Source organism: Dendropsophus ebraccatus, chromosome 4, assembly GCF_027789765.1.
Source record: "Dendropsophus ebraccatus isolate aDenEbr1 chromosome 4, aDenEbr1.pat, whole genome shotgun sequence".
NCBI lineage: Eukaryota > Metazoa > Chordata > Amphibia > Anura > Hylidae > Dendropsophus > Dendropsophus ebraccatus.
The window spans coordinates 50,189,625-50,333,803 of NC_091457.1; positions in this window are offsets into that span (position 1 = coordinate 50,189,625).

Below are 144,179 nucleotides of genomic sequence, written 5' to 3' on the forward strand. Positions count from 1 at the left end.
AGTGTGTGTTTTATTTTTTTGTATGTTTGTCACTTTTTGTACTTTATACATTCATGTTCACTGTATTACTATGATTACTGTGATATTTTCTATCACAATAATCATAGTTCAGTGACAGAGACCAAATTGGTCTCTGTCACTTTAAATTTTCAGAGTTGGCTGGTTATGGAGCGCATGCGCACTTCATAACCAGCCTGGACGTCGAGGAGGAAGGAGCTCCAGGAGCAGGTAATGTATAAGGGGCAGGGGGGTGACTTGGTGGGGGGGGGCACGGTGACACTTTTTATCCCCTGTCACCAATCATTTATGGTGACAGGGGATAAAAAGTGCTGATCAGCTGGGAACAGGCGAACAGGCGGTATATAGTATATACCGCTGATCGCCTGTTCCGGGACCACACGGGGGGGTCCCCGATCACTGCCCCATGCTCTCCGCTACCTCCGGTGGCGGAGAGCATGGGTGTTTCATTCATTTTTATTTTCTGATCACTGTGAACAGACATTAGTCTGTTCACAGTGATTGCGGTGGCCATCTTGGATCTGATGGCCGCCGCGGGGAGGGAGAGGGTTAGTGACCAGCCCACTAGGGGGGCTGATCTGGGGTCTGATTGACTTATTTCATCTCCCCCCGCCGTGGATTCACGGTGGGGGGAGATGAAATGCAGTACAGCGCCGGCCCATTAGTGACCGCCGTATCGGCGGTCACTAAGGGGTTAACTGCCGGGATCCGGGCACGGCACGGCCCGGATCTCGGCAGTTGCGGCGGGTGCCCGGCTGTCACCGACAGCCGGGCACCGCCGGGGATGACAGGAGTGCAGCTCCTGCGCCCCTGTCATCCCGTGGACGTACCGGCACGTCCATCTGCAGGAACTGTATGCAGATTTGGACGTGCTGGTACGTCCATATACTTCAAAAATGTATCTCAACTCAAATACAGTATTTTGACAAGTATATCTCAAGCAGCTATTATTAGTGATGAGTGAGCATGCTCGCCCGAGCTTGGTACTCGATCGAGTATTAGGGTACTCGATGGTACACGTGACTCGGACAAGCATCTCGCGATACTCGAGAAAATCTCATAATCTGTTTCCTGTAAGTTTGGCTGCTATTTCTCAGCCAATAAACATGCAGGAGACTCTTTGGTACATCCTGCGATCACGTGGGACCCATACATGTCGATAGCAGCGATTGGTTGGCCAGATCAGATGACCCTGATATATGAAACGCACAGCCGGCAGTACTCACTTCAGACGCATGCTGTGAGAGATTAGGGACAGAGCTGCTGCTTCTCAGGGAGAGTGTCAGTGTAGGATTTAGCGTTCCAGGGCTTCAAATCGTTTTTTAATAGTATTACTACAGACTGCTGACAGGGACTTGCAGTGCTGCTACCTCGATTTACCAGCACACTGTGGTGATCGGCTGCTGGCAGAAAGGGGACATTAGGTGTTGCATACAGACCCCTAAGAAATGCTCAGTGTACTCTTTTTTGATTTGGGGGCTGGTGGTCCTGCTGTACTACATTGGATTGCTGGGATTTGTAGTACACCTGCATAGAACTTCACTGCTCATTGGACAGGGGTGTCAGAGAGTGTGTCTAGGTCCAGCCACTACCAGATTGTACCGTAAAGCCCCCCCTAAACTAGTGGGTACTACACTGTATTGCTGGGATTTGTAGTACACCTGCATAAAGATTCACTGCTCATTGTAAGGGGGTATCCCAGCGTGTGTCTAGGTCCAGCCACTACCAGATTGTACCGTACAGCCCCCCCAAAACTTAGTATTTTTCCTGATTTCTGTTTTTCATATGCAATGCCTATCTAATTTCAATCACATCAAAACTGCTTTCACAGAGTAAAGGGTGTGTCAGAGAGTGTGTCTAGGTCCAGCCACTACCAGATTGTACCGTACAGCCCCCCAAAACTTGTGGGACACAAGTATTTTTCCTGATTTCTGTATTTCATACGCAAGGCCTATCTAATTTCAATCACATCACTGCTTTCACAGAGTAAATGTTGGCTACTGCTGGGCCTTAACTGGCATCAATGTTGACTACTGCTGTGTCTGCCCTTACCTTCCTTGTCTTGTCCATTTCAAACCATATTATCTGTGGATGTCATCTTATCTTATGGGTGTCCTATGCCATTCTTTCCCCAGTACCTTCTACCTTTTTTCAATGTTGTAGCCTTTTTTAAGGCAGGATTGACCAGAGCAGTAATGGACATCCATGTTGACTACTGTTGTGCCTGCCCCTGCCTCCATGTTGGCTACTGCTGGGCCTTAACTGGCATCCATGTTGGCTACTGCTGGGCCTTTACTGGCATCCATGTTGACTACTGCTGGGCCTTTACTGGCATCCATGTTGACTACTGGTGTGCCTGCCCTTGCCTCCATGTTGGCTACTGCTGGGCCTTCACTGGCATCCATGTTGACTACTGCTGGGCCTTTACTGGCATCCATGTTGACTACTGGTGTGCCTGCCCTTACCGTCCTTGTCTTGTTCATTTCAAACCATATTATCTGTGGATGTCATCTTATCTTAGGGGTGTCCTCTGCCATCGTTTCACCAGTACCTTCTTCCTTTTTTCGATGTTGTAGCCGTTTTGAAGGCAGGATTAACCAGGCATTTCACCAGTACCGTCTACCTTCCTTTGATGTTGTAGCCTTTTCGAAGGCAGGATTGACCAGGTCTTTTTAATAGACACTTGCCCTCCCTTAGAGACTCTTTAAAGGAATGAAAGTGTATTCATTAGTTAAAATCAAATTCCGGGGCCTCTTAAGAAAACTGTATTGTTATTCTTTGTCCCTGCCTCCAAAAATATGCCTTTCACGCACAACTGCATGTGGGTGTGAGGCTAAATCTAGCCATAATTGTATTGTCCATCTTGGTCTGGGTCTGTGGTGTCTGGCTAAGTTTTTGGGTGGTCCATATGCTATCGGTGTTAGAATGGTTCCATGTGTCCTCACCGCCATGCTGTATCAGGTCTAATTTTGGGGAGGTTTACTTGCTACCTCACTTTTAATGGTTCTCTGTGTCCTCACTGCCATGCTCTGACGTCACACTACGTCTGCGGAGGAGCGGGGCTGGTTGCCGTGTCCCGCCGATCGCACCCCCGCCAACCAGCCAGCTGTTTTATTTTTATTTTTTGTACTCTTACTCTACTGTGTCAGGCCTAATTTTTGTAAGGGTTCCACGCCTGCCTCATCTAAAGGCCGGTAATGGCATCTTTATGGGGTTTTTTTTCTAACCTTCAATTTAAATTTTAAAATCAAATCGACTTCAATTCAAGTGCTATTTTGCAGGGCTGTCTGGTCATCTATTGTATCTCCAAGATACACGCCACTGCTCAAAGGAACAGACAGTGATAATGGTGGATCCTAATTTAGCATCCTTGTGTTGTCCATTTCGTACCAGACAATCTGTGGATGTCAACTTGCGGGTGTTCTCTGCCGTCCTTTCATTTTTTAGATCGGGGCCTCTTAAGAAGACTGTATTGTTATTCTTCGTCCCTACCTCCAAAGAGATGCCTATCACGCAAAACTGCATGAGGGTGTGAGGCAAAATCTAGCCATCATCCGGCTATTTTAGTTTTAGGCGCAGCAGCACTGCCATGGGTAAGCGCCAACAGGCGGTGCTCAAACTGCTGAACAGCACCTTCTATCCTTCCTTGGATGTTGTCGTAGCCTTTTCGAAGGCAGGATTGACCATGTCTTTCTAATACACAGGCTACCGCACAGGTGTACCCTTGATGGTGACTGACAGCTGGCCTATCCAGTTAACTGTCAGCACCTAGGTTTGTGTCCATTAAAAATCCCAGCCCCTGGACTCATTCCAATTTTTGGGTGGGCTCACTTGCTTCCTCACTCACTTTTATTGGTTCTCTGTGTGCTCAATGCCATGCTGTGTCTGGCCTAATTTTTGGGAGGCTCACTTGCTTCCTCACTCACTTTTAATGGTTCTCTGTGTGCTCAATGCCATGCTGTGTCTGGCCTAATTTTTGGGAGGCTCACTTGCTTCCTCACTCACTTTTAATGGTTTTCTTTGTGCTCAATGCCATGCTGTGTCTGCCCTAATTTTTGGGAGGCTCACTTTCTTCCTCATTTACTTTTAATGGTTCTCTGTGTGCACAATGCCATGCTGTGTCTGGCCTAATTTTTGGGAGTCTCACTGGCTACCGCTTTTACCTTGTTCACTCTGTCCTTACCGCCATGCTGTGTCAGGCTATATTTCGGGGTGTTTCTTGATATGCTACCCCTGTTTTAATGGTTCCCTGTGTTCTCACTGCCATGCTGTGTCAGGATAAGTTTTTGGGTGGTCCATATGCCTACCTCTGTTTTAACCAGACTGTTGCACAGAATTAGGCATAATGGTGCCATTAGGCAGCCTCAGAGGCATGCATACATGCTGCCCCTGCTGTTCCCTGTCCATTTCCGTAGTGTTTCCATCAATTTCTGAGGTTGACAGGTTTTCGCACGACCTTCCCTCTACCGAACTTGAGTCTCCTGCAAAAATGCTCGAGTCTCACATTGACTTCAATGGGGTTCGTTACTCGAAACGAGCACTCGAGTATCGGGAAATACTCGTCACGAGTAACGAGCACCCGAGAATTTTAGTACTCGCTCATCACTAGCTATTATACTACAATTGTATTCCAGTATTACAAACAGCTATTGTCTTCTAAAGATTGTCAGGTCTTATCGGTATTCTGTGGACTCTATATTTGTCTAAACATGTGAGAACACTATCAGTACTACCTCATATGAGAGTGGCTGCTGTTTCTGAACCAGAGTCTGTAGTATTCTAGAGATTGTGAAATTCTGTTCTGTACTGTCCTTCAAAGTGATGTCTCTGTCATCTCTACCTGCATCAATACCTGCAGCTATGCAACACTCCCTACTCGACATTACTGCAACAACTATAACTCCTAGTAACCCTGCCAGTGTATTCAGGGGTGGCCACTAGAGATGAGCGAACCGGCCGAGTTTCGGGTTCGGATGAACCTAAACTCTCGGCTTCTGATTCCCGCTGTCTGCCCGCTCCGCGGAGAGGGTGGATACAGCCTGAGAACCGCCTAAAAAACTGGGATACAGCCTATGGCTATGAAGCGGGCAGACAGCGGCAATCAGAAGCCGAGAGTTCAGGTTCCCACTGCTGGCTATCATGACAAGTGCTCTACCGTGCTCCACCCTCCTAACATCTGCCCCACTGGGTCGCTGTTCCCCTTGGCCAGTTGCAAGCTTGTTGCATTATGACCACTGAAATTGCAATGCTGCGTGTAATTACTGTATTACATTTAGCTATAAAAGTTATCCTGACTGAGTCTAATGACCCAAACTGACAGCATCATAGATCCCTAATAGAGATGAGCAAATTTATAGTAATAATGAAGGGAAGCACTTTGTTACCTCTGCAGTCGTTCTATCAACCTTCTGCCTTTTAAATCTCTGCCACTCTGTGCCGCTCCTCCCTGGGTTCGGAGAAAGACCGAATCCAGAGAAGTTTCCCAGGACTGGATTCAGCTTTTTCTAGCACCCGGAGAGGAGCGGCATGGCACTGAAGTGAGTTAAAAGAGACAAGATGATAAGCAGATTTTGAAGATAACGAAGCGCTTTGCTTCATTATTCCTGTAAATTTGCCCATCTTTAATCCCTATAATATATACTTTTAGTTTGGGTCATTAGAACTGCAGACAGGCCACAAGATGGAGCCCTAATTCAGACATAAGAGTGTTGACCCCCCACTGATCACTAGAATAAAGAGTGGGAAATGTTCATCCAAGCGCTTCTATCTCTATTCCCTTTCTTGCTGCACGAGATCAGCTCCACAAACTTTCTATGAAATCCGTATCCTACAGAAGAGAGATCAGAAGAGAAATGCTTGGTCGAGCACTCCTCCTCATTCATTCTTGTGATTGGTGATGGCCCTATTACCCAGACCCCATCTCATGACGTGTCAAGTTTTATTAACCCCTTTATGTCAGCAATACATAGATATATGTTCCTGCTGCACACACCCCGTGCAGCAGGAACATATATGTACATTCCTGACTGTGAAAGGGATTTGATGTGTGCAGGACCGCTGCAATGAGGGCAGCCCCTTACACATCACCGAATAGAGACGAACAGGGTTCCGTCTTCTTGGATCTTCAATTTGTGCATATAGTCTGCTCTCGGGCTGGCTCTATGCACAGATTGCCGACAACACATAGCATTCATGGCATAGCATTGATCAGTATATGCAATCTATTGATTGCATGTTTTAAAGTAGATAAAAAAAGTTAAAAGAGGTGTAATATAAAACGTTTTTAAAATTATTTTAAAAAACACTTAGAACCCCCCCAAATAAAAGTTTAAAGGGGGTTGTTCAGCGAAAATCTTTTTCTTTTAAATCAACTGGTGTCAGAAAGTTATATAGATTTGTGTTTTTTTGTTTTTTTTTTATCAATTCTTTATTTTTCTTGGTAGAGGTTATACAGAAATTGAAAAGTTTTCTTACAAGGTAAAAAATACAATTGGATATATTCTTCTAACACTTTGCTTTAGTTATAGAATATAAGGAGGGAATGCCAAAAAAGACATAATAGTTGTGGTTCTTAGAAACTTTGTGAGCTGCATGCTCATAACATAGGTCTAATGTGGAACAACAAATATGAGATAAGAACTTACTTTACATGCAGTGTGCATGTAAGTTAACCATCAATTTTAAAGTGAGGTTGTATTGATCACTTCGGGGGGGAGGGGGGGGAGACAGACTCAACTCACAAGACAGACTGGGTATGAGGGTAGGTGTGAGGGGTGGAGAGGTGGGGGTGGGTCAGGGAAAGAGGTTGTGGGGGGGAGGGGGGGATGGAGGGGGGGGGGGTTCACTTAGTGTTTTTTGCCGAGGCATTTACGGACTTCTATTGTTTCTATATGTCAGCCATAGGTTCCACGTTTTAGTGAATTGCTCATGAGAATGATTGACCATGCTTGTTAGCTCTTCTAGTCTGCAGATCTGCTGTACTTTTTCTTCCCATTGTTTTATTGTTGGGGTTGACTGGCTCAGCCAATATAGTGGTATAAGGAGTTTCGCTGCTGCAAAGAGGTGAGGCCACAGTGTGTGTTTGTTCAGTGGTATGTCTTTAGTCGGTAGACCTAAGAGGATTACTTCTGGTTCAGGGCTAAGTTTTGATTTACATACTCTGTTTATGGTCTGTATCACCTCTCGCCAGAATGGGGCTATGGCAGGGCACGTCCACCATATGTGGTAGAGTGTCCCTGGGGCAGAATTGCATCTCCAGCATTTGTCCGAGTCAGTCAGGCCCATTCTATATAAAAGGTCTGGAGTTTTGTACCATCGGGATAATACTTTATAATGATTTTCACTTGTTTTTACACATCTTGAGAAACCCCTAGCATTCTTCAGGATCTTAGTACGTTCTTGGTCAGTTACATAGTTCAGTTACATAGTTCTTTTTCCCAGGACAAGAGAAAACCAGGCGGCCCTTGTGATTGGTCATCAAGCAGGTGATCCACGTACCTTTTCAGTTTGTGTTTGTGAGTCCCTCTGGAGACAAGAAGTTTTTCGAGCCATGTCAGTTCGCGCCAGGCGCGGTGTGTGTTTAGAAATTTTTCACATGTGTGTTTAATTGAAAGTAGATGGAGAAAGTTAAGGTGATGCGGTGGTAGGATGTCCTTAAGCGTTTGTGCGTCGAGTGGTTTTTGGTTGGTTAGTAAGGTAGAGATTGGGATATGAGCTAGTTTGTCCCATGTTGGGTCATGTTCTGTTAGTTGTGGGTTTACTGTGTAAGGGAGAACTACGCTAGGTGCAATTGGTGGGATCGTTTGCGGGTGGTTCTGGGTGTTCGTGTAAGTGTGTCTTATAAGCAATGTACCTCTTAATAAAGGATTTGTGAGCCGTGTTATGTCCTTTTTAGAGGGGTACCATAGGGTTTGTAGTCCTTTTGGGCCTAGTTGGGACATTTCTAGTTCGTGTCCTATAAGTAGGCTTTTTGTGGATACCACGTCCACCCAGCGCTGGAGGTGAATGGCTGTATGTAGCAATTCTATGTCAGGCAGGCCTAGGCCTCCCTTGTGGTTTTTCTGAATTAGCATTTTGTGGGATATTCGTGGTTTTCTGTGGGCCCAGAGGAAACCAGTGATTAATTTCCTCCAGTTTGTGAGGTAAGAACGTGGTAGTTCCACAGGTAGCATTTGGTGAACATATATGAGGGATGGTATCACATATGTCTGTAGGAGGTTTCGTCTACCAATCCAGGATAGGTATGGGATTTTATAGGATTGTAATTGTTTCTTTAATTTTTCATATAATGGGGGGTAGTTTACTGCGAATAGTTGCGTTAGATCTTTAGGTAGATTAATGCCTAGGTATTTTATGGAAGTATTGGGCCAATGGAAGGGTGACGTGCTTTTTAGTTTGTTGGCTTGTGTGTTGCTAAGGGTTATGTTTAGGATTTCTGATTTAGTGTAATTAACTTTGAAATTTTATAGTTTTCCAAATGTGTCTGATATCATTTGAACTTTTGGGAGGGCCGTTTGTGGGTTGGTGAGTAGTAATAGCAGATCGTCCGCAAATGCTGCTGTCAAGTGGGTATGGGAGCCTACTTTAAGGCCTTTTAGGTCTTTGTCTAATCTCAGGGCTTGGAGAAGGGTTTCCATCACTATGATATATAGTGTGGGGGAGAGAGGGCAACCTTGGCGCGTCCCGTTGGATATTTTGAATGTAGGGGATAGAGTGCCATTAACTCTTATCCTTGCACTTGGGCCTTGATATAACGACAGGATGGCGGAGACGAAGGCTGGGGGAAATCCCATATTTTCCAGTGTGAGGGCCATGTAGTCCCACGCCACCCTGTCGAATGCTTTTTCGGCATCGGTTCCTAGGAGCACTAGGGGTATGCGATGTTGGTGGGCATAATGCATTGCATGTACCACCCTTATGGCGTTGTGTTTGCCCTCTCTCCCCTTGATGAAACCTGTCTGATCAGGATGTATGATTTTTGGGAGTAGGTCGCTAATTCTTGTGGAGAGCAATTTAGCCCAAACTTTAATGTCCAAGTTAAGGAGCGATATCGGTCTATAACTTGGGCAAAGCCCTGGGTCTTTGCCCTCTTTTGGCAATATGGTGATGTATGCCTCCAATGATTGTGTAGGTAGGCTAGCGCCTGTCATCAGGGCATTACATACAGAGGTCAGATGAGGTATCAGGATATCACTGAACTTTTTGTAATATGATAGTGGGAGGCCATCTGGCCCTGGGCTTTTTCCTGGGGGGAAAGAGAATAGGACATCCCTAACTTCTTGTGCCGTTATTTGTGCTGTCAGTTTACTTTTGTCAGCTTCTGATAGAGTGGGTAGTGAGAGTTTGTTTAAGAAATTTGTTATTTCTTTTTCCCTATCCATTTTGTGTGTGTCGTCTGTGTTGTTTAGATTGTATAGTGCTGAATAGTAGTTACAAAATTCTTTCGCAATGTCAGGTGTGCTTATGAGTTTGAGTCCATTGGAGGTTGTGATAGTGTGTATGAATGATTTCTCTTTCTTCTTCTTTATCATTGAAGACATCAATCTGCCCCCTTTGTCACCATGAGCGTAGATTCTTTGTTTAAAGTATATTGCCTTTGCTGCTGCTTGTCTATTGAGGATGTCTTTTAGTTTTTCTCTTGCTAGTCCTAAGGCATCTAAAGTGGTTTGTGAGCCGTTTCTTTTATGAGCTGTTTCCAGCTGTGTTATGTGTGCGAGCAAGTCTGAGATTTCTTTCCGTTGGTCACGTTTAATCTTTGTGCCAAGGGAGATTAGTAAACCTCTCAGGTATGCTTTATGGGCCTCCCAAACTGTTGTTACTGGTACATCGGGGGTCAGATTGATTTAGAAGAAAGAGCGGAGTTGATTGGACAGTTTGTCTACATGATCCTTATTGTATAGTAATGAGTCGTTTAGACGCCAAGTCCATTCTCTTGTCGGCAGACTGGTCAATGTCAGGTTTATTGTCATAGGTGAGTGATCTGAGCATGTGGTGGGTGCTATGTTTGCAGTGGTCAGGGACGGGAGAAGACTGTCGTGTATTAGTAGGTAGTCTAGTCTTTGGTAAGATTTGTGTGGTTTAGAGAAGAAGGTGTAGTCGGCTCCTGATGGGTGTAATATCCTCCAGGTGTCTACTAGGCCCATAATTTTCATTTGTCCTGTTAGTCTTTTTAATGCAGACGAGGTGATAGCTGATTTCTTGGTAGAGGAATCCTTCTGGGGATCTAGTACTAAGTTAAGATCTGTGCCCAGAATGATGTGTCCTTCTGCAAACACTCTCAGCTCGTCTAGCATTTTAAGCAACCAGGGCACTTGGCATTTGTTAGGTGTATACAAGTTAGCAAGTGTGATCGGTGTGTTACCTATTTTGCCTCTTAGGAAAAGGGCTCTCCCATCTCCAGAAGAGAACTGTGACTCACAAACGAAAGGTAGGTCTTTATGGATACCAACGGATACTCCGCTTGATGAGGAATTCGGGCTGCCACTGTGAAACCAAGAGGAGAAAAAGTTAGTGGGTAGTTTCGGGATTCTACCCTCTTTGAAATGCGTCTCTTGTAGGAATACTATAGAGACGTTATCCCTTTTGAGGAGGGAGAAGACCTGATTTCTCTTGTTCGGGGAACCTAATCCCTTTACATTGTATGTTGTGATGACAATATTAGCCATGACGTGATGGTAGTAGATTAGGGTGCATGTAATTCAGAATGTGGATTTTGTGTCCTATATCTGGTAAGGTTTTGGAGTGTGATAGGTAGAGTCCTATGCTTGGCGGTGGAACTAGTGGATTTGTAGGGGAGGGAGGGGGGAGGGAGGAAGGAGTACACACAAGGAGGACACAATGGGGTAACATATAGAGTGTATTGACTATGGTACCATGGGTTTTCGTGAAGGGGGGCGCTGCTGAAATTGCAGTGCGGTCCCTAGTGTTGTTTATCTTGGGGTGGTATATGGTACCTTGTCTAGGTGCATAGTGAGGGTCGGGTTTCATCCTGAGCCGGCGTAGCGGCCTAAATCCATTAAACTACAGTAACTGGTAAACTGGTGTAAACTGGTACTCTTGTTTACATCCTAACTATACAGAAATTGCAAAGGCAAGAACAGAACAGAAAACTGATAATTCAGTTTCTTAACTAATTCAGGAGGTTATATAGCTACAGCATGGGGGGGGAGGTGGAAGGGGGGGGAGGGGGTAGGGGGGGGAAGGGGTAGGTAGGGGGGGGGTAGGGGGGGAAGGAGGGGGGGGGAAAGGGGGGTGGGTATGGAGGGGGTAGGGGGGGGAGAGGAAGGCTGTAACTTGTAGGTAGGTTTTAACCTTATTCTAGGGTAGGGTGGTAGAAAGTGTAACTGGGGAACCCTGTTAGGTTGACATTAGTTTAGATTTAACATTTAAACTATGATAACTTCTCTGCAATATGGCGCGGTCCGAGTGGGCACATTGGAGGAGAGTTCATCATCTTCAGATGAAGGTATGGAACAGCTACAGTCCATTTTCAGTCAGGCAGGGTCTTCTTCAATCTCGGGTCTTTGTAGGCGCTTCTTAGCTCGGGGGGACTTGTGTTTGTCCATTTTCTTCCAGGGCACCATCTTTGGAAGTGTCGGTAGATTCTGACATGCTTGCACCGGTAACCATGAAGGTATATCCATCGGTTCTATGTCAAGGGTAGACCAGGCCTCGTTGAGATCTGTCGGTGTGCGAATAGTGATTCGTTTGCCATCTTTGTTGATGATCAGCCCGAATGGGTATGCCCATGCGTATAAGATTTTCTTTTCCCTTAGTTTTTGCAGTAAGGGAGCCATAGTACGCCTTTTTGCCAAGGTGGAGGCTGCAATGTCTTGAAATAGTCGGATCGGATTCGACTCAAAATGGAGGTCGCCATTTTCTCTGTGTGCTTTCAGTATTGCAGCAGTATCTACGAACCTCAGTAAGCCACAGATGATGTCTCTCGGCGGTTCGTGCGGTTTGGGTGGTGGTCTCAGAGCTCGGTGTACTCTTTCTATGGTGATCTCTGCGGCTCTGTCTTCCCCCAAAAGTTGTTTAAACAGCTGCGTCATGACCGATGGCAAGGCTTCTGCTGCATATGACTCTGGTAAGCCTTTCAGTCTTAGATTTTTCCTTCTGCTTCTGTTCTCTTGATCTTCTATTTGTAGGAAAGATCGGTTTAGCTGGTTCTCGTGGTGTTGCACGGCGTGTGCCATCGAGTCACAGAAGGAGACTGTTTCTGAGGCTAGTTCTTCTAGCTGCTCCGTTCTGTTTCCAATATGGCGGATGTCGCCCCTGAGTTCCGTTAGGCTTTGTAGTACCGGGTCTAACGCTGCCTGAAGCGATTTTTGCATAGCTTTTTGGACTGTCTTTGTCAGGAAAGCTTTGGTGATCGTGGCAGGCTCACCTTCGCATGAATTGGGTGCTCCTTCACATGAATTGGGTGCATCCGAATCGCTGTCTGCCTCTGTATCATGTTCGCGCTCTCTGGAGTAGTCCGGCGCCATATTGTGCGCGCTGCACGGAGACTTCCCACTTGCTTTTCTGAGGAATTTCTCCATTTCAGTTCGTCCACGCAGCGTTCTTGGGGTGGCTGGGGGTTCTCTGTTCTTATCCTTGCCTCCTCCTCGCATTTTGGTGTTTGTTAGGTGTCTTAGTAAGAGGATCTAGGCCGCTACTGAGGAGAGCTGATCTCTCAGGCTGCCATCCTGCTCAGCGGTCAGGCTCCGCCCCTATAGATTTGTAATTTACTTCTATTCAAAAATCTCAAGTCTTACCATACTGATTAGCTGCTGTATGTCATACAGGAAATGTTTTATTTTCAGTCTGACGCAGTGCTCTCTGCTGACATCTATGGCCCAGACAGGAACTGTCCAGAGCAGGGGAGGTTTTCTATGGGGATTCATAGAAAACCAACAGAGTTCCTGTCTTGGCCAGAGATGTCAAGAGAGAGCACTGTGTCAGACTGAAAATAAAACATTTCCTGCAGCAGCTAATAAGTATGGGAAGACTTGATATTTTTTCATAGAAGTAAATTACAAATCTATATAACTTTCTGATATCAGTTGATTTGAGAGAAAAAGTTTTTCGCTGGATAACCCTATTAATATACCTCCTTGCCCATTATAAAAAATAAAAATATATTTAAAAAATAAATAAACATATTATATATTGTTGTGTGCGGAATTGTCAGACCTATTAAAATATAACATTATTGTTCCCGCACAGTGAACGGCGTAAACAGGAGAAAAAAAAACGGTGTCTGCTAAACACATACACACCCAGCACAGCTAGACCAACACATACTCAGCTATACACCTCTTCTACACATACACACATAGATCTACTAAACAAATAAGCATGCATGCATAGCTCTGCTATACACAGATACCTCTTCTGCAAATACTTATCTGTCAGGCCTGGACTGTAAATCTGGCAAACCGGGCAAATGCCCGGTGGGCTGCCGAGACTGCCAGCCCAGGTGGTGTCATCTGCCCGCTGCCACGCAGTTTATTCAGCTGCTGGCATCTGGCAACCACCCGCCATATACTTAAGGGCCGCTCCTGTGGCCTCTGTATGGCCGATCTGCACCTTTCATTGTTGAGCTTCATATCCAAGTACAGAAAGCAGCTCACTGCTTCAGTCCAGCGGCACCTGCACTCCACTTCTGCCCGTCTGCTACAGCATGTCTGGATCCTAAGGGCAGAAGAGAAGATTGGTGATGATGTGGGACTGAAGCAGTGAACTGCAATGGGCCAGTTTGTAAGCTCCTATAGGGGCTGATCTCCTCGGATTCCCGTGCCCAGGCACATGCAGAAGTCAAATTTACACAAAGTCCTGAGCTGGGATGCATTCTATGTGCCCCAGAGCCCCCACACAGCACGCCAATGCAGCTTGTGATAATGTTGGATTAACCATCTTCTTCTAGTAGACAGTATACTAGTAGACTACTTTTTTTACATGAACACTATTGATAAAAAGGCCAGGTGACAGAAATAGGGACTGAAATTCTGATCAACACATCCACACAGAGCCAACCTGGAATTCTCTGATCTGGTCAGGCATAAGGCGGTCTTCTATATTGCTACTAACTGTGAGTACGGGTATTCTCTCCTGCACATTAAGTACTACTGTCAACACTAATCCTGGCAGAGTACATTGCTACATTACACAAGGCCCCCCAAGACGGTCCCTATTCCTTCTTCTAAGTCAAGCTACACCTTTCCTAAACTCAATTATATCTTACTCAAGTCAAGTTGCACTTCTTCTGCTTACTACTTCTCAAAGTCACTACCTGAAGCACTACTGTCACCTGTAAATGCACCTGTTAAGTTGTGTATTATCATTAACCTGCATTGCACTGAAGGTCTTAACAGGGCCATATTAACATCTGCTGTTGCCCTAGGCACTAAACCTGAAGACCCCCTCCCCATCTTTACTCACCAATTAGCATCATGATTTTCTAGTTTCTGAACATCGTATTGATATCAGTCTTAGGCTAGGTTCAGACTATGTAACTGTGCGGCTGTATTTGCGGCTGTAATTGTGCGGCGGTATTTTTGGTGGTTCATGCGTACGCTGGAAAGTATACGATATACGGCTGCACAGTGCACACTATGTATGAATCTACGGCCCTATCGTAAACGGACCCGTAAAAAATGAACAAGACCATTGTTTGCGGCTGGAAATACGGAGTACTTCAAAAATAGCCGGCAATGATGCCGAATGACGATGCCTCTAATAGTTAATATATTAAATTAATAAAACACATTTTCTTTGTAATAAAGTCCCTTTCGTTGTTCAATAATTTAATTCTAACGAATCCATCATTTTGCAATTAAATATACTGTTAAAATAAATATATATATATAAATAAATGTATATTTATATATATATTTATTTTTTGACAGTATATTTAATTGCACAATGATGGATTCGTTAGAATTAAATTATTGAATAACGAAACTGATTTTATTTCAACAAAAAGGTGTTTTATTAATTAAATATTAATTAGTACAGGAAGCTCCAGTAAGCCGTTAATTCATATTGCCGGCAAAAGAGCTTTCTGCACAAAGGCTAGGTTCACACTGCGTTTTTAGCATCCGTTTAACGCATCCGTTTTTTGCAAAAAACGCATGAAAAACGGATTGCAAAAAAAGGATTCATTTGTGTGCATCCGTTTTTCCATTGACTTCCATTATAAAAAAAAAACGGATCCGTTTTTTTTGACGGACAAAAACGGACAAAAAACGTTGCTGACCCTATTTTTCTGGACATTAAAAAAAAACGGATCCGTTAAACGGATGCTGAAAACGCAGTGTAAACCTAGCCTAATCATCACTTTACTTTAATTAAAACATCAAATGTTTCTTCTAATTATGTTATCACAATAGCATTATTAGAAGAAACATTTAGAATTATATGTGCGCTCAGCTGATTGGCTGATCGGCTGAGCGCACATATAATTAGCGAGTCCGCAGCACAGTGACTTCATTGTGCTGCGGACCAGCGAAGAGGACACATCGGGGTGAGTATAGAGCTCTCCCCACCCCCTCCCCAGTACTGCACCCCTCCCAGCAAGGAAGGGGGGTCACTTAACCCCTTCCTTGCTGGGATGGATGCAGTCTGACATCAGTCTGGCCCCCAAGGGGTTAAGGGGGATGCAATACATCCTCCCTTAACCCCTTGGGGGCCAGACTGTAAGCAGCGATCTGTAAAGATGCTGCATACTGTAAGGAGCACAACACCACTCACAATGATGGGTGTTGTGCTCCTGTTTGTATGTTTTTTGTGTGTTTCTCCCTTTTTGTTTTTCAGATATCGGTATCCTGTGGATTACATCGGATTCCGTGGACTACGTTGATGACCAGCGGTTGTTTGTTGTTGTTTTTTTATAAAATGGTCAATGAGGGGTGTGGGAGTGTTTTTATTTGAATAAAAAATTTTTTTAACTTGTGTCTTGTCTTTATTTCCTTACTTTATAGACTTAGTAGTGGAAGCCGTCTAATAGACGGAATCCATTACTAAGTTGGGGCCTAGTGTTAGCCGGTATAAAATGGCTAACACTAACCCCCTATTATTACCCCAGTACCCAATGCCACCAGGGGTACTGGGAAGAGCCGGGTGCCAGTGGTCCCGGAGCGTCAAAATTGGCGCTCCTGGACCGGGCGGCAGCAGGCTGGTAAGATTTAGGCTGGGGAGGGCCTAAACCAATGGCTCTTTCCACCCTGGTGTTACCAGGCTGCTGTAGTTTGGTTTTTAACCCGGCTGGTTATAAAAATAGGGGGGACCCTATGCGTTTTTTTTTTAAATAAATAAATAATTTAAAAAAAACGCATAGGGTCCCCCCTATTTTTATAACCAGCCGGGTTAAAAACCAAACAGTGTTGTGCACCTTACAGTATGCAGCATCTTTACAGATCGCTGCTTACAGTCTGGCCCCCAAGGGGTTAAGGGAGGATGTATTGCATCCCCCTTAACCCCTTGGGGGCCAGACTGATGTCAGACTGCACCCATCCCAGCAAGATAGGGGTTAAGTGACCCCCTTCCTTGCTGGGAGGGGTGCAGTGCTGGGGAGGGGGTGGGGAGAGCTCTATACTCACCCTGATGTGTCCTCTTTGCTGGTCCGCAGCACAATGAAGTCACTGTGCTGCGGACCGGCTCATTATATGTGCGCTCAGCCGGTCAGCCAATCAGCTGAGCGCACATATAAATCTAAATGTTTCTTCTAATAATGCTATTGTGATAACATAATTAGAAGAAACATTTGATGTTTTAATTAAAGTAAAGTGATGATTAGTACAGAAAGCTCTTTTGCCGGCAATATGAATTAACGGCTTACTGGAGCCTCCTGTACTAATTAATATTTAATTAATAAAACACATTTTCGTTGAAATAAAATCAGTTTCGTTGTTCAATAATTTAATTTTAACGAATCCATCATTGTGCAATTAAATATACTGTCAAAAAATAAATATATAAATATACATTTATTTATATATATATTTATTTTAACAGTATATTTAATTGCAAAATGATGGATTCGTTAGAATTAAATTATTGAACAACGAAAGGGACTTTATTACAAAGAAAATGTGTTTTATTATTTTAATATATTAACCATGAGAGACATCGGCATTAGTGCAGAGGATCGCAAACCCCGGTAATAGCAATTCATGTAAACTGTTTCCCTGCTTTCCCAGATGCATCCAGAGGTGTTTGCATCACTTTCTTAAGATTTTATTTGTTATTTTTAGTTGAACCAGATTTCCAAGTAAATGACCGTATGTTTTCAGCCGCATGTCTATTTTTTCCCACGGCCGTAGTTTCATCCGAACATTTACAGCCGCATAAAAAATACAGCCGCACACATACATAGTGTGAACATAGCCTTAGGCCGCGTTTCCACATTTACTTTATGACCCTCATGCAGTAACCAATAGGTGTATGGCCACTAACCCTGGTAACAGCACATGACTACTGGAGAAGAAATGGGACCAACATGTATTTCTCTACATGTAGAAACATTGTCTAAATCTCGTTTTTCATGGTTTTTAACTGCTTAAACCATAAACAAATTTCCACATTGAATCAGTGATTAGAGCCATCTGCATATTGTCTGAAGTGATTCTCACCACAGGATTGGAAGATTGGTAGGTAATAGCTCCAGGCGTCACATTTAACACCGCCACACCAGACCTGAACAATACCGCTATACTGTGACTGGATAACACTGCCACACCAGACCTGATACCACTATACTGTGACTGGATAACACAGCCATATCAGACCTGACCAATACTACCATACCCCCCCTCGAAGAGACACCAGATTTACTGGCAAGTTTGAACAGGAGGTGGGAGACTTAAAAAAAAAAGTTGTTTCCTTTCCCCTGCTCTGTGGTGTTGCCCCTTTGCAAGGTGCTGCCCTAGTCACTGGACCGGGTTCCTAGTGGTAAATATGGCCCTGGGTCTTAAGTAAAGCTGTTCCTTGTTTTAGTGCTGGAATCTGTGCTGTTGTTTACACCGCACCTGCACCCTCACCTTGTGCTAACCCTTACAAGTGCCAGTGCCTGTGTGCCCCGGGTTGGGTAACACACGGCCTGATATTCTGCAGAAGTGAGCGCCAATCTGGTAGAATGGAGCTTGCTTAGAGAGCCTACTACATGGCTCATTTATGATGCAGCAAAAGCTATGGAGGAGATTTATCAAACTGGTGTAAAGAAGAATTGGCTCAGTTGCCCCTAGCAACCAATCAGATTCCACCATCTTAGAATGTGAGTAATGAATGGTGGAATCTGATTGGTTGCTAGGGGCAACGGAGCCAGTTTCACTTTACACCATGTTTGATAAATCTCCCCCTATGTGTATATATACAGTATATCATTAGTGATGTGTGTGCAATCCTTGCTGTATAAAGTAAACAATAAAGATATATACTACCTGATCACATTCCCCAGTGCCCTCAGGCCTTGTCTGTGATATATACTACCTGATCATGTTCTCCAGTGTCCTCACAGAGCGATAGCGTCCTGATTCGGACTATTTTCGCTCCATGTATTAGGCCCCTTACTCAGTTCAGAAGGTTACATGCCGGGACTGCCGCTATATGCCAGGACTGCCCCTACATGTCAGGACTGCCACTATATGCCAGGACTGCCCCTACATGTCAGGACTGCCCCTACATGTCAGGACTGCCCATACATTCTGGGACTGCCGCTACATGCCGGGACTGCCCCTACATGTCAGGACTGCCGCTACATTCTGGGACTGCCGCTACATGCCGGGACTGCCGCTACATGTCCGGACTGCCCCTACATTCTGGGACTGCCGCTACATGTCAGGACTGCCCCTAAATGCCAGGACTGCTACTACATTCTGGGACTGCCGCTACATTCTGGGACTGCCGCTACATGCCAGGACTGCCGCTAGTGGTGTAAACACAAGAACTATTTATATGAATTGCTTTAAAAAATAAAATAAAAAAATCACTATAATCAGGACCAAATATTACCTCCATACCGTTATTGAAGAAAACTTTACTATATATAGGCCAATATTACCACCATAAAGTGACCGCCTCATAATGACTCTATATATACACTATATACAGACCAATATTACCACCATAAAGTGACCGCCCCATAATGACTCTATATACACTATATACAGACCAATATTACTGCCATAGAGTGACCACCGCATGACTCTATATACACTATATACAGACCAATATTACCGCTATAGACTTTCCACTGTATAATGAATAACTCTTTATACACTGTATACAGACCAATATTATGTGGCTGTCACTCTATGGCTGTACTTTTGGTCTGTATATAGTGTATATATAGAGTCATTATGTGGTGGTCACTGTATGGTGGTAATATTGGTCTGTATATAGTGTCATTATGTGGTAGTCAATCTATGGCAGTAATGACTATATATACACTATATACAGAACAATATTAATGCCAAAGAGTGACCACTGCATAATGACACTTTATACTGACCAATATTACCGCCATAGAGTGACCGCCACATAACTCTATATACACACTATATACAGACCAATATTACCGCCATAGATTGACCACTGCCTAATGACTCTGTATCCAGACCAATATTATGTGGTGATCACTCTATGGCTGTACTATTGGTCTGTATATAGTGTATATAGTCATTATGTGGTGGTCACTGTATGGCGGTAATATTGGTCTGTATATAGTGTCATTATGTGGCAGTCAATCTATGGCAGTAATGACTATATATACACTATATACAGACCAATATTACCAGCATACAGTGACCACCACCTAAGGACTGAATACCACCTTATTATTTTTCTCAATAAAATACACCGTATTGCCTTATATACATAGGAGCTGCAGCCAATCAGCGGCCTCAGTGGTCATCGGCAGCAATTACATAGGACTGATGAGGCCAGAGAATGGCTGCAGCTCCTATACACAGTCTATTCACCTCAACACTTGGGAGTCAGCAGTGCTAACTCACACACTAATATATATATATATACACTCACACATCCATGAAAACACATTATACAGATACAAACCATCCAGTCCATACACTATACACAGGACATGTAACACACACTACATTCATCAATTATACACTTACATTCATACACATTACACACTACATATACAGTATACTTACTCTGTCTAGCATGTTGGGTGTAGTGGTGAATCCCCCTCATGTACCATGCAGCAGGCTGTCATCCTCTCCTCCATCGTCCCGACAGCTCCACACCAGAGGAGGAAGTCACGTGCAGTAAGAGGAGCTGGAGGGAGGGGGAGCTACACACACACGGAGCAGACACCAAGCAGCGTCCTGCAGCCTCTGCGTGACCCCTGATAGCAGCAGCCAGGGATCACTGCCAGACGCTGCAGGACGCTCTCCTACTGGAACTGCGGGAGGGGGCCCCTGGGGGATGGGGGCCCTGGGCATTTGCCCTGCTTGCCCCCCCCTAACGCCGGCCCTGCAGCCCTGGCAATACCTCAATCCTTTCATTATTGTAGGAAGCTTGATATCATGTGCACATCGCATCTTGCTTCCTTTCTTTCTCAGGACTGATCTAAAAAATTGGTCAGCTACAAAGTGACGCAGAACACACCAAGGCAAAAACATAGTGCCTGGAGAAAACCAAGATAAATGGTGTTATACAGTACCCTGACAATGAGAACATATGCCTAGATATTAACACACAAAATCGTGTAATTAGTGTCTAGATAAGTACTGTAGCGGAACACCGCATTCACATATGTAAGGTAAATAACATTCTGGTAAATGGAAGGACTTTAAAAATACTTCTAGTGAAATGCACATTAAATCGTCCACTTTGCAGCAACAATTCTGATTATATTGTTCTAATTGTTCATCAGTGTCACACAGTAATCTCAGAACACCCATATTATTTTATAGGCAATGTTGTTTTGTTATAAAGACTTGTTACTAGGAAGACAAACCTTAAAGGATCCAAGTAACAAGCTTCTTCATCTGTGTGATCACTTCCCTGATCCTACAGAATTTCATTTTTTATCAATAACCTGAGGAGGGAGGTCATAGCAGGGTGATTGTTAATATGAAGTATAAAATGAGATTAATCTTCTATCGCTGTACGTGTCTGTGAACATATTACTGAAAAAAAGGGAAATTTTGGCAGCACATCTATAACTCTGTTCACACTGCAGGTTGTACAGACAGAAAACAAAAGGTGCAACAAGCAACCGACAGGTGCAAGGGCTTACCGTATATACTCCTCCCAGCGTACAGACGGTAAACACCTGCTCTGTAGATATTAAAAATTAAAATATATATATATATATATATTTTTTTTAGAAAAGTGTGGATCTTAGCAAACTATTTGATCAAACAGAGTGTACCATGTCGCCACGTTAAGGCGTCCTCAGAGACACTGTCCCTAATCTAGTATTTTCACACTAGCAATGGCCTCTCCTGGGCTGAATAAGCCTACAACTGGGCAGATAGGAGCCAAATTATCTCTTTTATAGCAGCCTTGGGACATGGGTGGAGTGCAAGCCAACAGGAGTTAGCCACACCCCCCACATTCAACAGAAAAAAAGGGAAATTTTGGCAGCACATCCATGACTCTGTTCACACTGCAAGTTGCACGCTAAAAAAGCCCTTGCACTTGTGGGTTGCTGTTGCACCTTTTGTTTTTTGTCTGTACTTAAGCCACAAGCAGCGTGCAACCTGCAGTGTGAACAGAGTCATGGATGTGCTGCCAAAATTTCCCTTTTTTTCTGTTGAATGTGTGTGTGGGGGGTGGCTACCCCCTGTTGGCTTGCACTCCACCCATGTCCCAAGGCTGCTATAAAAGAGATCATTTGGCTCCTTTCTGTAGTAGGGACCGTGTCTCTGAGGACGCCTTAACGTGGCAACATGGTACACTCTGTTTGATCAAATAGTTTGCTAAGATCCTCACTTTTCTAAAAAAAAAAAAATATATATATATATATATATATATTTTAATTTTTAATATCTACAGAGCAGGTGTTTACCGTGTGTACGCTGTTAGGAATATATACGGTAAGCCCTTGCACCTGTGGGTTGCTGTTGCACCTTTTGTTTTTTGTGTGAACATTTTACTGTCACATATGTCTTATGATCACTCCACATTAAATAAGATGAATTTTCCATAAGTGGGTTGTCCAGTGATTTTTTTTAAATGCACTCAGACAGTGACACATACCTTTCTTGCTTCCCTACTGCCATCATTGTGGGCCCTCATCCTGATGTACAGCACTTCCAGGATCTGGGTCAGCATGAGAAATCGTCCTCTCAGCCAATCAGTAGCCTGAATGCCACTGAGGGGGAGCAAAGAAAATAAGTATCGCTTTTCTATGCTGACCATCTGCCGGAGCACATTTAGAAAACCCCATTACATTATTTTATTTTTATATAGTTGTGGTTCAAGCTATACTGTGTGAATAGTCTGACTGTATAGTCTATGACCTCTCAATTAAAAAGGGAACCTTCATCTATGCCACCTGAGTAAGAAAGGGCTGTATCTGTTGACTGTAAAACTACAGTACACATTAGTGATGAGCGAACATGACGCTAATTGTTTGTGTTCGCCGATCATGAACAATTAGTTTGTTCGGAATGGCGTAAACAATCATTTTCGAGCATATTTGAACTTGTGAACGTACGCAACTGCGTAATTTGCGATTTGCACCTGCTAATCTGTACGCATATGCATAGACCGAAACATGCGCTTCTACTGTACGTTCTGTGAACAGGTGACTGGTAAGGTGTACATCTCACCCAGGCTGCTTGCTGAAATTAGATGGTAAACTTCAGGAAAGCTGTGTAGTTCAGCAAAGCTAGGCTGCTGATCTGCTCTTTAGTGTTATCGGGCCTGGATTTTACTGTAATGGCAGGTAGATTTGGTAGTGGGACCTGCCATTCCCTCCCCACAGGTGTAAGTGGGAGTAATTGCTTCAGCACAGAAGAGGGGGCTCAGAAGGCCAGCCTTCTGAGGTTGCTAAGAGCCTGGAAGCCTGTGTTTTGTTCACACACTGCTTGGTAAAGCTGTTATTTGATTGAGGTGAGAACTCTGCTTAGTTAGAGCTCAGCTAGGTAGGTGATTATTTTGTATCCTGCACAGGATTTTGTATCCTGTCTTGCCATCTTTTGTTTTTGCCTAAATTTTTATATGCCACAATAATGCCAAGTTAGAATTTTTTCATTAAACTGCCATAAGGACTGCCTCATTTCACGATACCCACTACTAAAAATCCCTACAGTAATTTGTTTGTGAATGTTTGGCGAACACAAACCGATCACTATCTTTTTTTTTTTTTTTTTGTGTTCGGGATCACTGGTGATGACAATATGCATGTGTGGATAGCTCTCCTTTATCTGACTGCTATAGAAGGTCAAATGGGGTAAGATGGGGGCCTCCACTATGTTAAATTCAATACTGCTCAGATGGGTGCATACAATTTATGTAACTTACTTTGACTGTAGCTAACAAAAAAATTAAGTCACACTTGAATCCTTGTGGCCCTAGGTATGTATGAGCCATTGGCACTCTGGCCCAGATTTATCATTGTTGCACCTGACGAATACTTGAAAATAATAGATTTTGCACCGCGCACCCAATTTGCATAAAAATCTGTGATTATTGTTAGACATAGGCCCTGTTTTCCTAATGGGGGTCTGACAAGATCCATCATGATTTACACCCAGGGGTGGATTAACTTTACCATAGGCCATGGACTGTTAACCAACCTACCCCCACCCCACTGTAACTATGGCAGCACTACCGTGATACTCATAGTACGGGTCAGATAATGTCATATTTACCATGTACCTGTAAAGTTTTATGAAAAATTATTATTAGACAGCACTGTGCTCACTTTTCATTTTCTAAATTACTTCTATTTTGAATTTGATGGTTAAACAGAAAACTCACTGTCTCCGCTCCCTGCTCTGTGTACCTGTGAGTTAGGAGGCAGAGCTTCTTGATCCACCTCCATCTTAAGCCTCAGTGTAATGTTATTCTATAGCGCAAGGCTGGAGACAGGTGTCAACAAGGGGTTAATGTATAAAATAATGTACTACCCCCATCCCAATTTAATTAACAAACTAATGCATACCTCAACTAGACCCCTAAATACAGACATTGGACCCTAAAATTAATTGTATCCCAAATTACACCAAAATACCCCCTTTACACACACACACACACACACACACACACACACACACACACACACACACACACACACACACACTACTCCCATGACCCTGCTCTCTTGTATCCTTACCCTCACCCCAGACTAGTCACCCTGTATCCCCCTGACCCTCCCCTGACTCGTCACCCTGTATGCTCCTGCCCCTGATTGGTGGGCCAGCGGGGCAGATTCGTGCACTGAGGGCATAATACATAATTTTCATATTAAATAAAGTGAAGATTTGCGGAAAATGATGCTGAGGATGAAGGTAAGAAAACTTCCTCCATCCTCAGCTTCCTATGCCTGCCTTCTCACCCAATGTTACTTTTCTTTTAAGATGTTCCTTTGACAAATACAATACGCCCACTCCCTCTAGTGCTCTTTAGTCATGCATATCCAGTGCCAGAGACCTCTAGACATTTTCTAACAAATAAACTTGCAATTATTCTGTCGACTCGAGAATGGGTGACTGAAATGGATTATGTGATGTCCATGGGAACACTTATGGTTGAGACTACAGAGAGGTCATGCTAATGTTGTCCCCCTAGACTTCATTTAACATTGACCTACAGCTTCTCTTCTTGGTTAGAGGGACAATTTTAGCTGCAGACTTAAAGGTCAGAAACATGGCAGTTGCATTCCCTACATCTGTAATGTAATATCCCCTCCCCCCCCCCCCCCCATCATATGCCCCACGCCTTGTACTTTCTTCTGTCTCCTCTTCTTTTTGCTGTGGTCTCTTTAAATTATCATTTGGGGAGTTGCAGCCATATTGTTTTGGTTTGAATGCAATGGCCCAGATTTATCAGACAAATAACTAACAATCACAGTTTGGCTTTCGATTTTCAGAGTGGGTTGCGACTGGCTGCTATCTGTCAAAAAATGTGTCCAAATTTTGTTTCACGTAGAGCACCATTCTTGTCCTCAGTTTGTGTGTAATATTGCAGCTAAGTGCCTTTAAAGTGAATGGAACATAATTGTAATATCACAAGCAGGACAGGCATGGCGTTGTTTTTGGGAGAGAGCTACTATTTTTTTTTAATAACCCCTTGAAGATGTGGTGTATAGAGATGAGCGAACCTGGAGCATGCTCGAGTCCATCCAAACCCGAACTTTCGGCATTTGATTAGCGGTGGCTGCTGAAGTTAGATAAAGCCCTAAGGCTAAGTGGAAAATATGGATATAGTCATTGGCTGTATCCATGTTTTCCAGACAACCTTAGAGCTTTATCCAAGTTCAGCAGCCACCGCTAATCAAATGCTGAACGATTGGGTTCGGATGGAGTCGAACCTGAACCCGGTTCGCTCATCTCTAGTGGTGTATACTTGCCCAAGGTTCCTCATGTCCATTATATGAAAAGCAACCAGGAAATAGATTGGGCAGAGAGCTATGGTCTCTGCATTTAGGGTTTGGGTGATATGAAGAACGTAGTGTCAGCTCATCAATCTGCAATCCTCTGGTACCCGGATTCACATCTGGCCAATGCGTGAGTGTAGTCCATGAAAAAGAAACTGGTAATCCAGCACTTTTGCTGAGAAGTTTGCTTTATTTTTCAATATGCAGCATATACGAAAGAACACCTGAGTGCAGTGACCCTACAAAAATCAGACGCGTTTCAAGCACATGCGCATTCTTGCTCACCTAAACCTCCACCACCTTCCTTACGTAGTCACCTTCACAGGTGTATATTACAGGTGTGTGAATAGCCATTTAAAAGAACTATAACATTAAACAAAAAAAAGGGCATTAATTTGCCTCCTGGGGGACCTTGGAACAAATCTAATTAACACACCGACACTTTATACCCGGGCAGCGCCGGGTACATTTTCTAATATTTATTATTGCATGGTGAGCACTCATTGACATAGACAACATTAGTAGAATTACAATCTATTCTTTGTTTAATAGGAAATTGTTTGATATTAGAACTGTAATACCTGTTATCAGGGCCTGTGTTGCTGGGGTGGGGAGTGATATAACAGGCGAGGTGTGCAGACACACCTTTGAGCTCAGCCTGGAAACAGCTAGGCGGCTGTAAGAGAATGACAATACTATGGACTTTACTGTTATGTTTGGTGCACCGTATGAGGCTGACACTGGGTCATTAAGGGTAGCCTGCTGTATAGTTAGAGCCGAGCATAGGATTTTTGTTTGATTTAAATTATTTCTTTATACCACAAACTGGCAATAAAAGAAATTCTTGTTTGAATTTTGTGCCTGCTAAAGTGTGCCTGTCTACCCAGGAGATAGATGACCACCAGCCCACTTACCAACACCATACAAAATAAATAAATCATGTTATTATTATTATTATTATTATTATTATTATTATTATTATTATTTTATTTATTTTCCCCCCAAGTAAAGCTTTCATTGTAATTTTACTATTTGCCACAAGGTGGAGCAAGGATCAGCTCTTTAATGATCACTGTGTTTGAGTAAATAGGGATAGAAAATAATTCTAACAGTGTATGAGCACCCAAATATCACACACATAGATGCTTGTGGGACTCTTATGGACATTTATTTGGATTAGTCTCCCCCTGAATGTTTCGGTTGCCTACAGTATTTTTATCTGTTTTATCTAGAGCAGCATTCCTTGGCCCTCCAGCTGTTGCAAAACTACAATTCCCATTATAACATGAGGGCATGCTGCTTTTGGGGCACGATGGGGCTTGTAGAGTTGGAAAGCCAGGGGTTGAGGAACACTATTATAGAGAGTGATATGCTATCACAATGCCCCTGAGCACAAAGCAATATCTGTAAAAAACAAACAAACCTGCAACAGATCACATATCTATAGTATAAATTGGAATGCTTTCTAGGAGCCAATCCCACTATTGATTGGTAACATCTGCAAAGAGGTTATTCTTTCACATTTAAAAAAGTGCCATGTTCCATGGGAATAATGGCCAATTATTGGGGTATTTTTCCCTAGAAACATTGATGAATTTATACACCATTGACTTAATGTTTGATAAAATGATCTAAAAGAGTTAAACCTGGACAATCACTTTAAATTTGGAAAAATAATAGAACCCATTCCTCAATTGCGGAATGGGCTCAATTTATTAAATCTAGACTGAGATGAATTGATGTGTGATAACCAAGGTCACCTAGGCCCAATGTGAAAGCTAATGAGAACATGGCAATTGCAAAGTGGATTTAATGATGAAAACATAAGCTCCATCCAATTGGACTTCATTGCCATTACCTTTTGTCTCGGTAACATAACCTTTCTACAAAACAATCAATTATTAACCATTCTCCCATAGCACGCCGTTTATTCTGAACGCATCTTCAATTACTCAGCATCCCCTTTGTCATTCAGCGGAATATAATAACCAATGAATCTTAACCACATATCCTCAATTCCATTGTGCGTTTTCTGTTTATTTACATTATGTGTTTTAGAATATTAATTGCGCAAACAAACTGTTCCATCCGATGCACCTGCTGCAGGAAACATGATGGATGCATTTATGAAAGCCATATGGAAAGAGGTTGCTGTAATACAGAAAGGGTGTATCTCTCAAAGAGTCTGTACATATGGGTATATCTCAATGTACAAAAATAACCCCAATTTACAGCACGGGAGATAACTAGCAGATTGGTAGGAGCATTGCTGATCCCAAAATGCCGAAAAATATATTCTCTATGGGATTTCCAAACACTGTGCAATGTTAAGGTTGTGGTAATAAAGATACAATGACTGTCTGATCTATGGCTATATCCATTGTTTAGATAACAAAAAAAAGTTTTGCCTGCCATCAATGTAACCTGGACTGGAATGCGCATGTGTGAACAATGACTACTTCACTGTACCAGTCAGTGGGGGTGATAGATGCCATTGAATGTGTACTGTGTCACATTGAAAAGTACAGCATTAGATCTGTATCCCATTTTGCATTCAGCTTGAACGTTCCTCCACAGAAACAATATGGTTGATTCCGAAGGGTTTGGGGGGCAATGCCATGTAACAGCTGTTGGATATGTATGGGCTACAATTGGTCGGTGTCTGACAGAAAAGCAAGAATTAGAAACTGATCTGAGGATTTAAACAACAACTGTCTCTGAAAAAGAAGAGGTACTGGGGAAACTGTGTTAGGTCTCAAGGTGCCTACTTTGATGCTATGATGAGCTGATCATATGGTTATCTTGTGCTGGCTGTGGCTGCTGGAGAGGATGATGGCAGGGGGACACTGAGGGACACAGGGCACTGCAGGGACACTGAGCATCCCTCTGCCATCATCCTCTCCAGCAGCCACAGCCCGCACAGCTCTGGGAGTCGGGTCGTGACATCACCATTTTATCCAGGAAGTGAATCCTTGATGCAGTAGTAAGTTCAGGGAAAAAAGCACTTTATGTGCATTCCCCATAATAAGTGTATATTGGTAATTTGTATAACTTTTGGGGGGAGACAATACAATACTTTAATAAACATTTTCGCCAGACTTCTCCTTTAAAGTGACACTGTCACCTCCTTTTGTGCATTCTGACATCTCTACACAGGTGTAAAGGGTAAATTTAGCGTTTTTCATACCTTATTTTATATCATACGTCATGGTGCTTGTTGAAGTAAAAAGTCATCTTTTATCAACTGCAGATTGTGTTAAGTGGGCAGGGCCTTGTGGCATTAGCGCCACTTAGCCCCGCCCAAAACACCACCATTGGCCCCACCCCCTAGCCGGCCATTGGAACAGGCTGGCCGAAAGGTCTAGACCCCACCCCCTTTACGTTGGCCAACCAATGTGCGTCAAGGGGGTGGGGCCGATGTTGCCGTTGTGGGCGGGGTTAAGTGGTGCTAATACTGTGAGGCCACGCCCATTTAATACAATCCTTAATACAATCAGCAGTTGATAAAAGATCACTTTTTACTTGAACAAACACCATGACGTATGATATGAAATAAGGTATGAAAAACACAAAATTTGCCCTTTACACCTGTGTAGAGATGTCAGAATGCACAAAGGGGGTGACAGTGTCACTTTAAGCATCTGCCTTGATTCTATGCTCAAAAGGCAAATGGTCAATTAGAGGAAACGTACTTGGCTCAGGTAAAACAGCTGGCTATGCTGACTCTTGTGTCTAATTCCAAGATAAGAAAAAATTATTATTCTGAAAGAGTAGTAGCTTGGAGAAAAAAAAAAAAAAATCCAGCAGGTGTGGATGGCAAATCCACATTAACTGAATGTAAACATGCCTGGGATAAAGCTACAGTATAGCTATCCTAAGATAATAATAAGGGAAATACTAAACTGGGAGACTAGATGGGTAAGGTGGTCTTTTCCTGCCGACAATCTTCTATGTTTCTATGTTAAAGTGAAATTTATGCATTAGTTCACAGTAGAATAATATTTCTTATGTTGTAAAGGTGTTACAATTACAATGACCTGTTTACTTTTGTGATCCATAGATTATTTTATAATTTTATATAAATGTTTGCTTCCATTGAGCGTACCTTGCCATTAGGAAAAACTGGGTTCGAAAAGTAGAGCTGGGAAAACTGGGTCGAAAAGAAATGCTGATCTAGACCACCCCATTAACACCCATCACACTGATTTATGAGAAAAGATCAGCTCCTCTACATACCTATATGTTCATGTTGAACGTTCAGTCTGAATATTCTCAGTAAGCCTATCATGTAACTGATCTTCCATTTTCCCTCTAAACAGACAAAGTGATGAAACTGAACTTTTGTTCTGTGAAATTTGACTCTTCGTGAACAACAGAAAGTCACTTTCTGCCTGCAAGATACACTGTGTAAAAAGACCTAACACCATTTAACATGGGTCGATCGCTATCAGCTATGTATAGTATTGATCCTGTAATTATCGCTAAATGTTTACATTGTATACAAGTCTTGTGATCCCACAGGACATATCAGGTGGTGTGGGGGCAATGTGCCAAGAAAGGTTGAAGCTGTATCTGCAGAGAATGTGATGGCTGTTAGGAATAATTGGCCATGTTCATATAATGAATCTTCTTTATTTATTGTCTATTTCCTCTATATTGACTATTGAATATTAAAGGATTTGCTCGAGAAAATAACTTTCATCCATGTTCCCATTGGAAAATCATGAAGGCGAGCCCTTGAGCAAGACAACTACTAGATATAGCACTATATTTTCCCTCCAGCGAGTATCTGACAGCTAGTAGGTTTCCCTAGAAAAGTTGGCCTTTTTTTGAAGTTGCCAGATATCGAATCTACAGAAATCAGGTGATCACTGATCCGAATCCGTAAGCAGTTTTTTCTAATGAGTAAACCCCTTGTCATAACCCCCTCACACACACACACACACACACACACATCTCAACAGCTGCCAACTCATTTGGCACCATTTAGTATGGTGATTGCTGCTCCCCTCAGGGTCCACTCGCGATAAAAGTCCAGATCACGATAGCGATGGTCTGCAGCACATCACTCTGTGTAATAGGAACAGTGGCAGCAGATTGTCACTCTCTTTAATGAGCCACTCGGACACTCTAAGGATCCCTCCTTATGTGAAAAGTCTCATAATCCATTGGACTCTAAAAGAGAATAAATGGATTTACTAATATTGCCAAAATCAGGCTTTTTATTGTTTTTGTTAGAAATGGTAGACACCGCTTTTCTTCTATGTCAGGACCTTGACCGAAAAAACTTTTGACAAGTCCCTGTTGACATGTACTATTAATAATACTAGTAGATTCCTAGAAGCAAGAGTAGACTTTGGGCCCCTGAGGCACCAGTGCCTGGGCGTGTTTGCTACCAACATGCACTGCATCCAACTGTACCCACAATGTTGCTGATGCCTCATTTAAAATACTTTCTTTTTCAGTATTCTAGCTAGCCGGTGCTGGAAATTACGCACAGGAATGTTTACACAGTAGAAAGGTGGGAATCTGCTTAAATCAACCAAAACTCCACAATATTAAAATGTGCCCCAATTGTTTGTTGTAACTAGAGATGAGCGAATAGTGAAATATTTGATAATTCGAAATTCGATTCAAATAGCTCCCGATATTTGTATATTCGAACGAATATCAAATCCCTTTAGTCTATGGGAGAAAAATACTTGGAACCTGGAAATCAATATTTGACCACTAGGAGGTCACCAAGTGCCCAATGAAAGTTCAAGAAATGATTCCAAAACCTCTGTAATGCATGTGGGACAGCAGGGAATGTATGCCTGGGTGCATCTAACACTAGTGATTAACGTAAAGTAGAAGCGTAGGTTTCGGTCTAGCTGTGCGCACTTGCGTAATATTAGCGTATATATTATATTAAAATGAAAGAGCTGTTCAACTTCTTTACAGGATGCAGACTGCACAAATCAGTAGTAGCAAGATAACAGGTATTATTCCGCAATCACAGTATTCAGCCATATACACTATCAGTAATAATTGGAAGTCAGAGATCTGTACTTGCTCCTAGGGCCTGTTACATGGTATATTTTAATGAGTGCTTCCTCTTTGTTACCCCTTTTACTTAGAAGTCCAAAACTGCCCTACAAACATTTCCAGATGCACTACTCCATCTTTTATGAGAAAGCCATCTGTATGGACAGTTAAAATAAGGGGAGGACTGGCTGAACTGAATATATCAAATTTTTTTAATAATCAGAATAAAAATCACAGCAATACATAAAAAACCCCAGAAAGGACAGTAACACTGACAGTAACATCATAGCAGCATACTGAATACGAGGGAACCATCCAGGGAACATGATTGTATTGCTATAAAGGCTATAAGTACACAATTAACAAACCATAGTGGTGATCACAGACCTATTGCACTACTGCTTAAGAATGGGCATATCTCCAGTGAATTTGTATTGCACAAACCTTAATCTGATATCCTATTACAAAGTGCACTAAATGTTGTAAACCACATTAAACAATCCCAGCATATTTCAGGAAGTAAATGACCATGATGTTCCTTTGTACCCATTCACGTGCAGATGCCCCCTATGGTGTAATTGTTCTGTCTGTATGAATAACGTTAAATAATTTTTGCAGTATTTTATTTATTGCTGTCATTTGTATTAAGATTAATAAAGGATTGAACATATTTTTGTGTATTATGTTGCCTGTGTATATCAATAACATCAATGTCTTCCTGCAGGAACCACAAGTTGTCCTGTTTCAGAAGATTTTTTTTTTAACTGGAGCAACTAGAATAAACCTTAGCTTTACTATTTTAATTTTGTATTTTTCAACCCTCATGCCATAAATAAGTTATGAACTATGGAAGAGACTTATCAACAATGCCCCCACGGCGTATGCCGTGGGATAGGCCCAGATTGAGGCCTTCTCCCTGACATATGCCTGCGCAGGGCCGGATTAGGGTTGGTGGTGGCCCTGGGCGACAATTTTGTTGGGGGTCCTCCATTTTTTCCCTCCACCAACCTGTTGAGCACATACCCCTCCTCGTTCCTGGCTGTAAGGCTCAGGTGCAGGTCTTCTCCTTCAGGTCTAAGGAGTGTGCAGGTCTTGTGTGCTCCTTCAGGCGGGGTGCGATGAAATGATGTCACTGCGCAGCCTGCAGGAGATAATGTGCACCGCTCTGCCACACAGGAGAGCCCCAGAGATCAGAGCTCCTGCATGTGCTTCACCTGGATGTGGCTGAACTCATCCCTCTAAAAGCATTAGAGCAAGTTTCTTTTGGAGGGACAAGTTCAGCAATATCCTGGAGAAGCAGGTGAGGGAGCTATAATCTCTGGGGCTTTCCTGTGTGGCACAGCATGGATGCGGGGCGCCGCGATCATTAATTCCCTCACGGCCCCTACCTGACCACCAGTCCCATGGCCCTCACCATTTGGGTTCTCCTGGGGGTTGTTATAGATCCACCAGCCTGAACCCAGAACCCTGCTTCCGGGTTCAGGCTGGTGGGGGCCCCCAAGTGGTGGAGGCCACGAAGGCATGTACCCCAGGTGCCCTTCCTTTAATCCATCCCTGTGCCTGCGGTAACCATGCCTGCCTGAAGGGCTTAAAGCTCTTAGTAAATCCGTCCAGGGAATAGGAGGCGGAGTTTTGTATAAGTTTTTATAAATGTCCCCCTTTCAGTTTCCCTTGCCAAAGACAGTAGTTTATTAGCTATCATGTACTTGCTATCAAGTACAAGAATCCTGAAATGGCACTCTCTAGAGGTAGAGCATAGTATAAAAGAGATCAAAGTATATACATACTTAGAATTCATTATTGTCCTTGCTTAAAGGGTTTTTTTCCTGGCAAAACACACTGAGGAGCTATCATCAGGATAGTACCGTGACCTGGTCTGAGTGAGGACCTGGTTCGTAACATGTCAAATCCAATCAGCAAGTCAGCAGCCGAGGCGGGACTGGCTGAGCGGCCATGGCACGTCACAAGGACAGGATCCGGAACAAGATCGGAGCGGGGAGGTGAGAGCATGTTATTTCTTTTATCCTCCCTCTCTCCGACACTTGTGGAAAAAAGGGGTCTATCCAGACTTCTCCTTTAAAGCTGGACTGTTATTGGTTGCTATAGGCAACAAAGAAATTCTTACTATAAGACTATAAGCTTGATAATAAAGTGATGTAGAGACAGCATCCAAAAATGGTGTCAAAACGTGGTTACTTTATTCACCAAGCCATGCTATGCTATGTTCACCAAGCCATGTTATGTTATGTTGTGGGATTTGTTTTTTATCGAGTGCTGTCGGAACATTACTTTTTTTTGTATAAGCTTGATAAATCTTTCCCTCAGAGTATATAGTAGAAAAAAAAAATTCCAGGAAGTAGTGAAAGAAAAGTAATGGTTTGTGTGTTATAATCTTCACTGTAAAATTAGGCTCATTAATTTTAAGCATAACTCCAGACAATTTCCACAATAACTTTATATACACTGAAAATTTATAGCTACTCACCCAGAAGGAGACATTTCTTTTGTATATTTGCATAGATTGGAGGGAAAATAACTTCATAAATTTTTGTGAGCGCTCTGTCACTGTACAGGTTCTTAACTATATTATTGCTGTTCCTGCAATGTAGTAGTAAAATGAGTTAGCCTGGCTTTCAGAAAGACTAAACAGGGAGCTCATTAAATATGCCTGAAGTCCCCAGCTGCTTCCCCCTTGACAAGTATTAAAAACGTAGAGGGGGCTGACCTGTGCTTTTTGTTATATGCATAAGAGAGTGTTCACCTAGAATTACACAAACACAACCTTGCTAACAATAGGGCCCACAGACTTTTTCACTGCACTAATGCTAAATCTCCTTTTTAGAGATCAGGCAGAGCAATCCTAAATTGCTCTGCCTGATCACAGAGATAACAATGTGGCTGAACACTTATAGCTATACATCTCTATCTCCAATCAGCAGTAATCTATATGATCAGTGCGGGGGGATATGAAATTTATTATTAGAGAGCAACACTTAAAGGGAACCTATCAGCAGGTTAGACAAGTCTAACCTGCTCATACTTTTCTCCTCAGCATCACAGCTATAGGGAACTATGTGTTTCACCTTCCTCCTCAGCACCAGTCCTGCGCTGTTAGACAGCGCTGTTAGCCCCGCTCCCACAGCGTCATCATCAATGGAGCAGGTGGTGCTGAGCAGTGTTCTTAACAGTGCTCCTGGCCGAAGATTATGCCCACTAGCAGCATGGGACCAGTGCTTAGGAGGAAGGTAAGAGACATAACTCCTCTTCAGCGTCCCGAGCGCTATAGGGGCTATCCATTCACTTAGGTAGGCCAACACTAAACCTGTACTGCCATAGACCGCCAGACAAACAAATATTAACCCCTTCACTATCTTAGACCACCAGACATACAAACATTAACCCCTTCTTTGCCCTAAACCACCAAGTATTTAGACAATAAGCTATACTGCAATAAACCTGTATACTGTTTAAGGCTATGTTCACACGTCATATCAGACCGGCTGTTCCGGTCTGTGCCCGGATCATCCCGGCCGGTACTTAAGTCCCGGTTGGGTGATCTTTCTGGCCGCGGAGCTCTGATGCGGGCGCATCAGCGCGTGCCCGCATCAGAGCTTCCCATAACGCAGCTCGCTTCACTGTGTGAACTGACAGGTCTTTCTGCGGCCGGAATTCACTGAATTCCGGCCGCAGAAAACTGACATGTCAGTTTTTCCCGGCGCCGCATGGGCTCCCAGCCAGAGCGCATACGATGTGTGTACGCTCCGGCCGGGATCCCATTGAAAATAAGGCTATGTTCCACCCCTCAAAACTACGGCCGTAGTTCTGCAGCGAGAACTACGGCCGTAGTTTTACATAGTGTGAACATAGCCTAATAGTGTTTGCCAGGATATTACGTAGCTCTGCATATCTGGCTGCATTATAGCCAATTGTTAGAGCGCTGAATGTTATTTTTTTTTTATTCCATGCTGTTCTGTATTACCCAGCAATAACAGTACCCAGATGCCCCATCTACCCCACTCATACGCTGTTAAGTTCAACAATGCAGCTAAAAGTGTCACAACTGGAGTCCTGAATCCACTACACCACCGCTAGCAATGGTTCAAGCTACATCAGGGAACAGAGTCTAAGGGGCCGCTGTTCTTCACCAGTGGCCACTGCAAGGCGGGATGGACTTGTTGCGACAGGTGGCCCACAGGTCGCTATTCCTGGCTTTGCTTGCTAGCGCTGGCAGGCGAGGTGGAGCTGGAGACAAGTATGCAGGCAGCCTGGAACACAGCAGGACTCACAGCTTGAACAACAGGCATCAGGAATCACGGGCTGAAACCACAAGCGGTAGAAGCCACAGGGCAGCAGAAATCATGGGCTGGAACCACAGGCGGTAGGAGCCACAGGCAGCAGGAATAATGGGCAGCTGGGACCACTTGCTACAGGAAGCATGGAGAGGCTCCAACACTAGGGTCAGCGCAGGGATTTATAGGAAGGTGTTTTGTGCACTAGAACAATCCCTTTAAGTCTGTGACAGCTGGCGTGCTCCTAGAGGCAGGGACGCGTGCGCTGGGTGGAGGAGATCAAGCTTGATCATGGAGCGGTGAGGCAGCGCCCAGCCCAGGCACATAGGCTCCGGCATCTGGCGGCCAAGGGACAAAGAGAAAGGAGGCGGCCGTGGCGAGGAGAATGGGATGCCGCGGCAGTCCTAACTGAAAGCATTGTAGGTTGTGGCAAACTGAGCTTTTGCACTAGACTACTGAGGCTATAGATATACCCCTTACCATACAGTAATGTGTCACACACAACCATGATTATTTCACCATTCTACTCACGGGAAAAAAATTTACAATAGAGTTCCCTATTAATTTCTATTCCCTTTTTATTATTATTATTATTATTATTATTATTATTATTATTATTATTACAAAGAATAACATATTGTATAGTTGCTAAAAATAAATTTTATTAACATAAAACTAGTAATTGTATTAAATACTATTTTTTTTTAATATGTTAAAATTTTTCCAGATGTCGTTGTGTAGATCTTACCAGCTGTCTTGTAAGTGTGACCTACTGTATATTGTTTGAGTTGCTCTTTCCTTCCAATTTTTCCCTTCTCACATTAAATCTTGCTGCGCTCCTCCAAAATGTGATATGATTGCTTATAACATTGAACTGACCAATAGTTACAGTTACAATTCTATTGCAGTAGAAAGGTCTAATGATCTGAAATTAATAATTCACGCTTGGAAAAAAAATAACGTGTGTTGATATTGATAAAAGAGGTTACAGATGACAGTATCCAGCCAACTGCATATAATGAACCCTTAGGGGAGTCTGGGTCTAAGTATGGAGCAAAATAGCAGTGCCATAATGTATGAAATATGAGGCAAATTAAATTGTGTTTGCTCTACGAATGCAGCATTGAGATGTTTGGCGTGTGCGCACTAGGTGGCATAATAAATTGCCTTTCCATTTCTAATTTGAGATATGTTTAATGGCTTTTCACTTTTTGAAAAGCAAAACACTGTGCTCCAATGCTGGCGAGCATGAAAACATTGGAGAAGGAATTGTAAATGAAGAAATGCAAAGCTACACAATACACATGCAGCAGAGCTGAATATCTCATTTAGCTGATTAGGACGACGTATTCTGTGCACTGTGATAACTCTCTGTCAATAGTAAAGAGTAATTCCCATAAAAAATAAAACAATGGCATATCATATGAGTATGTCATTATTTTCTAATCAGTGGGGGTCTGACTGCTAGAACCCCCAAGGATATAAGAAATGAAAGAACCATAGCGCTTATTTAGCACTATTGTATCTTCAAACTTTTCCCCAGCTCAGTGGCCACCCTGGTTAATGGTGTGTATTCCCAGCTGAGACTGGTTACAAGGGGTGTGCTACAAGAGTTCTGAGTTCTATGCTTTCAATATGTTTCTAAGTGACATAGGAGAAGGTTTTGTTGGCCTGCTTGCTGGTAACACCAAGGTGTGCAATAAGGTTGATGTTCTGGTGTCTGTAACTTGGAAAATAATTTAGCTTTACTAGATCAGTGATAAAAAAAAAACAGTGTAAACTGCAGCTCATTGTTTTTAAATATAAAATAATGCACTTGTGGAGAGGGAATCCTCTATCTGAGCATCATATCAGCAGTTCTGTGTTAATGAAGACTTCAGAAGAGAAGTATTTATGGGTAATGTTTTAAGACAGCCTTAGGGCCCTATTCCACGGGCCGATTATCTCAAACAAACGCTATTGCGAATGACCTGAAATCGTTCACCCAATTACACAGAACGATGATTGTTACTTATGATCGTTCTTGCGGTCGTCTTGTCTTCGCTATTGCATTCGTCGCTACTGCGAACGTTCGGACGACATCTTATTCCATGCGAACGATTTGCGAATGAGCAACGATACAAATAGGTCCAGGTCTCAGGATCAGCGATTTCTCATTCGTTGTTTAATCGTTAACTGCTATTTAACCGAATGATTATTAGTTCTGAATGCTTTAACGATTATCTGAACGAAAATTGTCCTGTGGAATAGGGCTCTTAAAATGACAGAGATTAGGATTCCACTGTACAGAGCCACATAGAGCCACATGTGAAATGTGGGGAAAAAAAGATATTGGTACAACAGAAAAGGCTAAATATGAGCTGTAGAAATGGTGGAGGCTCTTAAAAGAGAATTCCAGTAAAAAAATTGTATTTAACTATTGAATTTCCCCCCAAAAGTTATACAAATCAATTTCCTGGATAAAATTCACTTCCTGGATAAAATGGTGGTCGCTACCCGACTCCCAGAGCTGTGCGGGCTGTGGCTGCTGGAGAGGATGATGGCAGGGGGACACTGAGGGACACAGGGCACTGGAGGGACACTGAGCATCCCCCTGCCATCATCCTCTCCAGCAGCCACAGCCCGCACAGCTCTGGTAGTCGGGTCGTGACATCCCCATTTTATTCAGGAAGTGATGCCATCATGAAGTAGTAAGTGCGGGGAAAAAAGCATTTTATATGCATTCCGCATAATAAGTGTATATTGGGGATTTGTGTAACTTTTGGGTGCAATACAATACTTTAATAAAAATTTTCACCAGACTTCTCCTTTAAAGCGACTCTGTGCCCACAATCTGACAACAAACAACCGCCGTCCCCCCCAAACCACTTGTATCTTCGGATAGCAGTTTTTAATCAAAGATCTGTCCTGGGGTCCGTTCGGCAGGTGATGCAGTTATTTTCCTAAAAAAAATACTTTTAAACTTGCAGCCCTGTGCCCAATGACTGTGGCCTAGATTGTGTATGCATTAGGCTGGCACAACCTCTCTGTCCCTCCTCCCTGCCTTCTTCATCATAAGAAATGCTCCAGGCAGATTTTCTACTATTCACCACCTGTGTCAGCATGGCACATGGGCTGGATAGTTAAGGCATTTGTGCAGTTTTCACTGCAGATAAATAGGAAAAATGGTGAAGAGGGCGGGGAGGAGGGGAGGTGCAAAGTTAGGGCACAGATACTCCAAGCCACAGCCGTTTGGCACAGGGCTGCAAGTTTGAAAGTTAATTTTTTTAGGACAATAACTGCATCACCTGCCGAACGGACCCCAGGAAAGATCTTGGATTAAAAGCAGCTATCCAAAGGTACAAGCGGTTTGGGGGGGAAGGGGGACAGATTGTGGGTATAGAGTATAGGGTATGGGGGGGGGCATGATCAAAATATATGTTAAAGGCCTAAATAAGGTTTAAGAGGGAAGTGTTTTTTAATAAGAAACGGAACACAAGAACATAGGGACACAATCCGAGGTTAGTTTGGGGAAAATCAGAAACAACATAAGAAAATATAACTCCACTGAAAGAGTAGTAGATGCTTGGAACAAACTTCCAGCAGGGGTGGTTGGTAGAATTTAAACCTGCCTGGGAGATATCTTAAGATGGTGGTGCTTTTGCTTTTTGCTGACAACAATTGGTTGGTAGAATTTAAACCTGCCTGGGAGATATCTTAAGATGGTGGTGCTTTTGCTTTTACTGACAACAATTTTCCATGTTCCCAAGGTAATGTAGCAAGTTTGCTGCAATCCTGTGTAGGAGTGTAATAAAATATTGTAAAAGCTCAATGTCATGTATCAACTTACAAACACAGCTCTACGGATTCTGGTACTTTGATGCTGTTCACTATTTTTTTTCACTCAAAATTGTAAGGGAGAGGAACTATTGGGCCAGTGCAGACTACCCCTGAGCTATACCTGGCTGAGGAAAAAGAGGTCCGCTCACCTCCCCGATCCCGCATCACGGCGCTCCTGTCCCCGGTTCCCGGCCGCTTCCTGGTGTCTGACGACGCCCGAGACGCTATGTCTCAGGTCCGCTCCGCCACTCAGTGAAGGAGGCGGGATCTGTGTCAAGTCCGCTCAGATCCCGCCTCCTTCACTGAATGGCTGAGTGGACCTGAGACGTAGCGTCTTGGGTGGCGTCAGACGCCAGGAAGCGGCCGGGAACCGGGGACCCGCCGCTGGAACCGGGGAGGTAAGTGGACGTCCTTTAACATATCTGCGTGGATATTGGTGTATGCAGTTAACTTATCCATAGTACTTCGTTTAAAGTATTGTATTGCCCCCCAAAAGTTATACAGATTACTAATATACACTTATTACGGGAAATGCTTATAAAGTGCTTTTTTCCCTGCACTGACTACTCCATCAAGGCTTCACTTCCTGGATTAAATGGTGATGTCACAACCTGACTCCCAGAGCTGTGCGGGCTGTGGCTGCTGGAGAGGATGATGGAAGAGGGATGCTCAGTGTCCCTCCAGTGCCCCGTGTCCCTCAGTGTCCCCTTGCCATCATCCTCTCTAGCAGCCACAGCCCGCACAGCTCTGGGAGTCGAGTCATGACATCACTATTTTATCCAGGAGGTGAAGCCTTGATGCAGTAGTAAATGCACGGAAAAAGCTCTTTATAAGTATTTCCCGTAATAAGTGTATATTGGTGATTTGTATATGTTTTAGGGGGGGGATATAACACTTTAATAAACATTTTCACAGGGCTTCTCTTTTAAAGAGCATGTACCACCAGGTACATCCTCTTTAATCTGAACTGACGGATTGAACGGCGCCGTCACGGGGAACCCGGCTCCATTAAAATGAATGGAGCCGCATCATAGAGGGGAGGGAATTCCCTCCCACTGGGGGTAGCTCGGCCGGCCTCCAGTGCTTGAGCACCGGCCGATTCCGATGCATAGAACGGCGCCGTGCACGGGTACCGGGCCGCGATCCAAAAAATGGACCACGGCACCGGCTTTCCCGTGATGGCGCCGTTCAATCTGTCGGTTCAGATTAAAGAGGATCTACCTGGTGGTACATCTTCTTTAACCAAAGTGTTAGAAAGAGGCATGCACGCCTGGCCCGTACTGCTGCCAGAGTGTGCGAACTGGCCTGGCCAGGTGCAGGGATTGCGCCGACAGCATCCCTGTCGACCAGCCTAGCCGGTTGCTAGGGCATCCTGCTGATGTAGTCGTGGCTGGCGCCTCACCTACCCTGGCCAAGCCGCTTTAGATGCAAGTGGTTACTAATCAGGCTGACTGATGGTTCGTACCACCATTTAGCTGCTGGTATTGGTCTAGGCTGGAACTTTTGGTCCCACAAGTATCCTGCACTTGTGTTTGTGCCTTACCTGCAATAGAGCTCCAGACCCTGAAATTTCCTCTTGACATAGCATTGCTCCTGCATTTACTCCTTGGCATTTTGCCTTTTGGCTTTGACTTCTGACCTTGATTTTGAAAACAATTTTGTACTGCCTTGCTAGTGTTTGTTTTGGCCTGGACTTTCTGACCCTGTTCTATTGCGTTATATCAGCCATGGGTAAAGAAATTCTGAGTGCACTCCCCCCTTATGCAGGTAAAAAATTTCTTTTATTCGTGTATCAGACATGCAGTATGTAGCAAGCGAGTGAAGGACGCCAAACACCCCCCACTGATGATGACAGCTGTTTCACGCCCAATTTACGGCGCTTCCTATTGCATTATATGTCTGTTTGTCTTGTTCCGTGTTCCGTGTTCCGTGTAAGGGACTGTCACCCAGTTGTCCACTGCTGCCTAAAGCAGTTGAGGCATTTAGTCAGGGGCAGCAGGATGGGTGCCAGCATAAGGGGCTGCACCAGTCTTGCGTTGTTCAGTCCCTGACTCTAACACAAAGGGGGAGATTTATCAAAGGGTGTAAAATTTAGACTGGTGCAAACTGGCCACATCAACCAATCACAGCTCAGCTTACAGCTCTGGTGAAAGAAAAGAGGAGCTGTGATTGGTTGATGTGGCCAGTTTGCACCAGTCTAAATTTTACACCCTTTGATAAATCTCCCCCCAATTTTTTTTGGCCTAGTTCAGTCCAATATTAGTTCAGACAGTTCTTGAAGTTCTTGTTTGGAAAATGGGAAAGTATGAAGACCTGAGCAACTATGACATAGGCCAAACCAAGATGGGTAAACCAAAGCCCTTCCAGAACATAAGGTCGTATGGTGTGTTCCTAGTGTCCAGTGGATACTATAGACTAAAAGTGGTCAAAAGGAGGATAACAGGTAATCCAGCATAGGTTTAGTGGTACCCAATGAACATTAATGCACATGTGAAGCAAAGGACAACACATTTAGTCAAATCCCACAAAACTGCTACTATAGCACACATTACTGAAAAAAGTTCTGCTAGAACACACAGGATATAACAGTTTGCTGTGTATGGGGCAGTCAGTATCCTCATGTAGCTTTTCAACTAAAAAAGTCTACAATGGACCTGTAAGTGTTAGAACTAGACCATGAGTTCAAGGAAGAAAGTAGCATCATATGATGAATGATTTTTCTTTTGCATGATGTGGACAGTCAGGTGTATGTGTGTGACTTTACCTGGGGAAGAGATGGCACCAGGATGGAAATAAGGAAAGCAGGCATAAGCTGTGAGATGCTCTGGGCAATGTTCTGCTGGGGAACCTTGAACACTATCATGTACAGAGATGTTATTGTGACATGTACCACCTAGCTAAAAATTTGTACAGACAAGGTCCTACCCTTCATGGCAGATATATTTACAAATGGGAGTGGCCTCTTTTAACAGGTAAGGGCAGACCTCACATCCCAAAAGAATAAAGGGTCTCATCTAAAATCTTTTTACCAGACACCATGGACCAAACCATCAGATGTCTTGTGAAGTCCATGCGTTGATAGGTCAGCATTGTTTTAATGGCATAAGGCAAACCTACACAATATACACCTGCCTTTAATATTATGGTTCTAACTTTCTACCATATACAATGTGAACCAATCCAGGTAATAGATCTTGTCAGCTAGAGTGAACAAAGGGAATTACAATTTTCTACTGCTACATACAGAATATAGGTTTGGGCTCTGGGCAAACATAATTGGAATGCCTTGTGGCTTCCCTTTGTAAAGTATATAGAGTGTATGATCATACTGGGGCTGTGTGATATACAGATCCATACAATGGCACCTATATTTATATATGGGCCCATTCTATACCTCTGCATACCTCTGATATAACTGTTTGGATGGTATTCAGTATAGCACTGCCAGCAGAACAATGGCTCAAGTAAAATGGGCTAAACTGAAATAATGGGCACAGCCTGTATGCAAAAGTGGCGCTGTTTTTGGATAACAACTCTATTTATAGGCTTAGATTACTCCTTTCAATGTTAACTTAAAATTGATAACTCCTTTAATATGAACAGCAGAAAATGATCTTTTTGCCAAGTTTTCTATATATTTTAATCTAATTAAAAGAAAGCCAGTGTAAAGTCTAAGTGCCACAGCAGATGGCTATAATTGTTGTAATTTACATCATAACAGTTGTGACAGATGCTAATCGCTAATTAATACATTTAGCTTATAGTCTAGTAATGGCCAATAAAAATTAGCATGTAAACTAAGAAAAATAGTAACACAGCGATCTACTTGATGTATGGGTGGAATTGCTTGCAGAGGTTATTTCAGGTGGCCACTAATTTCACAGGCTGAAGAAAATGAAGAAATCGATAAAGGCGTTCTATAGATAATTGTCTGGTTTAGTGGAGGAATCTGAAAACGTATAATAAAACTATCACAAACTTGTCTCGAATCTAGGCTAGCACGATTATTAAAATGTAACTGCGATTTATGATGTGAGAGACGGCCCAGAAAAAAAAGAAGAAAAAAGAACATTTATACTTTGGATTCTTTCACAGGGAAATTAGGTGAAAAGTACAAAGTTTACATCAAGGATAATGTACTGTGAAAAAATATTTGCCTCCTTTTGAAAATGTGCCCTTTTGTTATGCACTTGTTACAGGAAGTATAAGGTATCTGATTGCTTAATAAAATGTTGAATTAAATTGACACTGACATTAAAAAATGTGTCCCTCTATTAAATAGCCACTGTGATTCCTAACATATTCGTAAATCATTTCATTTACCAAAAGTAACTCCTGATCCCAGAAAAACAGTTTGGCCCACAAAGTCTATCACTTCTCTGCAATCTGTTGTTCATTATCTGTTGTCAGGGGAAATCTGTCTCTAGATCTGTCTCCAGCTAGATCAGGAGATGGGAACGGGGCTTATCTGCTGCTTTGTGCAAGAGAGAGATCCTGGGCTATGTACTTGCAAATTAAGCCAGTCTGCTTGCTAAAGATGATCTACAATGTTCCTGAAATGTAAATCAATGCTTCCTTCTTGTCTCTGACCACCAATAAAGCTTAGGAGAGCTGTCAATTGTGTAAATAGCAGTGTATTTGTTGCTGCATGTCCACAATGCAGCAGTGAAATCTCCCTTTCCCACTCCTTTTAGCTTTCCTACAGCAACAATAGTAGCTCAGAACTTAGTGTAACCTTTCCTTGTTGCAATCTTGCTGCAGATTTTTTCCTCTCTGCTCACATAGTGACTTGCAAACCCAATATATCAGTACCCCCTTCTCCCTCCACATGCCATCTAGTACTGCACTAAGTAAATCATCAGTCCAGCTTAGTACCAGCCTGTTCTGTCTAGTGAACATTCTCTGGCACAATATTATAACAGAAAGGAGTGTGTGTTTAGAGTGGCTGGAAAAGTATGGGAAAGGAAGTCCATTTATGTCCATCTAAATAAATACCTGGAACAATGATCCTTCTCAATACTCTAGGACTTATAACTGATTGAATGGAGCCATCATACTCTATGAGCGTCGGACTCATCTCTGATGCACATACGCTGGGCTTCCAACGGCGATATCTCAGTGGCGGGAGAGGCTCCAGGAGCGGGACTTCGTGCACGGGGAAAGTATAAGGGTCTCTAGCGGGGAGTCGGCTGGGCTCTGCCCCGGCACGGGGAGGTGACAGGTTCCTTTTAATACATAAATTCACAGTGTTCACAATACCTAAATAAAGAGAAACATGGATAACAATAATGGACAATTCACGTATAATCATAGGATCCTGTAAGCTACACCAGACCAGACCCTACGCGTATCGTCACTTCCAAATGGTGAGTTCGTCAGGAGAATCGTGTGACTTTACATAAGGAATATATTTAATATTATTGTGGACCCTAATAAACTATATTAGAGCTACATGGTTTGAAACATAGCGAATCATGTTTTGCTTCTATGGTTGATTCACTCTCTTTTGGGTATTTTTAAGTGTTTTTATTTTGTCTAGTTTTTGTCTTGTATTTTGTGGATTTTTGTGAAATAAAATTCGCATATTTTTTGAATATATGCGGGTGCACCTACAGTATATGTGTTTTTGCCTTTTTTCTAAAGTGCATTTTTATAAATCCTGGCTTTAAATAGGTAATGGGGGAGATCTCTGTATTGACCATTTATATATTTAGAAATACTTAGTATATCACCCCTCAGATGCCTTTTTTTATAATCTATCTGGGTGCTGTCATCTTCCCACTCTATTACTTGCCCTCCTTGAGCGCGATCAATCTCTTTTGCATTGGTGCCCAAAACCTTACACAATATTCTGTGCATGGTTTAACTAATGATGCAGTACGGTGGAACAACTTTGTTTTTCTCATGTGTAGCTATGCCCCTTTTTTGAATGCACCCCATGTTTTTTTTTAGTGTCAGCTGTTGCCAGTGTTTTCCTATTTTGTAAGATACCTTGACATGTAAAGAATACCCTAATGCTGCGTTTACACGGAACGATTATCGTGCGAATTTGCACGATAGCGGTCAAATTCGAAGGATAATCGTACCTGTAAATGCAGCAAATGATCAAACGACGAGCGAGAAATCATTCATTTTGATCTTTCAACAACTTCTCAAATCGTCGTTGATCACTCGGAAAAAATTTGCAGATCGTTCCGTGTGAACAGTCGTGTGAGATAGGCTTAAGCGATCGCAAAACTATCGCAAAATGAATTTTCTGTACGTTATAGTGTACCGTCTAAACGCTGATCGTTATGAAAAAAAAATCATTACTCCGACATCGTTAATCGTACAATCGGGCGAATTATCGTTTCGTGTAAACGTAGCATAAGGCTGTTTTATGTATTATATTGGAAAAGCCTTTAAAGTTCAGGCCAGTTGGAACATTTGAAGGCTGCATTAGTTGGGCCCAAATCTCAATATTAAGTGAACCTTTTAAAGACTTTTCTAAGGTACAGGTTTCACTGAGCCTGACTGAAAGCCATTTTCTATGAAAGAGAAGATTTGTAACAGTAGTGTATGATCAGTGCATGTGCCACTCTTTCTAAGAATAACATCTGGCTTTAGGTTGCATGCCGCCTTGAGTGGGACTCTCTGCTGTTGACTTTTCTACAGTACATTTCATCCAGATGGCTATTGGAAGGTGCTTGCCCACTCATCCAGATAGACAGAGTTTGCTGTGCACTCACTCGTTCAGACAGCGAAATCAAGTTGTACAGTATGATCACTCACTCATCCAGGCATTCATACTTTATGTACACTTGTTCAGACAGGCATGGCCAGGCATACACTCATTTGTTCAAATAGCCAGGATCAAACGCACAGTATGTGCCCTTACTCATCCAGACATAAGGATCAAGTGTATGTTAGGTATACAGACACCCAGGACATAGCAAATTATTGTTAAATTGTCCATACAGCCAGTGCCTTTCTTGTGCTTGCTCAGTCACCCAGGTACCAAGGGGCAGATGTGCTCTTTTTAATTGATACAGTCAGGGTTAACACATGCGTTCATCTTAATCAGGGTATGTGCACACTGAGTAATTTTGACGGAAACTCCATTGCAGAATTCTCAGCTCACGGGCTGCAGCAGGCGCACACGTCTCTGCCCGTGTCATAGACTCCATTCTATGCACAGGCGGATTGTTTCATCCATCCAAAGAATGATCAAGTTCATTCTTTGGACGGTGGGCAAAACCCGCCCGTGCATAGAATGGAGTCTATGACACGGGCAGAGACGCGCACGTCCGCCGCAGTCCGCGAGCGTGCGAGAGTTGAGAATTCCGCGACGAAGTTTCCGTCAAAATTACTCAGTGTGCACATACCCTCAGGAAGAAAAAAGGTTCTTACCTAGCCAAAAAAAGAGCGTTACCTACCTAAAAGTTGCCCTTTATGACCCTACTACCTAGAGTAGTATATTTATGTTCTATAGAAAGTCAGAAAAAGGTGAAAAAATTGTATTTTTATTGCTTGTACAGCAGAGCGGAGGTTGTTTTTGTAGCAAATGTATAAACAACTTTCTGTGACATCACAATGTTTCAACTGTGTTTTTTTGGGACTGCATGTAAATCAAGTACATTATCTTAACTCAGTGAGTTATCGCTGGGATCAGTGCAGATAGGCTAACCACAAGTTCAGCTCTGCTTCTTTTTCCGAATGTCACAATTAATTAATGTGAACACGATAAAATGGTAGAAGATAAGTGACTTTACCTGTTATGCACAGAGAAGCCAGAAGAAGGCAGAGCATACACACTTTTATTTAACATGCTAATAAAATTACATTCTCGATAGTTAAAGGTTCTATCAAGAAATGTGAATTTTTAGCCAGTAGGTAAGCCAACATTTTCCTTTAAAAATGAATGTAGATTTCAATTTGTTAGTTATAAGTACACAAAAGCTAAAGACTTACACAGGAGCCTCTATCTTCTCCAGCATATGGTAACAACAATTCATTCAGCTTTAGAGCAACTTAAAAACTGTAAGTACATTTTTAACAGACTGCAATAAACAACTAGTACAATTTGTCATCTTAAAAACACAGAACAAAAGAGATGATGATTTCATATATTTTCTGTTTTGCTACCGGTATCCTGGCTACAGAGGCCTAAAATTGTTGTGTGGCTGAGGAATTTTAAATTCTGTCTGGATATTGTAAGGTTACTTATATACACAGATATTTTGCTGGTCATTCTGCCCGGGGCTCTTAGTATAGCATACACTGAAGTATCAAAGTATCAAAATGCTTTAGATTTGCCACACCTAGGGTTCACGGATGTCACGGATGTAAGGAGTTTGGTCGCTTGGCATTTCCACAGAAAGCTTCCACATACATAGATTATGGTCTGAGGGAGGAGTCCCCCAAATTCCACCTCTTTTGAACTAGAACCAATCCCTGCAAACCTATGTCCAACCCTTTTACCTCATAGAGCTGGAACTTTCTAGTTAGTCCAAGCTTGACCCGGTGAGTGAGAACATGTACACCTGTCTCCTCCTGTTTTCTAGGCCCTTTACAAAGCTTTAGGCCTAGTTGGTTTCAAGTTCCCAGATAAAACCTGCTACACGCAAGTTACCAAAGATTTGTATGCTACAAAAACACCAAAGATGCTGTTTAGGTTGCTACCTTCACCCAAGACAGAGCTGGGTCATGTACACTGTGATGACTATGTCTGAAGTCTAGGAGGGTTTACCCAAAATTGCTATCAGTCCATGATGAAATGAAAATTCTTTTTTTTTTAACCTCTTAAGGACGGAGCCAATTTTCGTTTTTGCGTATTCGGTTTCTCCTCCTTGTGTTTAAAAAGCCATAGCAGTTGCATTTTTTCACCTAGAAACCCACATGAGCCCTTATTTATTGCGCCACTAATTGTACTTTGCAATTATAAACCTAATTTTTGCATAAAATATGCTGCAAAACCAGAAAAAAATTATGTGCGCGGTGAAATTGAAAAATATACGCAAGTCATAAAGGCACTAACCATGAAGTCTTCTTTGGTAAACTACTGAAGAACTACTACACTGCAGTTAGTCAAATCCGTGGGGGTAACAGGTTGTAGTTTCATAAGCCTGTGCTGTATGATAAGTCATTGCTCCTGTATAGAGACTTTGTATGTTGTTTTGTGGAATTCTAAAGTGCAGAAGTCTCCTTTCTTTACTTTGCATCACTGAAGCAGCTACATGGACAAAACCTTGTTGAGCTTACTGAGGACTATCAGGTTAGCTAAACCACCCTGCCACCTGAGCAGTAGCGGTCTTGGGCACCAAGCATCCCACGCAATTGCGTTGGGCCCCCGACATCCAGGGGGGCCCCGCTCTGGTGCCCAAGACCGCTGCGGCTGACTATTTGCACTCGTAACGAGCGCTCATAGTTACAGGCAGCAGCGGCCCTGACAGGGCAGGAGCCATTGGCTCCTTTCCTGTCAGTCACTCTTGTGGCCGCAGAAAGTGTTTTCCCTGTGGTCACAAGAGGCAGCTCTGTGTCCCTGGTGCTGACGCTCTAGAGGAGTCACTGGAGTGCCGGTGCCATGACAACGGAAGAGCGGCCTCTTGTGACCGCAGGGAAAACACTTCCAGCAGCCACAAGAGGGAAGAGAAGAGACCAGAAGAGGAGACGCCAGGACCCAGGTGAGTAAAATAGTTTTTTTTTTGTAGTTGTTGTATACTATATGGGAGGAAGAGCACATAGTGGGGGTCTATATAAACGGGGGGAGCACACAGTGGGGGTCTATATAAACGGGGCGAGCGCACAGGGGGGGCTATATAAATGGGAGGAGCGCACAGGGGGCTATATAAATGGCGGGAGCGCACAGGGGGGGCTATATAAATGGGGGAGAACACAGGGGGGTTATATACAAGTGAGAGAGCTCACAGGGCGGCTATATACAAATGGGGAAGCTCATGGGGGGCTATATAAGGGGGAGCACACAGGGGGGCTAAATACAAGTGGGGGAGAACACAGGGGGGCTAAATACAAGTGGGGAGAACACAGGGGGGCTAAATACAAGTGGGGGATCTCACAGGGAGGCTATATACAAGTGGGGGAGCACACAGGGGTTATATAAAACTGGGGAAGCACACGGGGGCTATATACTAGTGGGGGAGCACACAGTGGGTATATACAACTGGGGGGAGCACACAGGGGGTATATACAATTGGGGGCAGCGCACAGGCGGTATATACGACTGGGGGCAGCACACAAGGGGTCTATATAGTATACTGGGGGAGCACACAGGGGTCTATATATAACTGGGGGAGCACATGAGTCTATATATAACTGGGGGAGCACACAGGGGGGTCTATATAATACTGGGGACAGCACACAAGGGGTATATACTACTGGAGGCAGCACACAAGCGGTATTTACTACTGGCAGCAGCGCACAAGGGGTCTATATAACTGGGAGACCCGGAAGTGTAGTGCATTATACATACCTGATTCGTGTCGACCCCTGTCCGCCGTGTTCTGACAGTGATGTAATCTTCGGGAGGCCGGCTGACCGGCTCCTGCCGTCCCTCATGCCGGCCCCCCTCTGCCGCGTCATAACTATGCTCAGCGTGGCACACGTCATCAGCTTCTCAGCTGCGATTGGCTGAGCATAGTTATGACGCGGGCGGAGTCGGGGAACACGGGAAAGAAGGGGCCATTCACATACATAACATACATTACAAAGTTGTATAACTTTGTAATGTGTGTTATTTTGTGAATAATTTCTTTACGCCGCACTACCCCTTTAAGAACTGCAGAGCTGCCCAAGCCTTGTTCCCCCACCCTGATCAAGAACGCTATACACCATTCTTGATAGAATATACAGTACTAGCTAGCTGTCGGTAGTGCTGTCCGTGCGGCAGCCTCTGCAGAACGAGCGGTGCGTACTGTGTACTTTTGCACATTAAAGTAAAGAAGTACCCCTTTATTGTATTTAATGAATTTAATGTATTTAATTTCAACCCATTTTAGTGCCACTGGTTTGTTCAAGATAGATAAAAGAAAGATATTGTAAAAAGAGTTGATATTATTATCCTGCAATGTTTCAATGAATGACAGCTATATAACATTACTCCCCTCTGAGTTATGATATAAATGTATCTTTCTGTACAGTATATTATTATTACAACTTCATGTTTCACTAAGTGGCAGCCAAGCTTTTCCTTCAATAATATGAAATGGTTCTTTTTTTCAAGGGGATTTTCACCATCCAAGCAGATAAAGTGCTGTTTGTGGCATTCAGGTCTGTAAATAATAAGAGGGTGATTTGTGTCAAAATGGATTGATTTTATTGATGAATGTCACCCAGCGCACCAAAGTGACACATCTGATCTATCACTCACAATCCCACTGGCCTATTTAAGCGCTGTAGATAAATGCAGAAAATTCAAATGTGTTCATGGTGCTGTCAGCAGATAGACCGCTTCTGTGCCCTTTAAATAGTCTTTTAAGAGCAGAAAGGGATGCATTGGATTCTAAAGAGATCCTTGCAAGTTTTTATTTGTAAAGGTTTGTCTGCAGATTGAAGGGTAAATTACTGCACAATGGGGGGGGATTTACTAAGCAAAGCGCACCAGATTGCATTTACAAATTGCACTATATAATGATATGCGCCGCTTTTTATTAGGTACTTCAGGAGAATTTTCATGTAGCATTTTCTGTTGTTTTTTTTTTTTTTTGGACAATTTTTAGCAAATGCTTTACAACCTAGATGTTTTTTGTACGTCAATAGAAAGGGATTTACCGCACTACAAACAGTATGAATAAAAATGGCATTTAATAAAATTTTAATAAAATGATTAAAATGTATGGTCGTTTTTTACAAGGCCAAAGAAATTATGACAAAAATATGGGGACGGGTTATCTTTCTGCCTTACCAATTGAAATTTTTTTTACTCAATCCTCATTTTCACAAAATATACAACTTTTTGTGTTCCTACCCTTGTCTACAGGCTGTCTTTGGGGTTGCAACTCAGCCCCATATCTTTAAAGGAAAAGTCTGACATTTGCTATAACCTGGTATCTTACGGGGAAGAGGGGGAATTATTCACAAGTACTAACTTGTCTCTTCTCATGCTCGTGGTGAGCGGCGGCAGCATCCGCAAGACCTCCACCCGAACTAATTCCCCCCCCGGGTTGGGGTGACTTAACGACCCGGGGGAAAAGGCCTGTCCCGGCTGATGGCCTGGCTGCAAAGCCAATCGGTGACTGAAGCAGCGTCCTGCCCCAGTCACTGACTGGCTGAGCGGCCAGTCCATCAGGCAAGTCATGACATGGACACCCTGGAGATCCCAGAGCCCTGGCAGGGGTCGCATGGCTGGTCCTGCTGTTCACCGAGGGCACGAGAGGAAAGGTAATTTAGTAATTGTGATTAGGGATGGTACAAACCTGCCGAGGTTCGGCAGCAGATTCCCGCTGTCTGCCCGCTCCGTGGAGCGGGCGGATCAAGCGGGAGGACCGCCTGGAAAACTGGGATACAGCCTATGGCTATGGCTGTATCCCAGTTTTCCAGGCGGTCCTCCCGCTTGATCCGCCCGCTCCACGGAGCGGGCAGACAGCGGGAATCATTACCGACCTCGGTTCGGACCATCCCTAATTGTGATCAATATCCCCCATACCGTTGCAGGCTACTGGGTTGTAACAAACATGAGACTTCTCCTTTAAAGGGACTCTGTCACCTCGAGCTCACCCTCCTCAAAAAATTAACTAAAGTCATCTGTAAGTGAGATAAAGGATAATGATTCCAAATCTGTAATTTGTAGCTTTCTACTCCTATCATATTTAATTTCTGTAAGCCTACAAACTGGGCATGCTGATGCATAGAAAGAACTACTTACCTCAAGAATATAATGGACAGGACTACTGAGACTCCTTCATGTGTGGGCTTATAGAAAAGGAATGCAAGAACATAGAGAGATAAAAATTACAGATATAGAATCAACGTTGTATACTCTACTGATGTATAATCTCCTGATAACTAAAGTTTTGGAAGTGTTTTCTTGAGGTGTCAGAGTGCCTTTAAAATTAATCTGTCTCCTGCAATTCACAATCCAAATACTGACATTGATAGCTGTGAGATTAATGAGACACATGGTACCTTTTAAATAACCGTCTGTGCACCCATAAAATAGAAAAATGTATGACAATGGCCATTCTGTCACACGGCCGTGTCACAGAACGGCTGCTGTCTGTGAAATTCATCCTGGCCAGTACTGCAGTACCGGCTAGATGAACATGACTTTATCTTAATTGGAATCTGGGCGCTATCGGGTGTGCCCGTGCTCCAATTGAACATAACAGACAATGGAAAGTGCGGCCGGGAGGCACACTTCACATTGTGTGCACAGTTTATTTTGTGCAACAACTATTCATGGAATAGCGGCTGCACAAAAAAAAGACATGTCAGTTTTCTGTGCGGCCGCACAGAACCACGGCCACACTGTATACAGAGTGTATACACTGAAGCCATGGTTCAATAGAAAAAAATGCAAATGGCCGTGGTCAATTAACAACGGTTGTTACTGCAATCCGCAACAACGGATGTTGTTTTATGTTGTGTAAATAGTGCCTCAAAGTGTCAAAGATGCATTTCACAAGCCGCTAAAGTGCTAAGAATTTGATTGACAGTAAGTTTCTGTTGCCAACCCCTGCTTCAAAATTTTGTTCCTAGCCTGAGCATATAAAGTGTGTGCAGGTAGGAGATTTGCAGGCAGGGATTGGCCTTCAGATGACTTTCAATCAAGCAGAGGAGGGAATGGGAGGTGTTACATTTTTCTTTCTATTTTTCTATGTTAAGGAAGTTCAGATGGATATATAAAAGGTACCATGTGCCTGATGACCTTATCAGCCATCTAACAGTGTCTGAAGTGTAGAACCTGAATTGAATCCCTTTATTGTTAACAGGAAGTACACATTAAAAGAGGTTTTCTATGGATTTCAACTAATATCCCCCCTTCCGTGACCTCCCAAAATCAGCTTTATTTTTAGGTATGAGCTCTGGAATGTGTCTTTACATTTAAAGTTACAAATCATCCAATAGGGTTCAGCCTTTAGGATATTGCTTCCAATGAGAACTGCCCATGATATATGACGTATGTATACATTAACATAGGTAATATGAGAACACAAAGAAAGTACAAGTAATATGGAAACAAAGAAGCTTCAAAATTCGAGGGAAAATACAGATAGGATCATGTGCAAAAGTATGCATCCCCCCATATAGGATGAGACCATCTGGTACCCATTAGCTGCTGGACAAAGGAAGATAAATTATGCTTAACCACATGTGTATGTGTGTGTATATATACAGTGGTACCTTGGTTAACAAGTAACTTGGTTTAAGAGCGTTTTGGTTTAAGAGCTCAAGGTACTGGGTGGGAGCGCAAGTGGGGGAGGGGCATGGTCTGCATAGCGAGGTCTTCAGCCCTGTACTCTGACCCAGGAAGTCTCCCCCACCTTCCAAATCATAGCAGATCCACTTCAGGCTGGGGCTTGCATCAGGGGACAGGACTGTGGAGGTAATCTCTTCATAGTTGTAACCCCTCTCTCCCCGGTCAGAGAGTGCTGCATGTATGTGCCCACATCTGTACTGCTCATTACTTCATACTCCCTGCAGTCTCTATCAGTCCTTAATGGTCCATGCTGAACCTCTGACAGCAGCCCTGCTTCTCTATTCTAGCCTGTTGTACTATGCTACTGCATTATGGGGATCTGCAGTTCCATCCTATATCTACAAACTGCTGCGGTGTTTCAGGTTTATGCCCTTACTATACATTATACTCCACATGCTGATTGAAATACTCTACAGTAACTTATAATATCACATATTCAGCTCTTTCTTAATGTTTGTTTCATTAGTTTTACATGTTATTCAGAATAATAAATCATTATTTATTGGGTGTGAAACCAATTGCCTGCATTTCAAGTATTTTTTATGGGATATTTTGCTTTGGTTTAAGAGCGAATTTGGATTACAAGCACAGTCCCAGGACGAATTATGCTTGTAATCCAAGGCACCACTATATATATATATATATATATATATATATATACTTTCAAATTACCACAACACAGTTGTTTTGTACCCCTAACCACCAGGCATTAAAGGCCTATATGAAAAATAGGATATCTTAAAAAGTCCTAGAATCCCCCTTTAAGCAATGGTGTTCTTTTTATCCACAGATAACAAATTCATATATTTTTTTTAAACTGAAAGACATACTATGACTGTAAGATGCCTGAAATGAAGATGTGTCAAGTCGTACATTTCTGTTGAAGACTGGGGGTGGCAGGCTTAGAGCTCTGCACGTACATCTATCATCCTTATCTTTCGCTGTGACTAGCTGGAAGTTACACTTCAGGAAACATGCCTTTCGGGGCACCTTGTTGTGATACGCTGTATTCCATCACATTTTCAGAACCAAGTGCAAGCTACAATGCATTATTTATTCTCACTCTTAGTCTTACAGGGATTGTGGTATGAAAAAATCATTATTTTTTATGAGTCCAATGCTGCGGCAAGACGCACAGTAACAATATCTCTGTTCATTGAAGCAAAACCTTGCCCAGGACCAGAAATGTACTGTTAGATGTCCAGAGGGCAGTTAAATTACTCACCTTTAGCTTTTAGATGGACTTTTCTGAGAAGTTCCCCACCGTGTGCAGCTTCTTGAAAAGAAGATCCTATCTGAAGCTTAGGTGTAGTTTGCTGAGCTGTAATTCTTGACAATGTTTACCATGCAATACAGGTGACATGTAAAATTACTCTGGATGGTTCTGGATTTTGTTTACCTGGTGCCAAACCTGTGACTTACCAGCTGCTGCAAAACTACAGTTCCCAGCATGTTGTGGCATAACAATGATGGGCATAATCGTTTGACCATAGCGGTGACATCCCTAGCTCCATTTCTAGTTGTATTTGCATCCTAATTGCTGTTGGGATACAAAAGAGGATCTAGCTACTGTGTGATGATATAAAGAGGGGAACTAACTGCTGTGTGTGAAAACAAAGAGGGATCTAACTGCTGTATAGAGGTACAAGGGAGAACTTACTATTGCTGTCTGGAGGCACAAAGAGAAACCTAACTGCAGTGTGGGGCATAAATGAAGGTCTAATTGCTGTGTGGAGGCATAATGGGTGACATAACTCCTGTGTATGGACACACAAGGAGACTTTGCTTCTTTTTGGGAGCACAAAATAGGACTGGACAGCTCTATGAAAACACAAAGGGGGTTTAACTACCATGGGGGCACAAAGGGGACCTTACTGCTGTGTTTGATGGGAGTTATAGTTTTGCAACAGCTGGAGGGCCACGAGCTTGCCACCTCTGCGGTAGACCATGAAAGTAAGTATAGTCTTGCTACATCCAGTGACTCACAGGTGATGTATTTTTTCTTTAGAGGAGCTGTTCCTTTTCCCTTTTCTCCCCCAACCAACCCAGACCACCATGTAAACTTCTTTTAACCATGATATGTCTCTGCAGAGCTTTTTTGACTATATGTCTTTGGCTCCTTGCTTGTGCAGCACTGTCCCTATCTTTTCTCAACCCTCCAGACCAGTCATGTCAAACTCTGGCGCCATTATTTTTGGCCCGCCTAGGAAATCAATTGATTTCCTATAGCTGGCCCGCCGATAGGACACTTCAACAGATTATAATATGGGCGGTCTTCTGGACCGCCCATGCTATAATCTGTTGTGATGTGCTAAAGGGAACCTGTCACCCCTGGACAGCTCCCAAACCCACTCTACCCCTTGATACGGCCCCTATACATATGCCATTCTGCCAGTCCCGCTCCTGATGCCAATCATGCTCAGAAGATACAGGCCCCACACGTTTTTCCGTGGCAGGACAGACATCAGGAGGGAGGCCGGCAGGATGGCATAAGTATAGGGGCCGTATCCAGGGGTTCAAGAGCCATTCAGGAGTGACAGGTTCAGGCTGCAGGCAGATCCGGCTCCTCCTCTCCTTCTGGCATGCAAGCCAATGCTCCATGCAGGAGATAAGGTGTGAGCAGCAGCGCGTGAGGGCCCTTACAGGCTCTGGCTATTGTACACGCCGGGCACCAGAGACATGGTCATTCTCCACAAGCAGCAAGAAGACCAACTGTGCCCCTGTCCCTAGTAGGGGTAACAGCGGCGTTCAGGGCATAGACTAACTACTGCATGGGGATTATTGTGGGAGGGCTGGCTACTGCATGGGGAACTATTGTGGGAGACAGGCTACTACATGGGGCACTATTGTGGGAGGCTGGCTACTGCATGGGGACTATTGTGGGAGGACTGGTTACTGCATGGGGACTGTTGTGAGAGGGCTGGCTACTACATGGAGCACTATTGTGGGAGGGCTGGCTACTACATGGGGCACTACTGTGGGAGGGCTGGCTACTACATGGGGCACTACTGTGGGAGGGCTGGCTACTACATGGGGCACTACTGTGGGAGGGCTGGCTACTACATGGGGCACTACTATAGGAGGCTGGCTATTTCATGGGGCACTATTGTGGGAGGCTGATTACTACATGGAGCAGTATTGTGGGAGGCTGGCTACTACATGGGGCACTATTATAGGAGGCTGGATACTTCATGGGGCACTATTGTGGGAGGCTGACTACTATATGGGGCACTATTGTGCGGTCTGGCTTACTATATGGGACACTTGTGGGAAGTTAAATACTATATGAGGCACTATTGTGGGGGGCTGTCTACTATATTTAGCACTATTGCGGGGGGCTAGCTACTATGTGGGACTAGTGATGAGCGAATAGTGAAATATTTGAATATTCGATATTCGTGCGAATATCTCCCGAATATTCGAATATTCGATCGAATATTTGATCCCATTAAAGTCTATAAACAAGTATTTGATTATTGAAAAACATCTATTCGACCACTTGGAGGTAAAAAACGGAAGCTGGGGGATTTGAATGCTTATCGAATATTTATCAAAAATTCGTCGAACTGTTCGATAATATTCGATAGATCGAATACCTTACTATTCGATCGAATATTTATTCGATCGAACAGTATTCGCTCATCACTATGTGGGACACTATTACTATGTCAAGCACTATATAGGGGGGGCTGAGTTCTATGTGGGGCACCATTGTGGAGATTTATCATATTATTTATCATAGTGCAAAGTGCTTGATGACGCACACCACTCTGACAGTGCCAAGAACACTGCACGCCACTCTGAAAGTTCCAGATATGCTGCTCGTGCGCTTCAATGAATATCAAGGTTGGCCCGCGAGTTTGTCCAAGTTTTTAATTTTGGCCCACTGTCTATTTGAGTTTGACACCCCTGCTCTAGACAAATTTTCTAAGCTGCTGTACCTGTAACAGCCTGCTGCTAACTTTAACCCCTTCCCGCATAAGTACATGCCGGCAAATCATGCAGCAGGTGGAGAAGTTCGGCAGCATACAGCTGCATTTAAATAGCTGTAAGAAGCCATCCCTGGTGTCTAGTTGGGAGATAGCCCCCCAAAATGTGATCGTGAAGGGGACCTCAGTGTCGCAATACCACAAGTATACATTACTGGTGTCTATAAAAGATCAGTGCAATAATAATAAAAGCTCCCCTATAGGACTAAAAGTTTAAGTGTAGTAAAAAATAAATACATATATATATATATATATATTTTTTTTTTTTTATTTTTTTTTTCATTAATGTAAAATTCTATCCTCTAATAAAAGTTAAAATCATCCCCTTTTTCCCATTTTATAAATAGAAATACCGATAGAAAGCACAGGTCATGGCTCAAAAAAATTACACCTCACACAGCCCCATAAAGTGAAAGTTATATGTTGCCTACCATTGTAATCATACTGACTTGAGGAACATAGATAACATGTCAGTTTTACCATAGAGCGAACAACATAAACACGAAACACCCCTCCACCCCCACCCCAATGGAAAACAATGTTGTTTTGTTTTTCCCTGCTCAAATATGCCAAACAGATACTGACCCAACATTAAAGGAGAGGTCCGACAGAGGGAAAAAATAATTTCGGGCAGTGGATGGGGGGAACATAACAAAGAATGTATATTTACATGTCCCGATTCCCGCACAGCACCTGGACCTCTACCGACAGTCTTTATATCTCTCGTTCGGCCTGGCTGACATATGCCTCACTCAGCAGGCGAATGGGGCGGGACACACATTGCTGAAGTCACTGATTGGCTGAGCGGGCTAAATCTGACCTTTTTTATAATGTTTCAGCCAAGTTGTTACATACCCCGAAGACGGGAGAAAGTGACATCCGGCGGAGCATAGGAGCATGGTGATTAGAGATGAGCAAACCGGTTCGGCTGGTATGGGATCCGGTTTGGATTTTTCCAAAAATCCGAGTCCTGTCGGATTCGGATTTTTGGAAATCCACTCCGATTTTTTTTTCTTGCTTACGCCATTCTAGAAAGTAGGAAGTGTTTCGGCAGGAAAAGCGCTTTCCCATGATGCCCGGCACACATCCAATCAGCAGGGATCTTGCACTAGCCCACCCCCTGTGTGATGTCGGTTTTGCTTTAAAAGGAGCGGTCACATGGCCACACCACACAGTCTGCACAGAGAGATGAAGAAGGTTGTTACTGGCTGCAGTGCACACAGCTCGTGATTATCAAAATGCTGCTGCTGCTGTTATGTACTACAGACTAATGAGAAGATATTGCAGAAAAGGAAAGGAAAGATTAGGAAAGCGCAGAGGAGAAACATCTAGTGATTGAGAGAGAAATATAGAGAGGGCGAAAGATAGATAGATTAGGCATAGGACAGCAAAGGGTGCACAGAACAAAAACGTGCTGTACAGATATACAAGTCCTATACTTCTAATAGTGTGTATATCACATCCGTCTCATCCTGAGAGACAAAAATACCTGTGCAGGTGTATAGCATAAAAGTCTTTAAAAAAGGATTCTGTACATATAGACAATTTCTATACTTGGACTACTGTTGCTCCTGCCCTTGGCTCCATGTTGGCTACTTCTGGGCCTTCACTGGCCTCCACATTGGCTACTGCTGGGCCTTCACTGGCCTCCATGTTGACTACTACCGCTCCTGCCCTGGCCTCCATGTTGGCTACTGCCACTCCTGCCCTTGCCTCCATGTTAGCTACTGCCGCTTCTGCCCTGGCCTCCATCTTGGCTACTGCTGGGCTTTCACTGGCCTCCATATTGGCTACTGCTGGGCATTCACTCGCCTCCATCTTGACTACTGCTGTGCCTGCCCTTTTCTCCATGTTGGCTACTGCTGTGCCTTAACTGGCATCCATGTTGACTACTGCTGTGCCTTCACTGGCCTCCGTATTGGCTACTGCTGGGCCTTAACTGGCATCCATGTTGACTACTGCTGTGCCTGCCCTTGCATCCATGTTGACTACTGCTGCTCTTGTACTGGCCTCCATGTTGGCTAATGCTGCTCCTGCCTGGCCTCCATGTTGGCTACTGTTGCTCCTGCCTGGCCTCCATGTTGACTACTGTTGCTTCTGCCCTTGGCTCCATGTTGGCTACTGCTGGGCCTTTACTTGCATTCAGGTTGACTACTGGTGTGCCTGCCCTTGCCTCCTTGTTGGCTACTGCTGGGCCTTCACTGGCATTCATGTTGACTTCTGCTGTGCCTGCCCTTGCCTCTTTGTTGGCTACTGCTGGGCCTTAACTGGCATCCAGGTTGACTACTGGTGTGCCTGCCCTTGCCTCCATGTTGGCTACTGCTGCTCCTATACTGGCCTCCTTGTTGGCTACTGCTAATCCTGCCTGGCCTTCATGTTGACTATTGCTGCTCCTGCCTGGCCTCCATGTTGGCTACTGCTTCTCCTGCCTGACCTCCATGTTGACTACTGTTGCTCCTGCTTGGCCTCCATGTTGGCTACTGCTGCTCCTTCCTGGCCTTCATGTTGGCTACTGCTGCTCCTGCCTGGCCTCCATGTTGGCTACTGCTGCTCCTGCCTGACCTCAATGTTGACTACTGTTGCTCCTGCCTGGCCTCCATGTTGGCTACTGCTGATCCTGCCTGACCTCAATGTTGACTACTGTTGCTCCTGCCTGGCCTCCATGTTGGCTACTGCTGATCCTGCCTGACCTCCATGTTGACTACTGTTGCTCCTTCCTGGCCTCCATGTTGGCTACTGCTGCTCCTGCCTGGCCTACATGTTGACTACTGTTGGTGATGCCTGTCCTCCATGTTGGCTACTGCTGCTCCTGCCTGGCCTCCATGTTGACTACTATTGCTGATGCCTGTCCTCCATGTTGGCTACTGCTGCTCCTGCCCGGCCTCCATGTTGACTACTGTTGCTGATGCCTGTCCTCCATGTTGGATACTGCTGCTGCTCCTGCCTGACCTCCATGTTGACTACTGCTCCTCCGGTATTGGCCTCAAATGACTATTGCTGGACCTCCACTGGCCTCCAATGACTACTGCTGCTCCTTCACTGCATTTGTGACCTTTTTCCTGCATAGACCCTGTAATGGTAAATTTCCTGCATAGACCCTGTAATGGTGAATATTGAAGTCTAAAAAAAAAAAATACTTTGAGATATCAAAAAGATAATGATGTTACTGACATGTAGAGCCCTAAATTCAACCAAATACACTACCCCCGTATCATATAGATGCTTTAAACTATGAAATCCGGAGACATTCTAAATTTGGTTGGACCGAACCTTCCGAAAAAATCCTGAAGTCCAGTCGGAACGAACTTTTGAAAAAAGTTTGCTCATCTCTAATAGTGATGCGGCCCAGTAAGCATACTTTCTATAATATGTTCCCCCACCCAATGCCTGAGATGATTGTTGTCCCCTCCACACACACACCGGACTTCTCCTTTAAAGGGGTTGTCCGGCGATAAAAAATTATTCACAGAATAACACACATTACAAAGTTATACAACTTTGTAATGTATGTTATGTCTGTGAATGGCCCCCTTCCCCGTGTTTCCCCCCACCCACGCTAGACCCGGAAGTGTGGTGCATTATACTCACCGCATGTCGTGTCGTCCACGGTCTCCGATCGTCAGCAGTGACGTCTTCTTCGGGAGGCCAGCGGATCTTCCCGAGTGCTGGCCGCCCTCTGCAGCGTCATCCGAAGCTCAGCCGCGATTGGCTGAGCATAACTGTGCTCAGCCAATCGCGGCTGAGCGGCTGATGACGCGGCCACGTCATCAGCTGCTCAGCCGCGATTGGCTGAGCACAGTTATGCTCAGCCAATCGCGGCTGAGCTTCGGATGACGCTGCAGAGGGAGGCCAGCACTCGGGAAGATCCGCTGGCCTCCCGAAGAAGACGTCACTGCTGACGATCGGAGACCGTGGTCGGCACGTGACAGGTAATGTATAGCGCACTACACTTCCGGGTACACGGGTGGGGGTGGTGGGACACGGGGAAGGGGGCCATTCACAGACATAACATACATTACAAAGTTGTATAACTTTGTAATGTGTGTTATTCTGTGAATAATTTTTTTCGCCGGACAACCCCTTTAAGTTCGACAAACTACCCCACTGATCACCTGCTTAATGCTATATAATGGTTTAAATATTGGAAAATTCGATTTACTCCAATAACAATCTGTTAGGTTCAGAAGTTTATGAGGTCTGTAATGTAAAATACATGGATTTCATTGATTATATTGGATGTTTCATTTCAAATAAGTCATAATACAAGAAGTATAATCCTACATATTGAAAGATAGAATACTATCCGTGATTTTTTATTAGCAAAAGAACTAATATGATTGAATTATTCATGATTACTGTAGCTTTTAACAGACTTTCCTCTTCACGTGTCAAGTTTTAATGATCTGCGGTTATTACTTTACTCTGCAGTATTAACCCCTTGGCACTGACAGTCTATAACTCTCGCTATTTGTCATTAATGTGGTTTAAATTACTCCTCAGCATGCTTGGCATCACTGAGCTCTTTGCCATTACCAAATTAAGCCTAGATACAAAACTCCAAGGGGTGCAGTGCTGAGAGAATTTAAAATCTTGAGTTCATAAAGGAATCTAAAATATTTTAGAATGAACACTGAAGATTGTTGAGCATTAAACAAGCTTGGAAATGGTATGGCTAAAAAAATAGAAACAAGGTCTTTGCACAGGTTTATACATACTGGTAAATTTTCAGTACAGCTACTGAAAAGTATCTGAGTATGCTACTAACAAGTCAGCAGCAGTACCCAGTGTCAATCAGTTGCTGCAAAAGCAAACCAGAGTTTTTGGCATTTAAAGTGTCACTGTCGTTATAATTTTCAAAGTCTAAATCAAAAGTAGATGTGAAATAAAGCAAGTTTGCAATATACATTCATAAATTTTTTTGTTGTTATTATGCTGTAAAACAAAGCTGAACTTACAAGAAATCCAGGTCCAGTCTCCTTAACCCCTTAACGACACAGGGCGTATATTTACGCCCTGCGGTCGCCTCAGGGACTTCAGAGGGGGGCCGCGCGGCAACCCCGCTCAGAACCGCCGCGACCCGGGTGCCGCATATAGCCCGGGATCGCGGCTATTAGCAGGCACGGTCCGATCGCCCTGCCCGCTGATCAAGTAATCAGATGCAGCTGTCCACACATCCTTTACCAGCCGGGGTCAGCGCCGTAATGATGCTGATCCCGGCTCGGCACTCGGATGCTTTTGGCTCAACTATACAGCATAGATCTCAATGAGAGATCAGTGTGCATACACTAGAAGTCCCCCAGGGGGGCTTCTAGTATAAGTGTAAAAATAAAAAATAAAGTGTTATTATTATAAAAAAAAAGCCCCCTCCCCTAATAAAAGTTTGAATCACCCCCTTTCCCCATGTTATAAATTAAAATAAATAAATAAATAAACATGTTTTGTATCACCGCGTGCATAATCGCCCGAATTATTAATTTATCACATTCCTGATCTCGCATGGTAAACGGCGTAAGCGTAAAAAAATCCCAAAGTGGAAAATTTCGCATTTTTGGTCGCATCAAATCCAGAAAAAATTTAATTAAAAGCGATCAAAAAGTCGGATATGCGCAATCAAGGTACCGATAGAAAGTAAACATCATGGTGCAAAAAATGACACCTGACACAGCCCCATAGACCAAAGGATAAAAGCGCTATAAGCCTGGGAAAAGATTTTAAGGAACATATTTATGTTAACAATAGTTTGAATTTTTTACAAGACATCAGATAAAAGAAGAGTTATACATGTTATATATCGTTGTAATCATAATAACTTGAGGAACATATACAACAAGTCAGTCTTACCCCAGGGCAAACGGCGTAAAAACAAATACCCCCCAAATAAACAAAATTAGTTGTTTATTTTATTTCACTACACATTTTTTTTTCTGGTTTTGCTGTGTTTTTTATGAAAAAATTCAGCCTGTCATTGCAAAGTACAATAAGTGGAGCAAAAAATAAGGGCTCATGTAGGGTTCTAGGTGATAAAATGCAACTGCTATGGCCTTTTAAGCACAAGGAGGAAAAAAACGGAAGTGCAAAAATCGAAATTGGCTTTAAGGGGTTAAGGTTAGCTTCACAGGTACCGCATCACAGATGCAGATTTGACTAAATGAATGAACACAGCATTAAATCCGCACTGTAAAATCTGCTGCGGATCTGCAGCAGATTTGATGGTGCAGATTTGATGCTGTGTTCATTCATTCATTTAGTCAAATCTGCTGCGGATTCGAAGCAGAAAATCAGCTGCGATACGGTACGTGTGAAGCTGCCCTAAGGTAGATTTTCTTTAAAAAAAAAAAGAATTCCTGGTTGAAAGAAAAAGACTAAACACAGGAATTCTGGCCAGTATAAAGAGTCATTGCTCAATATGTCTGTTAATCACATAAATGCCTTCTCCCTGTTATAATGACAGTGACACTTTAAAAATATTGGTAAAATTTGTGATCCAAATGTCCCCTTCAATAAACACATAGAAGATTGCCAGAAAAAGACCACTTGGGTTATCTGGTCTTACCTTTTATTTTTTCCTCTTATTATTTTAGGACAGATACAGCACATGTTTATGCCAGACATGTTCATATTTAGTTATTGATGATTTACCAACCACACCAAGTTTTTCCAAAGCATCTACTACTCTTTCAGTACAGTAATATGTTTTCATGTTTCTTCTGATTTCCCCTAACTAATCTCTCACTGTGTCCTCTTGTTCTTGAGTTCAGTTTTTTTAGAAGAAACACTTGACTCCTCAACCTTATTTTATCCTTTAACCCCTTTAGGACAGAGCCTAAAATGGCCTTAATGACCATTTCAATTTTCAATTTTGCGTTTTTTCCTCCTCGCCTTCTAAAAGCTATACCTCTTTTATTTATCCATCTACCGGGCCATGTGAGGGCTTGTTTTTTTTCAGGAGCAGGTGTACTTTGTAATGATGCCTTTCAATCTACCATAAAATTAATGACAAAACCCCTCAAATATGATTTATGGAGTGAAATTAGGGTGAAAAAATACAATTTGGCAACTTTTAGGGAGGTTCCATGTTTACATTATGCACTTTGCGGTAAAACCGACATTATAAAGTTATTCTATAGGTCAGTTTGAATACAGCGATATACATGTTTATATAGCTTTTCTGTTTTACTGGGGGGTTTTTAACAATAAAACTTTTTTTTTTGCAAATGGGTATTATTGAAATGGACCTATTGTGACGCCAATAAGGATTTTATTTTTCACCCATGGGCTATATGGGGTGTCATTTTTTGCGCAATGATCTCTAGTTTTTATTAGTACCATATTTTTGTAGATCAGACGTATTAATCACTTTTTATTATTATTTATTTATTTGTATAAATTGTAGTAAAAAATCATCAATCCTGACTTTTTACTACTTTTTATTAACATCGTTTACTGTGTGTGAATAATTTTGTTTTATTTCAGTAGATTGGACAATTATGCACGCTACACTATACAAAAGGGTTATTTATTTTAATATATTTTATTTATAAAATGGAAAAAGGGCATGGTTTAAACTTTAATTGGGTGTGGAGCTATACCATGTTTTTTAAAACTTAAAAAAAAATTATTTTACACTTTTTAACTTCCTATGGCAGACTCTATGCACTGATAGCCCATCTATTTGCCAGGAGAAAGGTAAGAGAACTCTGGGAGTCACTTAGAATTATCAGAACCCACACATTGCACTACAGGGGTCCCGATCAGACAGTGACAGGAGTGCAGATCCTGTCACTGACCTTTAAAAGGCGTGATCGCGGCACTGAAGGGGTTAATGGTGGTCCAATGTGATCCCATTAACAGTGAGGACCTGGCTGCTGATAGCCTGGTTGCCCCACATGCTATAAAGTGAGCTCATGGTTAATAATGGGGTATCAAAAAGTGGACTAAGATGAGACCCAGAAGAGGAAGGAGCTGGGATGTAACACTAGTTTACTCTTTTTAAATAACACCCCTACCCCCACCCCACACACACACATGCCAACAACTCGTTTTGGTTAATTTGCTACATATACACTTACATTAAATGTAATATATAATGCAAAATAATAATTATCCTCTCGCAAAATCAATAGCACTTCTATTCAATTTCACCTATTTTTAAGAATTATGTCATAGCATCAACACATTCATTCTCCCTGCATACATAGGAGTGAGCTGAAGACAGTCAGTGATTGATCTGTTCTAAATCACTGTCATTGATCACTGTCTTTACTTTGAAGGAATTATGCTCTGGCCTAACTTCTTTTTTGTTTGGCTGTTATGTTTTATGCAGTTGGACTTCTGATGAAAAATGACAAGAAACAAGGCAATGATCTTGCATGATCAGCATTGTTCAAAATAGAGTCAGATGGGAAGTAAAACTGAATGTACAGTATACAATGCGTTTTATTTTTGTTTTTTGTTTTTTTAAAGCAATGCATATCTTTACAGTTTCCATAATATGTTTTCTTTTTTTTTCTGTTTATCATTTAAAGGGGATGCCCAACTTTTTAGGGGCCCTTTTTGCGCAGAGCAAGAGACACTTAAAGGGGTTATCCAGTGGTACAAAAACATGGCCACTTTCTTTTAGAGACAAAACGACTCTTGTCTCCAGTTCAGGTGCGATTTGCAATTAAGCTGCATTCACTTCAATGGAACTGAGCAGCAAAACCTCGCCCAAGCTGGAGACAAGAGTGGGGCTGTCTCTGGAAGAAAGTGGCAATGTTTTTGTGGCGCTGGATAACCCCTTTAAAGTAGGCTGTCCGGGTGCTCCACGTGCAACATCAGCAACATTATGCTGGAATACAGTATGACATTGTGTGCGGATGTAGTTTTAAAAATCCTCATAGCACCATTTTCCGCATTCCACATTATTTTCACATTACAATCTGAGAAACAATTTTTCTTAATGAAGTTGCCTTATGATTACCATTCTGTTGGAACAACCGTGTAACAGCACTTGGTCGTATCCATTACTTCCCACCCGCTCTGGGTCACACTGCGCTGTGATTACTGCCTTTATCTAAGCCTTCTTGTCCAATGGCATTTTCTCTTGCTCTGAGCTGGCCTCCTGGAGGATTAGGCTCCCTCTAGTGGCAGACATGTGTCTGTCCACTTGTATTTAAAAGCTCACCACATAGGCTCTGGAATCTTCTGCCATGTTCTCCTGAGGGTATGTACAGTCTCAACCTCAGGTAGCTGCCTTGTATTTTTTCTCAGCAATGTCCAACTGGCCTTACAGATGGCAATGGTGAAAACCAGGAGCACTTTACACTCTGCTCCTCGGGAAAGGAATGCTAGATTTTTCTAACCTGCTGATAGTTTCCCTTTAAGGCTATGTTCACACAACGTGAGAGACTGGCAGTTCCGTCACCCCAGTACTGCAGTACCGGCCGGATGATCTTTTGGCTGCAGGGTTCTTATGCGGTGCGGGCGCATCAGCCGCTCGCTTCATTGTGTTAACTGACAGGTCTTTTATTTACGGCCCCGTACTTCCCACAGAAGATAAGCCTATGTCCACACCGCACAATGTACGGCTGTTGTTGCCGTTGTTGTACTTTTACATAGTGTGAACATAGCCTAAAGGACATTGTATATTTCATCTGTTACTTTCATTTAAAAAAATGAAACGTAAGCAGTGGCCAACAACTCAATCAGACATTATGTATACAATGCTATAAATAGACATGAAACACTAAACAAACTGAAAAATAACGCAGAAACATTCATTAGATTTCTAAATCTGCATCCTTTTCTTCCATCTTGTTTACTATCTCTGGGGAGGCTTATTAATATCTTTTTACTCTTTTAGCAGTTTGCACTCTTCTTTGATACTTCCATTTCTTCTTCTTTCTTTGATTTTCGAATGAGTCTAAAATACATCAAAAGTTTCTATGTATTTTTGTACTTTTGATGTTCTACGTCTTGTTATAACTTTAAAAGGCTACAGTTGTCCTGCAGATGCATCATACTGTAAGTGGGAGCACACAGAGTTTACCTGCATGGAAACAAGGACAAAAAACACTGCTTCTCAAGTGTATCAGATCCAGATCTAAAATAAAGATGATTGCAGAGCTGAGTTCATCTGTAAGTTGGTTGTCTTGAATAGATGCTAGAACTTTATCATTGTAAACCAACGCTAAATATTTTATTTGGTAAAGTGGTTAAATATTACAATATTTATTTATGTTGATTTTAATAAAAAAAAAAAATAGTGCAGCATGCAGCAAAACAACAGACCCAGGCAGAACTCACTTTAAGTCAATTGAGTTTTTTGGAAACTGTTTGGATTCAATCTATGGCTATGTTCACATGACATTTTTTTCTGTCTGCTCCCCCCCCCCCCCCCTCAAAGTTACGCCAGTAATTTTAAGTATCAAATGACGTCCTTCATTTCCATTTTGGGCGCCTATCATTCCAATGATGACTACATGATGATGATACATTTTTCTACTTCAGGCCCTTTTGAGTGTGGTTCTTTTTTGAAGGTCCATTGAATTTAGTAGTAAAAAGTAAAGAGAAAAAAATGTGTGTGGACAATTAATGTCTGTTATTTAAAACACTATGGGGGACATTTATCAATACTGGTGTACTCATACGCCATTCTTAAAGCCCCACCCCCTTTTCCTTGGCCAGATTTACTAAACGTGTGTTTACTAAGAGTGATTTATCTGACATACTTGTGAAGTCAAAGCCAGGAACAGACTATAATCAGAGAACAGGTCATAAACGAAAAACTGAGATTTCTTCTCTTTTCAAATTCATTCCTGGCTTTGGCTTCAAAAATCTGTCAGATTAATCTCTGGCTATGTTCACACATCATTTTTTTTTAGTAAAGAACAGACGCTCATTGCAATTGCAGTGTTCATACATTGTAATTCTAATGCCCGATCTTTAGAACGGACGTTAGAATAATGTGCCTGTCAATTATTTCTGGACACTGTTCACTGAACATCGTCCAGAAACATCAGCTGTTCACAAAACGCAATGTGCAGTGGCCGCACATTGCATTGAAGTGAATGGCTAATTGATTTGCAGGCACACCAACGGTGCCCGCAGATCAATTGTGAAAAAAGAATGTTCCTGCAGCCGATACTGAGGTATCGGCTACAGGAACGGGCTGAGTGCAGCCTGGCGGCCCTCTGTTTAACAGCGTCTGTTGCTATGCCACGGACGCTGTTAAACAATGTGTAAACATAGCCTCTATGTGTAAACACACCATAAGAGGCATATGCTACAATGCTTCTAAGTACAATTTATTTATTTATTTTAAATTAAAGCATTTGTGCATCATTTTACAATTCACATAATGGCTTTGTACAACATAATTTTTATTTTATATTTTTGGTTTTTTGTACTCATCCTAAAATACAGTCTGTTATAGTCCACAGCTACATACATACTTCTTGCTTAGGAGCTAGAATTTACATTCCTTCAGCCTTAAAGTCTACAAAAATTTTGTTTGTTTTTGTTGAACGGTAAACTCAGCTCTGGAGTATAATTCAGGCTTTATCTATCGATCAGTACAGGAAAAGTAATGCAATGTGTATGCAGTTACTCACCAAAAGTCTAAAAAGTTTTGTGTTGCTTCTGTTTTGGTGACTTTTTCCTATAGCTTAAATATCATTCAATTCAGCCAAAAAAAGAATTGATGTAAAATACAAAGTTGAAAGAATTTTAAATTATTCAATAATCTTAGAGAAGTAATGTTCGTGAAACTGTAACAATGATCAATACTGCGCCATGGGCCCTAAAAGAAATCATACACAAGTGTGCTCTGAATGTACAAAAATATCATTTCTGTAGTGTTCAGCTACCAGCTAACAGACACTTTTAGCTTCTATACATTAATATCCATCTAGCTATGGAGGTCCAGAAGCATAGCACAGTACAAGATACTGGTAGACCTCCAAAAGCTTTTGTATACAGAATTTTTATTGTATGGTTACCCAATGTAGGGGAATTCTAATTTAGCATATTTAATTGTATTCCTGCATTTCTCAATGCAAAAATGTAAAATAATTAAAAACAATGTGTAGCATGTGTAATAAACCCCACGGTGCCTACAATTCATGTGACTATTGCTATGATGAGTTGTACTTCACTAGTCCCTGGGGTCACTCATCAAGGATAAATCCATAGGCTGTAGCATTTGACAATGCAAGACAAGGGTCTACTATACTAAGAAGTATGGGGACCTAGCAGTGACCACACAACAGTAGGATAGTGTGTTGGGAAAAGAACAGTCCTAAGAAAGTGACAAGTGATGAGTGAACATGTTCGTAAATGTTTGTATGTTTGTACGAACATGACGCTAAAAAATTTGTTTGATGATCAGGATGGTTATAACAATCATTTTCTAACCTATTTGAACATGCAAACGTTTGTCTGGCGATGTATGCAACTGCGTAAGTTTCCTCCCACCAATTTGAAAGAGCCAATGAATGTGTGGGGAAGGAAGGGCACATCGGGTAATGTAGTAGCCCTGTTCACTACTGGCATTATTGTGATTGGCTGCACCACTAGTATCATTACGTACGTTATGTACATGCTATAAAAACACAACGCTGAGATAAATTTTCTCACAGTTTTTCCTGATTCTTGTGCCATTCAGTAGAGAGAGTGAAACAAGCAGGGACAGCATCTGACTTTAGTTAGGCAGCAATATTCACAGTGGTAGTTAGTCAGTGTAGGGAGGAAGAGCTGGCGTGAGGGGGGTCTGCCAGTAGTTTTTTTAGTTTATTATTATTATTATTATTATTATTATTACTGTTCAGTTTTTTTTCAATTTAGTTTATATTAGTGCAGGTGTTTTATTTTCTGGCATTGATAAATCTCCCCCTTAGTGCTCAGTGAATTGTAATCATGAGACCAAACTGTTGTAAAGTAGAATTGTCTTAGTTGTCCCTAGCAACCAATCAGATTCTACTTTTCGTTCCTCACAGATTCTTTGAAAAATGAAAGGTGGAAACTTATTGGTTACCGGGGGCAACTAAGACAGTTTTACTTTAGACTAGTTTGATAAATAAAATGAAATAAAAAACTACTTTTAATAAACACAGTGAACCACATCCAAGGAGATGATAAAAATATTTTATGAAAAAATCTGCTCAGTTCACTAATGAAATCAAATTTTTAGAACACAGTAGGAGTGGAGTGCAACCACTGATTATGTAAGCTGTAAGTTCAATTCAATGATCCCAGTAAATTGGTATATCTCAATAGGAGTTTACAGTGTCTAGTGCCCAGTGAGTGAATAATATGGACTGTGACTTCATTGGTCCCAAAGAATTCCTATAGGCACCCAGTTACTTTGTAAAGTGGACACTTGGTTGACAGCTACAGCAAAAAATCCCCCCACAATCTACCCACAATCAGCCTCCTATCCTCTCTCTGTCCCTATATCGCTCTGTTAGTGTCTCCCTGCTCTGCTCTAACTGCCTGCTGTTTTCTCCTCCACACACACAGCCAACTGGCTACCTCCGGAAACAAATTAGTTACCTTATATAGAGGGTGAGTGGGAGATGCTGATATTACAAAGGGGCCTTCAGATCATTGGATGAGCGCTAGGGATTATAGTTAATCCCTTTCTCCCTTCCTGTGACGCTCCAGACAGCTAACATGTGTGGCCCCCTTGGTTTTTGGTTAAATAGTCGGCACAGACCAACCAGTTGGCTATTAGCTGCAGTCCCTGGCTTCTAATAGCAGCTGGGAGTAATGCTGTACAGAAAGATTTCATATAGGAGGCAACAGGCAGGACAAACAGTGCTCTGGGGGGACGAGGAATGCCCCCAGTACTCCTAACATACTAACTTACATATGTCTTTAGGGTTAAAGTTCACAAAGATGGTAGGACTTACAATCATTGGAGGAGCTGCGTCAGGAAGAGAAGTTAAGGGGCTACCAGGAGCTATCAGCAACAAACCTGTTTTTTTTTGTTTTTTAATGGGGTTGTCCAGCATTAGAAAAACATGGCCACTTTCTTTTAAAGACAGCACCACTCTTGTCTCCAGTCTCTGTGGGGTTTGCAACTTAGTTCCATTGAAGTGAATGGAGTTTAATTACAAACCACACCTGAACTGGAGGCAAGAGTCGGGTTGCCTCTAGAAGAAAGTAGACATGTTTTTCTAGGGCTGGATAACACCTTAAGTAGGTTTTTATTACTCATGAGCTCCTATATCCTTAGCTCCCTTATATTTGTCTTTCCAAGGAAACTTAAAGGAGAAGTCCGGCCACATGACAAAAAAATAAATTTGCTTGTTCTTCAGGGACACCACTTATTACAGACCTGTGAAGCTATACAGCCCAAAATCGCCATTTATTTTCACCCTCAGACACGGTTTTTACAACCATGGTGCTCCTCTTTACTTCCTGTTTAGCTAGGCTTGCTCAGCTCTGCCCCTGGTAATGCCCCCTCTGTTTTCCCCTCCCCTCCAGCAAATAAGCCTGTAAGTTCCTTCCCTTCTCCTTCAACAACCTATGCATCCAGTCATGGGGACAGATCAACGTATGCATTAGGTACACACAGATAGGTACCTGGTATGAAATCACCAAGTTGTTAGGCTCCCAAACAACTTCCCCTCATCTTTACCTCTTCCTGCAGTTACTTTCATTTTCACTTATCTGTAACAGACTGCCTCAGGCCATTCTGACTTGTTTGTTTGTTCTCCCTCCCCCACACAGTGTCCACGGCAGGTCAGCTCCTACCATACTCCTCAGTGACACTCTTCTCTAGGCCGTGCTGACTTGTTTCTTCTCCCTTCCCCACACTGTCTCCACGGCAGGTCAGCTCTTTCCTCATCTACATACTCTGCACTTCTCCTTCGGTTCTGCTATCACCTTTACAGACATCCTCCCAACTTCCCCTCTCTCTCTCTCCTGTTCCTCAGAGCAGCTCTCTCCCTGCCTGTACCACCTGCAGCACCCACAGTCATTGTCCTTCTGCACCTCCTGAGCTCCACAACACCTTCTGACCTCTTCCCTGCAGCTTTTACCCGCTTCCCTGGTCAGCACAACACTATTCTAGCCCCATCCATAGCTCATCAAATATCTGGAGCAGCCCAGACTGCAGAGGAGTGACTGGCTGGAACTTGCAGTGCGGCACAAACTTCAGTAAAGTCACCTAAGGGGAGTGTGCAGAGAGAGCGAGGAGTAACAGGGAGGTGTTATGGGAAGAGGGAGGTGTGACATACAGGATGGCTACTCCCTCCCTGTAGCAGTAACGCCCTGAATTGTGACGTGGCAGCAAAAACGCCACGACCCAAGCTGGCTGACCTGCACTCATACAGAGTCGTGACATCAGCAGAGAATGAGAAAGTAGACTACTTCCTGCAGCCATACTGGACTAAAAACTGCAGAAAAGGCTTATCCTTCCTATTTACATCTAATATAACTTAAGGTTCCCTGAACTTAAAAAAATGTTTTTGCCGGACTTCTCTTTTAACCCCTAGACGACCCAGGACGTAGAGTTACGTCATGGAAGTCTGTCACCAGACGACCCTGGACGTAACTGTACGCCCTAGGTGGTTCTCCCGCTATGAAGCACGCTCCGGAGCGGAGCGCGCTTCATAGGAGGTGGGGGCCGGCTGCAGTGAGCAGCCGGGACCTCACCGGTAATGACACGCTGCAGCGATCGCGCTGCCGCGTGTCATTAACCCCTTAACTGACCGCAGCGTTTAAGTGTAAGTGACAGGGGGAGTCCCCTGTCACTTACCGATCGGGACCCCCGCAGTGTGACTGCGGGGGTCCCGATCGTTGAAACAGACCGCCGGAGGTCTCTCACCTTCCTCCGTGCGGTCCGATCGGCGATCTGCTACACTGAGCCTGCACAGGCCGATAACACTGATCATTGCTATGGCATAGCAATGATCAGTGTAAAAATCCAAGTACTGTATGTAAAAGTACCCCAAAGGGACTTCAAATGTGTAAAAAAAAAAGTTCAAAACACTATTACACTACCCCAAAACCCCTCCCCCAATAAAAGTTGAAAATAAAAATAAATAAATAGACAAACATATCATATACCGTAGCGTGCGTAATTGTCTGATCTATTAAAATATAACAAGCGTCATTGTGATCGGTGAACAGCGTAGACGAAAAGAGGGAAAAAGTGCGCGGATTACCAATTTTATGTTACATTATATATTTAAAAAAATCAATAAAAAGTGATCAAAACGTCCGATCTTCATAAATATGGTATTAATAAAAACTAGAGATCATGGCGGGAAAAAATGACACCCCATACAGCCCCGTAGGGGAAAAAATAAAACTGTTATAAACGTCACAATAGACCCATTTTATTAATATTTAATTGCCAAAAAAAAGGATTTCATAAAAAAAAAAAAAATATATAACATTAGAGAATCTGCGTAACCTGCATATGGTTGTGTTCGGGATGACCTATAGAGTAATGGTATCATGTCGCTGTTACCATATATTGTATTACGTAGACACAGGAACCCCTTAAACGTTACCATATTGCATTCTTTTTTACAATTTCACCTATTTATATCTTCATAAATAATATATTTGGAATTCCATCATACATGTTATGGTAAAATGAATGACGCCATTACAAAGTACAACTATTCCTGTAAAAACAAGCACTTACATGGCTTGTAGATAGAAAACTGAGAGTGCTAGAGCTCTTAGAAGGGGAGGAGGGAAAAACGAAAACACTAAGATCAAAATTTGCGCGGTCCACTGGGTCATTTTGGGCCTGGTCCTCAAAGGGTTAAGACCACCAAACCTTGTTTCTGGCCCAGATAAAAAAAATAGATTTACATTTAGATGTGTCCCCATCCCCATACCCTGTGAAAGTGCAAGTCACTGGTAAATGCTGTAATACCATTTAAACAGCTAGAGGCACATTTATCAAAGTCTGCGCCTAGCACAAACTTGAAAAAAGTGCAAATTTTTGCACAAGGACCCCTATGTGCAAAAACTGTGTGCTTTAATTTAAGTTTGCGGGTCATATGGGGGAAGGAGGAGTGGGAAGAGGGCATGGCAGGGTAAAAAAAAAAAAAAAGGCTAAAAATTGTCTGCTTTTTTGTTAGATTCCTCTACACTGAAAAAGACATGCCTCATCAAGCGGCGGTAAACTGGGAAAATTTTAAATTAGCAATGCTCAAAAAAAAAAAAATCACATATCGATAAATGTGCCTCATAGTGTTTAATAATAAAAGTCACCTTGGGAAGTTTGATAAGGTTTGGGGTGTCTGGTGCTCCTCCCCCATGACTATATATCCTATCTGTATCTATAAATTACTTTATAATTCTCTTATTAGCCCTATTCTTTTCAAAAATTTATAAGTGTATTGTATTTTTTTTTTTCATTAGGATTTTCATATTTCATGTATTGGAATTTATATATAATTTATATATAATGATTGCCTTTGCTGATCTATACAGTATCTATATTGGGTATTGATCCCTTGCGTGGGATGCAGATGTATAATGTTCTATAGTTATGTATGTTTTGATTGTTCCCTTTACAGAATATGTTCTCTTTTTAATAAACTAATATATATAAATCTATATATATATATATATATATATATATATATATATATATGTATTTATTTATTTATTTTTCATACATTTACCCCTTTCCTGTTTAAAAAGACGTCTGTTATTGCTGCAATGTAATTGACTTCAATGGTATGCAATGCATTGAAGTTAATGGAATGGCGGACATCCAATGCAAATGACGGACGTTGTCTGCACGGACATAAATAAAAAAAGATAACAGCAATTATTTTTGGACATATTTTGCAAACAGCAACATTATTTTTTAGTTGTTTACACACAGTTTTTCTTTTTTCACTGTGCTTTCACTGTTTTTACTGATAAGGCCAGAGGATGTGATCTTACCTGCTTGCAGCGTACCTGTATTACTACATATATATAGGCCTCTGAATTAGAAGCTCCAGCACATTAAAGTAGAGTCCCTGATAGGGTTAACGTATAGTTGGGACATTTCTTACCTTGGAAAACTTCTGATATGGACACTAAAAAGAATGTTTTGTTTCCAGAACTATTTCACTCAGAGACATCTTTATCAGCGTTCAAGGACATTCTCGGGGGGAAAGTTGACGATCTGTTACAGTGGGAATAATGTAAGAGTATCTTTGCAGAGAATATATTTTTCTAACCTTTTTGATTAATAATAATGAATAACTAAATCACTAGCACCGCCTCATCTATGCCTTATTACCATTTATTAACACCTTATATTTTATCTGACTATAAAATTACCATAATAAAGTTTGGCCATTTTACCCAGGCTTATAATCCTGATACATTGTCTTATCTGTGTCTGTGATTTATAAGTGATGAGTTGGTAATACTGCAGGTTGCTGGCTCTAGCCATCAATTGGGAGCCATCCATCCTGGGAGGATCTGGCTCCATAGAGTCAGATCAACATCAAAGTGTAACCTTATCATTACTATTAAATTCAATGGACTTTTCAATTAAAGACACACCCAAAGGGTAATTAGTCCACCCAAACTAGAATAATGTACCAATATTCGTCATTGCACTGGCCGGCGGCCAAACAGCAAAATGACAGACGTAATTTTAAACTTAAAATGACAGATGTAATTTTTTTCTTTTTTAAAAAACAGAGGAAAAAACGTGTGAACATGTGTGTTTTTTTACATGAACAGGCCGGTGCCAGCACAGGCCTTTTTTGGAACCACCGCCTGGTTTCCTTGCATGCCGCCAGTCTATTCCCATGCACCAGCTCGGCATAAGGCACTGAGGGTGGGCCTGCTTGCTTCCAGTGAGACTATCTCCCCTCCCCTCTGACTTGGCTCCATTGATTTTAATGGAGCTGTGTCACAGAGATGAGGGGATTTTGTCACACTGGGGGCCGGTGGGCTAGCCCCAAGTGCTTCATGTTGGGCTAGTGTTCTGGAATATACCGGCGCCGTGCGCTGGAACCAGGCGGCATTTCAAAAAAAAGGCCCAGCATCAGCATCATCGTGCTGACCCTGGTCTGTTCATGCTTTAAAGGGGTTATCCAGTGCTACAAAAACATGGCCACTTTCTTTCAAAGACAACATGACTCTTGTCTCCAGGTCAGGTGTGGTTTGCAATTAAGCTCTATTCACTTCAATAGAACTGAGCAGCTAAACCCTGCCCAAGCTGGAGACAAGAGTGGGGCTGTCTCTGGAAGAAAGTGGCCATGGTTTTGTAGCGCTGGATAACAACTTTAAGCATAATGATCGACTATTAGAATGTTCCTATCACCACTTCTTGTTTTCTTTACACTGACGTTTTCATATTTCTGTCTATGCAACTTCTATGCACACAAGCTGTTCAACTATGATAAATTTAATACGCTGAGAATAATTCTATATGCCTTTCAGAGACATTTATATTCCAAATTATATATTTTGTTTTTGGATAGCAAGTGAAACCACAAAGAATTGTTTGCCATCTGTTCCTCATTGAACTTATGATTAAAATTTAAACCAATTCCATAGATTTTCATTTCAATTCAAGTGTTTCTCTCTTCCTTATTAAATTATTATTATAAATGCTAAATATTTTATGCTCCATAACATGATCAGATGTTCATAATATCCAGCATCCAGTGAAACAAAGTTATGTTATTCAAGGGAATGAAAATCATTGCTAAGTCCTTTTTATATCTGTATCAAAGCACCAGATAGAATCCATTTAGTGACGATCCACAGATGTTACAGTACGTTCCTCTCTTAGCAGCGGAGAACAGATTGCACAAAATATGATTTGTATTTTTTTAATATCTACAACATGTAAAAGCTGTACACAACTTTATATAAAAATGATATAAACTTCTTTTCATGGTTATCCTCCCCCCCCAAACAAATATTGAGACCTTGATGGTCTGTTCTTACTCATTTCAATGGAACTTGCAAAAGTCACGTGCTTGCTGTAAAAATAACCTTCAGATGAATGAAACTGTGAATAACACTTTATGGTGACTGACTTTTGTTAGAGCTATTTCCAGTGAGACGGGGGGGGGGGGGGGGGGGGAAGGGGACAGGCTGGGTTAAAAAAAAATGTGAAAAAATGTGTACCTGTTGTTATATAAAAAAACTTTTGTTAAAAGTTTTGATCGGTCCAGGTCTGAGTGTTTAGAAAGTGTTATATGTGTAAAAATTTGAATCATAAAATGTTTATACTGTGATTTTGTTTAAATGTGGTTTTGGGGGAAATAAGAGAATTGCAAGAATTAAATTTTGTGTGTTATTGTACTTTGTGTATATTATAAAATAAATAAAGTAAGACCTCATTGATACATCTATAATCCTGTCCATAATTGCAGATCTGCAATAATGGACAGATTGACTACATCAATCCATGAACCATCCGTCAATCCAAAAATAATCTTAACTTTTAATAGATTAATAGAAATGGGTTATCTCAGCCCCAAAACAGATCTGTAACAATTATGAATGTATGTATGGGACCATAGAAGCCAATAGGTCTGTTGATCAGCAATTGGGGACAGAATGTGTGAAAGGGGCCTAAAGCAAAAATAGATATAAGGCTATGTTCCCACGATGTCTTTTTATGCAAAATAATGGCTGTTATTTTACAATTACGGGCGTCAAGACTTATCATTTTCATTATTTATGGCTGTCATTATCAAACATTGGCTGTTATTTTGCATAAAAAAACATTGTGATAACGTAGCCTCAAAGAGAAGTCAAAAGAACAATAATATACACATATAGTAAAAACATGCATTAATGCTGATTAAAAGCTCTTCATGCTAAAGCTGCTGTATGCTGCGGGTTTCAGGGATTAACAAACCCCTTCTTCATGCAAGTACTCTTCACAATATGAATTGTTAGCGTGAACTTAACAGAAAAAAAGGACTTATTCAGCTCCAAAATACACAGAAAGTGTACAACTTAAGGGGAAAGAAGTATCTAACCTGCTAATATCTCCCTATAGCTCATGGAGCACTAAAGATGAAGATAATTCTTTTACCTTGATCCTTAGCGCCGTTTTCAGGAACTTTATAGTTTATTAGCTATGTAAATTAGGCTGTTTGGTGCAGTATAGGGGGACTACCACTCTCAGTCCGCTGATCCGGCTCTGGACGGCCCACAGTTTCAATGAATATTCATCCAGTGCTCTTCAGTGATAAGTGCCGTATATGAGTGACATAACTGCATAATACCGCCTCAGTATCAATAAGGAGGCCAGCCGCGCCTAATTGTAGGGATCTGAGGATGATAGTCCTGTCCAAACTGCACCTACAAAGCTCCCAGAAATGGAGATGAGGATCAAGGTAAGAAAATTACCTTCATCCTTAGCGCCCAGTTTCATATCAGCAGGTTGAATGCTTCTAACCTGCTGATAGGTTCCCTTTACACTAGCTAGCTTTTACTATTATGCTGTCGGATTGAGGGACATTGTTTCCATTTATGTAGAAAAGTGTAAAACCTTCCAGTTTTACATCTCCCGAGAGATTTCTCCTTCAATAACGTCTAGTGCTTGGCAGCTTGATACCATTTAGCATTTTCAAATAAAAGACACCTTACAAAACTTGAACAAAGAGTTAGCTGGCTAATAAAATCAGGATTAGATTGATGGTGAGCCAATCATATGGTACATTTTAAGTTCAAAGAACTAGATGAGACACGTCAGTACTGCTAGAGTATATCCAGGATGGGCAGCTGTATTCTTTGTCAAGAATCAGATCAGGTAAATATTTCTACTTTGACACAAATCATCAAAATCATCAAAATGTAAAAATTGCATTGGGTTTCCTTTAAAGTTCAATGTTGGAGCTCCATTGTTAATGTTGAAAAGAAGAGTACACTTTTCAGCTTTCATTTTCTTCGATATTACTTTGTTTAGATATTACTGTATTATCCTTAAATTATGTGCATTTTGCCCAAAAGATAACACCATTATCTGTTTTCCCTGTGTTAGGCTAGGTTCACACTATGTAACTGTGCGGCTGTATTTTTTATGCGGCTGTAAATGTGCGGATGAAACTACGGCCGTGGGAAAAAATAGACATGCGGCTCAAAACATATGGTCATTTACTTGGAAATCTGTTTCAACTAAAAATAACAAATAAAATCTTAAGAAAGTGATGCAAACACCTCTGGATGCATCTGGGAAAGCAGGGAACACAGTTTACATGAATTGCTATTACCGGGGTTTGCGATCCTCTGCACTAATGCCAATGTCTCTCATGGTTAATCTATTAAAATAATAAAACACATTTTCGTTGTAATAAAGTCCCTTTCGTTGTTCAATAATTAAATTTAAACTAATCCATCATTTTGCAATTAAATATACTGTTAAAATAAATATATATATATATAAATAAATGTATATTTATATATATATTTATTTTTTGACAGTATATTTAATTGCAAAATGATGGATACGTTAGAATTAAATTATTGAACAACAAAACTGAATTTATTTCATCGAAAATGTGTTTTATTAATTAAATATTAATTAGTACAGGAAGCTCCATAAGCCGTTAATTCATATTGCCGGTAATAGAGCATTCTGTACTAATCATCACTTTACTTTATTGAAAACATCAAATGTTTCTTCTAATTATGTTATCACAATAGCATTATTAGAAGAAACATTTAGAATTATATGTGCGCTCAGCTGATTGGCTGATCGGCTGAGCGCACATATAAAGAGCCGGTCCGCAGTACAGTGACTTCATTGTGCTGCGGACCAGCGAAGAGGACACATCGGGGTGAGTATAGAGCTCTCCCCACCCCCGCACCCCTCCCAGCAAGGAAGGGGGGGTCAGTTAACCTCTTCCTTGCTGGGATGGGTGCAGTCTGACATCAGTCTGGCCCCCAAGAGGTTAAGGGGGATGCAATACATCCTCCCTTAACCCCTTGGGGGCCAGACTGTAAGCAGCGATCTGTAAAGATGCTGCATACTGTAAGGAGCACAACACCGCTCACAATGATGGGTGTTGTGCTCCTGTTTGTGTGTTTTTTGTGTGTTTCTCCCTTTTTGTTTTTCAGATATCGGTATCCTGGGGATTACGTCGGATTCCGTGGACTACGTAGATGACCAGCGTTTTTTTATTTATTTTTTTAATAAAATGGTCAATGAGGGGTGTGGGGGTGTTTTTATTTGAATAAAAATTTTTTTTAACTTGTGTCTTGTCTTTATTTCTTTACTTTATAGACTTAGTAGTGGAAGCCATCTAATAGACGGAATCCATTACTAAGTTGGGGCCTAGTGTTAGCCGGTATAAAATGGCTAACACTAACCCCCTATTATTACCCCAGTACCCAATGCCACCAGGGGTACTGGGAAGAGCCGGGTGCCAATGGTCCCGGAGCATCAAAATTGGCGCTCCTGGACCGGGCGGCAGCAGGCTGGTAAGATTTAGGCTGGGGAGGGCCTAAACCAATGGCTCTTCCCACCCTGGTGTTACCAGGCTGCTGTCATTTGGTTTTTAACCCGGCTGGTTCTAAAAATAGGGGGGACCCTATGCGTTTTTTTTTATTATTTATTTATTTAAAAAAAAACGCATAGGGTCCCCCATATTTTTATATTTTTTTATTAATTAAATATTAATTAGTACAGGAAGCTCCATAAGCCGTTAATTCATATTGCCGGTAATAGAGCATTCTGTACTAATCATCACTTTACTTTAATGAAAACATCAAATGTTTCTTCTAATTATGTTATCACAATAGCATTATTAGAAGAAACATTTAGAATTATATGTGCGCTCAGCTGATTGGCTGATCGGCTGAGCGCACATATAAAGAGCCGGTCCGCAGTACAGTGACTTCATTGTGCTGCAGACCAGCGAAGAGGACACATCGGGGTGAGTATAGAGCTCTCCCCACCCCCTCCCCAGCACTGCACCCCTCCCAGCAAGGAAGGGGGGGGGTCAGTTAACCCCTTCCTTGCTGGGATGGGTGCAGTCTGACATCAGTCTGGCCCCCAAGGGGTTAAGGGGGATGCAATACATCCTCCCTTAACCCCTTGGGGGCCAGACTGTAAGCAGCGATCTGTAAAGATGCTGCATACTGTAAGGAGCACAACACCGCTCACAATGATGGGTGTTGTGCTCCTGTTTGTGTGTTTTTTGTGTGTTTCTCCCTTTTTGTTTTTCAGATATCGGTATCCTGGGGATTACGTCAGATTCCGTGGACTACGTCGATGACCAGCGTTTTTTTTTTGTTTTTTTTTTAATAAAATGGTCAATGAGGGGTGTGGGGGTGTTTTTATTTGAATAAAAATTTTTTTTAACTTGTGTCTTGTCTTTATTTCTTTACTTTATAGACTTAGTAGTGGAAGCCGTCTAATAGACGGAATCCATTACTAAGTTGGGGCCTAGTGTTAGCCGGTATAAAATGGCTAACACTAACCCGCTATTATTACCCCAGTACCCAATGCCACCAGGGGTACTGGGAAGAGCCGGGTGCCAGTGGTCCCGGAGCATCAAAATTGGCGCTCCTGGAGCGGGCGGCAGCAGGCTGGTAAGATTTAGGCTGGGGAGGGCCTAAACCAATGGCTCTTCCCACCCTGGTGTTACCAGGCTGCTGTCGTTTGGTTTTTAACCCGGCTGGTTCTAAAAATAGGGGGGACCCCTTTTTTTTTAATTATTTATTTAAAAAAAAACAACGCATAGGGTCCCCCCTATTTTTATAACCAGCCGGGTTAAAACCCAAACAACAGCAGCCTGGTAACACCAGGGTGGGAAGAGCCATTGGTTTAGGCCCTCCCCAGCCTAAATCTTACCAGCCTGCTGCCGCCCGGTCCAGGAGCGCCAATTTTGACGCTCCGGGACCACTGGCACCCGGCTCTTCCCAGTACCCCTGGTGGCATTGGGTACTGGGGTAATAATAGGGGGTTAGTGTTAGCCATTTTATACCGGCTAACACTAGGCCCCAACTTAGTAATGGATTCCGTCTATTAGACGGCTTCCACTACTAAGTCTATAAAGTAAAGAAATAAAGACAAGACACAAGTTAAAATTTTTTTTATTCAAATAAAAACACCCCCACACCCCTCATTGACCATTTTATAAAAAATAAAAAATAAAAAACGCTGATCCTCGACGTAGTCCACGGAATCCGACGTAATCCCCAGGATACCGATATCTGAAAAACAAAAAGGGAGAAACACACAAACAGGAGCACAACACCCATCATTGTGAGCGGTGTTGTGCTCCTTACAGTATGCAGCATCTTTACAGATCGCTGCTTACAGTCTGGCCCCCAAGGGGTTAAGGGAGGATGTATTGCATCCCCCTTAACCCCTTGGGGGCCAGACTGATGTCAGACTGCACCCATCCCAGCAAGGAAGGGGTTAACTGACCCCCCCTTCCTTGCTGGGAGGGGTGCAGTGCTGGGGAGGTGGTGGGGAGAGCTCTATACTCACCCCGATGTGTCCTCTTCGCTGGTCCGCAGCACAATGAAGTCACTGTGCTGCAGACCCGCTAATTATATGTGCGCTCAGCCGATCAGCCAATCAGCTGAGCGCACATATAATTCTAAATGTTTCTTCTAATAATGCTATTGTGATAACATAATTAGAAGAAATATTTGATGTTTTCATTAAAGTAAAGTGATGATTAGTACAGAATGCTCTTTTGCCGGCAATATGAATTAACGGCTTATGGAGCTTCCTGTACTAATTAATATTTAATTAATAAAACACATTTTCGATGAAATAAATTCAGTTTCGTTGTTCAATAATTTAATTCTAACGAATCCATCATTGTGCAATTAAATATACTGTCAAAATATAAATATATATATAAATATACATTTATTTATATATATATATTTTAACAGTATATTTAATTGCAAAATGATGGATTCGTTAGAATTAAATTATTGAACAACGAAAGGGACTTTATTACAAAAAAAATGTGTTTTATTAATTTAATATATTAACTATTAGAGGCATTGGCATTCGGCATCATTGCCGGCTATTTTTGAAGTACTCCGTACGGACCGCCTGTCAATCCACGGCCGCGTTTCCAGCCGCAAACAATGGTCTTGTTCATTTTTTACGGGTCCGTTTACGATCGGGCCGTAGATTCATACATAGTGTGCACTGTGCAGCCGTATATCCTATACTTTCCAGCGTACGCATGAACCACCAAAAATACCGCCGCACAATTACAGCCGCAAATACAGCCGCACACTTACATAGTCTGAACCTGGCCTTAAGGTGTAACTCTGTCTATTGTTACATTGTTACATTTTATTCATAATATTATTATCCTGTGCATTGTCTCTGTAATGTGACATCACTGTCTGCATTATTTCTCCTTTGTAATATAACTTGGTGTATTACTATCTGCTGAACCACCATCACATTTGCATGAGCTCATTATGGAAAGACACAAAACGCAGGGTGGAGACCAAATAAGAATAAACTTTTCATGTCCTGATCTCAATGCAAAACATGATCATAGGGATATGTAATCTCATCTGAAGTTCTGCTATCGAGCCCCATTTCTCTTCTCCTATAAATTCATTCAATAGTATGTCACATAAATTGTCTTACTCCATTTAAATAACCATGTATATCAATAGTAACAGCAAAGACCACCTCTTTTTAAAGGACCCCAATATCAAGACCAGATTGCCTGTGACAGATTTTCAGTTCCATTATATGCATACTGGAGTGGCCATCTTCTTTAACCCCTTCATGTCAGCAAAATATCTATATATGTTGCAACTGCCGATGCCTCTTGAAGTTGAAACATCTATAAACGATCGTAGTGTAGAGAAGTTTTAATGTGTGCTGTTCGGACCCTCTACTTTCAAGATTGGTACATATCACTGACTAATCAGAACCCGAGCAGCATGACTGCAGGGGTCCTGATAATTTTTCCTGGCAGACACATGAATAATACTTACCTTCATTCTGTCGGATCAATTATCAGATTCTAGAGTTTGCGTCAGGCAGACTCTACATGCAAGAGGCCGATCTCACTTAATGCTATGCAATAGCATTGCATTGGATTGATCAGTATAAGCAATCTACTGGGGACTTAAAATGGAATAAAAAAAAAATTACTACATCCGCATAGCTTCTAGTGTTTATGTGTAACTCAAATGTTTCATGTTTTTGTATACTCACAACTATGATAGAACAATTCTTATGTTAAGAAGTGTAATTTTTACAGTATGTAACTCAAGACTTGGACACCTTGTTGCAGTACTTGTATGATAGAAAAATGTAATAAAATGTTTATTAAAAAAAAAAAAATATATATATATATATAAATGCCCCAATTGCACAATTGTCTGATTTATTAAAATATAACAGTATTGTTTCCACACAGTGAACTCTATAAACGAAAAGAGATTAAAAAAAAAACACCAGGGTTGCTGATTTTTTAAATCATATATTTTAAAAAAATTTGGCGATCCAAAATTCCCATTTACACCAATATGGTACCAATAAAAACTATAGACCTTGGTGCAAAAGATGAGCCCCCAGCAGTCCATTGGGAAAAGAAATAACATGGCTTTTAGAAGATGAGGAGGAACATTACTTCAGTGTAACCTGCACATTTGTACATTATCAACCTTTGGTCATGAAGGGATTACGGAGACCAGATCTTTCTATCCTGGCTATTAGTCCATATTTTATGAGTTTTGTACAATTCTGTTTTTATGGTATTGAATATATTCTAATAGGATCTGTATTTCTACAACAATTGTCATTGCCTTTTTAAGTTACACCTTTTTCAAGACTAAAATTGGTATTGAGGGCATAAATATCTTCCAATACAAATTCATTACTCTTTCATTGATATTTCCTATTCTTCTCATTGCCTCCTTGTTTACCGCACGCTCCATTGTGTGCAGCGGTGAATTCGGATGCGCCTGCATCTGAATTCAGCATAAGTTAAGATTGTCCGGCTGGTACTGCAGTACCGCCCGGGATTATCTTCAGCAACACCAGCCGTTCGGCCGGTGTTATACAATGTCTGTATATGGCCTAATAGTGATAACAGTAGTTAATACTAATAATTGTGCCATAAACCACAAGCACCATATTACAGGCAAATATCACAGTAAACTATACCAAGTTCAATTTACAGAATGAACAGAACATGAGTAAATGTTTTTATTATATAAACTTGCTTTTACTTTAAATGCAAATAGTTTTACAGAGATGCAGAGCCATGCAGGTCAAGAATAAAACTCCTATTATTAGATTCTAAAACTCTCTTGAAAATAAAGCAAATATGAAATTTGTACAGAGCTGAAACCTTCAAAAAGGGATGTGAATGTATGTCAGAACTATCATACGTCTAAAAATAATCCACACATGCTAACCAAATCTAGAAATTGATGACTGTAAACCATCTGTTTATGTTCCCAGTGTATCATTTAACTCTGTAAGGACCCAGGAAATTTCATTTTTCAATTTAAAAATTTTCCTCCTTCTCTTCTAAGAGTGATAACTCTTTATTTTTTTCCATTCTCAGAGCCATACATGGGCTTATTTTTTAGCAGGACAAATTGAACTTTGCAACAACACCTTTCATTTTAACATAAACTAAACTGTGAAACTGAAAAAAATTGTATATAGGCTATGAAGAGCTGGGTTCTGACAGCTATGGAGGTGTAGTAAAGGCTTCAGGCTGCCGTGATAATGGATCCCCTATGTTATATTTTATACTCATATACGTCATGCCACAATGGACTTCTCCTTAACTCTAAGAAGTTAAGGAGAAGGAGAACTCCGCCAAAAATAAAAATTCCAGAGTAGGAAGGGGTGTGCAGAAACAAAATAAAAAATCTATATTTTCCCATCCCCATGCCTTTGCAGCATCACCTTTCCACCTTGATATTACCGTTTAGTGTCTTGCGTGTTCCAGTGTCATCATGACCCGGTGGGAAGTGCCCACTCAGCCAATCAGTGATTGCAGCGGCCCCAGTCACTGACTTGATAAGCGAGTATTTCTGAGTTGGGTCATGACTTGAGATGAGCGAACCTCGAGCATGCTCGAGTCCATCCGAACCCGAGCGTTCGGCATTTAATTAGCAGGGGCTGCTGAAGTTGGATAAAGCCCTAAGGCTATGTGGAAAACATGGATATAGTCATTGGCTGTATCCATGTTTTCCAGACAACCTTAGAGCTGTATCCAACTTAAGCAGCCACCGCTAATTAAATGCGGAATGATCGGGTTCGGATGGAGGTTTGCTCATGTCTAGTCATGACATTCAGGAGGCCGGCGGTTGTCTGTGAGCGGTAATGCAGCACTGTGGAGTCATGGGGATGGGTAAGTATAGATTCTCTATTATGTTCCCACATGTTCTTTATTAAAACTTGACTTTTTATATTCAAAAACTTAACAGTCAAGGAAAAAATGCAAATGAAAGACAAACTGTTATTATTTTGGCCATGAATAAGAACTTTCACAGCTTGAAACACGCGAGTGATTCGTTATTTTTTTTTTTTATTCTCTATGACTATACAGCTTTTAAATATGAAGCAACGAGTTAGAGATGGTGATTTCCCTCTTTTACATGTCTGCTCATGTGTGTAAATTTTCATCACATCCCATGTTCTCTAGGACTAAACATTACATTTTCTTGAACAGGTAGCTGACTCCCTGTTATGAAGCCAAACTACTTCAACAGTATCACCTGATGACCCTATGACATGATATGGTTCATTGGGTTCTAGCATGATTTCTGCCATTTTGGTGGGGACAATAGCATTGCATGCTATCGCACCTAATCTGCTGAGTTTAAGAAACAATTCTCCAGATGAAGGCTCTGATAGCATTGTGAACATAGCAATAGAAAGGCAGTTGCTCACACTCTTAGAAATATCATATCTTTTAATTGTTATGTTGTTCTATTTTTAAGTGCATTGGCATTAAACTTGGCATTATACCTTGCCAGTATAATATTGAAAAGCACAAAAACAATATATATTCCCTTGAATAAGTAAAGGTTGCCAGCAGCAGTAGTAATTACACGTCCCTTTAAACCCTCTTTTTCTTATTTCAAGTCTCATTTTTCAATTATTTTATCAGAAGTCGAGTCGAGAAACGACACGCACAAAGGGATAATCTAAATAATGCGACAAGGCTTTCATTTTTATAAAATAGTAATAATAGAAATGAAGTGATATAGTTGACTATTTAAAGGTCAAATCCGTGGGAATTGGGAGCATGAAAGGTTAGACTAAACTAGTAGCACTGTGTGTAGAATTGGTGAGTTTCATAATGTGTCACAGATTGCAGAGTTACTTAATGAATCACGTTCAGGAAAGCACTTGTCTTACAAAAGAAACTGATTACATAGCTCACATATTTGTGAAACTACAAATTAGTGGGAAATTATTTTATGATCATTTTTCATACTTCTATGTGTGGTTTAATATTACAGACATTACAGAAGAAGGAAATTGCCAGCCCCCTCACTGCTTTACATGTGCAAATGATGAGGGGAGTATTAAATAAGCTGTCTTATATTTTTTATATGATTTTTGATGCCTATTGCAATCAATTACAGCCCAGCTTTTATATATTAGTGAACCCTGGTCAAATAAAAGCTGGGCTGTAATTGGTTACTATAGGCAATAAAGACTATCTTAATAGGCAATAAAGACGATTTTGATAAAACTCCCCTTATACACATCTTATCACGGCTTCATATGTTCTATATTTTAATAAACTTAATATTGGGACATTAATAGTCATACTCCTTAACCAGGAGCCCAGGGTAAATAATGTTTAATGCCCCAACATCCTGCTAATATAGAGGAATGCTGTGACATCTGAAATTAAATGAATTTTTTTATAATCTGATTTCTTGTGTTTTCATCTACAAACCCACCCAAACCAAACATTTCTATCTTCATAGGTGGCACTACCATAACTTCTAAGCAACACACTTCCTGCTGTCTTACTGCAACTTTTTACTAAATCCTATTCCCTCTCCAGTCCATCCAAAATGGAGCAGCCAGGCTCAGCTTTTTCTTCAGCCATTAACCGGGGAGGGAGAACTTCCAGCCCGCCAGCTGTTGCACAACTACATTTCCCATCATGCCTGGACAGCCATAGCTTTGCCTTAGGTTACCCATCCCTGCCTCCCACTGTGCCATCCACTACACTGGTTACCCATTAAATTCAGAATACAATACAAAATCCTATCTCTCCCCTACAAAGCTAGTACTACCCCTTATTGCATAGTGAACATGCCGTAGAACGAACCTGGATATTAATGTGGGTAATGAATGGCTCATGGTGGTGCTTTGCAAGTAAGTTCATAAATACATCCAAGCAAAAGAAAGATAGATTACCAAAGTTTAGGTGCAATCTTCTATAACTTAGAGTATACTAATACAACAAGGAGCAGATGCCCAGCATGTGCATTCCATGCGTGTCTCTTCTGGTGTTGGTGCGTGTAGGAGTCAGGAACTGTCTAGAGCAGTGCTTCTCAATTCCAGTCCTCAGGCCTCACCAACAGGTCAGGTTTTGAGGATCTTCTTAGTATTTCACAGGTGATATAATTATACTCGGAGCATCAGGTATTATCACAGCTGTTCTTTGTATGGGAAATCCTCAATACATGACCTGTTGGTGAGGCCTGAGGACTGGAATTGAGAAGCACTGGTCTAGAGCAGTGAATGTTTTCTAAGGGAATTTGCTACTACTGTGGACAGTTCCTGACACGGACAGAAGTGGCACCACAGAGCAGCGTGCCAAACTGGAAAGAATACACTCCTTATTACAGGACATTCAGAAGCTGATAAGTACTGGAAAACTAGATTTTTTTTTATAGAAGTAACTTACAAATCTGCATAATTTTCTTCCACCACTTGACTTGACTTTTTTCCTCCGAAGTACTCCTTTAAATTGTTGGTTTAATGCCAAAATGTAAATTCAGAATGAAATGTTTGCTCTCCTAGTCTCCTCATGAGACTTATAAAGCATTTCGATGTTTTTCTCTCTTTCCTGTTAAGATATGAGTGAAAGATGACTCCACAGGAGTTCTAGTCTGATTTACTTTGGATCGACTGAAGACATTTAGAATTATTAACAGATTGTTGAATTATTGTCTTTTCCCAACATCAATAACTATTGAATTATTAACGGTAAAGCTAAGTATTACTCTAAGGCATCAACACAGTAAGACTGTGTCATGTACAGGTTGTGGACATAAATGAGATTTTCTTCCTATAGATTAAAAAATGTCAAATAGACATTCCAGAAATTCTTGGTAAAGGCATCACACATGCATGGTCACTGTCTATTGCATGAAGAAGAAGCAGAAAAGGCAATAGATATGGATTAGTTTTTAATGTACAGTGGTGCCTTGAATTATGAGCGTAATTCGCTCTGGGACCGCGCTGGTAATCCAAAACAGATTTTCCCATAAGAAATCACTGATATGCAGACAAATGGTTCCACACCTCAAAATAATGATTTTATATTCTGAATTATAGGTAAAACAAACATTTAGAAACAGCTGAATATATTATATTATTAGTTACTGTACAGTAAAGCAATCAGCATGTGGAGTATAATGTATACTACGGGCATAAACTTCAGCAGTTTCTAGATACAGGATGGAACTGCAGATCCCCATAATGCAGTAGCGTAGTACAACAGGCTAGACTAGAGAAGCAGGGCTGCTGTCAGAGGTCTGTGTGGTCACATGACAGCAATGGGGAAGGAGTGTGTTCAGCATGGACCAATCAGGAAGTGAGAATCACAGAGCTGTGCAGGAGGACAGTGACAGAAACTTTTCTATACAGCAGTGTATGTAGCTGAGTGTAAGTGCAGGCACGTTATAGCAGCAGTGTGTATAACTGAGTGTGAGTGCAGGCACATTATAGCAGGAATGGAGAGGATGGAAAACACTAGGGCTGACAGAGACTGCAGGAAGGAATGAGCAGGGCAGATGTGGACACATTATAGCAGCACTCACTGTCCGGGGAGAGAGGGGTAACAGCAATGAAAAGATTACCCTCCTCAGTCCTGTCCCCTGATGTAAGCCCCAACCTGAAGTGTATCTGCTATTATTTGGAAGGTGATGGAGACCTTTTGGGTCAGAGTACAGAGCTGTAGACTCCACTATGCAGACCATGCCAATCCCCCCTCCCCCTCCCACCCAGTAGAGGGAGCTCTTAAACCAAAGCAATGCTCTTAAACCAAGTCACAATTTTGAAAATCTGTGAGCTCATCTTGCAAAACGCTCTCAATCCAAATTACTCTTAAACCAAGGTACCACTGTATTTTTATTTTTGATACTTTTCTTTTTTATATTTTTGATGTTCTAAAATGTGTGCTGAAAGAGAATGACCTATAATTTTTATGTTATATATAAAGATACCTTTATATAGATTCTAAATAGTCATATAATAAGATTAAAGGTCACCATAGACCTTATACCTCCGACATTCGTACCCGCCACTCATCAGCAAAAGGTGTATGGGGCTCTTCCGATTGACCACCGGCAGATAATGTCGATGGTAATAGGGGTAGGTTGTAATGGAAAATCACTGCCTAACCCCTTTGTTCACGGAAAGATAACTTGATCTATCAGTGAATTGCTGTTGTTTTTTTTAAATTACAGTAAATGAAAGTTTAGCAGGGAGGTCAGAAGTGGCTTAATAAAAGAAGAAAGAATAATTTTCCCTCTAAGGGAAACTAGAATAGTAGAATTGTCTTAGTTGCCCCTAGCAACCAATCAGATTCCATCTTTCATTTTTCAAAAATCTGTGAGAAATGAAAAGTGTAATCTGATTGGTTGCTAGGGGCAACTAAGACAATTCTACTTTACACCAGTTTGATAAATCTCCCCCATAGTTTCTTAGTCACTTGAACTACTCATTTATGCAAAGGTAATTAAAATGTTTATGACCATTAAAGTCTGGGCCTATTTATTCTTTTCTTAGTACTAGTTTTTTGATGTTCAGAAATCTTTGCAGATATTTTGTACACTACTAGTCTTTAAGAAAAAAATACATTTGACTTTTCTAATGAAGAGCTATTTATCACATAGCCTGGTTGGATCATTAGTAAGGAGATGCTGAAGAATACTGGAGAATACTGTTTAAAGTTTTGGGCACCAGTATATAAGAAGGACATGGCTGAACTGGAGTGGGTGCAGAGAAGGACGACCAAGGTCATTAGGGGAATGGGTGGGTTACAGTACCAATACAGGTTTACATCACGCTTGGGGTTATTAAGTTTAGAAAAAAAACGTCTTAGGGGCGATCACAATGTACAAATATATAAATAGACAGTACAGAGTTCTTTCTCATGATCTTTTTACTCCTAGGCCTTTAACCATGATAAGGGGGCATCCCTTTACTGTATGTCTAGAAGAAAGAAGGTTTGACCACCAGCACAGATGCGGATTCTTTACTGTAAGAGCATTGAGACTTTTGAACACTCTGCCACATGATGTTGTCATGGCTGATTAATTAAATAAGTTCAAGGGAGGCATGGATACTTTTCTTGAACAATATAATATTACAAGTTATGGGCATTAGATTTCACCTGATGGGACACTGATCCAGGGATTTGTGCTGTTTGCCGTTTGAGTCAGGAAGGAATTTTTCTCCCTGTTTTTGCCTTCAGCACAGTGGGGTTTTGTCGGTTAAACTTGATTGTCTTTTTTCAACTTGACACTTGTCTTTTTTCAACCTTATTAAAATAAATTTTCATTTACTACTTATATTTAGGTGCAGTAAACGGATCTATATAGAGATTCATTTTGTATTGTACAGTACAATAATAAAAAGATTACAAAAGTGGAAGGAGTTACTGTGTTTATAGTGATTAATTCTGTTAAGCAGGCCCTGTAATCCAGCAGACTAAAGTTAGTCTAGAAGACTATACATCATGTACATGTGTGGCATCTTCTTCCCCATACATCTACCCTGTGTCAACAGCATTACATTTTATTAGCTGCATTTTCCAGGAAAGGCGCTGCACAGCTTCTAAGTACGTTGTAAATAGACTGAACTGCATCCAGTTTTGATACCTCACACCAAGAGTAGTAAGCCAACAAGTACTGGAATATCTGCACTAACAAGATTATCCTTCCACATTCAAAGCAAAACATTTAAGCCATTTGTGTTATAATCCTCTTGAAATAATTGTATTTCTACAGAGGAATTGAACATAGCCTGACAGCTAGAACACATCAATCCAGGTGTAAAAATTATTTGTAAACAAATGGGATGATCAGGTGATATAACTTTCATTGTTATGATGCACTAATCTATATATATATATATATATATATATATATATATATTTTTTTTTTTTTTTTTTCTTTTAACTTTGTAGTGCACTCTTTCCAGGGTCAGTCTTTAGGTATATGCATCACCCACCCCTGCTTAAATGGTTTGTCTTATCAAGGAAAACCCTTTTAAAATGGGCCGCCCTCTCTGCGCTTCGGCTTCTGAAGCCAGGACATAGAAGGCCTGAGGCGTGAGGTGCAAATGGTTACCATTGCAGAACCCTGATGGTGAACAGAGGAAAAATTCTCCCTTTGAAGAGGGAGATTTCTCCATCTGTAGCCTTATAGATGTTGCAGTTGCACTGATGACAGCATCTATGGGGTTAACAGTCACTGGAGTGTGGCTCCAGTGCTGACAGTTGCAGAGGGTGCCTGGCTGTCACTGATATCCGGGGACCACCATGGATGACACGTGCACAGTTTCTGTGCCTGTGTCATCCAGAAAACATCAATTTACGTTGCTTCAGCATTGGGCATAGGCTGCAGTTAGGCACATAAGTCATTTTGGCAGGAAAAGCATAGGCCAGCAAGACATTTTCCTTTAAGGAGCTACTGCAAGGAAAAAGTAGTATTGCATTGTATGCATTCACATACTGTAAATGGCTGTCTATGTAACTCATGGATGGCTCGAGCATAGCTGGAGATATCCTGTACCATGGGCAAAGATTCAGTTTGGTGCCCCTCCTTGCATCAAAGCCCATCCATGGAGATATAGTACTGTATATTAGTATATCTTAGATCATTCTCCACTAGAGAATCAGAGTGCCAGAAGATATATATTTTAACCACATTCTAATTGTTAGAACATTGCAATATTGTGAAGAATTCATGAGACTTACAGATGCCAGGAGTTAAGACCATTACAGCAAAGTATTCTTGTGAAATATATGAAATTGGCAATTTTCTGGTATGTTTAGGCTATTTTAGGAATTGTTCTAAAACTATTTCCAGAAACATTTTAATGTAGCTCGGGGTGAATTGTTTACTCTTTTTGTACATTAATAAGTATATAAAAATCTGAACAGTTTTTAAGCATACTCAGCTAGATCTGTGTCTCCAAATGTCTTAGACATCATAGACTGATCATTGAACTGGCCATTAAATTACGAGATGCTATCTCAGCAAAAATTAACAATGAATCTTACCAGGTATCATCTTTTACACACATGGGGGCAATATATTAATGGCTATTATGTCGGTTATCCGGCTTATAAGATTTGTGAAGTTTTTTGTAAGCCAAGTTAGTGCAAGACTTTGGGGGACATTTATCAATTGTTTTGTGCCTAATTTTCGGTGAATAATAGCATTTTTCACCCATTTTTTGGTCTAAGTTCTATTTATGAACCAGTATTCGACAGGTGAATATTTTTTAGATGCAATTTTTTTTAATCTGCCTGTTTTAAAGAGTCACTGTCGTGATTATTTATTTTTTTTTTTTGCAGAAATCAATAGTCCAGGCAATTTTAATTGGGTTTATTAGGCAAATATGCCATTATCTGCATTTAAAAAGACTTTCCCCAGGTCCCTTCCCCGCTCTCTCCTTTCTGTCATCCACTGCAAAATATCAGGAAATTGTAACTTGTTGAATTAGACACAACCTGTCTGTTCTATAGAGAGGGGAGGGGGGAAAAGAGAGGAGGGAGTAAGCTAGCAGCAGAGAGCTGAGAACAAAGGATTACACAAACAAGGAGCTGGGTGACAGCGTATTCAGAGGTCAGAGAGGTCATTACTGACTGTCAGAGGAGATAACCCGGGATGTATTTGTAGATTAACTCTTTGTTGTCCTGTTTTGGTGTTTTATTTCCCTCTCTCCATAGGAGAACAATGAAGACAGGGGGTAGAGCTTCAAACTGCTTTTTCATGATAAAAATTCATTTTTCAGGTAATAAACCCAATTACAAATTTTCTTAAAATCACCTGGACTATTGATTTCTGCAAAATAAAATTTCACGACAGTAACTCTTTAAGTATTCACCCAAAAGTTTGCATAATCTGGGATTAGCGCCCAATTTATCATTTGCGAAAAGTTGCATAAACAGGCTCAGGCTTACGTCTGGTCAGTACCAGGTGAATAACACTGCACAATTTTTTCATATTTGCGCCTTTTTTGCACCTTTTTAATTAGATACATTTACTATGGCAGTGCTACATTTTAATGTATCAGTCACAAGATATTGGAACAAAATACACACCAATCTCCATTAGAATAGTTGCACATATTAGACTCCTTAGTAAATGTCGCTCTTTGTCTTTCCACAGCATAGAAAAGTGGACAGATTTACAGATATGCACAGCATAGAAAAGTTGGAATGGGGAGTAGTCTCTAAGGACTGACACATTTACTGTACCTTGAATTGGCATATATAACAGCTGGCATATATTTCATGTGGTGCATGGACAGTCAGAGATGCTCCAGACTTATTATACTCCTCTTTGGTTAGTAAACTGCCGTCATAGTAACAAACAGTGCAGAAGCATCATGCCTCAATCGCTTACCAGAACTATTGACTGAAAAGTGGGTTAAGCTTTAGAAATTCTTCTAGTTGCAGACAAACCCCTGGTTCTGGAGCCTACATGGAGCCCAAACCCCCCTCTGAACAAAAATAAATCAAGTTAGTGGAGAAGGTTTTTTGGTCAGTTTTTTGGTCTGTATTTTGCTAACAAAACCAGGAGTGGATTAAAACACAAAGAAAGGCTATGTTCACACACTGTCAGGATTTAGTGGATGGTCGTCATTAAATGGCAAATAACTGGCGTTCTTTTAAAACAGCAGTTTTTATTTGTCATAAAATGGTGTCCATCCACTAAATAGACGTACTTTGTACTTAGCCTTGTGAACATAGCCTTTCTGTGTTTTCAATCCACTCCTGGTTTTGGTTGCAATTAGAGGACCAAAATACTAAGCAGAAATTCTGTGTGTCAACCCAGTCTTATTATGGGAGGGATAAGCCACCACCAGTGCTGTCTGTGTCTTATCACTCCGCTCCTCATAAAGAATACATGAACATTGGGACAGTGCTGAATAGAGAGATTGGGATAGATAGCTGCCATCTCACCAATAGTGATTGAACATATATTGAAGCCTTTATTGGGATACCCTAAATTTAGTGGTAACTAGAGATAAGCAAACCTTTCAAAAGTTCAGTTCGGCAGGTTCATGATTTATTGGCATAAGATTCAGGTTTGTGCAAACGAACCTTAAACGAACCACACTAAAATAGTTAAACAATAGCAGGAGTTTAGCTGTACTCAGAGTTTCAGTGGTTCTCAAAATATAGCCTCTTGATGGTGTACATGACAAGAAAATCACACTTCAGGTAGAAGGAGGGTCCATCAGCATCCTTGATGTAAAATCTTCAAATCGTTATTAGGCTGGGTTCACACTACGTATATTTCAGTCAGTATTGTAACCAAAACCAGGAGTGGATTAAAAACAATGGTGAAATTGAGTGGATGGCCGCCATATAACAGTAAATAACTGCCATTATTTCAATACAACAGCCGTTGTTTTAAAATAACAGCAAATATTTGCCATTAAATGGCAGCCATCCACTCAATTTCAACATTATGTGAACAGAGCCTTTCTGTGTTTTCAATCCACTCCTGGTTTTGGTTGCAACATGAGGACCACAATACTGACTGAAATATACGTAGTGTGAACCCAGCCTTAAGCAGTTAAGCCACAGGGCCAGTTCACATGGAGTAAAATAGGTAGAATCCCACCTGCATCAGTGTGACACTTTCTCTATGGGAGGGCTTGCGCCTCCTTCACACTCTGCTGCTGTCCGCTCAAAGAATTGACATGTCAATTCTTTGAGTGGAGAGAGACGGAGGCAGAGGTGCGCAAGCCGTCCCAAAGAGAAAGTGTCACACTGATGCAGGTGGGATTCTGTGGCCCACCTGCCGAGAGTTCCGCCGATCTTACTATGTATTAGCTGGCCCTTACATACTGTACAATCTTTCGGCTCACCATGAGTGTTTGTAAAGTAGACTCATGGTGAGCCGCAGCGTCGTACAGTATGTAAGGCTTAACTGCTCAATAAAGATTTGAAGATTTTACATTGTGGATGCTGTTGGACCCTACTTCTACCTATATTGTGAACCACTTCTTGCGATTTTGGGCATTCCAGCATGTATTTTTTTTCCAGCTCACAAAAGGGACCTTTTGATGCTGTTAGACTCCATTCTTTTTCCCTCCAAAAAAAATTAAAAAAAATTGGTCTCCTTGATCATTTGGAGAAATCTGGACCCTCTTGTAATAGGACAACTTTAAGTAACCAACAGCAGTTTTCATGGATTTCCATGAAAGGGAAAAAACCATGTACGTTTGAACCCCCACCCCTATTCAGTATAACTGATGGGATGTAGGGCATGTGACAGCCATTGTAGCTCATTGCTGCTCACAAGGCATTGTGTTGTACTGCTCTAAAACATATCACCATGATTCTTCACTCTACAGACGACAACATGCCCCAGATGACAATTTAATAACCAAGGTATTCAAAGTTGTCAAGTGTGAGGACACATCTCACAGCTGAGTATTCTGCTATCGCGCCACTCATGTACTGCCTGCATTCTAATTCTATTGCTGGGACACAAAGTTACAAAGAGGCAAAAGTATACAGTCCAAGCTATAAATCAAGTTTCATAGGCCTTGTATAAAAATATGGAGAGCACCCCAAGACACATGCTTCCAAACCACAAAGGTTATTTATGGATTATCTCTTTGTTCATTGAGCAAATAAGTTGGCAGGTTTCTCTTTGTTTGATTTGATGAATCTTTTAAGGCTTCAGAAATAACATTGCTAAGATTGCAATTATGATTTTAATGGAAAAAGCCCTTAGGTGGTCTTCTTGACAAGAAGCCGTGTCACAGATTGGATCTGGCACAACATCTGCTCTTCTGCCAATAAAATTTAGCATCTCTGAGAAATGAAAGGAGAACACTTGGTCAACAGTCCATCGATCCTTTAGAAAGCGACACTGTAAAAACATTTGACCCAAATATCTATTTCAGTGAATTTTATATAATAAGATGTCACATGGAAATTACTGTACAGGAAAGATTATACAGCAACAGCACAATACAGTCATTGTAAAATGCATCTAAAAACAACTGGTATCATAGCTAAATAATAACGAAGGATAATTAAATGCACCTGCATTGTTTCTATAGAGATAAATTTGATAATAGTTTCTTTTGTTTTTCGACTCCTTGTGGCCGATGGCTTCCTGCTACTCCTGTGCTATATTGTCAATGTACTGGTCTTCAGTACGGCCCTTGTGATTTGTATTCTGGTTACCATGACATCATCAGTTTGGGAACAACTATCCAGATCTCTCCTGAATCTCAGGTCAGTAGCCGCAGTCTGCTTGCAGTATTGCATGTAATGATTCTGGATTGAATCTTTGCCATTGCTTGACTTATTGACTTATGAGTTGTGCCTGACACCGGCCTTATCAAAACATTGTGTTGATCTTAGCTGACTATGTTTTAGATCATCTTAAAAGAAGGAGGACTTTTTTTTTAAAAAAAAGGCAGAGGCAGGGGGAAACATATAAAGGAAGCTTAAGGGTGCCTTCACACCTACCAACTCGCAGCGTATATAACGCTGCAAGTCGGCTAGGTCCTGGCAGATCACTATCATTACATACACGCAGCGGTCTGAACGACCGCTGCGTGTATGTAAATCTGCCGGCCGCTTAACCCTTTCTGATGCCGGCTGCCTCCCGCTCCGCTCTGTACACATTACCTGTCCTCGCTCCACGGGGTCCTGGCGTCCTGCTCTCCCGCCCGGCCAATCGGTGGCTGCGGCAGGGCAACACACTGATTGGCCGGACGCGAGAGCAGGACGCCGGGACCCCGTGGAGCAAGGAGGTATGTAAACAGAGCGGAGCGGGAGGCGCCGGCATCAGAAGGGGTTAAGCGGCCGGCAAATTTACATACACGCAGCGGTCGTTCAGACCACTGCGTGTATATAATGACAGTGATCTGCCAGGACCTAGCTGACTCGCAGCGTTATTAACGCTGCGAGTCAGTAGGTGTGAAGGCACCCTAAAGGGGTAGTGCGGCGCTAAGAAATTATTCACAAAATAACACACATTACAAAGTTATATAACTTTGTATTGTATGTTATGTATGTGAATGGCCCCCTTCCCGTGTTCCCCGCCCCCCGCCCGTGTACTCGGAAGTGTAGTGCAGTATACATACCTGATTCTTGTCGACCGACCCTGCCTGTAATCTTGTCAAAGACGTCATCTTCGCACAGTTATGCTCAGCCAATCGCGGCTGAGCACAGTTATGACGCGGCAGAGGGGGGCCGGCATGAGGGACGGCAGGAGCGGATCGGCCGGCCTCCCGAAGATGACGTCTTTGACAAGATTACAGACTGGGTCGGTCGACACGAATCAGGTACATGTGTACGTATATGTATACTGCACTACACTTCCAGGTACACGGGCGGGGGGCAGGGAACATGGAAAGAGGACCATTCACATACATAAAATACATTACGAAGTTGTATAACTTTGTAATGTGTGTTATTTTGTGAAAAATTTCTTAGCGCCGCACTACCCCTTTAACTCACCTCTCCCGTGCCTCTTTAGCGTTGGATCTCCGCTCCAGTAGCCCCACCAGGCTTAAGGATCTTCTCTGCTGCAGTCACTGATTGGCTAAGCAGGCAATCTATCTGCCATTATGGCATCTTCCCCCTTGTCATGACATTATCTGGACTCTGGGGAAAAATGCCAGTGGAGGTAAGCTAGCGTTCTGCAGTAAGTTCCCCCCTGCCGGCTGCCCCAAAATAAAAATAAATAAATAAAGTTGCCATAGGCTGTATTCATGAGTTCCAAAAGTTTTTAGATTGCTTTATACAATAAATGGGAAAAAGGAAGTTCTCACTTTTGACGCACAGCATCTGGGGAGTTAAGAAGCCAGCATCAGAGTTGTCTATGACTCCTACTGGTAGGTGTTACCTGTACAATATAGTCAGTTAATGTATAACCTAGCTGGCACCTACAGTGAGCCCACTCCATACTCCCCAAGTGACTTAAAGGGGTACTCAGTCGAAAATCTTTTTCTTTCAAATCAACTGGTGTCAGAAAGTTATATAGATTTGAAATGTACTTTTATTTAAAAATCTCAAGTCTTCCCGCACTTATCACTTTCTGAAACCAGTTGATTTGAAAGAAAAAGATTTTTGAGTACCCTTTAATGACCATAGATAAGCAAATCAATTCATAACAAACTGATATTGGTAAAGTTTTAGATTTTTTTTTTCAAAATCACTTGTACAGTAGCAGGGAATTCTGTCATTCCCGGCCTCACTAAGTGTTATTTTGTTGGTATTTACACCTTCTCTTCACTTTTAGCTGTTATCATGTGACCATTTTAGCACTCAGTGTCATCAGCAGGTCACATAATTGCTGATGAAAATACTAGTCTGGTGCATCTGATCGATTGGTGAGTAGAGACAGCGGTCCAGAGGTAAGTGACACTGCTTAATGCATCAATGCTTACACTCACTAATACACTCATAGGGCTGAGGGCAAAGTATACAATGGTCATGTGGGTCTGTCATGCGACTGCTAATACTAATAGTAAATCAGCCCTGTGTTTATGGGATACAGCAGCCATTTCTATAGAATTACTTAATCCCAGACAATCCCTTTAACACCATAGTCTTTATTGTTTTCCATATGATAAAGTAAAATGATATCCCTTTCAAAAGCTTCATCTTGAACATTTGCCATTTGTTATTGTCTCAACCAATTATCTATTTTTGCCTGACATGGGTGCCCTTGGCTGCGCTCATTATGCAATAATATTTGGCTTATGCCAGTAATGAGGAAGTGTACACAAATAGGAAGCACTTGCTCAATTGAAGTGTTTAGAATATGTTGGACAGCTAAGAATATCATAGACAAATGTGACAGTCAAAGCTACCACCCAGCAATGAAGATCATCCAACTTGCTAGAGAGCCCTGCAGCGGAGATAGAGGATGAGTAGGAAGAGAATGTGGGTCTATTTATATGTTTGTCACATTGTCCCTTGCCCTTAATGTAGTATTGTCTATGCATGTTCAAAACCAGTCATGACATTTCAAATCTTGCCAGACTTGAAAAAAATGACAATATCTCAACAATATTTCATATATACATGTTATTATATTATATATTAAAATAATGGACTAGGCACATGGCCTTACAGCTCAATGCAAAATCTGTAAGGAGCAATATGCAGCACCCAAAGAAGTCTATGGGGCCTATATTGACTGTTTTCTGGGGTAAATGTGCTACTTACATTGTTAAACTGCCATTTTTACTTTAACGAGAGGGAGTTGAGCAGGAGGGAGAATGGCTTCTTGTTGCTTGGCAGATTCAATATAATTGACAAAAATTTTCATAAATAATTCTATTCTCACTTAATTTCAATCTGGCCTAGATCTCAGTATGAAGGCGCAAGGATAGCCAAAGATTTGGCCAAGTATATTAAGAGGCATGTTTCCATTTGGTGCATCTTATGCCAGCTCACTGCCATGGGAAATGTTGTTCTTAGAAGATTTCCCCCAAAATGCCTATGGCTACAGTCCTCCGTACAGTGCCTTCATGACAGAAGGCCTGTGTAGGAAAAAGCTGTGCAGGCAGATGTCAACCAATGGACCGACTAATGGTCCTAGCAGTAGTTGTCATCTGCAAAAAAAAAAAAAAAAAAAGAGAACCCATTAAAAGCTTAAGTTGTCTTAAAATACTCTACTGCTATAAAATTGGTATGTAAGGTGACAATAGTTATTTTCCATCTTGGGTTACCTAATGCTTTTGTTAGTAAGTGAAGAAGGTAAGTTCTTCATTGACCATTGCTTAGTAGGTTCCTAGGAGGCCCTGTGTGATCTCAAGAATAGAAGTAAGCTGTCAGCAGTTTGCTGATGGACTAACTTCTTAATAAAGGGCTGTATTAAGACAATAAAGGATGAATTAGAGATCCCTATAACCACATTTTGGCCTATGTTGTCTGGTTTCAATTGATTTCAGTGTAAATTACATTAAAAGAAGATGACATAAAAAATGTGAAAAATCACTGGTTTAGAAGAACCACAACTACCCTAAATTACATGTGAGTGTGAAGATGGTCTAAACTTTTCAGAAGCAGCAAAAACCATGAACAAACATAGCACAAATAGGTCAAAATACACAAACTTGGCATATGCTAGCTTTATTAAAGCATTTTAAACTGCTGGTTCATACCTTCCTGTAGTCTGATTTTTATTTTTTTATTTTTTTTGCAAAAACTACTACTGATGGATAAACATGATACAGCCTTAAGCTCCGGGAACACTCACAACATATACCTGGAAGGAAATATGAAGAGAGCAGATATCTAACAATTGTCATGTTACATAAAGTGCGCCTCCAGTGTTTTGTTGAGAAATGAAGCACTGTGCACAATAGTCATTTCTTTAATGCACATCCATTTTGAATTTGGAGATGCAGCAGGAAGCTCTGTTTCACAACGTATAGCAGTATTCGGCGAGGAGCATGGAAAACAGGCGCTCGGAAGTCCATTACGGCGCCAAAGTCAAAATAGATGTGCATTAGAGAAATGAAAGTTATATTTAGCCATGGCTAAGTATATTGTTTTCCTCTGTTCGTTTAAAGGGATTGACTTTTGACAATCTTTCTTTTAAGATCCTCCCAACTATACGCTGACCACATGCTATTCAATTTCTGTTAGAGCTTAGAAGAAGCAAATCATTCATTTTCCTACAGTTCCACCACAGGACAAATGAATTATTACTCAGTTGCTACTGAAATTAAAGAGGTGTCCAAGTAATAGTACATGAGCTGAAAACAAACACTACTTCTTTCTGTGATGTAGTAACAGTATGAACATCGTACATCCTCCTTTTCACTCATAGACATTCCTTTGCAGACAGATATTTGCTCTCCATAAATTGTGAAATTGTGCAGATAAAAGTTCCTTTAACACACGGTTGTTTTTTAACACCCATACTTTTAGAAAACATGTGTGGCAAAGTGTGTTCACTTACTTTAATAGAAATCCTGATAACAAATTAATAAGAGAAATGGCATAAACTAATGGGCATCCGAAAAGCAAAATGACTGAAGTCATTTTGACCTCAAAATGACAGGAGTCCTTAAATGTAAACGTAGGGGGAAAAAACTGAATCATGTGAACATAGTCCAAGATATATATATATATATATATATATATATATATATATATATATAGTGCCTGAATGAATAAATCCTTTTGATAAGCCTTAATTACATTCATCATCATTGTAATTACATTCGCTGAAGCCGCATCATCAGACAATTAGATTTATTGAGAGTGCTAAATGATGATTAGCAGACTGTGAATTCATTTTAATTCATTGTTCACATGTGTTGTTTTATTATCTATCTATCTATCTATCTATCTATCTATCTATCTATCTATTTCCTATCTATCTATCTATCTATCTATCTATCTATTATCTATCTATTTATCTATCTATCTAATAAATTCAAGAAATTGCGGCACTTCCATAAATAGAAAAAATCATGGGGGGGACATTTATTAAGTCCGACGTTTTTTACGCCGGACTTATAAATGTCCCCGCATCTCCGGCGCTACGGAGATTTATGTAGAGGTGGACTGCCTCTACATAAATCCTGTGCGCTTCGGTTCGCACAGCCGAAAAACCTACGCCACCTGAAAGGTGGAGTAGGTTTTCGGTGTCTCTTTCAGTTTAAAAAGATGAATTGCGCAGACTATGAGTCCGCGCCCCACGTCCCGCCCCCTCCAGCCTCCGTTGCCTGGCACTCCAGCACCTTAGACTGGGGGTGCACTCCACGCTGAGTTTTTTCTATCTATCTATCTATCTATCTCCTATCTATCTATCTATCTATCTATCTATCTATCTATCTATCTATCTATCTATCTATCTATCAGCTTTATAAAGAATTAGATTAAAAACAGCAAGTAGCATTCCCATTATACTTACTCTTCCTTTGTTATCCTATTCTGACATTGGCTTCAAAAACCTTAATAATAAACTATGGGGCAAAACAGGACACCTGAAAGCACTCATAAGAGTAACTGGCTTTTTTTGTCTATTTGCAGATAAGAAATAGCTTACAGAAATGAAAGCTCCTACAAAATGAGTACTCAGATTTAAGTCCAAGCAAACGTTTTTTCTTGGATGGCCTTCTTATCCTATGTGAAATTCAGAAGTGGATGAACTAAGTTTCTAATAATTACAAAAGGCTTGTGTAGAATGATTAGTTATGTGTCAAGCATGGAGGAGATGCCTATTTGCAGCCAGCTGTTTGTATAAATTTACAATTAGAAATGACAGGAAGGAATGTACTACATCCACAAAATACAGCTGAAGCATTCTTAAGAGGCTATGATGGGTGATGTGCTATGACAAGTAGGCTAAGCGATTACATGTCAGTTTATTCCTTAGTTTGCATTAGGCTAAATAAATACTGGAATGGTCAAGCATCCTATACTAGCATAAAAAGCTTGAAATGGGGTGCAATATTCTTAGCATGTACCATAGTTTACATTACTCACATCAGCCACTGTCCACAGTATTATTTCTTTGGACATGTACTAGTAGCTGTAGGGTCCCAGAGCATGTTTTGCAACTCCACTCCACCCAGACAACCTTAAGGGTATGTTCACACTGAGTAAATCAGGCGGAATTCCACTTGTCATTTCTATGAGTGGAGAGCGGCGGTAGCAGAGGAGCACATGCTCTCCCATAGATAGGTTATGGCACAGTGAGTAAGGTGGGATTCCGCTGCAGAAAGCTCTGCCGTGGGATTCCTCCTAATTTTTTTAGTGTGAACATACCCTTAGGCCATTTAGGCATTATGATTGTTGATAAGCATGCTCAAGTCTGATTGTTCCGCATTTGAATACCGGTATTCAAATGCCAAACGATCGGACTTGGGCATGCTCGACTTGCGCTCATCTCTAGTTGTGATTATTTTCATCTTCAAGGTATTAGGATTAATTGGCCATAGCCTAGTTTATTAAGGGATTCTCATAATAAAAATCAATCCGCAGGAGTCTTCTTGAGTCACCTTCTTTTAATAAAGCAGCAGTCAACACTGTACACTGCTGCTCCATTCATATTCTATCAATCTGAGACAAAAATTGGTCTGATTTTCCCATTGGAACTGATTGCAGAAAAGCTTTTATTTTCCAAGACCTTGTTAAGATACAAAAGCTGTTGTGTGGTTTGTTTGTGGACACATAAGACCAATTTTGGTCTGCTGATATAACCAAGCTCTATATTTGGCTTTCTTTGACAAATGAGTAAATGGGTCTTAAATATTAGCCCAAGTTATAGGGAACAATCGGTTTCCATTTCACAATAGAAGTAAAAAGTGTCATGGTTCCTGAACTGTATATATTCAATGACCAAGGTCAATCGAGATAACACACAATTTAGTTTTCCAAGTTTAGCATGTTTACTCTGTTGCCATTTCTACTTTTCTAGGCTGATGATTATCAATAAAAACAATTAGTAACAACAGCCAAAATAATGACCCATTTCATAGTAATAAGAAAATATTAATGAAGGAAATGAATCCAGTTTGTTTACTCTGTTGGGCACATATTATACAGGTTCTTGTGTTGTGATGAATTGGTTGATTAAACTTTTCAGAGATGTAAACTCCTGAGAATAGAACTAATTTAGCATCTTCATTAGTAGATGCATGAAAGATGACTGAGAAGATCACCCTGTAATTTACTTTATTGCAGCAGAACTTGCAAAACCTATGAGGGAAAAGTTGAGAAACTCTCACTGATTAATAAAAGACACTTAAGGCAAACTTGCAAGCTTTGATACATCATTTATTAAGCATTATACATTTGCTATGTTTCTTCATCCAGCTAATATAAGAAAAGATCAGGCTGGAAATTACCAGATGACAGTTATCACAACTAGAAATGAGCGAAGCGTATCTTGCAAAATCAGATTCACTGCAAATCAAGCTGTCAATTCGCTCCAAATTTGCAAAACATGGTGGCCGCACATGTTAGTTTACAGTACTGTCACTTGGCGGGAGCAAGAGATTATGCGTAATCCCATGCGCCAGTCCAATCACCTGCAAACTCCACTGTGTTGTAAGCAACCCCCCCCCCCCCACCTCCCACCTTCACCCTCTATATAGGGTGATTTGCTTTGTGGAGGCAGGTAGTTGGCTATATGTGTAGTGCAGAGCAGAATTGCAGCATGCAGTTAGAGCAGAGCAGAAAGAGCAATGAAAAATAGAGAGTGATACAGACAGAGAGGAAAGGATAGGAGGGTGGATTGTGGGTTGATTATCGGCAAATTGTTAGTTATTTTTATAAGGGAGCTGTCAAGCCAGTATCCAGTTTATCAAGTAACTGGGTGCCTATTGTGCATTATACAAAGTAACTGGGAGCAGTGTAGACAAGGTCCATTTTATTAACTCATTGGGCACTGTATACTCATAGTGCGTTATAGCAATTCACTTGGGTCAGTGAAGACAGTGTCCACCTCAATAACTTAGTGGACACTGTAAACTCATAGGGGGAGATTTATCAAAGGGTGTAAAATTTAGACTGGTGCAAACTGCCCACAGCAACCAATCACAGCTCAGCTTTCCTTTCAGCACTGCCTAAAGCTGAGCTGTGATTGGTTGCTGTGGGTAGTTTGCACCAGTCTAAATTTTACACTCTTTGATAAATCTCCCCCATAGTGTGTTATACCAATTCACTGGGATCAGTGAAGACAGTGTCCACCTTAATAACTTACTAGGCACTGTAAACTCATGGTTTGTTATACTAATTTGCTTGGATCAGTGAAGATAGTGTCCACCTTAATAACTTACTGGGCGCTGTAAACTCACATTGGGATCAGTGAAGACACTCAGATACACGAGTAAAGGACATGCATAGGAGGGACCAGTACTGGCTGGCCACCCTGGCTGGCTCTTGTTTCCATTGTAAAATAACAGAAGTCAAACTCTGTCGTGAGCTACTGCATAGTTGTTTGGTTAAGGCCTCTTAGAAACAACACCATCCTTCATCGCCAAGTCATGAGGCCACTCTATAACAATGAGTAGTAGTAAAGGCGTGAGGTGCAGCAATACCCATGGCAGCTGGTTGTGCTTTCAGACAGTGTTAATCGACTTCTTGAAGCCACCAGAGGAAGAAACCGTACAGCCTTACAGTGAAGTATCCATCAGGCAGCAGCTTACGTTCCAAGTGAAGTCCTACTTGGAATCACCCTTGCCCCTTAATATTTTAGTCTCGGTGCAGTTCTGGGCAGAAAAGCTGGACATCTGGCCGCAGCTGGCAGAATTCGCTCTCACCCTGCTGTCATGCCCTGTTAGCAGTGTTGCATCAGAGAGAGTGTTATCAAGAAAACATTGAGGGTCATTTATGAACCAATAAAACATTATTTTATCATTTTTGGAGCCCGAGACTCCTACTTTTTATTTAATGACTGTCTTCACCAGGAATTGGTCCAGGTTTTGTGTCTTCTGAGCCTCACTCAAGAAACTTTTATTTGAAAAATATGTAGTATGGTGAGCTGACCGTGCTTTGTTTTTACACCCTCAACCCTTCCCTCCCAACGTATCCCAGTGAATTTTCTGCTGCGATACGCAGCAGATACACAGCAGATTTGATGTAAATAACTGAACACAGCATCAAATCTGCACCATCAAATCTGCTGCAGATCTGCTGCGCATTGGTCGTGTGTGTTAGCACCCTTAAGCACTGGAAGACCTCCCCTGCATTACACAACCACCCCACTAATAGGAATGGACACTGTGTAATGTCTCGTTTCCCCTGTGGTGGTACTGCAGGGAAACTGAACACTAACTGCCAGGTTTACCCACAGATGATAATTGATCAATGTAGGATTCAGCAAAAGGACACATTTGGTTTGCTGTGAAGGGATTCTTCTAATAGCTAGGGATTCTCCAAACGATAAACCCCTGATGAATATTTACTCATTCATGAAACAAAAAAATTACAAAAGAATTGTATGTTTTATTATCCATAAAATTTATAAAGCAGGAAATAAAACTGTCAAATTATTCTATCCTGACATGTATTCGGCACATAAAAAAGTACCGAGTGTTGCCCTTATCCAAACAGTGTTTATAAAAATTTATCTGTACAGCTAGGTTATACGTAAGGAGGGTTCTATCTTTAGGCTCTAAGGCAAATCGAGGAATCTTATATCACATGTGTTTTTAACCCTAAGATTACTAGAGGAGACTGCACTGGAGTCAAAATAGAAACCAACACAACGGTAGCTCGACCCTCTCAGCGTAATAAATTATCTCTCTTTGTGTTCTTCAAAAGTTGCTATGACTTGTGTCATCACGGTGCCCATCTGTTAGGAAATTGAGAGAGTTTAGGAACTAAAGGGCGACAGAAGGTCATCACGAGTATCTATATAATGAATATAAGAAAGTGCTTCAAAATATATTTCCATACTTGGTTGTTCTGACTCAATGACATTAGATGCACATTAGGTAATGCTAGGAAGGATGGGAACTAAGTTCACAGATTAGGGCTCCCAACGTTTGCCCCCTTAGTTATTAAATCAACCAATTACATAAATTTGATTGATAATAAGGTTTAATTAGAGATGGTGGTTCCTTTGCATCTAGCTCTAGTGAGACCCCCATCTGGAATAGTGTGTACATTTTTATAGCCCTCATCTACAAAAAGGTATTGATTCATTTTTTTTTTTTTACAGCTAGAGATTATTTATAGTCTGTAGGTAAATATAAAATGCATGTTATACTATATGTTTTGGTTTATGTGGCTTTTGCACTAGTTTTAGGGTCATAGAAACCAATAAGAGCTCCCATTTCTTAAACCATGCTGCTAAAATGGTCATCTTTTTAGATATTAAAAAATGTGTAAAAATAGAATACTGGTATAAAGTGTCAATGTTTTTGTTTTTTTTTTTTGTTTTTTTTACCCCTTTTTTTTTTTTTATTTAGAAAAATTTATTCTGCAAAACTTATACAATTACACATATACCAAACTACAATATTTTATCGATATTTACCCCATCCTACTCCACCCCCAACCTTCCCAACCCCAGGTGTGGCTTCACAAAAAAAAAAAATCTCAACTCTTAAACCAATTATTTAAAGCACCACATCAGGATGTCCCAATTATATACATCACTTATATTCTTTATCCGAGAGGGGAATCCCCTCCGATGTCCACCAACCCTAGATCTATTCCAGAGTCTTCCACTACTATTCCCTTACTAATTATTCCCACCTCCCTTATCATATCCTTTCATACTCTCTAACCACTGGGAAATCCAACCTGTCCTATTCTCTACCTCCCGGCAATCCATTCAACAGCTCAAAAAAAAAAAAAAAAAAAGTAAAGTGTCAATGTTTAATTAGATTTGTTCCAAGGATGCCTAGAAAGCCAATCTAGGAGAGGAGAAGGGTTTGGTCAGACACTTACTGCACCTTTGCCAGATAAAATCTGATCTCCAGGGCATTTTAACATTTATTTCTATAGGTGTGTTTTCCCCCAATCCTCTTCTCATGAGCTCCCAACAGGCCTGGCTGTCATATTTAAAATTCTCTGAATATGCACATTCATGTGTCTGTAGCTCTGGCTGAGGCTACTTCCCTCACCTGTTCAGTGCTGCGGAGACAAGCTGCTTTAATAATGTCAACTGTGTGTGCAGTGTGCTAGAAATTCTCCCATTCATTTACATGGTGCAGTCTTCCCCATCTCCTATACATCTGGCAAGGACAGACCCTTTGTCTAACCTTCCAGGGCACCCAATGTATCTGCCTGCCAAATTTGGGGTCAAACAGTTCAGGTGTTCTGAAGTCTATAGAGAAATGACAGACAGACAGACAGACATTCATTTTTATTATTTAGATGGAAAAGGATGGTGATTTAATTTTTATTTGGGGAAGGGTCAAAATGATAAAAACATAATACCCATTTACCCTTTTTAAATCCCCTTAGGAATTTTTTAAAGCAATCATTAACGTGTATACATATACACCAATGACACACACACATATATACATTGGAATGTGATTATACTAGTGAAGACATAAAGACCATGAATAGACAGTACATGAAGAAATTACCTCTTAAGTATAATAAGAATTATCGAACCGGAAACAATATCATCTGCTGCAGAACATCTTTAAAAGCAGATCTGTCAATTAACTGATTGTTCACAGGAGAGACAATTTGACAACAATACACAATATATGCTGGAAAGACACCACTGGCATACACAAACACACACACACACACACACACACACACACACAGATAAAACACATACTGTACATATACAGAGTACTTACAGCTCTCTATGTTCCTCCTCCGCCTCTCTGTAGTAAGGTCCTTCTCACTCTCTGTGTGCAGGATGCTGGAGGCTGATAAAGACACTTAACTCATGGAGGGGGTGACCTTTAGAGGAACAGGACGCTCTATTCTTTCACTTTTCATGTTCAACCTGCTCACCTTGCACTACAGTGAGCTGGCTTAACATTGCAGCGGCAGGCCCCTCTCCCTCCCAGGCCTCTGTGAAACCAAACTGGCTGCACATGCGGTACAGTATGTTAGCCACTGACTTGAAGTGACCCTGTAAGTGTTCCAGATCTTTTATCATCTGCGGATTGGGATAAGTGGGCGGGGCTTCACAGGCAAAGCGCCACTTAGCCCTACCACTCTATGACATGATCACTGCAAAGTGGGGCCTAGACCTTTAGGCCGGCGCTTTCAATGGCTACTGAGGGGCAGGTCCTATGTGTGCTGGGGGCGGAGCTAAGTGGCACTTTGTCCGTTAAGCCCCACCTAGTTAGCACAATAGACAGATGATTAAAAAAAAATCACTTTTTACTGGAACAAGCACCATGTCGTATGATAAAAAATAAGGTATGAAAACTGCTAAATTTACCCTTTACACCTGTGTAGAGAAGTCATAATGCAAAAAGGGGGTGACAGTGTCACTTTAACGGGTTAAAAGACTGGGATCAGTTGGATTGCCGTAGATAGCACCAGATATCAGCTGTGTGTGGAGCAGGCTCAGAACACCATTCCCGTCTAGGAATTTAACATGTGGCAGTCGGGAAGGGGTTAATAAATAAAATAATAATGTTGTGGGGCAAAATTCTGTTGTGGTAAAAGAAAAACTGCAGATTCCTAATCATGGAGAGTAAAACAGATTGGATCTGCTCTAGCAAATCTAAAAAAATTAATGAAGAGTTTTTGAGCAATTAGCCAGGAGCACAAAGGTTGCAGATGGTTCATAAGGATCTGCTTGGATCAGTTTCTTGAATATTCAGTTGGGTATGAAAGAAGAACATGATGTTATATATAATACTGATGATGAAACATTTTCTTTAGATTTTTTTTCATAAATCCTATATCATTCATTACTGCTGTTTGTTTTTATTACCATTGTTTATATTCACATGGTTACCCACCTTAATCAATCAGACTGAAAGCGTGAGGAATCAACAAAGTAAAGTAATCTTTTTTAAAACCTGCATGTTGTTGTTTTTTTGTTGTTGTTTTTTTTTTAAGAAAAGATTAGTCTCACTTGTCACAGGTCATTCACTTTAATACTTAAGGGGCAGTACAGTATATATACAGTTTGAAGAACACAAGGGACAGCTGCCATAACTTTAAAGGTGATAAGAGGGAAGGTTTGATTTACCTTTCAGGTACAATGAGAATTATCTTTAGGCTCTCTCCTACACATAGCACTAGCTAAGTAATGGCTCACTTTCTTTTAAAGGGGAAGTCAAGTTAAAATGTTTTTCTTTCAAATCAACTGAGTTCCCCTTTAAAAGAAAATGGTGCATTACTTAGCTAGTGCTATGTGTAGGAGAGAGCTTAAAGATAAATTTAATTGTACCTGAAAGGTAAATCAAAGCTTCCCATCACCTTTAAAGTTATAGGCTGCTGTGCCTTGTGTCATTACAACTGTATACACACAGTGCTGTCTCCTGTATGTAGTTCCCTCTCCCTTTTGCTGGCCACTATTATCATTATTGTTATTATTATTATTATTATTATTATCATCATCATCATCATCATCATCATCATCATCAGTGGTTTTGTGCTCAGGTTGAACCATTTCTTGCTGTGCTTCCTGTTTCTTTCATTTCTGCTCACGTTACACCCTGCAAAGGCATTGCCTCAGTTACCCATTCTCCTTTAGGGTGCCTTTACACCTACCAACAGTGTGGCCAGCTAGAGACTTGGCTTTTCCTTTAGTCTATGATGCATTGTTTGTCAATGTAGGTATACTTACTTGATTTTTGTACCATAGAGGCCTATGATAGTCTTAACTGAAAGGTTGGGCAGAATCTGTGATGGAAGATAGAGGAACACATACCAGACCTTATGCCCTTGGTGACAAAAACAGGCACCGTAATAGGGGAAGGAGGATAACTTATTTTTCCTAAGGTAGCCCGATATCTTCTCTGTTTGCCTTTGCATGCCAACATATATTTCAATTAAAGTTAAATTCAATTAAAAGTATACAATTCACAGTTGACTAACCTGATGTATAAGGGCAAAATAAGAGCCAAATACTATCCAAGTACTATCTATTTTGCATGCAGGCATAAAACTAAACCCAAAGCAATCTATAAGCCCATATGGTATATTATCCAAAATGACATTTTAAACATTTGTCTTGATAAATATAATATTATAAATTAAACGCACTAGATTTTATATGTTTGAATGTTGATCCAGGAATTTATTCAATATTGTTTGCAATATTGGAGTTGAAATCAAATTTTCTCCCTGTGATGGGACCATTGGCATCTGCCTCATGAGGGTTTTTGCCTTCCTGTGGATCAACACAGTAAGGTTATAAGTTAAAATTTAGTCTTTTTATTTTCAATCTTATTAACTGTGTAATTAAATCAGTGAGAAATAAATGTAATGTTTAATTTATAACTTTATTAAGCGGTATTAACTACTATAGGATACCATATAGTGGTAAAGCAAAACTGTAAATTATTATAAACATATGTCAATGCAGCACATAAAAGCTGTTCTTTAATTACGCATAAAACATATATAATATACTATAATATATTATGTTGTAGGAATTGAATTCCTGAAAACTAAAGCATTTATAACATTTTTTAAATTTTAACATTTCTGCGAAATACTTTGTTTGCTTTAAATCCTATTATTAGAATTGGCTAATGGGGGTGCACACAAGATCCCATGATGCCATTCCTAAATTATATCCAATATTCAGCTCCTAATTAATTTTCTGTTGATGTTTCCCGCTGGTTATGCACTACCAAAAGAACAGCAAGCATCTGGCTTGGCAGGGGTGTTAAATAAATTCAACATGGTTCTAGGGAATAGGTTTACAAAATGCTTGTTTTTAATTTAATTCTTCCTTACTCCTATCCATACTGATTGGTTAAATGATTAACATTAACCCTTAGAGAATGTATGTTCAAGAAAATAATTTGTGAGGGGTCTGGTGCTGGTCTATTCTCATTTCAACATGTGCAAACATGTAAGTTCTATATAAAGAGGGGGCAACAAATGAAAGGATTATTCAGTCATCTCTTCTTCATCTCTTCATCTTCATAATGGTATGGTAAATCACTAGGATGTGGGGCTTCAACCTTTGGAATCCCTGCTGATCACTAAAAGTAAGGAACTGCTTTGCAAGTAACTCCAACCCATTACCTTAGTCAAGTGATAGGATATTTTCAGTTTTTATTAGCTAATCTGTCAATTTAGCTGTGAATGTATGTTTCTGTTTTCACACCTGTACTCAGTTCTGGATGTTTTTCTATACTATGGGGAAGATATATAAAAGTGTGTAAATATACAATGGCGTACAGTGCCCACAGCAACCAATTACAGTTCAGCTTTCAGTTCTGGTAAAATGAAAGCTGAGCTGTGATTGGTTGCTGTGGGCAGTTTACACCAGTCTATATTTTACACGCTTTGATAAATCTGGGCCTATGTGTGCACTGCCGGCCAATTTCCCATTGATTTCAAAAGAATTTATTATTACATTGAAATTATGGACATATTTTTAGTTCAAAATTACAACCATATTTTATCATTTTACTGTTTGTGAACATCCTAGCCTAAGGCTATGCTCACACAATGTTAAAACAATGGCTGTTGTTGGTAAAGGCCATTGTTTGCTGTGTCTAACAACGGCCGCTGTTTCACATATTCCTGCATCCGATACTGCAAAATCGGCCACAGAAACATTGTTTTATTTCTATTTGGATTGCGGACACTGCAGTCCAATTAACCTTAGAACTCTGTGCAATGTACGGCTGTCAGAATGGCCATATATTGTGCGCACAGAGTATAAACAAGTCAATTATTTGTGTGGCCGCAGCGTCCAACGGCCGTTGTTTAATACAGTGTGTGAACAACGGACACTGTTCACATAGACCTTAATGTGGTGTATTACTTTATGGCCAGAACAGCCATTGTTTTAATCGCTAACAATGGCTGTTCTTGTCATAAAAAATACACCGTGTGAACATGGCCTAAACATGTAAAAAAAGTTAACATGTTCCATCATATTTAGATGTAGTCTCTTTGACATCTCTCTTTGGTCATGGAACTTTAAGGAAAGCTACCTCCTTTTAAAGAGTGGCATCAGAGAGCTGCTTTGTTTTTTTATGGAATTTTAAATGGAAAACTTACCCATTCAGCCTGTCAATTTACTTCCATTCATTTCTTTTACAAAGTGACTCCCTGCTCTGACTCATAATGGAGGGTTCTGAGCGGGGGCACACTCCATGATTCTATCATGTCTATACAGGGCCGGCTCCAGGTTTTTGTGGGCCCTTGGGTGAGAGAGCCTCAGCGGGCCCCTTTGTATAGCACACGTCGGGGCACACCTAATAAATAAAGTTTGACAAAATATTGAAAAAAAAACGTAATCCAGTAACTCACAGGTGACGTCTTCTTTGATCTGAGGCGATCGCTCTCCGTTTCCTCTCCATCTTGCCCAGACCTCCATGATATCTTCAAGCTACAATTCATCTCTTCGGGACCTGTCATACAAACATGTTAGGCTCCGCACATTTCCAGCAACTTCCTTCCCTTTTTCCCACCCATAGACTCCCATACAGTAGTAACTCCACTGTTTGGTGTCATGTGCAGTAAAGTAGGGAGGTTTGTAGGTCCCATGCTGTGCCCCCCATATAGTAATAATGTCCCAATGCTGTGCCCTCCATATAGTAAAGATGCCCTCTGTCCCCATAGTAATGTCCCCTGCCATGTCCCCATAGTAATGCTCCTGCTCCCCATAGTAATGTCCCCTGCCCCAATAGTTATATTTTTGCTCCCCATAGTAATGTCCCCTGCTCCCCATAGTAATGTCCCCTGCTCTGTCCCCATAGTAATGCCCCTGCTCTGCCCCCATAGTAATGTCTCCTGCTCCCCATAGTAATGTCCTCTGCCCCCATAGTAATTTCCTCTGCCCCCATAGTAATGTCCCCTGCTCCCCATAGTAATGTCCCCTGCTCTGTCCACATAGTAATGTCCCCTGCCCCATAGTAATGTCCCCTGCTCCCCATAGTAATGTCCTCTGCTCTGTCACCATAGTAATGTCCCCTGCTCCCCATAGTAATGCCCCCTGCCCTGTCCACATAGTAATGCCCCCTGCCCCCATAGTAATGTCCCCTGCTCTGTCCACATAGTAATGCCCCCTGCCCCCATAGTAATGTCCCCTGATCCCCATAGTAATGTCCCCTGCCCCCATAGTAATGTCCCCTGCCCCCATAGTAATGTCCCCTGCTCCCCATAGTAATGTCCCCTGCTCTGTCCACATAGTAATGCCCCCTGCCCCCATAGAAATGCCCCCTGCTCTCCCTCAACACAAGAAAATAAAAAAATAAAACCATACTCACTAATCCAGGCGGGGGACGGGTCCTCATTACATGAGGTATACCGGGGGAACTACAACTCCCAGCATGTCCAGCCTGTTATTATGGGAGATCAGAGGACATCACAGGAGGAGGTATAAGAGGAGGACTACAACTCCCAGCATGGACAGCCTGTTATTATGGGAGATCAGAGGACATCACAGGAGGAGGTATAAGAGGAGGACTACAACTCCCAGCATGGACAGTCTGTTATTATATGAGATCAGAGGACATCACAAGAGGAGGTATAAGAGGAGTACTACAACTGCCAGCATGGACAGCCTGTTATTATGGGAGATCAGAGGACATCACAGGAGGAGGTATAAGAGGAGGAATACAACTCCCAGCATGTCCAGCCTGTTATTATGGGAGATCAGAGGCCATTACAGGAGGAGGTATAAGAGGAGGACTACAACTCACAGCATACAGAAAGAAGGTATAAGTGAGCCCCAACCCCTCATGTCACATGACAATGATCACAGGTCCTTCATCCATATGCAGCCTCTCCCGTTCTCAGCCCCGCCCCTTATGACGTCACCACAGGTCCTTCCCCATTGCTTTGCAGCAAACACAACAGGTCCTTCTAGCAACCCCCCTCCCCCACACACACACACACACAGACCCGGACTCAGGGTCAGCAGCACCCTCCCCCCCCAGGTGTCCGGAGGTTGGTGATGAGGCGGGCGTCTGGCTCACTGCTCGGGCAAGTGTCAGGGGCCCCCTGAGCGGCCGTGGGCCCCGGCACTTGCCCGAGTATGCCGGGTGCTGACGCCGGCCCTGTGTCTATATGCCCTAACAGGGCCAGCTTTACAATGCCTAGTGCAGATTCATAAGACAGGAAATCAAAGACTAGCCAAGAGAGAATCCCTGTGTCATGACCTGGCCCTTCAGATCTCACATGAGACGTAAATGGATCCATTTGATAAAAAAAAACTTTTTGTCTAAAAGTGTTCTCTTTCTATATTAAAGACCTTTTTGAGTATACAGTTATTATTCCAGCTAAAAGAGGATTGTGAAATGTATAGAAATACAAGCTCACAATCCTAAGAAGATTATGCAATTTTATTAAGTAGCCTTAGTCCAAGTTACTCTGCATATTTTGTGCTTTCCCAAAGTCTGATAAAATGAATTTATTATTATGTAGTTTGGGCAATGTTACGTGTGGCATGAGAACAAGCGAGAAGGTTCACAATGACAACTTACACCTTGAGCATGGCAAAACTACTTTAAACAGAGATGCTTAAGAGTTATTCATTGTTCTCAAAGGCAAACATTTAAAGGGGTTCTCCTGGGTAAGCAAATAAAAGTTACTCTTTTTCCATTACACCTTCTGTTTTCTGTGGTTGTCAACATCTGTTTTCTGAGCTCCATTTTGGAATTCCTTTATTGTAACTCCAAAATAGCACAAGGTATGATAATGTCCGTCTTGTCTTCTTTATATGTGTCTCATCCTTGTGTGTCCATCACTTGGCTACGCCTATTGAATGACAGAAAGCAGAATTAATTAGAAAGTATATAGGAAATTGTAAGAATTTTTACATATAGAAAAATCAACTATGAAAACATAATGGGGGGAATTTAAAGTGACTCTGTACCCACAATCTGACCCCCCCCCCCCAAAACCACTTGTACCTTCGGATAGCTGCTTTTAATCTAAGATCTGTCCTGGGGTCCGTTCGGCAGGTGATGCAGGTATTGTCCTAAAAAAAAACAAATTTTAAACTTGCAGCCCTGTGCCCTACGGGAGTATCTTTGTCCTAACTTTGCACAACCCCTCCGTCCCTCCTCCCAACCTTCTGCATCATTAGGAATGCCACTGAAACATTTTCTCCTGTCTGAAATTCCACAGGTGTCTCAATGATCCAGCTCATGTGTCGGGCTGACACAGGTGGGGAATAGGAGGCAATCTGCCTGGAGCATTCCTAATGATGAGGAGGGTGGGGAGGAGGGACAGAGAGGGTGTACCAGCCTAATGCATACACAATCTAGGTCACGTCCGTGTGGCACAGGGCTGCAGGTTTAAAAGTTCTTTTTTAGGACAATAACTGCTTACTGGGCCAATTACATGGCCCAATTATCGTTTAACAAGGGCTGCAGGGACATTGTTTGCGATGTCCTTGCATCCCATTATACATTACCTATCCAGGCTGCAGGGCTCCTCTTGCGGTCTTCTTCTCCCCGGGTCCCGCGCATTCCAGCTTCAGAGCAGCCTGTCTCAGTTGACAATCCACTCAGCCAATCATTGGCAGCGGCGGTCCCGGCCAGTGGCTGGCTGAGCGGCCTGTCAGCTGAGACAGGCCACTCTGAAGCTGAAGCGCGCGGGACTCGGGGGGGAAGACCGCAAGAGGAGCCCAGCAGCCTGAATAGGTAATGTATATCGTCAGCTGCCGGCCGTGCATCAATATTACACGTAGCGATGCACGGTCGGCGCCCGTCAATTATAGGTTCAAACCTATATCAACTATCAGCCGATCGTTGTCATCGGCTGATCGTTGTATTTATTACACGGAGCGATAATCGTCCGAATCGGGCCGATTCCGTTGATTATCGTTCCGTGTATTAGTACCCTTAGAAGTCGATTATGATTTTCTACCAATTGATTTTAATGGGTCCACCAATCCCCAACTAACTCGCAACAAACATGTGAGTATATATATATATATATAGCTGGGACTCCTATTGAACCCAACTTACTAATTCTACCTATGTTGTTGGGACTCTAAGTGCCAAAGTCCAAAGTGTATATCAGAATTAAAACCAGAATTCATAAATGGATTATCACCATCTCCTGACCTTATTTTTATCTTTCATTCACAGGTATGTATGGCTTCATCATTGGACCCTTCACTACTACCCCCACTATTTCAATAATTGCTCCATTGTTTTATTTTTGGTATGCCTGGCTTTGTTCTCATCTGTATTGGTATTTAATGTTTCCCTCTGTAAGCAGTGAACCCAAATTGTTTGTTTTCATCGGTTTGCTCTATGCCTTCACTCAACTTTTCCAGTCCCCCCACCCCATGTTTCACACCTGGTACCATTGATCAGTTAAACTCTTTAGCTTCACTAATCTTCAAACTCTGTTCCTATCCACCAGCTCCCACATCAATCAATATTTTTTTTATTACTCCATTTCTTTTACGCACTGATCTGACTCCCCCTGCTATCTTCTTTCCATACATTACTACATTTTCCGCGGCAATAACAAACATGTTTATTTATTTATTTATTTTTATTTATAACATGGGAAAAGGGGGGGGGGAGGATTCAAACTTTTATTAGGGGAGGGGGCTTTTTTTTTTATTAATAATAACACTTTATTTTATTTTTTTACACATATTCTAGAAGCCCCCCTGGGGGACTTCTAGTATATGCACACTGATCTCTCATTGAGATCTATGATGTATAGTTATACAGCATACAGTAGATCAATAAGATAGGCACTGGATTGCTTTCGGCTGTTGCAGCCAAAAGCAATCGAGTGCCGTGCCGGGATCAGTGCCATTACGGCGCTGACCCCGGCCGGTAACGGATGTGTGGATCGCTCCTCAGGGACAACAACCCAGAGGGGCGATCCACCCCACTAGACACCAGGGAATCGGCTGCATAAAGGATTCTGATACAGCGTCAACTTTGACAGCTGCATCTGAATTCTTAATTAGCGGGCACGGCGATCGGACCGTGCCCGCTAATTGCCGCGGTCCCAGGCTACATGCCGCACCCGGGACCGCCGCTGCACGGCCCCGCTCTGAACTCCCTAAGGCAGCCGCAGGGTGTAAATATATGCCCGCGGTCGTTTAGGGGTTAAATCTGCCCTCACTTCTGTTAAACATAATTACTTTACTTACCTCATATCTCCTTGACCTCACAACTATAGGCAATAGTTTAACACCTTCGACCCCCCCCCTTCCCGCTGCTACCCCTCACATCTCTCATGTCATCCAATTTTGCCACATATTTAAAACAGAAAATTGATACCATCAAAGCAAATTTCACCACACAGCCCTATCAGCTCCTATTCTTGCCTGTTCATTGCTCTTCTCCACTAACTCCCCTCTCCACCCTTATGTGGTGCTCGACAGGTCACTTACTAGGTTTTCCCTGGTGACGCCACTTCTGTGGTGGTTGGTCGGTGGTATAGTACAGCTCAGCCGGTGATGGCACTGTCGTGACACCAGTGCTAACTCAGCACACTGGTGTGGTGGTATATCTGCTATTATTTGTGCCCTTTTGTACTGTTCCCCTGAAATGGTGGGTGACCTGTTATGGGTCCCTTGGGCTCTTGTCACAGTGGTCCGGAGTGGGAAGATGACCCACCTGGACTGTCGGTATTGTTACCCACAGAAAGGGGAAATTACCCAAGGAGTGTGTAGCTGGTATGTGTAGGTGCTGGTGCAATGATCAGTAATGATCCCAGTAGAATAAATAAGATGTTTTTTCTGATAGTCTCTTTTTAATACAGGATAGCTTGGCAATGGATTACTTCTTTGATACAGACTTGAGTTCACTGAATCTGTGCTGGGAGATACCTTAAATGCTGAGGTAGAGTAGCAGTGCTTGTGGAGCTTAGTATTGAAGAGAGTAGAGGAGTTTGTCGGGGGAGCCCTAACCCAGGATCACCTCTTCAATCTGTCACTAACTTTTGTACACTTTCCCTGTCCATAGAAACATGCAACCAACCTGACCCTTCTCCTATTACCTCTCCAACTGCAGTTTTAGTGTCTCCCACACCACCTCCTCTCCTCGTCCTCTCACTGTTGGTGTCCCCCAAGGCACTGTCCTTGGACCTCTTCTCCATCTACAGTATACCTTTGGCCTGGGACATATCATAGAATCCCATTGCTTCAAGTACCCACTCTATGCTGATGACACTCAGATCTGACTCTCTGGTCGGGATGTCAACTCTCTGTTATCCTTAATTTCATAATGTGTATAGCTATACAGCTATATCTTCCTTCTTCTTCTTCCGCTTTCTAAAGCTCAACATGGACAGAACAAAACTTATCATCTTTCCCCCATGTCGCTCCATTCCCTCCATCTAATTTCTCAATCACTATTAATGGCTGCACTCTGTCCCCTGTCCCCCAATTCCTGTGCCTTGGGGTCACCTTTGAATCTACTCTTTTTTTCAAACTGCACATTGAGACACTGACGACCTCCTGCAGCCTCCACCTCAAAAACCTTTACCAAATCTGCTGTTTTCTCACCCCTGACTCCACAAAACTGGGGGTACTTTCTCTCTCTCTTATTATTTCACATTTAAAATATTGCAACACCCTCCTCTCTAACACCCTTGCTCCCCTGTAGTCTATCCTTAACTCTGCTGCCAGACTAATCCACTTTTCCCCTCACTCTGCCTCTGCTTCACCCCTCTGCCAATTCCTTCACTGGCTCCACATTGCCCAACAAATTCATTTTAAATTGTTGACCATGACATACAAAGCCATCCATAACCTGTCCCTTCTGAATATCTCCGAATTGGTAACCCGCTACTGTCCATCATGCAACCTGCGATCCTACAACCCCCCACACACACACACACACATACACACACACACACACACTTTTCGTACCTCACACAAACGTCTCCAAGATTTTGCCAGAGCCTCCTCCATACTCTGGAACTCTATACCCTGACACATCTGTTTTTTAACCACCATCAAGCCCTTAAAAATTAACCTGAAAACCTATCTCTTTAAACTAGGATACAATTCTGCATCACACTTTGACTACCTCCTGTCTCCCGCCCCTTACCTTGTAGATTGTAAGCCCTTGCAGGCAGAGTCCTCCATCTCCATGTACTAGACAGCACTGGATCAATCCACCATACTGACCATAAGATATAGTTTGTACAATATAATTTCTACTCTTGTTTATCCCACCCTCATTGCCTGTTGGGTTACATTTCATAGTGAACTTCACTCCCTGACTATAGATAATTAATATGGTGAATGCGCATTGCGGATCCAAGATTCTAGCCATTTTACTGCACCGGACACAACAGCATCTGGTTCATAAGTTATTCACAGCTTTGTGCCCTCTTCTGCCTTGTCCAGATAAATCCATTCCCCAATCACCTATTTATAAACATATGTAAGGTAACAGTCTATTAAAGTCATCTGCCTTCAGGATCCGCATTGCTGCAGAGGATGTGGACGATTAGCAGTAGCTCCTCATTAGAACGCACAAAGCTCCTTCAATGTCAGTGTACTGTATACATTAACATTGTGCATTGAGATATGGATGCTATAGATGTTGCCTCTGGTCACAGAAGTCTATTATTGTGTATTCTCCACAAACCGCTTTCTAGGACAAAATTATCTTTCATTGGAGGGAATGTAATCAAATCTGAGGTTAGAAGGAAAAAGCAAGCTATGACCTTTCAATAGATTGGATAATAAATATGGCAGAAGTAATCTGTTGGTTTCTAGTTTTTTTTTCTGGAATTCCTGTAGATTTTAAGGTGTAACATGAATTTCCCAATGCAAAATCTGTAAGAGGACCACCAATTAAATAGCCATACGCTACACATCTCTTGTTATATGGAAGGATGTGTGCCCAACTATTGATTTTTTAAGCATGGCAAAATGAAGTGTTTGCTTTGTTCTTGACTGATCAATAGCCCTATAAGGGTCTGTTTACACAGAAAGATTATCTGACAGATTATCTGCCAAAGATTTGAAGCCAAAGCCAGGAATGGATTTAAAAAGAGGAGAAATCTCAGGCTTTCCTTTAAGACCTTATCTCTGTTTATAGTCTGTTTCTGGCTTTGGCTTCAAATCTTTGGCAGATAATCTATCAGATAATCTTTCTGTGTAAATGGACCCTTATGCTACGTTTACACGGAACGATTATCGGGCGAATTTTCGCGATAACTCACATGAGCCCTTATTTTTTGCGCCACTAATTGTACTTTGCAATGACAGGCTGAATTTTTGCATAAAGTACACTGCAAAAGCAGGAAAAAATTCAAAGTGTGGTGAAATTGTTTCAAACACATTTTGTGTTTTTAGTGGATATGTGTTTTTATGCCGTTGGCCCTGGGGTAAAACTGACTTGTTACATACGTTCCACAAGTCGTTACGATTAAAACAATATATAACATGTATAACTTTTCTTGTATCTGATGGCCTGTAAAAAATTAAAACCATTGTTTACAAATATATGTTCCTTAAAATCGCTCCATTTCCAGGCTTATAGCACTTTTATCCTTTGGTCTATGGGGCTGTGTGAGGTGTCATTTGTTTGCGCCATGACATGTTCTTTCTATCGGTACCTTGATTGCGCATATACGACTTTTTGATCGCTTTTAATTAACATTTTTCTGTATTTGATGCGACCAAAAATGCGCAATTTTGCACTTTGGGATTTTTTAGCGCTTACGCAGTTTATCGTGCGAGATTAGGAATGTGATTAATTAATAGTTCGGGCGATTACGCACGCGGCGATACCAAACATGTTTGTTTATTTATTTATTTATTTACTTTTATTAATAACCTGGGAAAAGGGGGGTGATTCAGACTTTTATTAGGGGAGGGGGCTTTTTATTAATAATGACACTTTTTTTTTTACTTTTACACTTATACTAGAAGCCCCCCTTCTAGTATAAGTGTATAAGTGTTTTGATTTCTCATAGAGATCTCTGCAGCAGAGATATGCTGCAGAGATCCATGAGATAGGCACTCGTTTACTTCCAGCTGCAGCCGGAAGTAAACGAGAGCCGAGCTGGGGACGGCGCCACTCCCCACTAGACACCAGGGATGACGCTGCAAATGGTAATCGGATGCAGCTGTCAACTTTTACAGCTGCATCCGATTACTGTATTAGCCGGAACGGCGATCGGACCGTGCCCACTAATACCTGCGGTCCCGGGCTACAAGCGGCACCCGGGACCGCCGCGGTTCAGAGCGCAGCCGTCACGCGGCCCCGCTCTGAACGTCGTTACCGACCGCAGGGCGTAAATATACACCCGCGGTCGTTAAGGGGTAAAATATGTTAGCCCTGCTTTAAAGGGGGGTAAAATGTGTTTAAATGGGGCCAGAAAGTTATACAGATTTCTAAATTACTTCTAATAAAAAAAAAAATAAACTCAAGAACTTATCAGCTGCTAAATCCCCATAGTAAACTTCTCCTGCTTTGAGCAGTTTCTGACATGAACAGAGGTGGCAGCAGAGAACACTGTGTCAGACTGGAGAGAAAACATCATTTCCTGCAGGCCATAGAGCAGCTGATATGTAATGGAAGATTTGGGATTTTTAAATAGAAATAATTTACAAATCTGTATAACTTTCTCACACCAGTTGATTTGAAAAGATTTTTTTTCTCCAGAGTACTTCTTTAAACTGTTGGCCAAAGAATACTACCCAGAATGCCTAAATACAATAGTCCAAGGGGGAGGGGGATACTGATTTTAATGTTGAAGATATAGGCAGTCTTACAGGTATGGCACTCACAGTGAAAAAGGTATGCAAGTTAATTCTCCTCATGAAGGAAGAAATCTGTCTCTTCCTGGGCATTTGTCCCTCTTGCATCCCTACCATCTTACAATGCAGTGAAATGGAGCTAGGTGTTTGGATGGACTGGAAGCAATGATAAAAATACATAATACACACTGTGATTGCCATCTTTGCTGTTTGTAAGGGAAAAAAAAATTTCTTTATATATATATGTGTATAAATATATATATATATATATATATATATATATATATATATATATAATTTTTTTTTATCAAAGATTATTTTAGCTGCAAGGTATTTGGAACATTTTACAGACAGAGAAGAATGATACTTTTTCTAAGGTAGGATTTAAAAGGCTCTCGGGTAATGCTAACCTTAAATGTTCCATTACAAAAGATTTCCGCTACAAAACGGCAAGTTTTCAGGAGGATGAACAACGTGGTTTCACTTCTCAACACTTTGTCCACAGATTGTGAGAAACATGTCATCTGTACCTACAGAAAAGCGGGAACAGGCTTTTGATTCCTGTGATCACAGATCATTTCACAAATGTGACCTAGCGCTATAGTAATTGAACAATTTATAACCAGCAAAGCACATACATTCATGAAAAGAATTACAGGAATTTTTCTAGGACATCCAGTATTTCAAGAAATGTTTTGCTTTACATGGCTTATGCAGTCACTATAGTCCTTCAAAGCTAGATGGTGTACATGGAGACATGACTAGACATACTGTATGACTACATATAAGATAGATATGTGAGAACGACTGACAGATATAAAATGAATTATTTCTTGCTGCTTACATAGGGACACATTTTACAGCACTGTTCAAAGATTGTAACTAGAGATGAGCGAGCCGGCTGGGGTTCGGGTTTGTATGAACCTGGCTTCTGATTCCCACTGTCTGCCTGCTCAGTGTAGAGGTTAGATATTGCCTGGAATACAGCCATAGGTCAAAGGCTGTATGCAAGTTTTCCAGACAGTCCTCAGGCTATATCCACCCTCTCAACAGAGTGGACAGACAGTTGAAATCAGAAGCCGATAGTTCCGGGTTCATACAAACCCAAACCTCGTCTGGCTCACTCATCTCTAATTGTAACTATTTCCATCAGTTCTTGTCCTGTCAGGGAGTATAGTTTCTCCTTTTGTAGACAACTTTTTACGGGGCGGCTACCTACAGATGGAGCTAAAGATATAGTTTTCTTCCTTCTGGAGGACAACTAATTTGCATAGCTTTTCCCAGAGAACACTGCCTGTAAGACTCGCTCTACCAGCCTGCAATTTCTGTAAGGAGAACTGATACCTTCTGAAAACTACATCAAATACTTTCCACCTTACTGACCTCCTGCATTGTACTGATAAGTGCTTTGGCTTTGCTAAAATCTCTAGCAATGTTTAAAGATTTTATTATGGGTCTCACATTGAGTTACAAGGTAGCTATTTACTGTATAGGTACTTTAGGAGGTACTAAAATGCATTATTTTTCCTTCTGGAGGAGGACTAATTTGCACGTGTGAAGATGCCCAAAAGCTGGGAAATACTTTGAATTAAATCTGTCAGCTGCAATTCACATTCCAAAATGCTGACACTGCTAGATAGCTGTTAGGGCACGGAAACATATGGTACCTATCATACATACAGGAAGCTTCCATAATATAAGAATTATATAAAATGCTTTTATTCTTCTTTATGTGCGAAGTGTCAAGGAGGCTTTTCCAAGCCCCTGAAAGTTGAAATATCTACTTTCTCCCATCCCTAACCCCTGCCTGGAGCTGAGTTTCAAGAAGGGTGAGGTATCAAAGGGGATCAAGAAAACTTTTCAGCTTTCAGCTGTCATGGGCTTGAGAAAATTTCCTTGACACTTTGCACAAGAGAAAAGAAGCATTATTTATTACAAGGAAGCACAGTCAGATATATGAAAGGTAGCATGTGTCCCTTGATCTAACAGTTAACAGTGTTAGCAGTTTAAAATGTAAATTGCAAAGAGATTCCTCTTAAGGCTCAATTTCAGCTTGGATCCTGCGCCCCTACAAGTTTTATCTAAGGTCATCAGTCATAAAGCAACCAAAAATTTACTTGGTTCCTGTTCGTGGGACAAACTTTTGCACCCCCTTATTCCAAGCTGCCATTATACCCAGCCCTTGACCTAACTGCTTCTTTTTACAGTTATTGTAAACATTTAATAATAATCTCACCTATTACGCTGAGCATAATAAGGCATAAATACTGACTGTAATTCAGGCATCAGTTTGTGCATTATTGCATTATGACATGACTGTGCATTATCAACGTACTGTGACCTAGTTGTATTAATTACTTTTGTTCTATGACATAACTGTGCATTTCCCTTGTATGACGTTGATGCCATATTAATTAGCTCTGCTCTGTGGCATCACTGTGGTCCTAACCATTTACCTGTGAAATCACTATATTAATTTTCCCTCTTTTGTGACATTAATCCAGTTTTGTGATATCACTGTTCATATTATTTCTATATATTTTATAGATAGCTTATAGATATGAGCGGACAAAAGATCACAAATCAAGATTTGTTATGAAAATTGCAAAAAATGTGTGTGGGGGTTTTGTGCAAAGTTTGTAACCAGTTTGTAAAGATCGCGGATGCACAATTTAATACACATTAAAAAAGAGCTTATATTCACCTGCATGGGCTCCCCTCCCCCAGGGTCCTGCTACTGGTTTACGGTTCCACTGCCAGCTTGTTTTGTGTATATTTACATATCAAAGCATGTTTTCATTATAAGTTGCTGTTGGAAGCAAAAAAAAAATAAAAATCAAGCTGGCGGGCTAGAAAACAATAGATGCAATCCCCATGTATGCCAATTGCTTTCTACCTTGCCATCTTGTTTTGTGTATATTTACTTATCAATGCATGCTTTTGTTCCAATGTTGCTGTTTTTAGTTTCCAACAACATTGGAATTAAAACATGCCATGATAAGTAAATATACACAAAACAAGCTGGAGGGGTAGAAACCTGCCAAACTGAAAAGTTTGGTCATCTCTAGTAGCATACACTGTGCAATAACTAGAGTTGAGCAACAAACCGTACTTCCTGAACTGAGATTCGTTACGATATTAGCAAAAAAGTTTGGTTTGCGACAGGAGCAAACTTTTTGCAAGGTTCACTTATCTGTCTGTGATCCTCGGTGTCCTTCTGTGGGTCTCTGTCGTTCCCTGCTGATGGCAGCCGCCTCTTATTTCTGACTGAAATGAGAGTGAGAGAGTTACAGCGCCACAGTTACTCTTGTCTCAGTCAGGAAAATTTGGCAGCTGCAAACATCGGGGGAAACCAGGGCAGAGCAGAGAGGTAAGCAGTGATGAGTGAACTTGCTGAATGGCACTAAAACAGCTAAATGCCTGCAATTGTTTAGCTTTTTTTAGTGCAGTTCATTTAACCCCTAGACGACCTAGGATGTACCGGTACGTCCTGGAAGTCTGTCCCCAGATGACCCTGGAGGTACTGGTAAGTCCAGAGCTATGAAGCGCGCTCCGGAGCAGAGCACGCTTCATAGCAGGTGGGGGCCGGCTGCAATCAGCAGCTGGCACCTCACCGGTAATGACACGCTGCAGCGGCGTTTAAGTGTAAGTGACAGGGGAAGTCCCTATCACTTACCGATCGGGACCCCCGCAGTGTGACTGCAGGGGTCCTGATCGTTAAAACATCTCCGTGCGGTCCGATCGGCGCTCTGGTCACTGAGCCTGCACAGGCAGGCTTACTGAGCAGAGCGCCGATAACACTGATCAATGCTATGCCTATGGCATAGCAATGATCAGTGTAAAAAAGGAAAGCAATGAATGTACAAGTCCTCCAAAGGGACTTAAAATGTATAAAAAAAAAAAAATTAGAATCACTAACACACTACCCCAAAACCCCTCCCCCAATAAAAGTCTAAATCACCCCATTTGCCATTATATAAATAAAACATATAAAAATAAATAAACATATAATTTACCGCAGCGTGCGTAATTGTCCGATCATTGCGAACGGTGAACGGCGTACACGAAAAGAGGGAAAAAAGTGCGCGGATTACCGAGTTTCTGTTACATTAAATATAAAAAAAATAATAAAAAGTGATCAAAACGTCCGATCTTCACAAATATGGTATTATTAAAAACTTGAGATCATGGCGGAAAAAATGACACCCCATACAGCCCCGTAGGTGAAAAAATAAAACTGTTATAAGCGTCACAATAGGCCCATTTTATTTATAATTAATTGCCAAAAAAAGGACTTCATAAAAAAAAATATATAACATTAGAGAATTTGTGTAACCTGCATATGGTTGTGTTCGGACTGACCTATAGAATAGTGGTATCATGTCGCTCTTACTATATAGTGCATTACGTAGACACAGGAACCCCCCAAACGTTACCATATTGCATTCTTTTTTACGATTTCACCTATTTATATCTTCATAAATAATATATTTGGGATTCCGCCATACATGTTATGGTAAAATGAAAGACGCCATTACAAAGTACAACTATTCCTGTAACAAATAAGCCATTACATGGCTTTGTAGATAGAAAACTGAAAGTGCTGGAGCTCTTAGAAGGGGAGGAGGGAAAAATTGAAACACTAAGATCAAAATTTGCGCGGTCCACTGGGTAATTTTGGGCCTGGTCCTCAAAGGGTTAAAATGTAAGTACCTTGTGCCTCTGTTGCTCTGTTCTCCCAGGTCCTGTTTACAGCAGCCGGCTGTCATTTTCTGTTAGAAACCGGTATGTCATGTACCTGGCTCTTCCAGCTGCCACGTCACAGCTCCAGTCACCGATTGGCTGAGCGTGCCGGGGATGCCAGAGCTGCAGGACTCCGGCTGCTATGAATGGGACTGGGAGTGACACTAAGAGGCATGAGGACCAGTGAGTTTACTTTACATTATTTTCTTAAAAACCTGATGAACCAAACTTTTTAACGTTTTGTTACATTACTTTATGTACTGTAATATTACCCTCTTTTTATCCCTTGTAAAAATATTACTGCTCTATTTTGACATGGCTATGTATCTGATCCCTGCACTGTGACATGACATATTATTACACATTCCCTGAGACTTTTCAAGATTTTAAAAAAAGCTTGAACTCAGATGTAGACCTAGATGCAGGTAGCATCCTGGTTTTGTAGTGCTGTGTTCCTAGGTGATAGATTGATAGATAGATCGAATCGATACTCATCCTAGAATAATTCTCTGTTTCTTAACATCCCCATTCCTTCTTAGAGATTCTTTAGAACATAGTATAGCACAAGCTTCTTTTAAGTGTAACATACAATAGAAACCTAATTAGATGTGGATTCTATGGAGGATCTTCTTTAAAGTAAAATCAAGTCTGAACCTTCCACAAAAAAAGATTGTTCTGTCCTTATACAATGACAATAGCCCCTTTTATTATATTCCATTCGGAACATGTGTCTGTATTTGAAGTGCCTTTTTGTGAAGAAATATTTTAAAACATTTACAGGATATTTCACCAAAATTCACAAAATACTTTCTTGCCTTTTTCCTGTTTCTTCTTTTAATGGATTTTAATCAGCAAACAATTGTAACTCCATTCAATGCCAACGCAAAGATTCATGTCACTGCTTGGTAACGCTCAAATTAAATTGGTCTCGCTTTTGTTCGCGTTATTATGTAGCTTTTTGTAGACAATCTCAAAATTATATCTCCCACCCAGGCATTTTGCCAAGAATACAGAAGAATCGGTCCCAATTATTCCACTTCCAAAGAGCGGTGAAAGATATTTGTATCCTTTAGAGCTGCTGTGCTCATATGTCTACACTGGGTTGATACCAAGTTGGATAAGATCGGTGTCTCAGTTTTAATACCAGATAAAGCAAATCTAATTAAATTCTCCAATACATTCCCTTTCTATGACTTTATACAATACATGGATTCAACCAAGAGCAAAACATTGACAGCTATGTAGATCTTTATACTGATAAATACATCTAGATATGGTTTACATACAAATATTAGTGCTGCATAGTGGCCTGTGAAAATTCTCCTAGCACTTTTTGGATAAATCTATCCCCATTTTGATTCAGGTGCCTTTACAGCATCAGCCACTTTGGACTGTATGTAACAGCTACTTACAGGGTAAGGCTAAATAGATTGAAAACTACTAAATTTTTTCTGTCCATCTCAGAGTAGAAAAAACTAATAAAACAGGAGAGTCCGCTATATGTCGATCACCAAAAAAAACCAATGGCCCTTAATGGGATGCCTTGGGTTCCAGCATCATGTCCACCATTAAATTAGAAAAAAAAATACTGCATGCTGCATATCTTTTGTCCTTTAGAACAAATGTTCTTTTGGAAAGTGTATGCAATAGAGGCCCCAAATAGACCCACTGATGCAGATGTGAACCCAGCCATAGTATTAACAGTGTTTGAGTCCCTGTGTCTTGTTCTGATAACTGCTCAGATGTGACAATGGGAGGCAATGCTATTATTGTGCTGGCATCACACATGTATCTGCAATACAATAAGGTACTGGCAGACGATTTTGGCAATAAGAACTTAATATCAGCTAATAATATACTTGCTGTGCCGCTGCTTTATTGGCATTGCTTAATAAGGTTATGGTTCTTGCCATATATTAGAGTGAACATGCAGACTGAAGATTTTTTTCTTTTGTTCTTATTAACAGAAAATATCTTGGTACCAGTGGTGGATTCTAATGTGGGTGGTTCGGGTGGCATGGGGGGCACACGTCAGTCGAAACCATCCACATGTGATCTTACTGTGGCTGTACATCACTCAGGGGCCAACTAGATGATCCTCCGATGGGCCCTTGAGTGATGGGCCACTAAAGGGCCATCTTAGGTGGGCACACTAAAAACAAAAACAAAACTCGCCTCCCACATGCTCCCCTATTGCTGACTACACAGGGAGTGATATACTAAAGGAGGACTACACAGCGGGCCATATACTAAAGAGGGCTATGCTGGGGGCCATGTACTAAAGGACTAAAGTGGGACTAAACAGTGGGGCATCTATTAAAGGGGAACTACATAGGGGGCCATCTTTTATAGAGGGAACCTACACAAGGAAGCAATCTATTATGTGGGGAATACACAGAGGGCACTGTCTACTATATAGAGAATCCACAGAGGGCACACTGATGCAAGCTCCCTCATCGCTCTAGGGTCCCGCGTCAGTGGGTGGTTGGGGGGCTTGGGTGGGCAGCTTGGAGCCCAGGGTACATTTAATCTGTCTCCCTATGGGCTGTGTTTGGTATTGCAGCTCTGTCTCATTTACTTGAAAAAGGCTTCTGACATCAGATATACTTCATCTATTTAGTTGTTAATTTTATTTAGCCTTTTTATTTTAGTTACATGAGGTTAGCGACACATGCCTGAATGGCTTGATTACCTAGTTATACAAGGATGTGTCAGATTCTCAGTGTACATAGATTTGTTCTTAGGGATAGTACCTGCTATTCTGTATGTAATGAGTAGTATACAGGGCTCTATGTCATACAAAAAGGCAACTTTTACTCCCTGCTTCTATCTGCAGCTCCATCCAGAAGATATGAATCATCTGGTCTGTATGTCATACTGGGAAGTTCTGCAAAAAAAAAAAAAAGTAGAACCTGGTCAGGTAAAACAGAGAAAACACAATATTTTTTACTTAAATAACCTAAGGCTTATCCTGTCTTATGTAATACATGTACATCCAGTTATTATTTTTTTAACAAATAATAACCTCCTATCCACATCTGTCAATCAAATTATGTCATGTCTGGCCTCAGTGACCAGGGGGTCAAGTCTTTTAACCCCTTAATGACAAAGGGCGTATAGGTACGCCCTATTGCCGGTAAGGGCGTTCAGAGCGGGGCCGCGCGGCGACCCTGCTCTGAACCGCGGCGGTCCCGGGTGCAGCGTGTAGCCCGGGACCGTAGGTATTAGCGGGCACGGTCCGATCGCCGTGCCCGCTAACACAGTAATCAGATGCAGCTGTCAAACATGACAGCTGCATCCGATTACCGGATCCAGCATCTCCCTGGTGTCTAGTGGCGGAGATCGCTCCTCCGGGATGTTATCCCGGAGAAGCGATCTGCGTTTCTGAAGCCGGCCGGGGACCGCTCCAAGATGGCGCCGTCCCCGGCTCGGCAGTCATTTGTTTCCTGCTGCAGCAGCCGAAAGCAAACGAGTGCCGATCTCATGGATCTCTGCAGCATATCTATGCTGCAGAGATCTCAATGAGAGATCAAAGTGTATATACTAGAAATCCCCCAGGGGGGCTTCTAGTATATGTGTAAAAAAAATAAGAAAAGTGGTGTTGTGAATAAAAAGCCCCCCTCCCCTAATAAAAGTCTGAATCACCCCCCTTTTCCCAGGTTATAAATAAAAGTAAATAAATAAATAAATAAACAAACATGTTTGCTATCGCCGCGTGCGTAATCGCCCAAACTATTAATTAATCACATTCCTGATCTCGCACGGTAAACGGCGTAAGCGCAAAAAAAATCCCAAAGTGCAAAATTGCGCATTTTTGGTCGCATCAAATCCAGAAAAATTGTAATAAAAAGCGATCAAAAAGTCGTATATGCGCAATCAAGGTACCGATAGAAAGATCACATCATGGCACAAAGAATGACACCTGACACAGCCCCATAGACCAAAGGATAAAAGCGCTATAAGCCTGGGAATGGAGCGGTTTTAAGTGACGTATATTTGTTGACAATGGTTTGAATTTTTTACAGGCTATCAGATACAATATAAGTTATACATGTTATATATCGTTTTAATCGTAATGACTTGAGGAACGTGCATAACAAGTCAGTTTTACCCCAGGGTGAATGGCGTAAAAACACATTTCCCCCAAATAAACAAAATGCGGGGTTTTTTTTCAATTTCACCACACTTTGAATTTTTTTCTGGTTTCGCAGTGTCTTTTATGCAAAAAATCAGCCTGTCATTGCAAAGTACAATTAGTGACGCAAAAAATAAGGGCTCATGTGGGTTTCTAGGTGGAAAAATGCAACTGCTATGGCCTTTTATGCACAAGGAGGAAAAAACGAAAACGCAAAAATCGAAATTGGCTCTGTCCTTAAGGGGTTAAATGTTTAAACCTGTTATGGGCAATGATAATAATTTCAGTAGGACAAACAGGTTCTGCCCATGAGGAACGTAGCTGGACTACGTTTTACTGGTAAGACATGCAAAATAGGAAGAATACATAAGGTGATTTCAATGGAAAACGTTCAAGGAAACACCTAAATCAGCCGCCATTTATTTTACATTAATCACCCGCTTATTTTGAGTAAGGGTATATTCACACGGACGGGCTCGCAGCGAGATTCTCGCTGCGAGCCCGGCAGGTCCTGGCAGTTCCCATACACTACATACTTGCTGCGGTCTAAACGACCGCAGCGAGTATGTAATTATACCGCCCTTAACCCCTTCTGCTCCCCCGCTGTAAGCATACTTTACCTGTCCTTGCTGCAAGGGGTCCGGCGTCCTGCTCTCCCGCCCGGCCAATCAGTGGCTGCGGCTGGTCAACACACTGATTGGCCGGACAGGAGAGCAGGACGCCGGACCCGTGCAGCAAGGACAGGTAAAGTATGCTTACAGCGGGGGAGCAGAAGGGGTTAAGGGGGGTATAATTACATACTCGCTGCGGTCGTTTAGACCGCAGCAAGTATGTAGTGTATGGGAACTGCCAGGACCTGCCGGGCTCGCAGCGAGAATCTCGCTGCGAGCCCGTCCGTGTGAATATACCCTAAAGGGGACATTTTCCTTTAAAATCAAAGGCCAAAGTATAATGGCTGCTTCAGGCACAGTAAACATCCTAAAATTAAAGTGACCCCCTTCTGAGCATTGAGACTTCACGCTTTTACAGTAGAATTCTGAACACACAAATGCACAGCTTAAGATAGAGGAGCTGTTTGCTATGATCTTGCAGAAGCTGCCAAATTAATAGCAAGGCAGATGTCGTACTGGCCTTCAGTATGATTGCTAATTTAGTTTTTGTCTCTTGATGATAGAAACATCTACAGCTAGAAAATTGAAATCACTTATCCCTATCTACTTTCCAAAATAATAGTTTCAGTGTAGCAAGTCTAACAATAGGGAGCACAGATAAAGGTGTCTCAACTTAATTGCTATTTAGTGATCGAACGCTAAGATTGGCCATTGTTCTCCCAAGAGAGTGGAAGAGTTTAGGGTGCATATAATGTGTAAAGATCAAATCTGTGAATGAGGTTTATACACTCATTGTGGTCTTTCTACTTAAGTAGGGTTATTATCTTATAAATAAGGGTTATATCTTATAAATACCTAATGGAGGGGGTCAAACCGCTAGGGCTCCCATTGATCACAAGACGGAAACTAAGCATACTTTCTGTATTATTACTATCTAAAGCACCTCACAGATTCCCAATAAAATACATACCTATATGTTTATCATTTCTAATAGTGATCATGATCATTATTTGTGGCTTACATTATCAATATGCTGATAAATTAACATAGCCTAAAGTCCCTATTACATGGGACGACAGAGAGGAGCAAATGAGTGCTGTCAGTGCTCGCTTGCTCCTCGTTCCCCGCTCGCTGGTGCTATTACACGTGCCTGCAGCGAGCGGGTGAGTGCAGGGAGGTGGGGGGGGCACTGAGAGCTGCGGAGGGGCTGTCCGGGTGATTTCTACTGTAGATTCTCCAGGCAGCCCCCAGAGGATAGAGGTTGTCTGCTTCCAACGCTCCTATTACACTGAGCAACGGCAGCAGATCGCTGCTATATTAGTCATTTGTCTTTCAACATCAGCAAACAACAGCAACTAACAGCAGACATCGTTCATGTCGGCTGATCGTTGCCTTTTATTACACGAGCTTTGTAAAGTGTTTAAAGTACACTGATTTGGATACATGCTGACTGGGGGTGGTGATGTACTATATACAGTGTCGTAAGTAACAGATGCAGCTAGACCTTGGTGCCTAAGACGTCTCAAAGCCTCTTCTTTAAAGTGGCACATGGTCAGGAAGGTGCTCATTCACATTCTGTATTGGAGCTCAGTTGCCTTTCTACAGTAGATATACATACTTGTGTACTAGAGGTGGCCGTTGCACCTAGGTCTCGATGCCTAAGAGAGCCCAAATGCCAAAGAGGAAAGCACATGTTCTGCACTGAGCCACAGACTCTTCAGTTATGCCTTTGGATATATTTACTTCTACATCAATGGAATTATTAGTATGTAATGGTTAAGGGGATTTTAAAAAGAATCCTACATTTCATTCTATGTATTGATATATCAGAAATGGATGACAGTATAAATGAAGAAATCCATAACATTGATGAAACTCTCCGGAGGTAATGAGTTTCTCATTTCCACAATTATCTTTGCAATCCTCAGGTAGACAACAGATGATTCACACAACCCGCCCTATTAATCACTGGCATATACACGTCAGTTACACGTCTCATCAATATTCATCTCACCATTTGATCAAAGCGATGTCTCCATGTGTGGGGTGACATGCGTCCCAGCCATCTGTCACCATTACAAACTTGCTTCATATTCTTAGAATGCTGAAGGGACGGCTGTGATTACATTGCAGGCTTTATGTTCTTTAGGATGGTGGTTAGTGCGGTCATATGGTACAGGCTGGCATCCCGAAGGCAAGGCAGTCAGTTGGCAGGTTTTTTAATTTAAAAAAAAGGAAAAATATTTAATGTTTTATCTTTTCATGTCAAAGATTAGAGTTTTGAAAGAATGTAGATCACTGTATATACTGTACATTATTTCACTTTTTCTTTTGATCAATTGCTCAAAAACTACTTGTGATGTAATAGTGGCACTTTTTTTTTTTTTATAGATGTCATATTTATGCCTTACATTTTATTTTAGTTATCTGCTAGGATGCATTGTTCTCAAACGAAGTCTTTTTCAATCATCCCTCTCCTGGTGGAGCAGAGCTGTCCCAGAAATGCATGTGTCTGTAAAAGGGATAAAGGAGTTCTGACCATGTTCGCTTATGTATGTTTCATACGCATATCATTCATAATGGGGGTTTTATACAAAGCATTTTTTGAATAAAAAACACCACTGTACTTTTTTGTGCAGCTGGAGGGGATGTAACGGCTAGTGTTATGGATCTGCTGTACTACTGCTAGCGATGGTATAAGCCACACCAGGGAGTAGAGTCCAAGGGGCTGCTGATCTTGACCAGTGCCCACTGCAAGGCAGGATGGGCTTGCTGCGGCAGGTGACCCCCAAGTCATTACCCCTGGCTTGGCTTGCTAGTGGCAGCGGGTGCGATGCATCTGGAGACACGTACAGTAAGCAGGCAAGCTGAAACACAGCAGGACTCACGTCTGGAACCAAAGGCAGCAGGAACACTGCAGCACTCACGGCTGGAACCGCAAGCAGCAGGAACCATGGGCAAGAACCACAGGCACGCGTACTGTGCCTTTAAATCAGCATGAACCGGCGAGTGCGCCCTACAAGGCCGTCATTTAATAGCAAATAACACACACGTTATTTCAAAACAACGGCTGTAGTTTCAAAATAACAGCAATTATTTGCCATTAAATGGCGGCCATCCACTAAATTTCAACGGTGTGTGAACATAGCCTTTCTGTATTTTCAATCCACTCCTAGTCAGGCCAGGGTCGCACTTTACAATGTCTGCACTGTCAGTTCAATGAATAGCAGCCGCACAAAACTGACATGTCAGTTTTCTATGTGGCCAGGAATTCCATAGGACACATTATTATTTTTATTTTCAATAAATAGCGGCCGGTGCTGCAACGGCCGTTATTTATTAAAAATTTGCGATGTGTGAACTTATCCATATTTTCCATACTTCCTAGGGCTGCATCCAACTTCTTTAGTCACTGGTAATCAAATGTCGCATGCTCGGGTTCAGATGAACCTGAGTGTGCTTGAGGTTCACTCATCACTAGTGTTAATAAGTCAGAAGTGGTTCCTCCCGGTGCTGCAATCCTAATAAACAATAACATGGAAAATGTAGATGAATCATGGAAATTAAATGGGGACTGTCATGTTGGCAAGGTGTGGGGGATGAAGTAGTAACTGAATGTACACCACTGAGGTTGGAAAAACTGAAAATAGAAGAAAACAAAAATCAATATTGTAATAAGTGAGATGTGTAAATAAGAAAAGGAATATCAAAGCTTTCTGGATGGTTAAAAGGGTTTTGAGAAATGTTTATATAGAGGAAGGAAGGGAAGGAAGGAAGGAAGGAAGAAAGGGAAGGAAGGAGGGGAAGGAAGGACGTTTTTGTATAATGGTGTGCACATTGTATGTGACGTCATTGCAGAATTTCCAGTAGGGGACATCAGAGTGGTGCCTGGATTCATTTTTTTTTTTTATCCGAGCCTTCACCTGTAAGACACTATTGAAAATAAACCCTTTAACTATGACTCTAGGGTTGGTGCAGACAGCACAGTCTGATGGCACAGGGCAAGACATACAAGCTGGGGTTATGTTCGTATATCATCTTTTTTTGCCCAATTGACGGCCATCTTGATTGTACAAATAGCTAGAGATGAGCGAATCGCTCATCTAAACTAAGCAAAGCACTTTGTTTGATCTGTGCTCTGCTCATCAAGCCGCCGGTCTTTCAGAGCTGCTTCGCTCCTTGCTACTCCTCCCAGGATGCCGGGAAAAGCTGGATCCAATCCTGGAAAACGTTTCCCAGTTTCCCAAAAATTGGATTTAACTTTGCCCTGCCACCCGGGGTAAAGCGGCAGGAAGCAGAGCTCATCTCTACAAATGACAGCTGTTATTTGGCCTTTAAACGGCAGCCATCCTAAAAGGCCTGTCAAGGGCCAAAAAAGCCTAATATACAGTACATAGCCTAAAAGCCAATAAAAAGCTAAGATAACTTCCTCCCTTAGTAATTGGGGCCATGTGCAACTGTAGAGATAGCATTTATGGCCTGTCCCTGAGCAGTACACCGCACTCTGTCAGGTGGACAGCTCAATCTACAAGTCTACTCTAAGTATATTACATAGTATAATATAAATTACAAAAAGTAATACAAGAAAGAAACAAGTAAAATGTATTCACCACACATCAGAAATAGGCCTGCACAGTAGGTGCAAGTTTTACATTTTTATGCACATGATAAATAAGACGCAAATCCTGGATTATCTTAATATTTAGGTGAATACACAAAGCAGACAGATTATAAAATAATCACATTTAATAATTATTCGCCTATGGAATATGGTTCATGTATACCACTAAGACCGAAAAATGGGCACAACCAACCCTTATTCACCAATGCTCTTGATGAATATCCCCAATTCTGTTGCCCTTTTTATCTGTATGTAATTTGAAAACCATAAAGGGCCATTATTAGTGTTTCTGTGTGTTGTCTTGCAACGTTTTATAACAGATTGATTTCCAGTCTTCAGTGTTATTCTGGCATTATATTCATTGTGGATTGTAATATTAAGATAGAACATGCATGTAAGTAAATGTTACCTGTGTCTTTGGGTCCATCCAGCACCAGTTTACAGTCCATCCTACATATCTTGTCAGGAGCTTGGCTTAAATGAAGCTTAGGTACAGTATCGAAGAAAGGCAGATCAGTCTGCTTGGGGAGAGTTATGCTGTTTGTCAACACACTGACCCAGTTTTATGTTTTTTTTACAAGGATTCTCTGCCAACAAATTCTGTGATTACAGGACACAGATCTCACTGAAGACATCTGTGATCTATTTAAACAGGGCATGCTCGCTGCTACCGAACATCTCTGCACTGTACATGGTGAAGCTGTTATATAATAGTAAGAAGCTGTCACACTGTAGCCAGGCAAAATGTTCATTACGTTCCCTGTGGAATTAGAGCCCACCGCAAGATAAATAATGGACAATGGCTGCCTGATAGATTCAGTATCTGGCACTACAGCTATTATGGAACTATAACACACAGCATGTCACCCAGAAATAATACGAATAGTAAGGCATGGCCTAATACTGTATAAGCATTTGGGTGATATAGTGATAACAAAAAGGTGCAGGCACAGCAGTTCCATCTGTTGTCTAAGAGGGTCCAGAGTCTCTACTACCACTAAAGACAGCATACTGTAAATGACACACAAGGGTTGTAAGGCGCTAGTACAGTTTTTGCAATCATGCCAAAGGTGTAACTAAAATGTACCTCTCATTTTAAAAGACTTTACAGCTTTGTAATGAATGGTGGCACAGACAGAGAAAGCAAGGGGTTAATGCAGCAGGTGCTGACATTAGTGCTGTGGGATGGAAGTAGGCAGGTTGGAAGGGCTATGATGGATAGCTAAATAAAAGCAATGCATTTGGGGAATTCTAGTACTGTGCAACTGCTCAACTTAACAAGTATAACGGGGAAGAACATAACTTAGACCCCCAAAACAAACTCCTGGAGCTCCCATCTGTATATCAGTGCGTATTCTTGACCACTGCTTATGGTGTGCCAAAGATAGCCACGTACGTGCTCATATATCTTAGGCACTCCAATAGACAATGAATGGAACAGAGCTCAAGTATGTGCACCATGACTCCATTCAGACAGTAGCTTCAGTAATCCCATTATCAAGGTAAGGGGGGGGGGAAGGGTGCAGAGCAGTCCAGTCCCTATAAAATCAGACCCTTTTTACCTACTGGATTCTCATTGTCAGAATGAATGTTCAACCACCAAATCCATACAGCTCTTCTTAACCACTAGCATGCTGGTGGGAGGCGTGGAGGACCGCGGACCACCATTCCAGCTATTGGTAAAGATCCCATCAGTCAGACCCCCATCTAATCTTCATTAACACTCTTTAAACCACACTAAAATGTAAATCAAACAGGAGCCAGGACCTGCAAAACAGGGAAATTTGTCAGGCAATATGAGAAACAATTAACATTTGGATATTGTCATTCTATTGTTGATTATTCATACGGTCTCAGGATTAAATGAATCATTTAGTCATATGAAATTACAGAATTCTCAGTGCCGGCTGCTAATGCTCGTATTATGGCAGAACTGTTGTGCTTTATGATGCAATTATGCTGTTTTTGATATGATGTTGTGTTTTCAGTGTAGGTTTTATAATTAGAATAATTTCTTACACTAACCCCTTAATCATGGGCCCTGTTGAAACAGATTGGAACTAGAAATGAATATTCATATTTATCCACAATAATGACATTCTGATTTTTTATTTAAATTCACAGAAACAAATTCTCCTCCAGCCAAGCCGTGCTGTGCTCGAAAAAAAAAATTGGGCATACGGCTCCAATTCAACAATGAAATTAATTTGAGGATGTGCTGCAACAATAGATGAACCATAGACCTACAAGGGGGCTTTGAAACTGAATGAATCTGAAATTTTAGGGAGCTTTAGCACTTGTGTCTGAACTATGAGCAATGAGCTAAATGCTATTTGTTATATAAAAATGAGTGGCTTCTACAATGCTATATGCATGGACAATAGAGACACTATAGGACCCTTTGAGATAAGGTGACTATATGGTGATAAGATGACTATACATGGCCACTTTCCCCCTACTGTTGTCTCCAGTTCGGGTGGGGTTTTGAAACTGAGTTCCATTGAAGTTAATGGAACTTAATTGCAAACCGCACCTGAACTGGAGACAACAGTAGGGAGAAAAGTGGCCATGTTTTTGTAGCGCTGGATAACCCCTTTAACTATTGTTCGGCTGACAGCTATCCCTCCTATTCTCCCCATGCACATAAACAATCCTGCGTTCTCTGTTGGGAGGGATTAGGCACAGTCAGATTGCTCTGGCAGTGGCTTATGTCTCAGAGAACAAAGCGGTTAGGAAGTGATATTCCATCACATCATCTGTTGATGGAGTCTTCAAAAGCCCCATAAATTTTTATTGATCAACATTTTATCACTACAAAGTTTATGGGGACCAATAGGTGGTGATGGTCCAGTTCTGGTTGGGTTGTATTGGTGATGACAGCCTGTACAACTCTTGATAACAACTCCATTAATAAGCTGCCCATAGATGATAGATAGCTTTCGCCTGACAAATAGTACGCCAACATCTTTCTTTCCCAATCCCCTATACAGCTTAGCTAAGCACACTTATATTTTTAAAAGGGTGAGGGGGGAAATGCTGTCAGACAACTCCCTTAGAACTAAAGGATTGAGTGTATTAAAATCCAATCTTTTTTGGGACAGGAGGCCCTGATACATTAATGGCGTGTTTCTACAAAATCAGTTGATTTTGTTAATATGAATCTAAAATGTATTGACAGCTTTAGGCTATGTTCACACAATTTTTTCTCTTTCAGGGCCGTGTTTTTGGACGGTTGCCATTATGGCACCAAAAAGTAGGCGTTTTATGCAAATTATCACCATCATTTTCACAAAATGCCTGCGTTTTGATGCAAAATGATGGTTGTCCAAAAATACATTGTGTGAACAGAGCCTTAACCAGCAATGGAAGTAGTACATTTCCCCAAGGGAACTGAAAAAAATGAAATATTTGTAAGTTATACAAGGAATTGTATCTATTTGCTAAAAGAGAAATTACTGAAGAACTGGAATATCCTCCTTAAATTCTTTTTTTTTTTTTTTTTAGCAAGTTTCGAGCAATCAGTACCTTTAAATAAAACATCAAATAAAATAGACATTTTCAGCAATAGCATTTTTTTTTCTTTTTTTCTTTTTTTTTACCAACCAGGATATTTTCCTGTTCATTAAAGTGCAGGGTAATTATATGTTAACAGAATAAAAGATTACAAGCGTCAACTCAATGGCTTCTTTTATGACAGCATCTTATGGAGACTTGGCTGATAAATTTCCTACATGAAGACAGCAATGCCCTTGGGCCCAAATAGCTCTGATTTTCATTATCTCAACTATTAAAAAAGCTTAATAAAACATACATGATTTGTACTGAGGAAGGAAAATGATTCAATAAAATACCCATTTTACCACTATGAAATAAACATAAGCAAATGTAGGCTTCTTTAGACAATGATAACAGGTTAATGTTTTAAAATTATTATTTAGGAGAGATCAGAGCCACTAAAATCTCTCCAGCTGCCAATACAAATGATATAGAAGCCCCAGGCAAAGAAGAATCCCACAATTTAAAGCTAACCATATGACTAATTGACATATAAATGCTGCAAAGGAAAACCATATGGCTGCTATTGTCAGTTGGCTACCCTAGAAAGAGAGTCCCAACTTCAAAACCTTTCTTTACAATCGTAGGTCCTTACGACCATAAAAATATTATGACCTTACACCCTCTTCCCCCTCGGCATGTCCCGCCCCCTCCCCATTTCCCCCAATCTCACCCGACGAGGTCTCTGCCCTGGAAGAGCCTTTCTCTGCCCAAGAAATTGCTGCGGTAATAAAAGACCTCCCGAACGGTAAAAGCCCGGGCCCCGATGGCTACACGGCCCGATTTTATAAAGACCTTTCCTCGCTAATTATCCCGCCACCTCTCACTTCCCACCCCACTCTACCTTAGCCCACGTGGTTGTCATTCCCAAGCCTGGGAAGGACCCGCAAGTATGCGGCAGTTACCGCCCTATATCCCTGCTCAACGTGGACTTGAAAATATACTCTAAATTGCTAGCTAATAGACTCAACCCTCTCCTCCCCTTCCTCATCCACCCAGACCAGGTGGGGTTTGTGCCGGGGAGGGAAGCCAGGGACAACACGATCAAGACTTTAGACATCATTCATCACGTCAGATCTAGTAAACTGCCTCTGATGATATTATCTTTGGACGCCAAAAAGGCCTTTGATCGTGTCTCCTGGTCCTCCCTGGCACAAACGCTACAACATGCTGGTTTTGGCCCCCTCTTCTCCTCCAGGATCCTCGCCCTCTACAAATCCCCCTCTGCCCGTCTTAGAATTAATGCAACCCTGTCGGATCCATTCACTATCCATAATGGCACGCGACAGGGCTGCCCCCTTTCCCCTCTTCTTTACGCCGTGGTAATGGAACATCTTATGGCCCTGATACGTGCCGACCCTGACATCCGTGGCATTGTGATAGGGGATCGGGAATATAAATGTTCTGCATTCGCTGATGATCTGTTGGTTTACATTGCTAACCCTCGGGTCTCGCTCCCCTCATTGATGGCGCGGCTGTCGGAGTTCGGCGCCTGGTCCAACTATAAGATCAATCTTAGCAAGTCTGAGGCTCTTAACGTTTCTCTCCCAGATTCCTTGGTTTCTAGCCTGCGCACTTCCTTTTAATTTGCATGGCCGCCTGGTGGAATCACCTACCTGGGCGTCAAAATACCAACAAACCTATCAACTCTCTTCGCTGCCAACTTTCAGCCCCTCCTCGCCCGGTTCCGCACTGATTTAACGGCCTGGGACAGGAATGAATTCTCCTGGTTTGGGCG